The sequence below is a fragment of the Perissodus microlepis genome, chromosome 20 (genome assembly GCF_051167445.1).
Source record: "Perissodus microlepis isolate ML-2025 ecotype Zambia chromosome 20, ASM5116744v1, whole genome shotgun sequence".
NCBI lineage: Eukaryota > Metazoa > Chordata > Actinopteri > Cichliformes > Cichlidae > Perissodus > Perissodus microlepis.
Window position 1 is genome coordinate 3004763 of NC_140480.1, and position 140114 is coordinate 3144876.

General features: G+C 41.4%; 10 protein-coding genes and 4 non-coding genes across 19 annotated transcripts in view; 6 read left to right on the plus strand and 8 right to left on the minus strand.

The window, feature by feature from the left end:
- avpr2aa (arginine vasopressin receptor 2a, duplicate a) overlaps positions 1-8103 on the plus strand; it is a 14588-nt gene extending 6485 nt beyond the window's left edge. For both annotated transcript variants that reach the window (XM_084917375.1, XM_084917376.1), the window contains 4 exons: positions 2736-2981; positions 3123-3269; positions 4265-4820; positions 5878-8103. In XM_084917375.1, the coding sequence (XP_084773501.1) occupies positions 2736-2981; positions 3123-3269; positions 4265-4820; positions 5878-6077 (1149 nt within the window). In that variant the 3' untranslated portion in view covers positions 6078-8103. The remainder of the gene's footprint in view (positions 1-2735; positions 2982-3122; positions 3270-4264; positions 4821-5877) is intronic.
- On the minus strand, positions 1543-1614 carry trnac-gca (transfer RNA cysteine (anticodon GCA)). Its single transcript has one exon. It is a non-coding gene; the product is annotated as a tRNA-Cys (tRNA).
- Positions 8104-14448: 6345 nt separating the features above from the next.
- ssr4 (signal sequence receptor, delta) lies at positions 14449-18535 on the minus strand. Its single transcript, XM_084916964.1, has 6 exons — positions 18342-18535; positions 18016-18134; positions 17848-17922; positions 16177-16266; positions 15980-16045; positions 14449-15091 (listed from the first exon to the last, which is right to left on the minus strand). Exons 1-6 carry the CDS (start codon positions 18388-18390, stop codon positions 14987-14989), a joined length of 504 nt encoding a protein of 167 aa, XP_084773090.1. The 5' UTR covers positions 18391-18535; the 3' UTR covers positions 14449-14986.
- Positions 18536-19892: 1357 nt separating this feature from the next.
- On the minus strand, positions 19893-29037 carry LOC146363801 (rho GTPase-activating protein 4-like). 3 transcript variants are annotated; one of them, XM_084916962.1, is made up of 23 exons: positions 28393-29037; positions 27896-28042; positions 25950-26039; positions 25646-25817; positions 25374-25536; positions 25093-25155; positions 24881-25009; positions 24680-24808; positions 24286-24507; positions 24104-24205; positions 23499-23660; positions 23318-23402; positions 23136-23163; positions 22929-23028; positions 22769-22829; positions 22537-22614; positions 22308-22436; positions 22107-22212; positions 21676-21903; positions 21535-21587; positions 21205-21436; positions 21081-21126; positions 19893-20564 (listed from the first exon to the last, which is right to left on the minus strand). In XM_084916962.1, the coding sequence occupies exons 3-23, from the start codon at positions 26014-26016 to the stop codon at positions 20388-20390; spliced, it is 2532 nt and encodes an 843-aa protein (XP_084773088.1). In that variant the 5' UTR covers positions 26017-26039; positions 27896-28042; positions 28393-29037; the 3' UTR covers positions 19893-20387. The 3 variants fall into 3 exon arrangements, with proteins under 3 accessions (XP_084773088.1, XP_084773087.1, XP_084773086.1); XM_084916961.1 differs by having other exon boundaries at positions 27896-29037; XM_084916960.1 differs by lacking the exons at positions 27896-28042; positions 28393-29037 and adding an exon at positions 27601-27731.
- Positions 29038-30549: 1512 nt separating this feature from the next.
- naa10 (N-alpha-acetyltransferase 10, NatA catalytic subuni) lies at positions 30550-33239 on the minus strand. Its single transcript, XM_084916963.1, has 8 exons — positions 33053-33239; positions 32824-32922; positions 32647-32705; positions 32516-32561; positions 31988-32103; positions 31807-31851; positions 31228-31312; positions 30550-31073 (listed from the first exon to the last, which is right to left on the minus strand). Exons 1-8 carry the CDS (start codon positions 33071-33073, stop codon positions 30891-30893), a joined length of 654 nt encoding a protein of 217 aa, XP_084773089.1. The 5' UTR covers positions 33074-33239; the 3' UTR covers positions 30550-30890.
- An 860-nt stretch (positions 33240-34099) lies between these two features.
- On the plus strand, positions 34100-40494 carry LOC146363803 (ceramide kinase). Its single transcript, XM_084916002.1, has 13 exons — positions 34100-34550; positions 35422-35517; positions 35689-35826; positions 35979-36107; positions 36196-36259; positions 36353-36498; positions 36584-36658; positions 37518-37670; positions 37953-38058; positions 38590-38693; positions 39426-39622; positions 39702-40018; positions 40184-40494. Exons 1-13 carry the CDS (start codon positions 34427-34429, stop codon positions 40296-40298), a joined length of 1764 nt encoding a protein of 587 aa, XP_084772128.1. The 5' UTR covers positions 34100-34426; the 3' UTR covers positions 40299-40494.
- A 208-nt stretch (positions 40495-40702) lies between these two features.
- Positions 40703-45888, minus strand: LOC146363804 (glucose-6-phosphate 1-dehydrogenase-like). The gene is made up of 12 exons (XM_084916003.1): positions 45165-45888; positions 44571-44608; positions 44325-44433; positions 44029-44246; positions 43790-43948; positions 43504-43629; positions 43318-43411; positions 43032-43218; positions 42662-42897; positions 42105-42181; positions 41824-41916; positions 40703-41732 (listed from the first exon to the last, which is right to left on the minus strand). Exons 1-12 carry the CDS (start codon positions 45363-45365, stop codon positions 41642-41644), a joined length of 1629 nt encoding a protein of 542 aa, XP_084772129.1. The 5' UTR covers positions 45366-45888; the 3' UTR covers positions 40703-41641.
- Positions 45889-45984: 96 nt separating this feature from the next.
- Positions 45985-56476, minus strand: galnt6 (UDP-N-acetyl-alpha-D-galactosamine:polypeptide N-acetylgalactosaminyltransferase 6 (GalNAc-T6)). The gene is made up of 11 exons (XM_084916001.1): positions 55836-56476; positions 54118-54606; positions 53415-53587; positions 51470-51619; positions 50053-50287; positions 49847-49964; positions 49555-49755; positions 49281-49412; positions 49086-49187; positions 48842-49000; positions 45985-46717 (listed from the first exon to the last, which is right to left on the minus strand). Exons 2-11 carry the CDS (start codon positions 54594-54596, stop codon positions 46607-46609), a joined length of 1860 nt encoding a protein of 619 aa, XP_084772127.1. The 5' UTR covers positions 54597-54606; positions 55836-56476; the 3' UTR covers positions 45985-46606.
- Positions 56477-56575: 99 nt separating this feature from the next.
- Positions 56576-89187, minus strand: adcy6b (adenylate cyclase 6b). The gene is made up of 22 exons (XM_084916000.1): positions 88914-89187; positions 86676-86873; positions 85669-86575; positions 70440-70589; positions 69937-70058; positions 67771-67882; positions 67372-67499; positions 66662-66820; positions 66421-66562; positions 66117-66245; positions 64925-64953; positions 64284-64431; positions 64073-64170; positions 63851-63938; positions 63600-63716; positions 62367-62507; positions 61415-61590; positions 60886-61018; positions 60267-60530; positions 59898-60102; positions 59598-59722; positions 56576-58630 (listed from the first exon to the last, which is right to left on the minus strand). The coding sequence occupies exons 3-22, from the start codon at positions 86572-86574 to the stop codon at positions 58502-58504; spliced, it is 3501 nt and encodes a 1166-aa protein (XP_084772126.1). The 5' UTR covers position 86575; positions 86676-86873; positions 88914-89187; the 3' UTR covers positions 56576-58501.
- trnac-gca (transfer RNA cysteine (anticodon GCA)) lies at positions 81439-81510 on the plus strand. Its single transcript has one exon. It is a non-coding gene; the product is annotated as a tRNA-Cys (tRNA).
- trnac-gca (transfer RNA cysteine (anticodon GCA)) lies at positions 84150-84221 on the plus strand. The gene has a single exon. It is a non-coding gene; the product is annotated as a tRNA-Cys (tRNA).
- A 5234-nt stretch (positions 89188-94421) lies between the features above and the next one.
- Positions 94422-94493, minus strand: trnac-gca (transfer RNA cysteine (anticodon GCA)). Its single transcript has one exon. It is a non-coding gene; the product is annotated as a tRNA-Cys (tRNA).
- A 1461-nt stretch (positions 94494-95954) lies between these two features.
- Positions 95955-118317, plus strand: LOC146363810 (voltage-dependent L-type calcium channel subunit beta-4-like). Of its 3 annotated transcripts, none has more exons than XM_084917177.1 (14): positions 95955-96247; positions 109327-109446; positions 109696-109818; positions 109939-110060; positions 110266-110318; positions 110881-110900; positions 111069-111149; positions 113064-113122; positions 113354-113454; positions 113630-113781; positions 114799-114894; positions 114995-115165; positions 115261-115308; positions 115382-118317. In XM_084917177.1, the coding sequence occupies exons 1-13, from the start codon at positions 96209-96211 to the stop codon at positions 115288-115290; spliced, it is 1167 nt and encodes a 388-aa protein (XP_084773303.1). In that variant the 5' UTR covers positions 95955-96208; the 3' UTR covers positions 115291-115308; positions 115382-118317. The 3 variants fall into 3 exon arrangements, with proteins under 3 accessions (XP_084773303.1, XP_084773301.1, XP_084773302.1); XM_084917175.1 differs by lacking the exon at positions 95955-96247 and adding an exon at positions 103977-104168; XM_084917176.1 differs by lacking the exon at positions 95955-96247 and adding an exon at positions 103977-104168 and having other exon boundaries at positions 115261-115304.
- Positions 118318-122119: 3802 nt separating this feature from the next.
- rnd1b (Rho family GTPase 1b) lies at positions 122120-132463 on the plus strand. Its single transcript, XM_084917371.1, has 5 exons — positions 122120-122403; positions 122910-122997; positions 128862-128971; positions 129095-129229; positions 129408-132463. The coding sequence occupies exons 1-5, from the start codon at positions 122284-122286 to the stop codon at positions 129651-129653; spliced, it is 699 nt and encodes a 232-aa protein (XP_084773497.1). The 5' UTR covers positions 122120-122283; the 3' UTR covers positions 129654-132463.
- Positions 132464-140114: the final 7651 nt, after the last annotated feature.

Genomic DNA, 140114 nt, shown 5'->3' on the forward strand with positions numbered 1-140114 from the left:
ACAGGGGTTTCTTTGAGGCATTATAGCAACATGAATATACATAGATCACAGCAGTGGATGAAACAAACATTTACAAAATGGTCTCAGTTTGTTAAAGACCTGTTTTGTTTTGTTTTTGCCATAAGTAAAAAATGTTTATTTCTTTTTGAGTCTTTATTCAAGTCTAAATATTTCATCTTTACTAACAATTTTTGTCACACTGAAAACTTGCTCATCTTAATATTGATTTTTATCTTCCATGGGAATTTCTTTTTCACTTAACTGCGTTAAACTATGTAGCTTAGTCTGTAATTGTGAGTTATATACTGTCTGGATCTGTTACAGCTGTATACACTGTTCCACAAAAATACCTATAATATAAATACTGTGCATTTCTTTTTTACTTTGCCTCCAGACCTTCAAACTTTCCTGTAATTTGTAAAGTGGTCATGAGCAATAGTTCTCCGGTATTTATTTGGCCATTGGAGGCTTTTTCAGTTATTTCAGTCCAGTCCTTGTACCTGACCTTTTTCAAAGGAATGTGGTAATTAAAAAAATATTAAAAAAGACTATTTATAAGCAAATATTAGAAAAAACAGCAGAAAATAAGTTCAGATCTTTACTATGCAAATTTTAGATTTTTAACCCTTTACAGTCTTGCTCTCAAAAGTAGCGTTCCACTGAGACCATGCTGTTGAAGGCCTCTGATGGAGGAATTGTTCTGTAATCATTTTGCCTGATTTCAGTGAAGCCTTTGATACCATTGACCATAAAAATCCTGCTTTATAGGCTTCAGGTTTTGGCCGGTGAATTTGGCTGTGCTTTAGACTTATTTACTTCTTACTTTTCTGATAGGACCTTCTCTGTTAGAACAAACAAGTTCACCTCTAACATTTCCTCCCTAACCTGTGGGGTTCCACAGGGATTTTGGGTCCATTATTATTTTGGTCTGTATTTGTACAGCGCTTTACTTTACTTTATTTTCTTTCTGCATGCTTCCTCTAGCTGCCATTATTCAATTTTTTTAATTACATTTTTTATCATTTCTATGCTGATGACATTCAGCTTGATAGGTTGTCCACCCTACTCCACAGCTTAACTCAGAAAATATACTGACTGGCTCTCTAGTAATTACCTTGTTTTAAATGCTAACAAGACTGAGACCATAATTATAGCTCCTGCTGAATTACATTTTAAAATCAGTCAGGTTCTTGCCTCCTTCTGCCCAACTGCTCTCGCATGTGAAATCTTTGTCTCGCTCCTTTTCACAGGCCGCTTGTCCGTGAAAAGTGTTTAATAAATGAACTTAAAATAAAACGTAAAAAAAATTAAGGTCTGGAAGATAAAGATGAAATGGTAGGCTTAAAAAAAATAAAAACAGTCAATAGCAGATGAACAGCATCTCAAAGTTGTGTCCTTAAGAAATAAGAAAAAACAAAACAGCAAAGACTTGACACGTGCATCTGAGCCTTCAAATGAGCCTTTTGCTGTTTGTTAAAACGATCTCGGTGGAGAGCTGGCTGTGAAGAAGCCATTTTTAAGAAAGGCTTTTTAAGCTTCCACAGGGAGTATCTGGAATTGAACCAGAGACCTCTTGAGCTGCAATCAAATGCTCTACCACTAAGCTATACCCCCACAACGATAAAGGCATCTGGCCCTTCAGTTGATTCATATACTATACTGCCAAAGCCTAATCAGAAATGGTCTCAGTGGAAGTTATTCTTAAGGAAGGGAAACAGAAAGAAAAGGCTGGTGTGTGCCAAACTACACAAGAACTGAACCGAAAATCAGTGGCAACAGGACGAATGAAGGACAAATCCATATTTAAAATTTTTAGTTCAAAATGTCAATATGTACTGTAGGAGGCGGTCAGGAGAGAAGCACAACAGCGAGTGTCTGCAGCCATCTGAACAACATGGCGGAGCTTTTGTGGAGATCTTGTCATAATTGATGGAATTATGAACACAGAAAGTACCATCAGATTTTTTTCAATACCACCATGGAAGCACACTGTCAGTGCATACGTAGGTAGAAAAACACCCAATGAAAAACTATCCTGGAGCCTGGAGAACTATTCCTGTAGACTACTTAAAGAAATTACAAGAAAGTTTCACTAAGAGACCTCAGTCTGTGTTGAAGAATAAAGTTGGTCATACCAAATATTGACTTTCAAACTTGTAATAACTGTACAAACTGTCTGCCTTATAGTGTACTTTAATGGCTGTTTTCAGATGTTTTTTAAAAAACCACTGCAGTGAGTGAGGGCTCTGTCAGGACTTTTCACACTAATGAATTGTCTCTGTATTTCTTTCTGAAGTCTCTGCTGCTTTCCTACCCAGTTGGCTTCTCGGTGACTCAGCTGCAAAAATTTCTTAAAATGGCAGTCAAATATATATATATATATATAAAAGATCAGCTTTTCCCAGTCCAGCTGTGCACTGCAATTATAAACATCATTCAAACAGGAGTAAATGATTTTTTGTTTTAGAACTACTTTTGTATGTGGATGACCAAATCTTTGGTGTTTTTTGAGGTAAAAACAAACAGGCTTGCCCAGTGCCCTTGTCATGGATAGTAAAGAACATGTCATTAAGTGCCATGGTGTGGCTTACTGATGTGCTCAAGCAGTTTTCAGATAACAGTCTCGGACAAAGTGCTAAATTGGGTTTGGGCTGCACAGGCACTTCTTGTTGATACGCTGAATATATTAGGAAACACTTATTTTAAAAATAACTACTTTTTATCTGTGTGTTCAGGTTCTTCCTCAGCTAATATGGGACATTACAGAGAGGTTTCAAGGGCCGGATTTGCTATGCCGGTCCATCAAGTATTTGCAGATTGTTGGCATGTTTGCTTCCTCCTATATGATAGTTGCCATGACAGTAGACCGGCACCATGCCATCTGCTGCCCGTTGCAGGCCTACCGAGGGGGCACAGTGTCCCGCTGGAACACTCCTGTCATGGTGGCCTGGGGCCTGGCACTGGTCCTCAGCATACCGCAGGTAGGAAGGGGTGAACACACAGGCAGCTTGATTTCCACAGGAGAACTCAAGATGTTTGTCTATTTTTAGCTTCAAGAGATCACTGCAGATTATCAGTGTCTGTGGGTGTGCTGAGCACTTTTCTCTTGTTGTTTCTGTCAGGTGTTCATCTTCTCTCGCTCAGAAGTGGCTCCCGGTGAGTTCGAGTGCTGGGGTCACTTTGCTGAGCTGTGGGGGCTGAAAGCCTACGTCACCTGGATGACGGTAGCTGTCTTCCTCCTGCCCGCCCTCATCATCACCATCTGTCAGGTAATTCTAGTTGTACTGGCTGAACTCTGCACTGTCCACAAAGGGTGTTGACTATAGGATTACATGCTCAGAGCAACATTATCCAGTAATGAGGCTTGTGGCATGAATGAAATGCTGTTTTGGTTTCAAGAGTGTATTTGGCACGCATTGTTCAATAACCTGTGGAGACTCTGGTTGGTGTTATGTCGCATCCCCAGGCAGATATGACATTCTGGGGTGCCTCCCATCAGTCCTGATCTATTTAGGGAAAGATATTTCTAGGTTCCAGCCTTTTCCCCTAATTAACACAGCACTTGGAGGTCTACTGCCGAGATGCCTGCCCAGTCTGAAAACCTCCTGCCAGGGAGAGGAATGTACCAGATCTGTGCCAAACATAGAATTCTGGACCTTTTTCCCACTATTTTCAATATCAGATTTCAAATCCAGAGGGATATTTAGAACATTTCTGGAAGAGAGAATGATGTTATTTCTGCTGAAGGAGGTAATTTGGAAAGTTTCAAGTGACTCACCCGATTAAATCCCATAAACTGAATGGAAAGGTGGATTAATGTGTAGCTTCAGTTGTAACAAACCTTCAGAATCAAAGTAAAAATAGTTGCAAGAATGAATCGCCTATTAGTAATGGATTTCATGTCGTTGTTTTGGTTTCTCTGGAGAATACCACAAATCATTTTGGTGCAATAAAATTTTATGGTAGCTATGTAATAGAGCGAAGGAATCGTGGCGTTAAATAATGTTACATAAAAATGCCTGACACTGGTTTATGGCTGATGGTTAAGGCCAACACATACTCTCTTTTTTTTACATTTCAAATTTCCGTTCAGTGTTGACATAAACCGCAAACAGGACAGTCTGCAGCAAACACAAGCATCTGAATTTGCCACGTTCCCATGATAAAACGTAATCCTCGGGCCTTTTAGGTCGTGAATGATGGCATGTCTAGTTTTCCCTCTCACTGAGCTGTTGTAATTTCTCAAAATGTTCTTATATTTCAGATAAGAATCTTCCGCGAGATTCACAACAACATCTACCTGAAGTCAGAGAGGGTGGTGATGGCTGAGATGAAGAAAAACGAAATCCTCTTCCGCTTTCACAGCTTTAGGAAGGAGGACGAGCGATCCAGAGAGAGGGGGAGACGGGCGTCTGGAGGAGGAGGCTGGGACGGAAGAAGAGGACAACTCTTAAAGGTTGCAAATAACAACCCCCACAATAACACACCCAACAGCCAAGTGGGAGAATGTTATGACTATGTACCACCTGATATTCAGTGTAACAGTTGCCACGGGGAACATGTGACAACAACAAGAACAACAGCGCATCAGCAAACAGTGAACGGCTCAGATTGCCAGGAGCCCTACACCAACTCTCCTCGCTGCTCCCTTGATTATGCTCCCCCTCACCGCCCCGCCACCCCACCTCCAAGTATCACTAAAGCCATGTCAAAGACGGTGAGGATGACCCTGGTCATTGTGCTGGTGTATACGATCTGCTGGTCACCTTTCTTCATTGTCCAGCTGTGGGCAGCCTGGGATCCAGACCCTCCAGACCAAGGTTAGTCATAAACATCTTAATGGATGCAACATCCACTTATGTTTCCAATCTACCCCATAAAAGAAATGAAAGCAACATCTGTGCAGTCAGGTGACTCATTTATGTTGTTTACCCCAGTTGGATTGATTCTCCTTAGCTCATGCAATCTATTTAATCGCCCTAATGGAGCTAATTTACCTGTTTTGCACTTTAGAGAGCAAAAAGCTAATTGAAAAGCTCCTATTTTTAACAGAAAACTCCAATCAATGCTTTTGAGCATCTTGGTGGGTCCAAATATTAGGCTATCTAACTCATTATTCTAAGTACAAGCTCCAGCTCTCAACGGAGAATATAATACAAGGTCACAAACAAGTTTGTTTTTTCCTGACCTGAAACTAAAGACAAACACCAGAGGCCAGTAAATAACCTGTTTATGTCCCCCGTAGAGTCTGAAACAGAGCCAGATGCTGACATTTCATCAACAATGATCTGTGCCAGCAGCTGGCATGCATAGTTAAAATCATAAGCAGACACATGGAACAAGCGCAAATACAAACGCACACACACGAGCACAGATGCATACACAAAGTGTACTCACATGCAGCTACAAGCATGATTAGCATACTCTCATGAAATAAAAGCCCTGATTGGCAGACAGCCCCACACTCAGCTGATTATTGTCAGCTTTATTCTAAAATCAGAACAGTCTCATTCATTGTTCTCAGCTGCTCTCAGTGTGTTTTGCCTAATGCACAATAGACGTGTTATTAGAAATGAAAAATATGAAGGAGGAAGTATGTGTGGTGTTGTTCCCCTGGGATATTTATAATCAAATTCTTGAAGTAGAATAAAAACAAAATAATGCACAGTGCTCCGCTGCTAAATATTTGCACATTTTTATGTTTGTCTCCTAAGGGGTGAGAGACTAATGTGACTTGCACTGTGATTTGTCCTTAGTTTGTCCTCATTTTAAGAGGAATGTTTCCTTCCAACGTAAAGGTTGTACATTTGAAAATTAGCATTTTACATCTGGATGTATTTTTGGACTTGTCTTTTTGGCGGTGTGTGTCCTCTGCAGGAGTGGCCTTCACTATCCTGATGCTGCTGGCCAGTCTGAACTCGTGCACCAACCCATGGATCTACACGGCTTTCTCCAGCAGCGTGTCAAGAGAGCTGCAAAATCTGCTCCACTGTGGGTCAAGATCTGGACGCCGGGGCTCCCTGCCTGACGACTCTACCACCACACACACCTCCACCACCAAGGACAGCCTGTACTGACAAAGACTGATGAGCTGGAGAGCGAGACACACAGAGACATGCTCGAAAGGCATGCATGGGTGCACACGCGCCCACTGCAAGGACGTACTTTTGCATACAACTCTGCTGATGTCACCGCCTCCAGCGTCGCAGCCTGAGAACGCACTGTGATGACCTCCACCAGATGTTTTCAGCATCAAAGGACAGCTGTCTTCTCACCAGGACTTCTATTTGTAATCACCTGTCTTACTCGCCCCAGCAGGAAGGACGGCTGTCACTGAAGATGTCAGCACCATTCATAACACAGTCTTTCGGTGGATCTGTGGGGTAAAATGGACTGGAAGGTGAAAACATTTTCACCTCAGTAGCTGTTGAACAGAACTGTGGACAGTCTCTTACCCTGCTCGGATACAGTAGAGCAGCAGGAATGCAAGGGGTGGATTGCTACATTAATGGCACGCCTAATGTATAAAGCAGCAGACAAAACTATGGGTGCAGAGAAAACCAAGCTGGAGGGAAGAGAAAAGAAGCACATGCAGACAGTACACGAGAATAAGACTGCAGGAGAACAGACAGGGGATGTCATGGATGTTACAGCAGTGGTCCCAGGAGGACTGTAGTTGAAATCTAATAATGTGATCAAACTTTGTTATTCCACAGAAAGAAAGAAAGGATTAGAGACGGATGCTTGAGGCAAAGAAGGAACTCACTTCCAGGTTCCAACAATAGTGATTTGTTAGCAAGATGGGCTTAAGATTCACTCCTGAGGACGGTGCAGCAGAAGGAAAGCACCGCACAACAAAATAAACCTGGTTTTCCTTGCTCAACTGGGACACAATTATGTGACTGTATTTTATACAAACACGCCATATGAGGCACATAAATGAACCTTCCCGTCATGCTTTTCTAAAAGTATGAAACGAGAACACAGCACAGAAGAAACTCGGGAAGGAAACAAATGAGAAGTATTTATCAGCATTCCGTGTATCGTGATCAACGTTGTAAAGTATATTTATCGAAGAGAATGTTACATTTTGTGCTAGATAAAAGCTGAATGTTAATAACCAGCTGCAATGATCTGAGGTACAGTGTAGTTAAAAAAGAAAACAAGGCGGTGTCAAACCAAAGATTGTTTTTTAAAAGCTCGACTTTAAAGTCTTATCAGTAGACATATTCCAACCTACATGTTAGCATACATCTAGAAACAATTACTATTTAAGAAAACGCTTCACATGAATATTGCAAATACTCCAAGTCCAAACCAAGTGCCTGTAATGTCAGTAGACATTTTTAGAGGGGGCCTCCCTCACTGGATTAATCTGCAAATGATGTCAGCCAAGTTATTTTTAGACAGAGCATACCTCCAGAGCAGGGATCATAGGATATGTTATATCACACCATGAGCCATGTGTTCTTTAATCTCTTTATTTATTTATTGTTGTGTAAATGAAAATGTACACACAAATATATATATATATTTAATGTATACTTAGATAGTATATAGGTATATTATTCCCTGTTTCTGCCTTCCAGGTACAGTTTTTATAATATTGCATTTTATTCTGTGCACAGAGTAAAGTATTATGGCCCTCAGCTGCATGACACACTTAAATATTCTAATGGTATGTTTTTACAATAGCATAATTATATAAGCTACTGTACATACAGGAAATGTGATAACATTGTGTGTATTTGATCAGTCTATCCGTTAGATGCTGTTGAAAATAATCTTTTTTTTTTTAATGATGTGCACTCACAGTGAGACACTTTGGTGCATCTTTCTTTTTCGTGAGAGAACAGTGTTGTTAAAGTCTGCAGGACAATACCGGCATGCTTTCAAGGTATCTCAAGAGTACTTGTCTGGGTCGAAGGAGAAGCCTCACCTTTTCCTCTGCGTGGCCGTGGTGTTTGGGTTTACAGCACGCCACTGCAAACTTGTTCCCCAGACACAGGCCTCTGCTTTGATTATCAGCCAAATGAAACTCTGCAGCAACAATGTCCCGTGTCTCACTTTGTTATATCAGGAAATAGATGAACTTCTCCCAAACCTTCAGGGTGTTCATGTATTTTTCTCTCTCCCAAGCAGGAAGTTGAGAGGTCAGAGGATGATTCTTCTCCACGCAAAGGGCCAAACCTCAGTTTCATCCAGCCTTTCAGATTGATGGGAGAGGCCGAACACTCCTCAGCTGTGCATTGTGCTTTCTGTACAGCCATTAGTGAGCATTAAAACGGCTAAATAATAAATGCACTTCAACTGACTGAGAATCAGATAGCACGAACACCTTTAAATAGCCCCTAAAAATAGACCCATCATCAGACAGAATTTCCTATAGAGTCAGTTTAGTTTCCTGAGTAGCCCTATAAAAGACTTGGCATTTTCTATTTTTCACTGAAACAGCCACCACCATCTCTGTCTTGTCAGCGCATATGATAGATGGTCTAACTGGTAGGTCACTGCTGTTTTTATAATCTTGCAGTGTGTGTGTGTGTATATTTATGCTGAATGCCCTAATGCTCACGGTTTCCATGCAGAAGCATGGGTGACGGCTAAACTCAAGGTCACTTCTTCATTACAGTTAGGGCAGCACTTCCTTCCAGCCGTGTGGCTGCAATGGGGTATAAAAGAAATAAATTACCCCTCAGGGAGCCTGTCACAAGGGCAGGAAAACAGGGCAAGTTCCGTCTTCAAATCAATTTAAATTCAGCCAAGGAGTGCAACCAGTGGCTCTGAAGAATGACTGAGACCCCCAGCCTTGACCACAGCCGGTATAAATCAGGCCTGGAGCCACGACTTTTACCATACTGAGCAATGTGTCTGCATTGCTTAACCCAAGACCCCTCTGCAGACCTAATGATGGCCGAGGCTCATTCCAAGACACCAGGAGGCCTAACTGGCCCAGAGCGACTCCTGTGTCTGCGTTAGGAAAGAGCATCATACTTTATTATCGGAGGAAGCAAGAGAAACAGGCTCCCCAATTTATCTTGTCTTCACACAAAAGGGTTTAATTTTGCTATTTTGCTTAAAATGTTTTAACACCAAGAGGATGTTTATATGCTCTTAGCCTTAAAACAGATGGTAAACTATTTGGTGGAGTTTGTTTTGTTTTCCACATAAAATTTATCTGCATTTACTGTTTCAGCTTACAGAGAAGGGGGCAGTTAAATGCGGCTTTTTCCAAGGGCATGTTTTTTCTTGTTTGCTAAATATAGCCACACTTTTATTCTATTGGCAGCAATTATGATTCCTTAGTCTGTAAGTGTTTACTGATTTAAAAGACGTTCTTTCTCCGAGAGCCAGAGGGATCAAGGTTCGCTTTTTTTATCGCTTTCAGACATCTTGTTTTCATTACTTTAAGCATGGTTGTGCGCACACCTCACCAGCAACATTGCTTTCTTAATAGTACAAACAGGCATGTGCATGGTGTCTGATAAAATGGCATCTACAAATATTTTACAGGAGCTTGTTCAACACGCTTCCACGAGATTTATGCACTTAGATATGATTTGTTGTTATGTGGCTTCACCAATGTTCCCTCTAATTTTTCATGTGTCTGAGCGAACACACAAACTCCCTGAGCGGTCCCTTGGACCACTGTGAGCAACAGCAGACGTGTGCACTGTGGTCACGCCAGCATTGAAGTTACACGGTTTATTAAAATAATCAAATTACAGCATTTACATTTATGTTAGACTACTTTTAATTAACTGCTTTAGCCCACTTACAATGAAAATTAAAAAAAAATCTTGTTCATGACCTGTAGTATGTTAACACTATTGGAAGTAAAAATAACTTGAGCTCCAATTTTGAAAACACAACTTTCTTTTTTCTATTTTTATAAAGCTCTGACGTGTATGAGTATGAGTCTGTGGTCTGGGAGAGAGTCTGTAACTCTCTGTCTGCAAAATACAGTATATAATGACCAATGTTGGGCAATTAATTATATAGTTACTTCTTCAAAAAAGTAACTGAGTTATGCAAAAAACAAAGTTTTTTGCAGCTGTTTATCTAAAAATGCAGCCAAGGTGTTTTTTTAAATAAGTATTTCAAAATATTTACAGAACAATCAGCTGTTCTGCATCAAATTTGATGCCACACAAATTATTTGTGCCACTCCAAAAAATAATTTCTGTCCACTATGAGATAAAGGAGAACAACAGCCTGATACCTGCAGGCAGTGGCGGTCCTAGCCTGTTTGACGCCCTGGGCGAACACTCCCTCTGGCGCCCCCCCACCCACCACACGCACACACACATACATAAAACATATTAAGGATTATACATTAACATAAAATTGTTGTCGGAACCATACTGAATTTCACCAGAGAAACACACACAAACGGCTACCAAACAGCCATCATAATTCGTCGTACAATTAGAACAGGACAAATCAACAACTGACAATGACTAATTAATATTAAAATCTGTAACATAATGTATTGTTTGGAGTTTAGTCTGTTACTGTTACTATTTTTACCATTTCTTCTTGGAGCAACTGTAACCCTCATAATTTCCTTAGGGATTAATAAAGTATTCTGATTGTTTCAGGATGACCCGCCATTATCCAATCACACATCTGCTTACCTGCATCTTTCGTTTCTCCTCCTCTTCTTTTCTCTTTTTTTCTAAACCGAGCACCTGATGGCTTTGAACTTTTCTTGTCCATCTTCCATTGGTTTTAATTTTGCACTCCAGTATGAACACCCATCCCTCAACCCGAGGATCACCACAACATAACCTAATAGACCTTAGTTCACAGAATCGCTTTGTCTGGGGTTTATTTCTGGGATTTCACACAAGCCAGTATTCAAATCAAGAATATATAATGGGCTTGGATTTACAGCATTGTTCTGACACACACACAACAAAACTATTGACTACACTACACACTAACTACACAAGATTTGCGCTAAACGTCGCAAATCTCTCACATCTCAAAACACCGCCATCACTCCTAAAACTCCCCCTTTCCTAAATGCCATGTTGCCATATCATTTTTTGATTGGTCGACATGGTACATTTTTCGATCAATAAGAAAGGCTGGGGGGTTTTGGTTTTGCTCACAGGCAGAGAGTACTTTGGAGCGTTTTCCTTATAAAACGCCGTTTTTACCGTTTCTTCCCGCAGTAAATATAAACAACGATAGTATTCAGGAAGAAAACCAAACATTGCAGATATTTTATCATAACTCTGGTTTTACGTGTTCCATCAACACAATTTAAAAACTGGTATAAAGTCCACACTTTGTCCGTCAGTTGTTCCGTCTGTCCTGCTCACATCTCCAATGGTTGTACACGTTGTCATTACCGTGGCTTCACTCCACATCAGCCACGCCGCTTTGCCAGCTAAAACACCGGTGTCGGCACATAAGGACGCTGTCATAGCCTGTCAACCACGTTGATTAGCTGCGTATATACGAATGTGCATCGCATTATTGGCTGGACTATGGGATAAGGTGGCATCGTTCTAATCCCATACGGGAGCAGCCAGTCACTCACTGACTAACACTGCAAAACAGAATTGTTAAAGTTTTAATTTTAATTTCAATTCAGGTTAGATTTTTTTGTGCGCAACGCAGATTTTCTGTGCGCAGAGACCGTGGCAGCAGTGCGCAATTGCGCACGCGCGCAGCTTAGAGGGAACATTAGTCTTCACCCATTTAATAGTTCTGGGCCAGCTGCAAGGAGTGCATGCACACACGCAGACACACGCAAGCCAATATGCAAACACAAACAAAAGCTGTACACCAGAAATTGTCCTTTTGATGTGACATGTGGATGGGATGTTTAATATGTTGTGGAAAAGGAGTGAAAGGAATTTCCTCCCTTATATGGTTCTTTTTTTTTTTATTGCAAACTGCATTGTCATGCAAAGCAGATGAGAGGATGCCCAAATAGGACAAGAAGAATGAGATGCAGAGAAAATAAGCGCAGAGGTTTGGAAGCTACAGTGAGTTATGGTAACCCCAAACACTGTCAAGCTGTTTGGGCTGGAGCAACTGTACATATAACACCCTCCTCTGTACGAATAAAACCATGAAGTAACCAGAGCATGAACTGTTATTGTAGTGAAGGAAGGGGAAGCCAGTGTAAAAAGATACAGTCTGCTTTGTGATTACTGAGTTAGCCCCACACTTTGTTGACTTTGTTCTGCTTTGCGAAAAGTGTGAGGAACGAGCAGGAAAAAACGATGGACAGAAAAGCCTGACTTCATGTGAAAATTATTTGTGCAATGCCGGTTTCCACATTGCTGAATCCCGCTAAGCCCATCGGGGTCTGTGGCCTGAGCCGGTGTGTTTTACACACCTCTGCCTCAGAGCGCGCGCGCGCGCGCGCACACACACACACACACACACACACACACAAATTCCTCTGCAGTTATCCTTATTTCGCAGCAAAATGTTTTGTCTCGTGTAAGAATAATAAAGATAAACTTTTGATCAAAGGCTATATATGAGAGACGTTTAAGAACAAATGATGTTTTGCACTGATAATCAAGACTAAAAGCTTGGGTTATGTAATCACATAAATAGAAATGGGACTGAATTGTTTTCACAACCTTGTAAATTACTTTCTTAAATGGGGAAAAAACAAACAAAAAATATAGGACAATAATTTGCCATTGACAGAATAAACTGTGACTTCCTGTCGGAGCATTCCTTCTAAAAGGACAACATTTATCTCTAAATATTTCATTCCACATCGGCAGTCATGGCCACTAATGTGCTGGCTGGAGTTACGCACTTTGAACTCCATCACACAACAAAGAGAAGCAGGAGTTTTTGTGTTAGCATCGACTCGCTGGCCTCCGTTGAGTGTTTGTTTGTCCGTTCCATTTATATCCCTCCATCCAGCTGTCCGCGACTTCCCACAGTCCAATAGGTGACTCTGTGAGGCAACATCTGGATTCCTTCCAGCCCCTGTCTATTCTAAATTAACAACACTGCGATGGCTTTCTTCTCTCCTTGTCAAGGTGCCAGAAGACTAAAGCACTTAAACCACAAGTGTGAATGTGTGATGACAAAGCAGCAGAGAAGCGGTCATCTGAGAAACTCCTTGTGTTCTCTACACTGTGCAGTATTTATGTGAGCAGATCACTTTACTCGCAGTATACATTAACTCTATAGGACTAAGTGAGAGGCTGCAGTTGTGCTGTTTTTGTTGATGCTAAATTGTTTTTCTTGAAGAGTCTTTGCTAAACCTTATTTGGGGCACAGACAGAAATAGATAAGCTAAGTTTAAGTCTCTGTAATAAACTAGATCACATCAGTATGACTTTCCCCTGAGCACCTCTATGTCATAAACTGGATGTAGAAGGAGGGCATGGAATTCATAAGGCAACATAATAATAACATTAGTAAACCGTAACCAGTAAAAATCACATCCAATCTGCCTGTAAAGTTGAAGCTGGCATCAGCCTCGAGTCTCCATCAGCAGCACAGAGCTGCCACAGTGTGCCCAACCAGTGGCAATGCACTACAGGAATTTAGAAAGGAAATGCAAGCTACCGCACTCCCTGCTCACAGAATTAACATCTGTAACAGATTTTTCTTTTTTTTGGCATGTGTGTGTCCCCGTTATGAGAAAATGTGACAGGACACAAGCTGCTGACGTGCTGCATTGTTTAATGCACTGCTCTCCGTGAATATGGAGGAATACCAGTGGGACAGCTCTGCCTCTCTTGCGCTGACAAAAATAGCCATCATGTCCACTGAGAGTTCAGCCACAGCCTCCAAGCTGAACATGTTTACAGAAAAAAAGGAATTGTTTTTCAAGAGTTTGCAAGCTAGCACAAATGATATTTACTACGCACAAAGCCTTAAAACTTTTTTATCATAACCGGATTTATGAACATAAATGCTTAGATTATCAAGAGATTTTAAGTGGACTGCAACGGCCAAGATGGTTACTGTCACAAAGGATTTACTCATCCTCCAACCAAGTGAAGCAAACATGTCTGACTACAGCAGAAAAACCACACTGACATGCGGTTTTCTTTTTTTCTGTCAACTCCACAGATATTTTGGTTTGTTCATTTTGGGTAGGTTTATCCTGCTCATGTTCCTTGAGATAGATTTATTTTTCCCTCACCCCAAGGCCGTCTTGAATTCCTGTAGCTTTGTACGTGTTGCAAAATAAACACGTTAACAGGCAGATTTAAATATGCTGTTTTTGGGGCTGCATGGGAGTTAGGGAAGGTGGAGACATTTTCATGTGACTTGGCCACCCATAGATGGGATACAATTCAACTACTTCAGCATGTGAAAGATAAATCTGCTTAAAGCTGGTTGTTACTTGAGTTCAGGTGACTAGTTGCAGCTAGTTCTAGACTGGAAAATAAAAGGAAGCACCGTAGATGATGTGTTGCTGTGAAATAAGAGACCTTCCCATCTGTCTAGAGAAAAAGGAATTTATAGATTTTCGCTTTACTACAACCAATAAAATAAAAGTCATTTATTCACTTTCCTGGAGGAGACACATCCACTCAACCTGTTCAGGCCAGTCTGCGCAGCCACATTATTGACATTTCATTTGGATGAACGCTTTGACCTTTGCAGCACAATCTGGTCAGGATGTTCCACTGTTTAAGCGGGACCCAATACAATGCATGAGCTCTCTGTGATTTCTTTATTTGTAAAGTCCAGGTTTATTGATCTGTTGTTTCCAAAAAAAAGAAACCATTGTTACAAAACTCCACCCATACCGAGAGTCAATCGTGTGTCAAAATTCATCTTTAAAGACTCAAAAGCACATAAGAGACACAGTCTGAATAAAAAAAATACAAAGACTGCTACTTCTGCTCCTTGCCCCAAAGCAGATCAAGTGGCAAAGTCCTGTTGGTTTGTCTCAACACTGGATGATGGATAATTGGTCGAGCCCCATCAGAAATCAGTCTTTAATGATCCAGTATTTAAAAAGCTGTTTTGGATCAGTTTATGCTTGGATGGTGCTCTTTGCGCTGAAAGCCAAGTAGTAGACCAGGATACCGATGAGGGCAGCAACCACTTCAGTAGACACCCACGGGCCATTCCATGCACCCTGCAGTGAGCGGGGGGAAAAAGGAAACAGGTTTAAGGACAAGAGCAAATAAGGCAAATGAGGGACAGCCAATCAGAAGAAAGTTGGCTTAAATAGTAGTTTTATGGTTTTAAATGGAGAGAAGCTAAAACAGCTTGTTTCAGGGTGAACGGCCCGTGGGGCTGCACAAGTGCCAATAAGAGACAGATAAGGATTATTTTTAAATGAGAATCACACAAAGCTAAAAGTGGAACTGGAGTTTCATGTTTACATGAGTTTGTTGTTTTGAACGAATGCAGAGATTCCAACCATAAATCAGACACTGGCCCCTTAGATGCATCCGCGCAGGAAACAGCGAAATCGTGACCAGAGACCGCAGCAAGTCAGTGACATTTGGTAACGTCAAGCAACGAGGGGCAAAAAAATGCCGGCAACGTGAAATCAACGGACCCCTGAGTCAAACTTTTTGCAACTCTAAAGAGAGCAATTTAAGCCACTGCTAATGAGAGCGTAACATCCTGTTGATTGTATGATATGATGCATGAGTGGCAGGTGAATAAAGTTAGAGGGTTACCTGCACACTATCATGTCAAATTTCTGGTAATCATGTGTACTTAAGTCCAAAGTTCACTTGCCATTTGCTCTTCTTTAAGCTTCACTAATTCTTAAGGAAACAATATGACTACTCTGCAAAATAGAGGCCTGTAAGAGTGTGCAGTCAGGCGATAATCTCTCTGGGTTTATTCATTCACTGGAGACCTTTCAAACATGCCAGGAAGTTAAGTGATACTTGATGTAAGCTCACTAAAGCTGATATAATTTAAGGGTGTTTACTGGCTTTTAATTTACAAGATAGCAGGATCATGACTCAAGCGATGTGTTCAGTCTGAGATCCTAGAAGAAACTCACCCTGTGGTCAATGTTGACAGAGAAGAGAGGGTGAATGGCATTTACGTCTTCATTGTTTCTCTGGGCCTGGAGCAAATGAGATTAACAGATTTAATTGAAATTAAAGCATATTTGATTATAAAGACGACTCATTTCAAAACAAGTGGAGCTCAAGCAAAGGAAACTGTAAGCTGATCAACAACACATAATACACTAACCTTGCGCAGGGCACTGTAGGACTCCTCATCGAAGAATTTGACCTGATATGTTCCAGAGGTTGCCTGTTTGTGAGGAAGACTCCAGGACACCTGATGGAAGAAAGTACACATTCAATAATAGCTGATTATTTACTTCTTTTTTTTTTTTTAAAGATACTTTTAGTTTAAAAATGTGTCTAAATGTAAAGCCTCGAGTCTGTACTAAAAGGCAAACGTGTATTTTAATGGCCTGCTGATGAAAGGGTTAGGGATAAATGTAAACTACTGTCTAAGCAAGTCATAAGGTACAAGCATCCTGATGACCCCAGTAGTCATTATTTGAAAAGGACACTCACATATACAACATACACAACAATATTTTTTTTTATAAGCTCTACATGAGATTGTTCATCTGTGAAGGGTCAATAAACCTCGGGGCAGCCACCTAATCAAAGACATCCTGTGACTATTAATTCAATAGATATTACTTTTGACAAAGGAATTAATTCTATTTTTCATTGCACTGGTGTGTGTGTGTGTGTGTGTGTGTGTGTGTGTGTGTGTGTTAGTGTGTTGGTTCACTTAATTTCTATCATTTGCTGTCCACTTTTTCCTTTTTATTGCAATTTACTGAAATTACTGCTACAAGAAGTCATGAAGTCATGACCAAACTGGCAGGAAAATCCAGTTAAAGGGCAGCATGTTTTGATATCAATATGTATGTATGAATCCATCCAGCATAGTGAAAATGTATAACAAGAGGAAGTACTTTGATATTTTCTCCCACCTTTGCTTATAAGCTTTAAGGGTGGTCTCATTTAAGAGCTGATCAGTATAGGCTAATACCAGCCAACTGACTGCTGTGAGTCTATCAGTAAATAAGATTACATTTACATATATCTGTAACTAATATTTATTAGTTGTGTAATACTGATTTGGTGCTGTCTAATCTTGGCTGAAAAAATTCAAACCGTTTCTGAAACTTTTTATAATGAGACATTATTACTGGCACAAAGCTGATAAAAACAATGAGAAATAAAGCAGTATCGGGTAAAACTGTAACCACGATCATCTGGCTAATAATAGATTTAGACAGCACTGAAATTATTGTGACTATATGTTCAACCTTCTGTAGTTCATAAATCTACAAAGTGCTACTACTTTTTCAGCTGCTCCCTTTATAGGGGTCATCACAGTGGATCGTTTGCCACCAGCTTCACCTGCACTCTTCCTCTTTTTCTCCTTCCTGACTGCTTCATACTCGACATCCTTTGTCCAGTGTACATTTAGAGTTTCCTACTCTCACCGCCTCCTTCTCTTTCCCTGCCTCCTATCATCTTTTCCCCTTCTCCTCCTAATTTGTCTTCAGTCAGTAGTAGCACACTATCAACCAGCATCCTGTTGGCCAGCAGCACTGGAGGTGGCCATTGTTGTTAACCTGGGCCCCGATCGATCTGGTATGGAAACCTTTTCCTTGATGCCCCGCATGTTTGATTTGGCAAAGATTTTACACCAGATGCCCTTCTTGATGCAAACCTCCCCTTTCATCCAGGCTTGAGACTGATTGATTTATTTTTTTTGGTTAAAAAACATCAATCAAAAAAGCCCACCCTGACCCAAGAAACACTCTGCTAACAAATCAGATTCAGTAAAAGCAAGTGCCTTGACCTGTAGCCACATGTGAATCCATACCTGGTACTTTCCAACGTCCTGTCCTCTGGTTACAGGGAACTGTCTTCCATTGACATCAGCATACAGCGTTACGCTCTGCAGAGAGCAGAAATCACCATGAGTGCTCCAGTAGCATCAGTACATCATTGTGCTGCTGGCTGCCTTAAAGTGTTAGAGGTGGACAGTTACCTGTGCTCCGTTGGCGCAGGTCAGGCTGAGTTCAACGATGAAGACAGACTCTGATGAGATGACGGCGTCAGAGGTGGTGTAGGCCGACGGAGTGATGACTGGGTCCGTGCAGCTCTCTCCTATGGGCACCAAGAGCAGAGTTGAGGTCAGCTGAAATCCTGCACATGATCATCTACACAGCATCTATAGATAATACAACTTTCACCACTCTGCCCTCCTGTGGCTACGAGATTGCGGGTAGTGATTCAATGAATTAGCTACTAGCTAAAGCTGATTAGCATTATAGGCTTATTAACCCGGTATTCTCTCTTCCAGCGTTGTCTTACCTGAGCAGGCGACCACCAGCAGCGCAAAGAAGGCGGCTATCCGGATCATCGTGACGTCTCGGAGGTTGTTTAAGAGGTTTCGTGTTGCTCCTGAGGTCCAGTTGCCTGAGTGCTCGGCTCCTTCCAAACAGTAAAAAGGAAGAAGTCCACCTCAGCTCACAGCGCTCCTGCACCTCTGCGTCTGCGCACCAATGACGTGGACTCTCGAAACCGCAGAGCATCCTGGGAAAGTGCCCCGTCGACACGTCATCAGAATCAAAATGGCCGGAAGTCAGTAAATGATGGATCTAAACTGCTTTAACAAACTGACCTTATTTATTTTTTTACAAATTTCTAATGAAAGCCTCCCTCATGGTCATTCACACTACAGCAAAGTAATAAAGTAATAGATAGACAATTAACAGAAAAGTTTAAACTGGACAAAAGTAAAAATAAATAAACGAGTGAATGAAGTAAAGAAATAAATAATACATTTTCTGTGAATTACAAAAACGTTGTTTTAGAAATAACAGCACAGTTTGGGGAATTAGATTATTATTTTACAATTTAAGCCCAGAGTTGTGTTGATATATTTGTTTTATTTAATACAAGAGCATTTGTTTATAATGTAGAAAGGAGGAGACGTGCGGTTGAGAGTGCACTTCTTGTTCTTATACTAAGATATCGCATGGATCAAATGTGTACTTAAACTTCTTTACAATGAAAGAAAGTGGAGGTTCACTTAGAATCAAAGTGGTCTGTATGTGGCCCATGATTTACAATGAGTTTGACATCCTTGGGGATCTAGGGTTCACAGAAATTTGTGACATTGCCTTTGAAAAATATGTAATAATTCAGTTATAATAATATATATTATAATAATAATTATCATTATTTAATTATCTCCACCTTTATAGACAGGTTGGACAAAGATGAGTGTCCAGTAGAGGGAACCTAAGAAATCTCTTTATTAGATATTTTGTGATTCTCCTAAATTGAAAATCATGTAAAAAATGTACTCAGGCTACTGAGACGCACCTTGGTGAAAGTCAGCAGACGACCTGATTGTGGTGGTTAATAAATGATGATCCCTCCATTTTCAGGGTGATTTGCTTCCCTAAGTAAAGAAGAGTGAGGCCTATTTTTTAAAACATACCTTTAAGTGATTTGAAGCAATATAAATCAAATTTAAATAAATTAATTAGGACAAGACACCAACAGAGATATTGGTATAGATTGAGCAGTGGTGCAGGGGTAAGAAGCTTAGATGTTTGGAGCGATTTTGGATGTTTGGAATAGCGTCCCAAGCATATTCCACTGAAGGTTTCCCCAGGGACATCCACAGGGTGGGACACCTGGGAGAAACCCAGAAAACACTGAAAATAATACATCTCGTCTGGCCTTCAATTACTGAAGGAGGCCCCAGAGGCATCTAGCCAATGTTGCATGAGAAAGGAGCATCTCGACTACTTTTACTTAAGCCCGAATATATTATTCTATGTATAAAACCCCAGGATGAAGAAAAGAAATGCAAGTTGTAGTCATGTTTTACATACACATCTAATAAAGCAGTAAGCCTAGACAAATTATTTATTCAGCATGTAGTTCAAATATACAGATAAATCATAAAGTTTGAGATAAGTAGGAATTGACGTTTACAACTATAACATTCACAGTTTTCTTGACTTTGTGCCAGCATCTCATTTTGACAGAAATTTGATTAAGAGTGTGCACTTATGCCTGTATTGACTAAAAATTATTGACTGGTAGGGCAGCTGTTTAATATAATAAGAGAGGAAGTGCAAATATCAAAAATGCCTACAAACACATTGGTGCATTTCAAGTAGTTCACAGTTTTGACATAGTACCGCAGGCCTGTGGAAATCTGCTGTACATCACATGCAAGACAGGACTGAGTCAAGGAGACCTCAGAGAAAGGACTCAGTCAAGGATCTCAGGTTTCTAGAAATAGATGTGCTGAAAGCTACTGTCAAAGGCCTTCACGCTACACCTCAACTTCCATTAGTATCATCTCGCCCCGTGTGTCTTGTGCCATTGCTGATCATCTCAGTCCGCTGCATCTGCTGATTTGAAGAGCCCTGTTCCTCTCCCCCTGCGCCCATCCTGCTTTCCTTTCTTCTGGGGAGTCTGGACTGAGGGGGAGGACACAGTGGGGGTGGGATCCTGATGGGTTTGTCGAATAAAAAGCTCCTTAAAGACTGAGTCCATCTGGCGACAGACTTCCTGTAATGTGAAAATAAAAAAGTATGGATGAGAGAGGAAACAGGGGGAAGTGTCCGTTTTCTCTACTTTTCGACTTTAGAACTTCCGTTTCTGTCCACTGCTCTTGGCAATGACTAATTACTCTGCATAGTAATTTACTGAACATCACTCAGATTTTCGTAAGCAGGAAACCCAGACTGTGGGTTTCCTGCTACCGTTAACACTTAGTTCTTCTTTTTGGTTATCAAAAATGGATTTTTTTCAAAAAAAAAAAAAAAAAAAAAAAAAAAGGAAGGACAGCCCAGCCACTTGCTCTTTAGCAGCAGAACGTTTCCAAGTACAGTTTGGCTCATTGTCCCCTTTAGCAACCTCTGATGTTGTAACGCTTACAGCTACAGACACAGATTACTGTGAGAACCCTTTATAATGGCTTCATTTAAAGTTGCAGTTGGCTCATTGCACAATGATGCAGTATTTTTCTTTTTAAAGACATTTATTAGGTTATAAACAGAGAGCTATAAGAAAAACAAGACACACCTTATCTACTCGAGAGGCCATATCCTCAGATGACCGTCGCTGGTAGCTGTATGCAGAAAGAGATCAGTCTGAATAATTATGTTTTACTCAAGCACAGTCAGTCAGCTGTTGTTGGGTTACTTACTCTTGCCCATAACAAGGAGAGGGCATCCTCCTTGGCTTACATTGCGGCCCAACAGGAATCTGAAGTGTGCACTTTCCACCTGAACCGAAGCTGCCCCCTCCTGGTGCAGCTGTTAATTTGTGTTCTAGTGCCCCGCTGCTATTAGCTCTGGGGCGTTCTCCCCTTCTGGGTGCTGCTACTCCAGACATGGACATACTTGTGCTGTTGTCAGCCAAAAAGCCCATTTCTAAATCTGCAGCAAAGCAAATGTATACATCCTTTGTTATTCTTCAAAGACATCATTATATATTTTTAATGAAGCGATGAACTGAAATAGCCACATAAACTTACCATCTTTGCTAGGGGTGTACTCAGTTTCTATATCTCCATCAACATTGGTCTCTCTGTGAAGTAAAGAGCATAATATAATCATTGCACAATACGCCCCCCAACCCCCGCATGTTATGTGAACTCAAAGATTTTTCACTGTACCCGTCATCCAGTTCTAGTGTCATGCATTTCTCATAAACTGGTCCCGGCACTTCGCTCTGAGTGGGGAAGATGCTTTCTTGCTCAATGATGATGCCCTTCACCAGGGCATTGATCTGAGGCTGCAGGGTCACGACGTCGTCATCATGAGCCCCTCTTATCAGGCTCGGGCCAAAACACACGGCCAGATTGTAAGGTTGCATCATGTTCTCGTCACTATACTCCGACACACTGAAGGCAGAGAGAGAGGAGTAAATAAAGAAACAAAGAAAAATTAAAGTTGCTTAATTTTATTGGTTGTTTTTACCTCATATAATCTTATTTAACTGCACTAACAGTGGATGTTAATGATTCTCACAGAATGATTCAGCAATGAGTAAAACAAGGCAAAAATTCAGTTTTTCCATATTCAAGTCACAGGTAACAACACTCACTGATAAAGGAATGCAAAGAGGTATCTCATGACGATGATAGCAGGCTCGGGGAAGGAAGAAATCACAGCTTTCAGCTCAGCTGCTCGCTCTGCCTCATTCTTTATTTCTGGAAAACAAAAAAGGTGATGAAATAAAAGAGAAGTTGCTGCTGAGCATCCTTAGCCACACTAATTATATCCACAGGTGCACAAGAACACTCACGGGCATGCTCCAGGAGCAGATTGGTGCTGTCAAGGGGGAAGAGTGGATTATCTAAACCCCTGAAGTAAAGCTTCAGCACTCCAGCCACCGAGTCAAGGTCATAACTCCCCTCAGCCAAAGGGTCCTCTCCTGCAGGGGAAGCCCATGGCACACTGCCCCACATTATTAATGCTCCATGGAGAGGAGAGCTATGAATAGAAGTTAATCTAACAAACACACACACCCCTACCTCGCTCAAAAGCGTCCCTGAGGTTATTGACCTCCAACTGAGACCCCGGCACTCTAAATATCCCTTCATGGTGGAGTCCTGATGGGCAGACAGATTATCGCAGTGGTCTAAAATGAGTGCCTGTTTCCCTCAGTCACTTTTAAACACAAGAGGCTAGATGTATGTGTGTCTGCAGTTGTCTTTTTACAATAATATCTAATGGTTTAATGTTACTTCAGCAATGAAGACTCACCATGGAGGTTGATATAGCGAATGCAGCTTTCCACAACAATTGGAATCTGTTGTCCTGATGCCTGAATTAAAAATAAATAATAAATTTCACTGACTCATCACGAGTCAAAAGGAAAAACTAAAATGACAACGAGAGAGCTGAAAGAGGAAACCGGTGTTACCGTTATGAAGGACAGCATGTCTCCATTGAAAAGTTTTTGGTTGTGCATCAAATTGGCACTCGAGTGATTCTTTCTGACACGCATAGACTTTCCAGTGTGTCTGGAGAATGACACACAGGACCGTGGAGGCACAGTGTTAAGACTGGTAGCATGAATAAATAAAAACGATGACTCAGCGACAACTGTTAAAAAAAATTATATTCATACCGAGGCTGATGGTCATTTGATACTTCAGCTGGGAAGAAAAGAAAAAGGACGTAACATATGATAAGAGCAATCCATTTTAAAAGGGAGAAATACTCTGTGTTTTATTCTGTGTTTGGTATTTTGTTTGTGACACAGAGTCAACAACTTGTGGTATTGTAACGTGAGAAATGCAGAAGCAATACCTTTTTCTACAGCTTCTTTAAGCAGATCATGTTTAACTTGCAGTTTAGATACAAGAGAGCTGCCAACAAGGTACTCCTTTACTTTCTGTAAAACAAATTACACCGATCAGATTATTATTTTTTTATCGTTACCACACCAACTGCACATCATTGCTGTTGCCCCCAAATTTTACCGACTCACAGTAAAGTAGAGGTATTCTATTTCCTGCAGGTTGGCCCGTCGTCGAGTGGCGCTGGGCTTTACAGTCAGATTTTCAGTGCTGCCCTCCTGAGATGAAGGCTCCAGATCATCGCCGATGCCCTCCAGCAGAGAAGCCTGGGCTGCTGACATGCTCTTATTAACCTATATGAGAGCAGCAGGGTTGAGAGGTGACCTGCAGTTGCTGGGTGTACTGCAGGATCAGGTCAGAATATTGCACACTCCGATATACACCCTGGCTGATAATTCTGTGTTGTGTAGATACCCACATTTGAGACATTATGTCACTTTCAAGTGCCAGCAGAACTGCTGCGATTTATACTTGTCTTACAAACTGAGATCATGAGAACTATTAAAAAAGGGCTAAATATAGTCAATAATGAGGCGGAAGGCGTTCTCGCCTTATATTATAGTGCTTTTGCATCTTCATCCCTTTTAAGCACTTTTACTTCCTTTCTGTACTTGAGGCTGTGATGCTTTAATAAGTTTAAATAAAATTAGATTAAGGAAACAAGAAGAAATTTTCCTAGACTATTTGCAGCCTCGTTAAAATTCAAAATATGATAATGAGGTGCGATTTTCTTTACCTCCTCAGTTTCCTGGGTGACGGCTTGCAGTCGAGTTTGTATCTGTTTGAATCTGGTCTCCAGTTCGCATATCATCTCACACTCCGCACTGACCTGAGTAACCTGAAATGCAAGGGAGTCTAGAGTTGTTCCACACACTTAATATATAAAGTTCCTTTACATAATTTAATCAAAATACACACCTGGTCCCCATCGTGGGGCTGATAGGGGAAGCGTAGGGGCATAGAGAAGGTGTTGTAGTTGTCCTGCAGGAGGATGTCTCTATCCCGGCTCTGGTCCAGTCTAGACACAGCCTCCTCTATTTGCTGCAGGCCTGTGCTCAGGTTATCCTGGGCCTTCCACCGTCTTGACAAGTAGGCCTGCATCACCCTGCCCAAAGTGGTGTGGTAACCTGTATCTGCACACTGGAGGAGGAAACTGAATTTAGAATCACTTCATTCATTCGGGAGCTTTCACATCATGACAGAAGGAATGGAAACAATGGGCGCTGGGGTCCAAATAACATGAGAGATCATGACCTTGAGTGCTATGTAGGGTTTTTGTATGTTGAAAGGAAAAGGTGACTGATGTACTCACATCTATGAGAGTAGAGATGTCTTGCAGGTAGTACTTATTCATGGAGGAATTGGCTGCAGCCAGGTTTAGGAGGTACTCATTTCGGGCCTTGCTACACTTCAGCTTTATTTCTTGGACTTTAATTTGTCTCTACAGCACATAAACATCGTCAGTAAGAGTCACATGATACGTGCATGCACGCACATGACACCAAGCATTTACCTTTTCTATCAGCCTCTCCAGTTTTTTATTTGCGCTCTGCTTCTGCTTTTCCTCTTGCTTCTCTGCTTCCCTCAGCTTCCCCTCTGCACAGACATAGTCTGAGTGGTACTGGTAGTATGTTCGCCATGCCTGCACACAGGCACAAAAAGCAATGCTTTCCTCTGTGTACTTAAGAAACGGAAAACATTCTGTGTGGTTGGTTTCTCACGTACCGCCTGTAGCTCTGTGGTAACCTTGAGTAGCCCATCTTGTAGCTGAATGCAGATGTCTTTACTCTGGAAAACACAGCATAAAGACAAAATATCAGAAAAGTGAGATGGCACGACACAGCAAGGACACAGTGACCCACGTCATACTTTAAATATCAAGACTTGAAAAACATGTACTGGTGGTTAAAGTGTGAATGGAAGAACGATAACAGAGCAAGTATTATGTCATTTGCACTGCAGAAGTGCATGGCAGTGCGTTCGTGGGCGAGCGCTTGCAGTAGTACCTTCTTTGCAAGGCGCTGTGTGTACTCCACACAATGTGTGAGAGGTTGGGTGAGAAAGTTGTTGCAGCTTTCACTCAGTCCATTATGGTCCCTACTTTCTTGGCGGGTCTGGGACAGCAGAGTAAGCCATACTTGGGACACAGAGTTACTACTGGGCTCCTTCCTGAGCATGGTCATGCATAAACAAGAAAAAAAATACAAAAGGACACAAACTTTGAAGATTGAAATGAACTGCTGTGTAGTTTAGCATGTTATGTGCAGTGTGGAATTACCTCTTTATCCTTGATGTGAACCTTTCTGCTAGTTTTTCCAGGGAACGAGCATACTCGCTTTCAATCTCACCCCGTCGACGCAGGTAGTCTGTCAGGTCTTGCAGCTGTTGGTTCTTTTGCTCAAGTTGCAAGTCCAATACCTTCAGTTGGTCTACAAGCTGACAGCGAACCTCTGAAAGGCCAACAAAGACACACTTACTGTGACAAGTATGTTAGAAACTGGTTTCACTGATCAGAGTTAAGATGGTGTGAAATAAAGAGGTTGTGTTTCTCAGTGTGGCACAAACCACCACATGCCTTTTACCTTTGATTTGAATGTCGTAGTCCACCACACTGACCCGCTCCTTCCGAAGTTTGACATGGGAACTCATTGTTGATCCAGCTGGGTGGAATTCTGTATAAATGCAGTGATTGCTTTCATTTATAAGCTAGCATGAAATATCAGCTCTGTTCTGTTAACCCTTTCTTAAAGAGGGGAGTAAAATTTGTGGGCATGCAAGCTGATCAGTATCCTTTGGTGGAGAAAACCTGTTAAATCCACTGTTACACCCTTTCTACTCAAGTCCCCACCACCACCTCCACCCTTCCCCTTCCTCCAATAGACCCTACGCACTTCCTCATGAGAGACTTGTAGAGCTGAAATGAGCATGTTTGTCTTACTGTAGCACATCTTTTCAAAGTGGTCACACTCTGCTGCGTTTCCCTGAACAGCAGGCAACTAGAAAACCGGTTGGCATGTGTTGCTTGCTTGCACCGGGCAGACTGCAGAATTGCACAAGGTGCAAAAATAACTCTAACAGCATCTCAAGCTGCCCTAAAAATAGGACGAACCACAAGGCGCACAACTGTGCAGGGATGTTTGTGCTCAACACTACAGGTGGTTTTACAGAAGAAGAAAAAAAGAAGGAAAAAAACCTTTCACCAATAAAGGTTTAAATCCTTCTGCCTTTCACTTTACAGCATGTCTTGGCCGATTGAGAAGACTATACCCAGGTATATTCCAGTTCAGGATGAACACGACAGGACATGTTTATCGGAGAACTGGCGTTACCCTGAATACAGTTAGACTACCAGGTCTTACTGATAAAGGTTTAACTGATCGTTTCTGATAGGTTTCAGTTTCTTGACACGCTTTTAACTATAATTTATGGGTGAAACTAACACCCAGGCCTATTCTCAAGAAAAAAGAAAGATGAGTGTGGCTGGAGCACGGCGGTTTTTCTTCAGCACACGATAATCCTGAACTTTGCAAAACACTGTACATTAAAGGAAATTTATTGCAATTCAAAAAGAGGAAGATCAGAGTGTTGTCTTGCTGGATCATACCCTTTTGTACACAATCAATACGCACACATTCTCTCCATTTCTCCCCCTCAACTTCCCTTTTTTTTGAAAGCCAAACATCACTCATCAGCACTCTCTTTAGCTGAAATGTGCACTCTCCCAACAGATGACCTGCTAACATGACTCTGCTGTATTTCAGCATGGCCCAAACTCCCTGCAAAAAGGAGTTCAATTTTTGCAGCCTGTGTCACCCTTTTCCATTAGTCGCTTCATTCTTTCTCCATGCGATCAGCTGGTGAATCACCACATCCTATCCTCACAACCTGCCGCAGTATTTCATTAAGGCTAGTCTTAACCTTATTGCTACTATAGCTTTTCAGTTCCTGTTTTACTAAAGTAACCTTTCCTACCATTTTAGTGTTTTTTTTAAACAAGCACAAACAAGTAGAGGCTTCTATAGTTATGAAACATCACTCGCCCTGGGGGGTTTGTCTATAGCCAACAACAACATAAAACGATCAAGCAATGCAAACCTTAACTGCATAACAGCATGCGCCTTTTTAATACAAAAACATGTTCATTAAGCGTTAAACTGACTACCAGTGCTGATTTGGTGAGACAGGAAAACAAATAAAAATCAATAAGAGTGTCATACATGCAGAGAGTCATACCTGATCAGGAGTCTTGACTAGTCTTTCCTCCACACTAAACTGAACTAAATGATGCCAGTTAATAGCGCAGTAACTGCTTCACCTCCCCCTCACTTTGGACACGGATGGATGTGGGTGGAGTGGAAGTCATCTCTGACTGACTCTCTCTCTCTCACACACACACACACACACTTACTTACTTCTGCTGTTCTCACCCTCACCCCCCCCCCCCCCCCCCTTTCCCTCCCCGCTTCTTCTCACTCACACATTCAGTTTGAGCCATCAGTGTGTGACTGTGCATGTGATGTGTGAAAACCTTTTCTAGTATAGTCCTTCCTCTCTCTCTCTTTCGTGCCTCCTCTTGAACCCCACAGCAGGTTTTCAGTTCAGTCAAACAACAGCTGTTTTCACTGATTGGGCGCTCCTTGCCGGTTCCTGAGTGAAATCAGCTGCACTGAGCTGACTTCAGTTGACAGGGAAAAAAGAAAGTTATTTTGAATATTATTATTAGGTTTTTTTAAATATATTTTTTATACACTGTCATGGCTACAATATGAGTGAGCGGGAGCAACCTTGACTTTAAAAAAACAAAACAGTCAGTTATGTAGATTAGGAGGGAAAAGAAAAACAAACAAAGACCATTGTTGCTATGAAATCATAACACAGAAAGATTTACAACAACATTGTTGACTTCTCTATCTGAGAGGTGTTAAACAGCCTGCTGGTGTGAAGCTGAGCTTCTTGCAATTTGTCAGAGAGAGTCTAACTTTTTCAAAGATCATTAGGCATAATTTGTTCTTATCTGTCACGTACTTCTCTTTCACTCTTGTTTCCTTCCTCAAACAGACGGTGTTGCACAAACAATTAAAAAAAACAACTGGTACTTAACTTATGCATTTTGGATGACATTTGAGAAAGAACGGTTTGATTGAAGGGAGTTTCTGTTGAGTCCCAATGCAGCAGGGAGCTGTGTCTTTCAGTTTAAACCGAGAATGACCTTTGAACCTTGCTACACCCTACATAAAAGTAAACAAAATCTTTGAGCTCAACTGTAAACAGTTATGGCCCAACTATTCAGTTCACTGCAGGAAAAGTAAACTCATCTGAATTTAGTTACACTTAACTATGTCCCATTGTGACCTGTTATAGAGACCCATGACATTCCTGGCATTGAACCCTTGCTGTAGATATTGTGAAAAGCCATGCAGTAGTCTTTCTCCGCCAATAGGAGTCACTAAAGTATAAATTTGACAGTAAAGGCACTTCCCCACTTAAGAATAATAGGCTTAAAAATGCGACCTGAACCTGTAAATAACAATTTCATGGGCTGAGTAGATGACACTTTAATATGAACTCCAGCATCGAACATGTTTCCACAGTGGCCGTGCTTACAAGCACTCACTTTTACAGATCAAAGTCCTTCCAATTGAAGACTTTTGTGCCAGCTGTTCTAGTCAAAGGAGCTTGCAAAGAAAAGCGTCTGGACTTCTTTAAGTTACTTGAAGACGTTTCACCTCTCATCCGAGAAGCTTCTTCAGTTCTAAGGTCAAATGGTGGAGAGTCCCAGATATAAACCTAGTGGGAGTATCCCCCCACAGAGGGACAAAAGGACCCCCTGATGATCTTCTAATCGCCTGAGCCAAGGTGTGAAACTGGGTGTGGGTCCCAATCAGCCAGAGTTTCGGGTGTGTTCATTGTGAAATCTGGCCCCACCTTATCATGCGAATTCCTGAGGTCAGATGGCCCAGGATGTGAGTGGCGTTAAGGCGTCTGGGAAGGGATCTCAAAACTGGATTATAGATGGCAGAGAGTTGGTGTCGTAAACCCCCGCCTCTGTTCAAAGATGGTCGCTCACAGTGGACATAGATGGCTTCTTTCACTCCTATTTCAAACCATCTGTCCTCTCTGTCCAAAATGTGAACATTGGCATCCTCGAAAGAGTGTCCTTTATCCTTAAGATGCAGATGGACTGCTGAGTCTTGTCCTGTGGAGGTGGCTCTTCTGTGTTGTGCCATGCGCTTGTGAAGTGGCTGTTTGGTCTCTCCAATGTAGAGGTCTGGGCATTCCTCGCTGCACTGTACAGCATACACCACATTGTTGACACCAACTCTCTGCCATCTATAATCCAGTTTTGAGATCCCTTCCCAGACGCCTTAACGCCCACTCACATCCTGGGCCATCTGACCTCAGGAATTCGCATGATAAGGTGGGGCCAGGTTTCACAATGAACACACCCGAAACTCTGGCTGATTGGGACCCACACCCAGTTTCACACCTTGGCTCAGGCGATTAGAGGATCATCAGGGGGTCCTTTTGTCCCTCTGTGGGGGGATACTCCCACTAGGTTTATATCTGGGACTCTCCACCATTTGACCTTAGAACTGAAGAAGCTTCTCGGATGAGAGGTGAAACGTCTTCAAGTAACTTAAAGAAGTCCAGACGCTTTTCTTTGCAAGCTCCTTTGACTACGATGACCTGGATGACTGAGAACCTTCACAGACACCAGCTGTTCTAGTATTTACACCTACCTACACCAATACTGAAGTGGTGGCATGCTCACATGTGATTCATGTTTATCTCCTTGTCATGTGTTCAACCAGTTACCTGAGGACAGATATCTATGGTGTCCTTTCCATCTTTAATCGTATGTATTAAAAACAAACTCTTTGCAGAGGATTAGTTCAGCTTGGAAGCTACAGTACCATTTTTGGAAAAAGGACGTAGCCCACGGAGGAAGAATGCAGACACAATGAGTTGGTTTAAATCATTAACCTGGAAGAATTTCTCTTTTTATCCGTTTATTCCAACATCATCAACGTTTTTATCCTATTTTTTGGGTCTTTAACTTTTAATCAGATCGTCACTCACAATACCAAGGTGGCAGTTGAATAACTTATCAGACTCTGCTGGTTTTCGTTCAGAGATGCTCATTATTTGATGCCTTTTTTGACAAAAATGAAATACAAAAAGTATTATTTGACAGATTTATTCTGTTAAATAAAGACCAATTGAAAAGTACAGGCGGTCTTAAACCTCACACAGCTTTTACAATGACAGTAATCCAATAAAAATGACCAGACCAGTAATTAATTTGTATTTAATTTAGATAACTGAGTAGATTGATGCTATTAATAAAGTCTCTGCTCATCACTGCAGAAAAAAAATAACCAGAATTACCAAAAATAAAAAAGTGACGTAAATGTTGGAACATTTTTGGTGCCGAGATAATCAGCGTGTAAGGTCAGGGGAAATGGCAAATAGATAAAAACTGGATGCAAGGGATGATTTTAAAAATTTCTAAAGCTGCAGTGTCACTGTGAATCAGAAGAGGAATCTTTAACATCTGTGCTTTCTGTTGCCTCGCTGACTTCGCTCAGCTCTTTGCTCTCTCCTCCGCTGTCTCTCTCGCTTTCTCTCTCATGGTCACCGGACCCCGACGGACTTTGGCCAGATTGTGCCTCTTGACCCGGCACACGTGCTCCGGGTTTCCTCAGCTGTGAGATGATCAGGGGACCCAAAAAAAAGAAAAGAAAAAAAAGTAACGCATTCAGATTTTGGTCACTTGCTCATAGTAAGGGGCAATTCAGAGTGAGTGACAATCAAACTAAAGTAGCTCATATTTTTAAAGAAAGATGTAAAATCAAGTACCTCATCAGCCATGTGGGCCAGGTCTCTTTTCATGGCGTAGGCATCCTCCCCATCTGCGTAGTATTTAGGCTCTACTTCACTAATCCTGTGAAGGGACAAGATAGTAGATCAGTTAAAGTTGGTGCAAAAACATTCGGCTGTTCAGCACATTTTCAAACAGAATTTTAATGGATTTTAAAAATGAGAGTTATAGTTGAAACTATCACTAATCCAACCAACATTCTTTCATCTATATACACAAAGAAACAATGTAGAAAATGACCCTTTAAACTATTTTTAAAGCATAGTCAGGGAAAGAAAAAAGTAGACTGAGCCTTTAGAGACTTTAAAAAAACAAAACAAAACCCAGTACTACCTGGGAATAACAATCTTATAATTATCTACCAATATAAGTAACCATCACATTTGTGATACAGTTATCTGATTAATTATACTAAACACAGGTCAAATTATATCGACTACCAGTATTATTAAACTATTGTAGCCCAGCTGATGTAAATAAAATAAAAGTTGTAGTAGTACATGAATTACATTTAAAAAACTTAACAGTAATGTTGCTAGAGAAACAGAAATACTTACTGGAATTTAAGTGTGTTTGAGTACAGGTGCAGGGCAGCTCGGTTGCTGCAGTGGGGAGAAAACATTTCTTGAAAACAGGAGCACTTACAGATACAATTGGAGTCAGAACACATTTTGTACAATCATTTATGTACACAAAGAGATAAACCCTAGTTTGCAACAAGCCAAGAGTCCACAGTACCTCTTGCGAACATGAAGTGAGACATATTTAGCATTGAAGTTTTCTATCATGGCCCGACTGGCTTGATCCATCAGCTTCTGAGCCAGTCCCAGACGTCGGTGGGACCGCTTTACTGCCTAGAAGACAGAGTGTTTTAGGCGAAGCTGGAGGTTTAAGAGCTAAAGATGTTAAGATTTGAACTGGGAGTAACCAAGAAGGATGCGATCAGAAATTAGTACATCAGAGAGACAGCTCAGGAGGAGCAGTTTGGAGATAAAGAGGCAAAGATAGTTTGCAAATGTTCAATGGAATAATAGTGGATATATTATGGAGGTGCCAGACAGTAAGAAGTGATGAAAACCATGAAGAATATTCAGGAATGTAGCGAAGGAGGATATTTAGAGGGCTTGAATGACAGAGGAAATGCTAGCGCCATGATGAGATTGGAGGCAGATCCGCTGTGGTGAACCCCCTAAAGGAGCACACAACAGAATATGAAGAAAAAGAGGCAAAGGAGTTGTCTGAGGTGTCGTAGGTGCTCCGACTCACCAGGGATGTTATGTGTCCATGAGGTACATCATCTGGGTCCTCCTCCCTATAAAGAGTTTGCAAAAGTCATAAGAATCAATGCGTTTTCAAAAAAGTGACAGCAGGATACAAATATGCTCGCTAATACTTACATCTTTGCGAGCACATATCCCACAATTTTCCCATTTTCATCCTCTGCTATATATGAGAGCTGGAACGATTTAAACGGAAGAACAATTAGAGACATAACCGTACACATTGTAATGGTCTGTATGATAGGAGCAGTGCCCAGCAGAGACAGGGAAACTGGAATCAGCACTGCTCGTTACCTGTGGCCATGACAAGCCGTGATAGAAGTAGTATTTCATCTGATAATTTTCTGGAAGACACAGCAGGTTACAGTGCTGCATGTTCATTAGGTCCTCCGGCTGAAAGAAACACATAAAAAGGGTCACACAGCTGACCGGCGATATCTGCTCAGCTAAACTGCAGCCTGTAACGTTAGCTTAGCTCTGTGCAGAAACAGCGTGGCTCTCGAGTGAATTTCTCTATACTTACCCGTGCGTTTCGTATGTTCATTTTCCAATATCAAATACTAACAAGATTATGAAAATCAAAAAAATCTATTATACTACACTGGTCAAGTGATTCATAACAGTTCCCCTACGGGGTTAAAGAGCTTGTTTCGCCAGCTAACTAAATGGACCTGCTAGCAAGGAAAGCAAGAGGAAGGAGCGTGCCACAATAACGTCATACACTTCCGCTCTGCCGGGAGTTCAGAATAAAAGTTGTACCTATTGTATTAATCGGATTTATTTTGAAAAAAAAAAAGTGGCCATAAACCCTTGCTGTGGCCCGACGGTGGCTAACATAGACAGACAACTATAGGTAATTTGAGGTTATACATTTTTGTAAATTAACACGGAACTGATGCACACATTTTACTAGACAACATTCTCTGTTTAGATGAAGATTTTTAAATAATATGATAAAAATGCAACACATTTTCAAACACTTCCAAACACAAAAGATGATTTTTTAATAGACACTGGATTAAACAAACTGTTGTTGAAAAAGTTTATATTAGAGATTTTAAAAAATGTAAGAGCAATCCCACAAAACAAAAACAAACAAAACAAAACAAAACAAAAAAAAGCCTGCTAAAATATAAAAATTTTGCTTCAGCACTAATCAATTAATACTCTCAACCTTCGGATAAACTGCCTTTTATATCCCATCGTTTACTGCAAAAAAGATTTTGAATGAGGATTCATTTATTTAGTTATTTCTTTTACTTTGCTGTCCTCCTTGCTGCATATGTCAGATTTATAGTGTGTCTCATTCTGTTATTTAAAAGTCTCATCCTTGTAAAAAAAATAAATTACGGTAGACTGTAATTTTAAATGCCATCTATCTGCTACTTGTCACCCTATATTAGTCTACAACAAGTATTATTAGTTTTAATATTTGATGATTTGGCTTGAAAAACTCAAAATATTTAGATGACGTATTTAAATGCATTTAAATTCCACATTCTGTCAACGAAACAATGCTTTTAGGTCAATCAAACAGAGAGAAAGCACACATTCGCGTCAGATTAGCCTACTTGGCCACATTGCTCCAGGTAAACACCTGGCATCCAATCAGCAGCGCAACATGCAAATCGAGCAGGTATCAGAAGAGCAGGGTGCAGATAGGAAATGGGTATTTTCAGAAAAACGCCCGTGTATCGGGCGGTGACTTCAGCATTTTAAAGGAACAATACTCTGAGCCTGTATTCAGAAACTGAGGACTGAGGCCGACTGATGACGAGATCAGATCGCCGGTGTCTGCACTTCTCAGGCATGCAAACACCATGGGCATAAAGTGTGATCAGGAACGCGTTTTGGCATACGGGAAAGACTGACTCTGTGACTGAGAGCGCTTTTCCAGATGGAGCCTGACCTGAGGTTGGAGTCAAGTTTGTGGATCGGAAATAAAAGATATCGGGCCGTCCTCACAGGTTGGCATTTGAAATGGACTGAGGCGGATAAAAAGAATGGTGACAAGAAAACAGGTAAGTGCTCGTGTATCTCCCTCACATCTGTATCCTAGATGTTTAATGGGGCTTTATAGAGACTGTGTTTAAATGAGAGCGCGACACAAACACTCAGAAAGTTTCACAATGCACTTTTCCCCTGTTTTACTTAACATTTAAAGAGCCAAATATAAATGTGCACACATGGACCACTTTGCAACACCACATTTAAAAGAGAAAGTCTGCTTCGTCTGCACTGTACTGACATAAACTGAACTGAACTGACAAAAAAAAAACAGTGGCCTACACCACACACACCAATTACAAACTAGGCGTTAAGTTTGAACACAGGAAGGGGCACATCGATTGAATCTAAGTGTATGCAGAAAACGTGAAGAACGAGTTGAGCAGCACAAACATGACACATGACCTACAAAGGTAGTTTACTAAAAACACAGGCACAAACACACCCACCTCCTGGCATAAGATTATAGCCAACACTGAGCTTAAATTCTAGTTTGCATTTAAAAAAAAAAAAAAAAGTGTTTTTTTTTTCTGTCTCATCCACAAATATAGGCGAAAAAAACCTTATGTTTTTAAAGGTATCACACAAACAATAGCTCAGCTCTATTCAAGCGTCCTCGTGAGCCACCGCATCTTAATAAAGCAGCAGCATAAACGAATAGGGGCACCATGATGAAACTGAAGCAGCATGGAATTTCAGCTAGCATTATTGTATTGTTTGGGCCTGAGACCTGGCAAGGAACCAGCTGTATCGTACATTAATTTCTATGACAAGTGAAAAATGAGAAACAATCTTTTTGTAGAGTTAAAAAGTTTACTCAGTTGCAGCGACACAAAGTAACATGTTTACTCAATTTTTTCACATTGTGCGTTTGCGCGATTGAAGTTTCAGTACCTGTGGCAGAGGTGGTTGGAGTGGAGAACGGTCGGGTGGAGATCTTGCCCCAGAAGTCAGTTGAAGACACAGACAAAGATTTCACAGGTGGGTTTTAGATGACGGTGTAGTTCGAAAACTATACACCCAAGTTCACAGCTTACTTTACAATTTTGTGCAACGTGTGCCTGTAGCCCCCCCCCCACCACCACTTCCAACAGTTGATACTATGGTTTTACAGCATGGTTTCCATTTCTTGTATCTGTCATCTGCCTTCAGTTTTCTACATCAAGCGTAGCAGGAGTAGAAGCACTTATGGGTTGTTGTGGAGCCTGGGCCGGACCCAGTTCAGCTGCCCCAGTCGGGTCCTCAGAGACCAGTGGACAAATCACCTAAGGACTGCCCTCAAAACTCACGGTAGGGGTGGATAATTGGACTAGAAACACAGCTGATATTTAACCTTGTATTTCTCCTAAATAGACTATTATTTTACTTTAACAAAAAAAATAATCGGTTGGATATCTGACGTTTTGAGCTCCCATCTGTGATATTCAACATGCATCTTTCAGGTCCTTTGCGTCCACATAGACTGTTGGTGTTCATCAACCCATTTGGAGGAAAAAAGAAAGGAAGAGAGATCTACCATTCACTTGTTGCCCCTCTGTTTGAGCTGGCTGGGATCAGCTCTCATGTTATAGGTAAACTGATCGCACAGTTGATGTTTAAAGTTTAACTCTGACATACAGCCCTACAGTTTACATGTAATCATTATATAAACTTTTTCAGTGACTGAACGGGCTAACCAGGCCAGAGACCACCTCTTGAAGAAAGATCTGACAGGCTTTGATGGGTAAGCGCTATCAGCGCAGCGGTATAAATACTGTTGTGAAAGAGCACTGTGAGGTGCTTTCATAATAGAAACGATTATGTTTGTTTATTGCAGTGTGGTCTGTGTGGGTGGCGATGGCATGTTCAGTGAAGTACTTCATGGTTTGATTGGGCGGACACAACAAGAGGCAGGTCTTTGTGAGACTGATCCCGCTGTCACATTGCAGCCATGCCCACTTCATATTGGCATCATCCCTGCAGGTTGTTGTTCATAAGCAATTATAAACTGATGGCTTCAGATTTAAAGGTGTCACTCTCACTTCCTGATATATGTTATCTATTTTAGGTTCCACAGACTGTGTGTGTTATGCCACAGTGGGGGTTATTGATCCTGTTTCTTCAGCTTTGCACATCATTATTGGTGAGGAACTATTGCATTTGGTCATGTGAAAAAGAACGTTTTCACAAGACTCTCTGCAGCTGCGTGGAAACTAAGTACACCCCATGTCTCAAAGAACTATATTCAGTAGCAAAAACTTGAAATAATTATATTCGTATTACCACTCTTCTTTACAATTTTGCATCAGTTTATTGAGGTTTGGATATTTTTGTTCATGCACAGGTCTCTTAAGGCCCTGTCTGGTCTTTTACTGGGTCATTGCAACATCTCGATTCTTTTCTTTTTAAGTTATTCTGTCGTAGATTTTGTGCTTGGGGTCATTGTCCTGTTGGATGACCCCATTTGGGGCAAGCATTAGCTGTCAAACAGATGGCCTCACATTTGACTCTAAAAAAACAAACCCAAATCCTCCGCCACCTTACGTCACAGTCAGTATTAGGTGTTTATGGTGCTGTGCGTGGTTTTTAAGAAAAATAAAGCACCGTAATGTTAAGAAATGCCCTTATAAACATTTCCAGATTGATGGTTTTATGATCATTGCTGATGCCTTTCCTCCTTGGCATTGTGTTAGCAAACACCTGAATGCTCCAGATCTGCACACTGCAAAATCTTCTGCTTTTATTGAGGTGCTCACACTTATGATAATCAATAATCAAGTGCATTTGATTAGCAGCACCTGGATGCTACTTCCCCTCAAAATTTCTATGGAAGCAGTTAACGGTGTATTGATGTTTTCATAGAATCGCACAGAGTCTTGTGAAAACTTTCTTTCTCATGAATGTAAAGGGAGTGTAACCCTGATCATATATATTTTTTTCAAAATTGGAACTGTATAAATACGTTTGTATACCCACCCCTTGATGTCCTCAATGCCTTGCAGGAGATTCTCAGCCATTAGACGTTTGTTCAGTTCACCATGCTTCCACCCTGGTACGCTACTCTGTATCTCTGGTGGGCTATGGCTTCTATGGAGACGTACTGGCTGAGAGTGAAAAACACCGCTGGATGGGACCTCTCAGATACGACTATTCAGGTCCAGACCGATGATTCATTTAAAACAAAGCAAATGACAGTCTGCTGAAGAACATTCTGTCAGATTCTCTATATTTATTTTTATCTCAAAGTTAAAAATTCATCCTGAAACTGTAACTGTTATCAAGATGACCAAATTGAAAGTCTCTAGTGGCATCTGTGCTTCCCTTTTCAGCATTTGCTATAGTAAAACCACTGTTGTTCTATTTTAAAATCTTGCACATATACAGTATCTGGTGTTCTGTATTTTTACCCGACCTTAATTTTTTTTTCTTCTGTATAGGTACAGTTGTGTACCTGAGCAACAGAAGCTATGCGGGCATAGTTCAGTATCTACCAGCAGACCCACTGCTCTCCAGCCCAAAGGATAAAACGCGCTGCCTCTCAGGGTAAAACGCCTACTAGAAAGGGATAAAAAGAGACTGTGCTCTGGCTTTCCTCCCATTGTTAATGTAACTGCAGCTTTCACTTGCAAGTCAGGCCAAAACGTGACCTTGAAGAAAATATGAAAGCCTTTAACTTTTTTGTTACTCTGGTGGGGGTTTTAAAAAGGAAGATCATTTTTAATCTTTTAATTTGAAAGCGAGAAGGTGCCCTTGTGAGGAGCATCATTATTATTCAAGGACTAGTGAAATGGGTCAAATTCACTTTGAGATACTGTAACTGCTACCCCCTGTAGCAGGGACTCAGGTGTTGGTTGCTCGTTCCTTGAGGAGGGTAGAAGAGACATAGCAAAAGAAACTTGATCTAGTTGAAAGTTGAGACCAAGCCTCTTGTTAGTACCTTAGTTTTTGTTTGGAGCAGGTGTCTCTGGCTGTCAGCGAATGGATTATAATGCTCTTATGAATGCTGTTGCTAAGGTCAGGGAGATGTGTTAGTTCACAGACTTGAAGGAGAGTGAAATTCTTTGTTCTTTTTAGGTGCAATGTGTGCTCCAGAAGTACAGAGCGACTATTCCCACACACTTCTGATTCAGGCTCCCTGTACAGCTCCCACTTCAGCCAGTACAGCAATGACTCTGAAGGTAACGATACAAATACTCGTAAATTCTGGTACATGATAACAAGATTGGTGCACATCTCAAATGTGGACTGTTGGTTTGAGATTGAGTGACTGTGGAGGCTGTTTAAGTGCAGTGAACTCACTGTCATGTTCAAGAAACCAGTTTGAGATGATGAGAGAAGAAGCCATCCAAAGATGGGTACCCTGTGACACTGACTGACACCACCACCCTTAAGTGTTGATGCAAGGCAGGATGCATTCATGTTTTTATCTTGTTTATGCCAAATTCTGACTCTACCAACAACCAAAACTGGAACAAAACTGAACCACAAAAGATTTTTTTCAGTGTTCTGTGGTCCAATTTTGGTGAGCCTGTGAAAATTATAGCCTCAATTTCCTGTTTTTAGCTGACAGCAGTCGCACCCGGTGTGGTCTTCTGCTGCAGCCCATCTGCTTCAAGATACAACTTTTTGTTTGTTCAGACGTGCCCTTCTCTATACCTTGGTTGTCACGACTGGTGGTTTGAGTTTTTCTTGCCTTCCTGTTGTTGTCCACAACACATATTGAAATAAGTAAAATCACACAAATGTTTTTTCCTTAGCTTTCCTTACTCTATTAAAAATTGCCTTATGACCCCTGGGGCACCTCTTTCTATAATTAAACATTGGCCAAACATTATTTCCTTTTAGAAATCATCAACATCTGCTAAAATTGTTCTAATTGTAGTATCTCCAATCTCTTCGTCTCTCTTTAGGTGAATGGGTGAGTGTGGAGGGCAGGTTCAGGTGTGTATCGATCACTTGTATGTCCAGCTCATGTGCCAGGAGCCCATTAGGTCTCTCTCCGTCTGCTCATCTGGCAGACGGAACAGGGGATCTCATCCTAGTATGGGACACTCACCCACTGAGCTTCCTCAAGTTCCTCTACAGACACACAAGCACACAGGACCAGGTATATCACATTCAGCTGAAAACAAATGGACTGAGAAACTTTAGAAACTGCTTGACCCAGTCCTTCCTACTTCTCCTAGTTTGACCTGCCGTTTGTGGAGGTCCATCGAGTGAAGGCCGTCCGTTTCTCTCTCCCAGATGGCAGAGAAGAAAAGGTGCATGAAGGAATCGGAGAGCTGAATCGCGCAATAGGTGGCGAAGAGCGAGAATACGTGGACACTGTAAGCAGAAATGGATCTCAGCAGCAATTGGCACAGAGTGTGGTGGAGCGAGAGACGATGGACGAGCACAAAACAGTGGCTCCCATCCTGTGTGGTCTGTGCTGCAAAAAGACTCCAGCTGTGTCCGTGTGGAACTGTGATGGAGAGATTCTGCCTTTCACTGAGATCTTCTGCAGGTAAGAGCACCACCCAACATGTTGTTCTACAATTCAGTTTTATTTATACGGTGCTAAATTACAACAGTTGCCTCATAGCACTTTGTATTGTAGGGTAAAGATCCTACAATAATACGTTATGATACATAAGATATATAATTAAATAGATTTGTTCACTTCTGTCAGGATCCACGGTCAGCTGGTACGTCTGTACGCCAGGGGCATTGAGGACAGAGCAGCTATGCAAAACTGCAGCCAGGAGAGTGACAAGAATAAAAGTAGATGCATCACATACAAATAGTCTGAACTAAATTCTTGATGAGGAAAAAAAAGTGAAGAATGGAGTGTTTGCATCGTGGGACTCATTTGTGAATTTATTAAAAAATAAAAAAATAAAAAGCCAGACTTGCTTTCTGTGATTGCCAAAAAGTTCCTTTTATTTCAGGTACTTCTATGGATTATCTTCATTGTAATAATGATGAAGACTATTTATTCTTAAATGTGCATGTGTGTGTTAGTTGATTACCGCTTGGTAATTTTTGGGGCTTTTTTTGTCAGTAAGCTACATTCATTTATACAGTATGCGGCAAGTGAGCAGTTTGTGGTCTGAATTTTATTTATGTGCACAAGTTTTCAGAGAATAAAGTCATGAGAAATGCAAACAGAACTTGAACGACAACAAAATCTTTGTGCAATGAAAAAGGCTTGCGTGACTTTTTATTGCTTGATTGTTCAGCAGCAGTGCAGATTTTATATCCAGCTGAGTAAAAGGTGAATGGTTACTGGTTCTACATTATCAGTGAACAATTTTCTAGCTTCACACAAATCTATGAAATGCATGACAATTTACAAATATATATGGCCCATTAAAATCAATACTTCAATAGGTTGTCACAAGAAACTACAAAAAGTTGTTTAAAAAGGTGTTTGTTCTTGCTGCACTTCAAAGTACTGGCAGGATCACTTAATGGTCTATTACCTGGCAGAGACAAAGTACAAGAACCAGAATCAATCTGGTGAAAACTGCTGATAGAAATAGAAAAAAATAAAACCATTTGAAAACATGTTCATGCATTGTAAGAGATTAACATGTTAGTAAGAGAGTTCTTAGTTTAGATTAGAACATACCTGAGAGTTGTTCTTACCTGACGCCAGACATTTAAATGTGTTTCCTGCATGACTGATACTAAAAGAGGGACCTGTTGTTACGAACCAGGCCAGCGGGTCCTTCTGGTATACAGGGGTCTGTTTATGACTCCCATTGGGCATTAGTGACAATTGTAAACAAAGGCCTTACAATACAGTGAACACCCTTGAATTCTTAACAGTTAAATGGCACAGCCAGTAAATAATTAAAGGTTGTAGATTTTCCATGTCCACAATGTCCAAAGGTCGTAGGAATACAGATATCTGCAATGCTTTAAAAAAAAAAAAAAAAAATTGCAAGGAAAAGAGTGAATGATGATTTATTTAGAAATACCAGATTTACATCATAATCAGACTGTTACAGCTTGTTTTAATCTCTGCTGTCATTCTCTGCATAATTAGTCATAGAAAGCAGTGCTTTCTTCTGTACATGCAGAAATCAATCAAGTGCAGCAGTGACAGTGACTTTTCTCAAGTACTTGATTGTGAGACAAAGAATTAAGCGGTGTGGGGCTGCACCCACTTGTATGTTCCCTCATAGCGAAATCCCACTCTCTTCAGGAGATCGTCTGCTTCTCTTGGACCACGACTGTGGACATAACAGATAAGATGGAAAGAAGAACTATCACTGTTAAAGTATGATATGCGTATTTCATTCTGCCTAATAAAACAGTAGTTACCTTCCATATGTGTAGGGAATGGGGCGTGGCTTCTCTTTCTCTACTTGGTGGAGGAGGGGGGTGAAGATCCTCCAGGCCTCCCGTAACTCATCACTTAGACAGAAAGATGAAAACATTTCAACAAAAAAATAAATAAAAAGAGGGAACACTGAAAATCACTGCCTAAAAAATTAAAAAGAGCTGTTTAAACGTGGCCGGTACACATCTCCAACTAAAAGTGTTGATAAAATATTTGGCAACAACTGTGCAGATGTGCTCATGTTTTCAATGATGGCACCAACCTGCGAACAAAATGCATTTGATTTCCACAGAAGACATCCAGTATGAGTCTTTCATAAGCATCTGGGAGCTTCACATCCTGCAGATAGACAGCAGCTGTTAAACTCCTACATGCATACTAAGTTCAAGTTTACTGACCTACAGTATCAAGGATAAGTAACAATGGGACATCCATCATAAAAGTCTCAAAATGTATTGAATATAATATTATTTTAAAAGTGATTTATTGTGCTTTGTTCCAACTCCATCTATTGCCAAGAGAGTCTTTGAAGAACAGGTGGGTGTCACTGCTGTACTAACATCTGGAGCAATTTGTCTGAGATGACTGGATTAAGGATTTCCACACATACTGACATCATTTCAAAGTAGAACAACCCCCCCAAAAACTGAAGCAGTCTAAGCCTAAGGTTGTGGCTCACAAGGATAGCTCATAAATAAATTGTCTTTTCCTTACAGAATATATACATTCTGTAAGGAAAAGCATAATGTTTCCTGCAAGAGTAAGAGTTGCTTCTGAAAGCTGGATTACAATTAATATTTTGACATGAGCTTGAGGCACCTTGTATCGACTCTTGTAGGTGAGATCCAGCTCAGTCTCCTCTGGATTGAAGTAAACTCCAGGCCTCTTGGTCATCATTTTTAAGTAAATGGCTTCATCTGGCTGCACCCGCACCACCAGCTCATTCCTCTGACAGCAATCACCAAAAATGTCTCCCGGCACATCAGTGAACTGCAGACGTACTTCTGCTTTCCGCTCATTTAGTGCTTTACCACAGCGCAGAATAAAAGGAACTCCTGATGTACATGGTGTGCATGGTGCGATGACATGCATAATGGATGCAAAAGCAGAAGGAGAATTTAAGGAGGCTTGATAAAATGTAGACTAGGAGAGACAGGTGAGGAACAAAAAAGCTGGACTAAAGCCTCACCATCCCATCTCTCATTCTGGACATGCAGGACTGCTGTTGCAAAAGTTGGTGTCCAGGAGTCTTTGGGCACCGTGGGATCATCAAGGTATCCCAGTCTGGATTGACCTTCCCCTTCAGGATCTCCGACATACTGGCCAAGCACAACATCTGATACTTCAACAGGAGGTATACACTTCAACACCTTCACCTAGAGTTTGAGAAAAAATGGGGTGGATAAAGGATGGCAAAGACTTGATAATCGTGCTATGGAAAGCAATTCCCAAATTCTTCCAATCCCTGGTTTTACCTTCTCATCCCTCACGTCATCTGGACTGGTAGAAGGAGGTTTCTCCATTGCAACCAAACAGAGCATCTGGAGAAGATGGTTCTGCATGACATCTCTATATTAAGAAGAAAAGAAAGCAATGAGGGAAAGTTTACAAACTAGCTTTTTTTTTTTTACTTACATTTATCTGAATGCAGTCTCTCTCACCGAATAATACCAAAGTCATCAAAGTATCCTCCACGGCCCTGAGTGCCAAAAGGCTCCTTGAAGGTGAGAACCACACAGGCCACACTGTTCCTGTTCCATATGGGTCCAAAAATGCGATTTCCAAACCTGGAAATGAGTGAGTAAAATATTACTAAAACAAAACAGGAGGATGGAAAGGTTGAATAGTTATGAATACTTCTGAAATTCAGCAATACCGTCTATGACAACCTGAAAGTTCATTCCTGTGATAAAGTCCACCAAAAAAAGTCTGTACTGAGCTTGTTACCTAAGCACCATGAGGTTCTGGACCATCTCTTTTCCCAGGTAGTGATCTATGCGGTAGATCTGGTTCTCTGTAAACAGGGACGAAAGGTGGGTTGACAATTCCTGTGAACTCTGGAGGTCACGACCAAAGGGCTTCTCGACAATTACCCTGTTCCAACCTCTGCCACAAAAACAGTGGATTAGGAAACTGCAATCAACACTAAGTGAGATATTGATTTTAAGGACTCGTCAGGTACTAACTTGAGGCTCATGCAGTGGGTTCTGATGTTTTTGCTGACATGATGGTAGACAGTCGGTGGTAGAGCCAGGTAGAAAAGTCTATTAGCGTTGGCGCCCCCAGGTAGAGATGACAGATGTTTGCTGAGTTGGTCGAAGGAGCTGCCATCATCATACCTGCCACTCAGGTAGGAGTTTTTACTGAAGAAGGCTGATAGGTAGTCGCTTTCTTCATCACTGACCTGAGGAAGATGTGGAACAATGATTTCTGAAAATACAAAATCTTATCTTTAATAGTCAAACACCCTTAAAGGTACTACCTTCATGTGGGGCAGACATGCTGCCTTGATGTCCTCTACAGTCAAGCTGGACCGAGCAAAACCCACAAAAAACGTGTTGTCTGGAAGAAGGCCATCTCTGAATAACCACCTGAAAAATTCAAAGGTAGCAATGCAGAAAACTGGCCAAAGGTCAAACTCTTCATTACACAAGGTGACCAAACAACTTTAAAGCACAGCTCTGTTATTAATGTAGCTGCTGTGTGTGTGCTGCAGTTCTTTACTCACCATAAGGTTGGATAGATCTTCTTTTTAGCAAGATCTCCCTGTTTAAATCATACAAATTAAAAAAAAAAGTTTTAGATCTATTCACAGTGAACAGACACTCAGAGTCCAAAGACTAAGTAAACTTTGGAAATAATCACTGTGGTGCAAAAGAATCTGCAGAGTAATTGAATAAGTCACATTTTCCAGCAACACACCTGATCTGCAGAACTCAGACTTGTAAGTGTGAATTAGGTTACTTGAACAAACATTCATGACCGATAAACATGCAACTGGTACTTTGTTCCCGGCTCAAAGCCAAAAACGGTGAAAATGTTTTCGCTGCTAAATCGTCAGCTTCTATTGTTGCTCAACAAAGGAAAAAGTAGATGCAGCACATTTCAAACTGCATGCGCTCACACCTGGCTTTCATTCGGATCACCACACTGCAACAATATGTGAATTATTTTTATGCACGTTTTTTTTCTCAAACCAGCCCGTGACTTCAGACACCGCGATGTGTTTAGAATACGGTGCTATTACTAGACCAGTGACCACATTAAACGAGACATTTCATCATATGCTGCATGAAAGAGCAGTTTTAAGAGCTGTACTCACAGATGCTCCCAGTATGATGAATAAGTGTGTATTGGAATGACTTGACCGCTCCTCCCCGTAAAGCTCCCTCCTGAGCTGCCCAAGCACCTCAGAGCGAGTCAGACTCTCTGAGCTCATCTTCTGACCCATCTGTTCTTCGACCGTCTGCTGTGACCACTCGTTTCCCTGTGGCTGCATGACACTCAACATTTCAGCTGTCATCCTCGCCTTGCAGAAAAGTTTCCCGACTGTGTGCTGCCACCTACTGTACAAAATGGGTAATGCATCTGTGCCATTGCGTCCTTCAATGTAACCGCTGCCATTTACTCTGCTTTGCCATAAATCTCATTTGTATATGAAATCAAGAACCCGCACAGTCCATCAGATGAAGTTTGATAAACCTGCTCAGTGGCGTTAAGTCACATTTCAGGTCTAGTCACATGAATTTAATGCCATGAATGTTTCTTGCTCCTCAGCCACTCCTTAGATAAATGTTGCACAACTGCCTAACAGGTACCTCTGACAAAGCAAGTCTTAACTCTTTGTAGGAATGAGTTCTTATCAGACTACGACCCTGGACAGTTTTCTCGGGCTGTAAAATGAATCATGAAGCGTTTCCAGGCTGACAGCTTAAGGCTACCGTAACTTTGAAGCCCAATGAGTTGATATTGCAGTATCAGTAACCAAAGAGCCTTTGTAAATTATTCCTTTGCTTCTTCCTAGGAGTGGCTACATTTTGTTAATCAGTGCCAACCATTGCCCAGCTAAAAAGAAAATTAAGATTAGTGCCTTATGTAATATTTATCAAATATATACAAAGAAGCACAACGTACAACAGAAGATCGTTACAACTCCAATATATTTTAGTTTTTATGTATAAAACTTTCAGGAATAGTCTTGGCAATTAAAAACAAAACAAAAAATAAAAACCCAAAAAACAAAACAAACAAACAAACAAAGAAAAAACATACTGTGTACAAACAAGCCCTCATCTAAAACATAATATTTATTTAAAAAGCAGACATCTGTTACTCCTCATTAAGATATAAACTTATGATCACATTCAGTGTCTGACAAAAACAAACAAAGAAAGAAGAATTTTCCAAGTTTAGGAGCAAGCCCAGTCATTTAAGGTCACACGTTTTCACAGCTTTGCCATGATCAAGGTGACACTCCCAAGTGCCGCAGCCCAGACGCTGAAGATCCCCAACCACCAGCAAATGTCTTTGCAGAGTTTCTTTCATAAATAAATTTAAAATGAACTAAGACCACCCCAGGCATCTGACAGATGTGACTGTCTTTACCTTGTCCCTCCTTCTTTAAATATTCATTCAGTATGCGCCCCAAGCGTCACAGCTTCTGTGAAGTTCTACTTGATCAATATTGATGTGGCTCCTTTGTGCCAGGTTTGAGAAAGGGGGGGTAGAAGGTATCAAAGGTCACCCGGCGGGAAGACTGGACGGTCAGGTGAAAGTCCAGTGCTGGTGGAGTTCGGCAGCATTGCAGTCCATCAAAATCTGGCCTCCTTTCAACGCTAAACATTGTCCACTGCTTGGATTCTTCAGAAGATTTTCCTGAAGAACAGAAGGAGTTGGCAAAACTCAAATAAACATAATAATTAAAAGAAATAACTTGTTTGGATACAACAACAATTGGTTAAACATCTAGTTTAAGAAAGAAAAATCACAACCATCACAGGAGATGTAAAGCAAAAGATGGCCCTGCTGAAGGTAAAATCTCCCTAGCACCACCTCTAAAGTTTTCTACCTTACATATTATACAGGGAGTGCAGAATTATTAGGCAAATGAGTATTTTGTCCACATCATCCTCTGCATGCATGTTGTCTTACTCCAAGCTGTATAGGCTCGAAAGCCTACTACCAATTAAGCATATTAGGTGATGTGCATCTCTGTAATGAGAAGGGGTGTGGTCTAATGACATCAACACCGTATATCAGGTGTGCATAATTATTAGGCAACGTCCTTTCCTTTGGCAAAATGGGTCAAAAGAAGGACTTGACAGGCTCAGAAAAGTCAAAAATAGTGAGATATCTTGCAGAGGGATGCAGCAGTCTCAAAATTGCAAAGCTTCTGAAGCGTGATCATCGAACAATCAAGCGTTTCATTCAAAATAGTCAACAGGGTCGCAAGAAGCGTGTGGAAAAACCAAGGCGCAAAATAACTGCCCATGAACTGAGAAAAGTCAAGCGTGCAGCTGCCAAGATGCCACTTGCCACCAGTTTGGCCATATTTCAGAGCTGCAACATCACTGGAGTGCCCAAAAGCACAAGGTGTGCAATACTCAGAGACATGGCCAAGGTAAGAAAGGCTGAAAGACGACCACCACTGAACAAGACACACAAGCTGCAACGTCAAGACTGGGCCAAGAAATATCTCAAGACTAATTTTTCTAAGGTTTTATGGACTGATGAAATGAGAGTGAGTCTTGATGGGCCAGATGGATGGGCCCGTGGCTGGATTGGTAAAGGGCAGAGAGCTCCAGTCCGACTCAGACGCCAGCAAGGTGGAGGTGGAGTACTGGTTTGGGCTGGTATCATCAAAGATGAGCTTGTGGGGCCTTTTCGGGTTGAGGATGGAGTCAAGCTCAACTCCCAGTCCTACTGCCAGTTTCTGGAAGACACCTTCTTCAAGCAGTGGTACAGGAAGAAGTCTGCATCCTTCAAGAAAAACATGATTTTCATGCAGGACAATGCTCCATCACACGCGTCCAAGTACTCCACAGCGTGGCTGGCAAGAAAGGGTATAAAAGAAGAAAAACTAATGACATGGCCTCCTTGTTCACCTGATCTGAACCCCATTGAGAACCTGTGGTCCATCATCAAATGTGAGATTTACAAGGAGGGAAAACAGTACACCTCTCTGAACAGTGTCTGGGAGGCTGTGGTTGCTGCTGCACGCAATGTTGATGGTGAACAGATCAAAACACTGACAGAATCCATGGATGGCAGGCTTTTGAGTGTCCTTGCAAAGAAAGGTGGCTATATTGGTCGCTGATTTGTTTTTGTTTTGTTTTTGAATGTCAGAAATGTATATTTGTGAATGTGGAGATGTTATATTTGTTTCATAGGTAAAAATAAATCATTGAAATGGGTATATATTTGTTTTTTGTTAAGTTGCCTAATAATTATGCACAGTAATAGTCACCTGCACACACAGATATCCCCCTAAAATAGCTAAAACTAAAAACAAACTAAAAACTACTTCCAAAAACATTCAGCTTTGATATTAATGAGTTTTGTGGGTTCATTGAGAACATGGTTGTTGTTCAATAAAATTATTCCTCAAAAATACAACTTGCCTAATAATTCTGCACTCCCTGTGTGTGTGTGTCTATCTATATATCTATATATCTATATATCTATCTATATATATATATATATATATATCATGCATTAAAGCAGTTCAGAGTGTACACACGGCAAGTTGAGGTTTTATAAGTTTTTCTTTGCGATGACCATCCACTAGATTTTTCAGCAACCTCATGATGACACTCAGTAAGCTCACTCTTTTCCCCCTTTATTTCCCAGTTGCAGCTACCTGGAAGATGGCTGTAGCTTTACATGTGGTGGACAAGTATGATAGCGATTAGCTGCATTTGGCCAAATGTTAAAAAAAATAAATAAATAAATAAATAAAAAAAAAAAAAGAAGAAATGTTGGCCTCCAACTGCTCCTCACCTCTGTAAAGACCCACTCCTGTTCAGGGGCCACACTGGTACCTTTCCCCTTAAGCCGGCACAGCTCAAGCTTCACCGGGTCTGATCCCACCGCCGCATGAACACACAGCTGTTTTCCAATGTTATGACGCAGCTCCTTATGAGACGTATACTCAAAGTACTAAAGGACACAATCATCCAATTAGAACTCGAATGCTGAAAAGCATAATCAAATCGTCTTTAACATAGTGCATCAGTTACTTTACCTGGTTGCCTCCCATGTTGTGACAATGATACATGATGAGAGGTTTACCCCCCTGGTTGTTCTCTCCAGCATCCAGGCACATATTAGACCCTAAGTTTTTAATCTGGACCAAACATGGACACAATAATTAAATAGTGCCACAGGTACACATCACATGTTGCACATTAGATGTTCACTATTCACAAAACTGACTCACAGATCCAGATTTTTCTGGATTTAAGTCTGGAATAAAGATCTCTGGGTAGACTGTATTTAGGTACCAGCTGAAGTTCTTGCAATGAAGCCTCTCTCTCAGATTCAGGCGATCAGAGATGTCTCCAAATCTATGCTGTACAGCAAAAGGGGTGTTATTTAAAAAAAACAACAACAACACACTAATAAACTTATGAGTACAAAATCATATCAACTTGAATCTGAATTCCAGCCAAAAAGTATCAGAACAAGGGTGATAAATTATTCTTAAAACTGACCTCACTGGCCATAATTGCTGCATTTTTGTTACGCCGATAGTAGATCTTCTTGTAGTCATCCATCCAGACTTCGGCTAGGCGCACCTGGTTGCGGGTGATTACCTCAGTGCCCTTGGGGAAGGTGTGGGGGCTCTTGGTACGGAAGACGTGGCCCACCACAGAACAAGGGATGATCTCTAGCTGACCCCCACACTGCCACACCTGAATCAAAAATGACACTCAAACTCAGTAACAGGAGACTTGTGACATAAAGTCGATCTGTGTAAGCAGAGATTAGATAAAGAGGTCCGACCCTGAATGACATTTCCACATTTTCACCGCCCCAAATCTCCATCTGGTCATCGTATGTTCCGATGTGTTCAAAGTACTTTTGTGAGATCGCGAAGAGACCTCCAGCAAAAGTGGGCGTTCTGAAATGTTCATAGTCAGACAGAAAACCAATCAGGTATTTTATGCAGTTCAGGAAGTTGAATGTGACACCAACATGACTGTTCTTACTTTACAGGGTAGGTTTCATCCTTGCGTAGCCTCTTTGCATCCTCGGGGATGGGTTCCCAGCCAAAAGACAGGCTCCAGTCAAAGTTACCTCTGTTATAGGCGCGGTTGGTGGCCACAGGCTTATGGAACTGGAAGCTGTTGAGGTCAATGCTGCTGATTTCTGGACTAACCACAGCAGTGGGTTCCTCAACAATTCGAGCCAGTAAGGGTTCTAGCCAACCATGGAAACACTCGCCTAAACGGGGAAAACAGGACAGTGATGGCTTCATATTTCTTAATATCAACTACAAAAATAATACCACATTCAGTGTAACATATAGACCAGGAATGTCAAACATAAGGCCCAGGGGCCAGAATCGGCCAGCCAAAGACTCCAATCAGGACAACTGAACAGTTTTGGAAAATATGAAGGAGGCCATAGATTTTTGTGACTTTTAACTGTATTTTTGTGAGTTTTACAGCTTTGCTGCTGATAAAGAGCCATTCATGCTACAGCAAAGTAAGTGAATAATAAATAATTTTTTTAAAGAAATTTAAAAAAATAAAAAAAATCTGTAATTTTACACATTTATCATGAAGAAAAAACAAGATTTGCTGTTGAAATTGCACTTCTTTATCTTATTATACGATAGGATTAAATGTGTAGTTAAACTTTACACTGATACAAAGTGGAGTTGCGTTTGTCTGTTCCACTCAAGATCAAAGTAGGTTCCTTTTGACCCTCCATGTAAAATGAGTTTGACCTCATATAGACAGTAATGACAGATGTTTGCTGGCATTATATTTAGCTGAATTTTTTTTTCTTCTGTGTGAAAATATTTAAATGTTGATGCAAAACACTGTAAATGCACAGACCAAAGTAATTAAGGATCTTGTATGAAAACGCTGAACTGTATCCGACGGTGATTCAATTAGGCAGAAAGAGTTTAACAGTTACTAAATAAAAAGAGCGTAAAACAAAAGAGATAACTTCAACAAGCTGAATTGATTACGTGTGTCAAACGCAGCAGTTACTAAAAGAAGAGGTGCAGGTTTTGACTACATCCGTTTCAATACTGCTACATTAAAACCACTCCTTTTCTGGGGTCCTGCCCTTAAACTATGTGGTTTTAATATATTCATAAGCAGCGCATAAAACCAACACTTTTATTTAGTAGTACACGTAAGATGAAATAATCACGTATTACAAAATATGGACAAGTGAAAATTGTGTGGGTATGTGCGTATATGTATACGTTTACTGCTGTAGTAAACACTTTTGTATTAAAGTACTGGAGTATTAGATTATTTACAGTATTAGAAGCTGAAAAAAGCACATACATTTAACCCTCCAACTCTGAAATGCTTCAGTAAATCACCTGGGATGATTAAAATGGAAACTTTGACTTGTGTATTGTTTGCATGTGTGTTTTCTCACAGTGTGCATCAAGGAAAGTGAGAACTTCAGCTTGCGCAATACTGGCACCAAGAAGCCTTGCTGTGATGAGGCCCTTTCTCTCTGGCTGCCTCACCACACGGACAATCTTCAGCTGACGTATAAACTCCTCCAGCCTGCTCTTCAAATGCTCTGCAGGGAAGCAACATAATCATGTCAGTCCTTCCTTTCTGTAAAACAAAAGTTGTCCTGAGGCAAGCTGCAACTTTGCTGCAATAAAAGTTACACTTTGTAATCAATGCGGTTAATGTGACAGACATTAAACTTCAAACCAAGAGCATTTAGTGAAATGACATGAAAAAGTTAATCATCCATAAAGTTTGTACCCATGAGAGCACTGAAAAAAGAAATACCAATGAACTGTAAACACTGCTCGTAAAACTAGGTTACATTTCCTCTGCAGAAGCCTTCTTGACCACAGTGAACACCACATTTCTTACAAGTTTCAGTCTAACTGAATCCTCCAGCTTTGCACCATGAGCATTATGAAAGCGATCTGTTAGTCAAATGAGAACCTCGCATACAGTAGGAAATGCATTTGAGGGTGCCAACATAATATGAGTGAAAACTGCTGCAAAAAAGAAAAAAAAAAAAAAAAAGATATTTTAAGCTCATCTAATAGGCCACCAAATACTATTAATGAACAACAGGATGCTTGAGGTTTTTGATGACATGCGTAGCAGTGGGCTCATTATTTTAGTGCGATTGCAATCTTTTAGCTACAACATTGTAGTAAACCTGACCTACAAATAAAAAGGCATTCCAATGACTGCACAGCTTAGATTCTAACTAGAGAGCAAACCATAACAAAGGGTCTTTCTATGAAACAAATGGCATGTCAGTAGATTTACAAAAACAAAAAGCAGGTAAAAATGGTGAAGGTATGCTGATGCACAACGTTTGCCATTTCCAAAAGTGAGTAGTCAGCTTTGGCAAACACAGTGTAAGAAAAGTTATATCACCTGACATGCTGGATTGTTTAAACACTTCCCATTTTGGAAAGCAGTGAACAGAATATTAAAAACAGGTCTCTTATCTCTTTCACCGCGTTGTAGGTGCTCCCAGCAGGCTTTCTATCACCCTGCAGCTCATATTCACTGTAGCAAACCTTCTGGACATTTCCCTGGTAAACACAGGGTCATTCTCATATATGACAGTGCAGACCATTGTTTGCCTGCTCTAAATGCAAGTCTCTTCACCTATCTGTAAAGCATTACTTGCTTGCATTTTATGAGCAAGCTGCTAAAATCCCAAGTGAACACTGTCTAGTTTATCTTATCAAAGCTGATAAAGCGACTGAATTATTGCCCTAAAAATCCTGAAGGTCAGTTTTATTAAGTCGAGCCTTGACAGATTTTCAGCATTTATCCCAGTTATTGCTTGACAGCTATTCCATGATTATAATATATACATACAAAAAAAAAAAAAACCCCACATCCCAGTGATTTTAACTATTCATGATTACAGTTATATCATGTAAGAAGTATTACTTTCTACAGGTGGCAAAGTGGGGCAGTGGTTAGCACCATCATGTCACAGCAAAACAGTTCTGGGTTCAAATCTAATGATCATCTAATGGTCAAGGGCTGTCCAAGCTTCCTCCTACAATCCAAAGACATGCTGCTAGGTTAATTAGTAACTCAAAAGTGGCCACAAGTATAAATGTGAGCGTCAATGATTGATTGTCAGCTAGCACTGCAACAGACTGGGAGCCTCCCCTCCTCCTATGATGGCGGGGACAGGCTCAAGCCCACAATTTTATTTACATTATTTAAAAGGAAAAAAAGGAATAACTTTATTATTTGCTTTCTAGCAATAAAACTTTACTCCAACAGTGCTGTATTGTCACACACCACTGAACCGAGGCTTCTTGTCAGAGTCCTCCACATCACATATGCTAAGACATTACGTGTTTTTTAACCCTTACCTGCAGTACTGGCATCATCTACCAAAATGATCTCTTTTAGTAGGATAGCAGGAGATGTGTGCAGGACGCTGAACACCGTCCTGAGGAGGGTGGACCAAGCCTCATTGTGGAACACTATAATAACACTGGTGGTAGGCAGAGGAGGACAGCGACGAAACTTCCTCTCTACGCACCTGTGGTGGTGAGCCACGTCAAAATGCAGAGAGAGAATGACAAGGTGTGTGTGAGAGTGAGAGGCTTTCATGGTGGCAGTGTTGCAAAGTGACACAGAGTATATTCAAGGTTTGCTCACTGATACTTTACATAGCTCAATATGCATCACCTTTAATAACCAGCTCACTATAAAAGTCACTGGGCAGATAAATGTCCAGCCTACCCGGATGTACAAATGTTACGTTACACAAACAGAGCGGATTCAACTATTTACAACAGATTGCCTTGCATTGTACTAACCAGGATACTGCATTCTGTGCATACTATATTTAAAACTGGTTACAGTAAGAGTAGTCTTTCAACTAAGTGTTTTTTCCCAGGGAAAATGGGAGCACATTATGCAAACAGATGTAAATAATTCACCTCTGTGAGTATGACCCCAGCTGTGATGCAGCACATTATCTGGCCTGTGTACATATCATCATACTTGCTGGCAAAACAGAGACTTGTCCAAGCTGTGTACGTAATAAATCTGATAACATGCTCTTACTCAGGAGGCCTGGTGTCATCCCCCAGACTGCGGCTGAGCGAGATACGGTCACTGGCAAACTGGTTGAAACAATGCCGTGTCATTCCCTCCGCCTTCTCCTTCTCCTCCTCTGGGGTCATGCTGTCTTTTTGAAACGCTCTCCCATCAGCCCCTGGAGCTTGGGGGTCCTGTGGTGGTCTCTCCAAGTGAGGTTTGAGCTCAGCCTGAGTGTAAAATCCACTGGGGCACTTGGTGTCTTCTGTAGGCTGCTCTTTTACTGGTGGTGGCTGTGGAGCGCCGATCTGGAAGCCAATATTGTTGACAGCTTCTCGGACCATCCCCATTACCTTGTCCCTCTTTATCACCAGATCCTGTAACCAGGGGTCCCCAGCTGAAGAGCCAACATCCCTCTGAAGAACTACCAAGATCACCATGAAGAGAGTCCCCCCAAGGAGCACCAGTTTAAGGGGGGACATCCGCCGGCGTATAAAAAAACGCATTCTCTTAACGCTGTTAAACAAAAAAAGGAAAAGAGTAGAAGATGTAGAGTTTATCTGTCTTGAACCTAACTTTGAAATACAATCCAGTCAACCCCCACACGCCTGTAACCCTTCCCTTTTTTTTTTTAGCTGCTAAACAGTCACCGAGCTATTTTTACAGTAAATACAAAAATGAAAAGCATGACAACAATCCCTTAAACCGGTTTGCGCCTCTACAAGCGTCAACGGTCATTGCTGTAGGTAATCTAGCCAACCGTGCTCCTCCTCCTCCTCTGTCTCTTTAGGAAACGGTCCCACAGGGCGGGTAGGTAGAACAGGGAAGAGGTGAGCGAGAACAAACACACCACACCTCTTTGTAAACACCTGAATTCACCTGTTCTGGCCACAATCCTCCAGGAGCCACGTGGCAGCAGGTGAGCCTGACCCTGCAGGTCCCATTCCAGTAAATAGGTGACGCACGATGCATTCCCTCAAGGCACCCACACCCAAAGACACCTCATCAGTAATGACTATCTGTCACTTGATTCAGGAAGTGGTTTTTTGCTATGTGGAGCATGACAGGAGCATAACTTCACCCAGCCTTGGAGGCTGTTTTCTACTATGAGACCTGAAAAATGATATCATTGCAATGTAGGACGTCCACGTTTCCTTAGCTGACCACTGTTAAGTAAGAGACCCATCACTCTTACTTGGTCATAATTAATTCACTTAACAAGTCAGCTGACTTTCAAACTGGCTCAACAGGACATCCAATATGGAGTTCCACAGGAGGAAATAAAGAACAAACCTTTCATTCATTCACTCATAACTCTCACATAAGTAAATACTGTGTAGAATTTACATCCCATTATGCCAACTCTTCCTTATCAGGAAGGCAAAACTTCAAATGAATCTTTTATATCTTTAGGAATATCGTAGCGCATTTAGGCTGTGGTCAGCAAGATGCTGAGAGTGCAGACACAACGCAGACAGTGGGCCTTCAGCGAAACGCGCTCACAGTAAAAATGAAAGAGGAAGAGTTGGTTGCATATGTCCTGGTTTAAGGTTCAAGTAGGGCCATTAAAAGCTTTAAATATAGCACGAAAAATACGCGTCCTGAGTCGTTTGAGATAAACTAGAAACGGCTTATTTTGTCCCGTGAAGCCAATCTGGCAATTAAGGTCACAAATGACACAAACGGCTCGCGACTAATAGGTGGGTATTGTAGATGGTTTCTACACTTTAAATACTGCTACTTACCTCAAACCGACAAACAGCCGTCATCTGCACCTGGTCCCTCAGGCTCGATATTCCTTTATTGGTGTGTGTTCTCACACGACGCGTTTTAGGGGATTTTTTGTTCCTTTAAAGTTTCCAAACAGGAGTTTAGCGTTAACCGGTCTCCCAGCCAGTGCTTTCACTCGAACAGGTGCCATTTGTTGAAATAATTAGTTAAAGTGAGTCCCCTGCTGGCGGCGCGAGTCTTGAACTTACACTTATTTCCGTGGGTCACATCTCACGCGCCAATTTTGACGATGGCACGAGGACCTTTCTTGAAACATACGAAATACTACAAAAATAAGAGCCGCAATTTAAAGAAAAATAAAATAAAGCTGCGGCGTTTCTTTCCCCCTACAAAGAGCCTCACTTGGGCTGCCAGCAGTTGAGACAGGCCACTGTTACTCGCAGGGAAAACACATTCGTGCTGTTTTTCATCAGGGATTAGGAGGAATTTATGTCACTTAATTAATGTTCAGCATAGAGTGCTGTAAGTGGCATCGCTATTACCTCAACAGAAATTCATTATTTATGTGCACGCAATTAAATACTCTCTCCTGTATCACCCTCTTGAAACCGTAGACTGATTTATTCAGAAAACGAGAAGGAAGCATCTCTCGGGTTACCGTCATAGGGAGAAATCTTGATTGCAGTCTGCTGATTGACACGATTTCTAAATTAAAGCTAACAAACAGAGCACCACTGTCTGGGCTGAAGCTGGATTGTGAAAGTAATTATTAAGTCTTTATTATTATTACTGTGAAAGGTGGGGAAAGTGTGCAACAGCATAGATTAAAACTGCAATCCAAATAAACACAATAAACAAATGTAAATAATAATAATAAAACCCCCAAAACAGACATTTGTTGACTTCTTAACCAAGGGGAATTTAATCAGACCAATAAATGCACTAATGCAGTACTCTCAGACTGCCACTTTTTTAAAAGTAAAACGCAACATTGTTTAGTTAACCTTTCATATTGAAGCCAGAGAGGGACGAGCAAAAGTGAGGATCTTTTCTGCAGCCCATGAAGGCCGCATTTCTGGACAGAAAAGTGAGCATATCAATCAAGTTTGAACCTTAAAATGTCAAAACACTCCTTGCAGTTGAATCAATCTGACCACCAGTACATTAATCTATCTCCTTCTGTAGTACCAAAGGCTTGGAAAAGAGTAGCTTTCTTCACTAGCTTCAGACAGAAATATTCATTGATACATACATTCATATAACTCATTTCGGGGGTGGTGGTGGCAGGTGGGGTTACAAGCCTATGTGTGCCAAATACAAAATCAGGTCAAATACTGTTGTGTAAAGTATATACTAGTCCATGAAGAATGTGGACCTTGGAACTGCATAATCTCAAGGCAATACAGAGCAGACAGAAAATTTCTGCATACACTTAATCCTGAAGTGGTCAGGAAACCGGTTCACAATCCAAAAACATACATCATGTAGGCTTTCAGTTGGAATGAAATCAGTCAAAATCACAGTCCAGTAAAAGGCGTAGAAGACATAATTCTCTTCAAATTATCATTTTAACACACACACACACGCACGCACGCGTACACACACACACACACACACACACATAAATCAGGAATGGACACATAACTCCAAAGAATAATATAAAACATGCCTCGTAGCAACCAGTTTGGCAAGAAAGCATTGTCATACAGTATCTTAAAAACCTCACAGTGAAGAGTGACGGTATGCCCACTTATAGATAAAGAACAGCATTCAGTAACATGTGGTCACACCCACACACATACAGCACATTGTCTCACACACACACGCACACACACACACACTGGTATAAAAGGTTTCATAACAGTTTAACAATCTCTCTTCATTTCCGTGACAGTAATGCAATCGTACTTCCTTCATGTCGTACTTCTTGTTTTTGGCTTGAACCAAAAAGAGAAAAAAAGAAATATTCGGAGAGCAAAGTGCTCAAAGATTTAAGGGAACCACAAACAGCCGAGATCCAGACTGTTAAAAACTACAGACTGGAGGAAACAAATAAGGCCCTGATAAGAAACACAAAAATCCAAGACAGGGTAGTTGCGTTTGTTGTCTGCATATATGTGCATACGTGCACGTTCTCCTTCATTATAAAGTCCACAACAAAATAAGGGTTCATGCCTGTCAATGACAGTGACATTACCGTGGCCTTTGCTAGCAAAAGGATGAATAAATTACTTAAGTTTACTGTACTTTTTGAGCAGATTCATTAGTGTGTGTCAAATGTCAAACACTTGTTCTTTGGTTATTTTCATCCATAGTGTTGTCCTTGCATATATTCTTTTATAAAACAGTTCTGTTTTGTTTTTTCCACAAAAAAATAAATAATTACTCCAGATGAAATACTTGTACTATTGCTCATAAACACAAGCATAGTCACTTCCGTCCTAAGGCAACTGGGCTTCATTATCTCTCGGGCAGCTTGGGGAGAAAAAAAAAACGACCTCCTAACACGAACAACACCCTCCATTTGTGCATCTGAGCAACATACAGTCTCGTCTCTGCTGGCCTTCTACTGTCCCCAGAGTGCTTGCACCACGCTTCGAGCTGACCACTCTCTGTCTCTCTTTGCAGTCTCTGACGTATCAGTGGAGTGGGAGTCACTCTGCGGTCAAACGGTCTCTCGTTAACTACCTGGGGGGCCGCTGGTGAGGAAGTAAGTGGTCATCTCTCCCTTCCCCTTCACCTTGACGACACCTCGACATTCCAGCTGGTATCCATTGTTGGCCAACACGTGGTACAAGTCTGTAGTCACCTAAGAGATGACGTGGATATTTGACACTCAGGATATTAGATATTCAACCCTTCCTAAGAGTCAGTCCTAGTTTCTCCCTAAAGCATGATGACGGAGGCATAAGTTTTTAAATATGAGGATTTAAAAAAAAAAAAAAATCTTCAGCACTTATTAGTGTCTGAAAAAAAGTAGTTCAATTGATACAAGTTAAACCAAAAAGTCTTCAAAATGTTATCTGGGAAATGAAAACAATCAGTTCACGTCAGTGCATAGCAGAGAGGGCATTTTGATCTGCAGTAACACAAAGTGTGCAGCAGATGGCAGCGCTGTTGTAATGAGAATCAATCTTTCAAGGAGCTCTTTTGGCAGTACAGCTTTCGATGTTTCTCAAACATTTCAAAATATCTGTTCTGCATCTATAAATATGGTTTTTTTGTTTTCCCAAAGCTAACTTGCTGTGGCTTTCCACCACTGAAGGAGATAACACTGCGATAGCTGCATGAAGTCTACTGGGAATTTAGATTTGGCTCTCTATTCCTCCCCCAGAGGGACTTTAGAGCACAATTACTGCTAGAAAACAACACAGGACTCTTACTTCGGGAGGGCAGATGTCTGGGCCTAAAGTGAAGTAAAGTGAAGGACGGTGCACTGATTGAATGTGCAGAATGTAGTATGTGTGGAAGCATCTGTAGTATGCTTCCACACAGAGCAAAGGTATAGGTTTAGATATTGTAAACAAGACTTTGAACTGTGTGCGAAGAGCATTTCTCAGCTAGAGCGAAGATGGCTAATGTGCGGCCATTGTTTTGGGTGTAAATAAGCATTTCATGTTGGAATAACCACTGGCAACAATTTGATGACTAATTTAACGAGTAACAGGATTGGTATTCTATGTTGGCTGACTGATCCAAGAATTACTAAAAGGACAAAACGTTTTCTTGTAAACATAAAATTGCAAACTGCTGGTGAGTTACTGAGTCACTGTTACCTGAATGTAGTCTGGCACGCCTGTGCTGTCCATCCTGCTGGCCACATTGACTGTGTTCCCCCAGATGTCATACTGGGGTTTCCTGGCTCCTATCACCCCTGCTACAACAGGCCCCATGTTCAACCCTAAGAAAAAACATGGCTGTGAAACATCATAACAGATAGAGGACTTTAACTAAATATTAATGCAGCGTCTACTTGAATGGATTACTGTTGATCTCCGTTGACTGACATCACAAAAGCTCATCCAAAGAAAACTTATCGGATTTCAAGAGCAATTTTCACTCTTCTTCGTGTTTACCTATCTTCATCTGGAAGTTGTTAAAGGAGTGCTCGTTGATGTATTTCATCTGCTCTCTAAGCCTCATGGCATAATCAGCCAAAGCCAGGATGTGTGAACGGCCCTCTTTATCGTAGGTGGAGTCATTGAGGCCAGAAGCTGCCATGTAGGTGGAGCCAATGGTTTTGATTTTTTCCAGCTGACGGAACCTCTCCTCACTGATAATCTAGGAGAGAACAGCAAAGGACAGGAAGAGGAAACAAAAGCAGCATAGCAACAGGTCAGCAGCAGTGGCAGATGGTTAAATCTAATGACCACACCGTGTCCAATAAATGTTTCCTAAATTATTGTAACGTGCATTAATTGTTCCTTATATTTCCTTTTGCTCACCTCATCAAAGTCAGCGATGATCTCATTGAGGAGCCTGAGACACTCCACCCCCTCGTTGTTAGCCTCCAGCTCCACATAAAACTCCGAAAAGTTGCTTATGGAGGCAAACATGACAGCAACACACTCACATGACTGATAGTACAACTCGTCATTACGACGCTCCCGTGCAAGGAAGTGGGCAGCTACGTCCTTTGGCAAGATGTTATGGAGCAAGCGGCGATTGTATGCCTGCAGCTCCTCCATGTCCTCCTTCTCCTCTGTAGCCTTAAGTGGGACAGGGAGGGATACGGTTACTTAGTCATGCTGTCAGGTGACTGGATTCATGATGTTATTACAGCTGCTAGAATTGGCCTTTTCACAGAAGACATTTTGACACCTCATAGTAAAGATTTTGACATTACATTTAGCTCTTTCACTTTTAGTCCTGCTGCCATATATGTGGGCTCAGCAGCACAGTGGCATGGCTTAATAAGAACAGAGCCACTGTTAAAGCTAACCTAACATGATTTTCAGGCTATGACAAGTCAAACTGCCCACAGTGAAAAATGTCTTTTGCTGAGTTTAAGTATTTTTGGTTTCCCTTTTGTTTATAGTCTATACACGTAATCGTTCAGCCTACCTGCAGCTTCCAGAGGAAGTCGAGACGAGCGGTGGACTCCACCTGCTGGCCGTGCAAGTAGAGAGCCAGAACAAAAACTGTGAGGATTATAGGAGTCATGACCTTTAGGGAGACCTTGGTCACATCGTCGCAGCTGAGGAGGGAAAGATGAGCAATGAATGAGTGTCTTCAATATTAAAACTGATGCATACCACTGTTCTGCAGTTTTATTGGAACCAAATCTGGAAAACAGCCAAGAAAGAGTCATGTCTACAAACTATATGGGCCTCTTAAAGTAGATATAATCAAATATACAACTTAACATACTGCTGCAGAGAATCATTAACAGGTTTTAATTGCCTCAGGAAAAAAAGAGCATATTTAAAAAAAATAGAACTAAACATGAAAGTAGGTCTATTAGAATATAAATCTTATTTAAAAAAGTAGGCTAATTTTAACCTAATCCACAGTACTGTGACACAATAGAGACTTTTCAGGTTGAAAACTGGGAAAACAGTGACTGTGTTAGCGTTGCCAGTAGGGGACTCACAATTCGTAGGCAATGACCAGCATGTCTGCGTTGTCGAACAGGGCCACCTGAGGCCACTCCACTAGCAGGAGGAAAGTGAGCTGGATGAACAGCATCAGAGCCAGCTTCCCTATGCTGCTGATGTGGAGGAACACAGAGCAGGCCAGCAGGGTCAGCAATACACTGTAGCTGAAATACTGCAGCACAGAGGAAACAGAGACAAAGGGAGGAGGAGGAAGAAGAGAAGTAGATTTAGGTTTAGAGTGATAAGTCAAGATTTCACCAATGCGGAAAAACAAACATGAACGTGAAGAACGCACCTATGATTCAGTGTGCATGTGCAAAAGCAAATACAAAAACCCTTTTTCAAATATTGGCTATGTAAGAGCGCTGTGTTCATTAAACTGCCCAGGTGATGATACAAAGTGACGCACACTTCGAACTTCTAACATTCCCCCCCTCGGTTTCATGAAATCTTAACCACAACTGCAAGTGTGCACGTGTGAGAACAGACATTTTTAGTATGAGCGCTACAGAGGTTCAAGCACGTAATGAACCTTTACTTCTCTCTCTCTTTGTCACTAAGAGCAGGCTCTCTCATTCTCCATGTGGGTATCCGTAACAGCAACGAGGTGCTACAGCTGCTCTCACGCCTCGCACTCAAACTGTGAAAACCCCCTCTTCTGGATTAGGAATAATGAAAATGCGTCACAGACAAATATTTTAATCTTGCTGCAAATTACAAACAAAATTCAGTGAGATAAGACACGACTTCTCCTGTGGACACTCTCCAAACAATTCTGTTTCTTAGTGAGTGCTTCATAAAATCTGCCTCCTGGCTCTTATGAAAAAGCGACCGGAGGTGCTCATTCAGACATGAAAGGGACACGTTCAGAGGCCGTCAGAAGGGAACGAATGTCTGAAAGTGGCTTTACAGACACACAGGCTTTTTAAAAAATGCTGTGGAGCTGACCTCTGGAAAAGGGCAGGGCATTGTCTGGCTGGAACACAGAGTCGAACCGTTGCTGGTCAGGTTATAAAGCAGGCAGGAAGTCATTGATGTGTTCAACTCCTTGGCCACACACTCCTTCAGGTTCTCTCTGCTGCATGTAAACTGGCAAGAGAGAAGGAAACAGTTTGTCATTAAAGAGTCAATAATTGGAATCAGCGAGGAAGAGAAGCACATGTTATGCCTTATATTGCAGCACATATGGTACTGGTTTTAGGAGGCGGTACAACATGTTTGCTGATTATTAAATAACTTTGACCAAGAGATATACAGCGAAGGACATTTTTGCATAGTTTCTAGTTTTCATTGCTCCTCTCAGGTAAAAATAATGACTATAGGCATGTGTAAATTAACAAAGTCCTAGTAAACAAGGGGAACCTCAAGGGCTGTAAAAAGAAGCCAGGAAGCTTCTCTCTTGGCCAAATGTGTTAATCCTCATGTTAAAATGCTCAGCTACACTTTTCGTAGTGTATTTACATTCTGGTACAAAAAAAAGGTTTGGCCATTAAAGCCACTTTGTAGCAATAGTTGTATCCCAGGTCCCTTAACCCATGTTTAGTGGACTCATCTCACAAAAAATCTGTCTTCCTATGTGTTGCAGCCCATCTGAGAAGTTTTGTTTAGTGAAATTCATCTGTTACCTATGAACAAATTAACAGTGTGTATGTGTGTCTGTGCTTTGCATCCTTACCGTTCATAAATAAAACTTGCTAACCAAAGCTTGATAGCATTAGCTGACAACATAGCACTCTGCACCGAGCACTGCGAATACGTTTTAATTCTGAACTTCAAAAATCCAACATGGCACCAACACCCAAGCTTAAAAATGTGTGGTCAGGGGGGCAATGCCCATCTTTTATATAGAGATTTTGCCTTGAGCAGTATTTATGTCAAAATGCTGTATCTGATTATACCCGATATACTAGAAGTTTTCAGTATTCACATAGTCACGCATGTATGGAGCACATATAAAACTAAATGGATCTTTATAATGATCACATGGAGAAAATATTGATTTCTACAACCTCATCCGTCACAGTGATAGATTATGATTAATTGTCTCTATCCAGCAACATCCATATAGCCAGGATCGTGCTTAATTACTTTATGTTAAAGTAATGTGTAATAATATTTAAAATAATCAGGAAATAAGTATTTCATGATGCAAAAAAGCATCAAAATTAAGACAGTCCATACCATGTTAGCAAAAGAAGAGATATAGAGGAGGAGGATGGTGAAGACGGCCACCAGTGTGCTGTTTGCTCGAGATCGGACTATTTTCTTGGTCACTGTCTGCAAGGCAGCTGGAAAAAGCTTTGATACAGACAGCAGGGAGAGCATCAGATAAGGGAGAGTTAATGCCATTAGCGATGCTGGCTGAAAACATGTAATAATGTCTCTTATCTACAAGAGGAACCACATGAGTGGCGAAGGCCTTTGTTTCGTACTTTGATGCAGGAGTAGATGGCACAGACGAAGAGGATGTTGGCGAGGATGACGAAAACGCTAATGTAAAGACCGAGCATAAGCGGCGTTCTGAGGAATAGATGAAAACAGAGTCATTAAGATGTACAACTCTAATGAACTCCTCATAAACGAATCAAGAGCACATTTCCTGTGCACAATTCAGTATAACTGGAAAAGGCAACTTGTCAAAGAGAACTACTTACTTTGGGAAAATAATAACTTGAATGAAGCAGATACAGCAGAAGACAAAAAGTATGCAGGCCACATATCCCCCGAAACGATCGTCAACTTTTTTCGAGTACTAAAGAAAAGACAACGAATGAGAAATCAGATGAACTGCAGTCCAATTTACAATTTTTTTCTTTTAGGGACGTTTTGGGGTGAATTTCAATTTAATTTTTGTCAAATGTCAACCTTTTTCTCAAGTTCGTCAGTCTGAAAAGTGAGCAGAAACTTCTTGACATGATCTTTCCTCAGCTGGTCAATGCTGCGCGCATCGATGGCCCGTCCGAGAAACTCATCCACCTCATCCTCGGTGTTCAGTGCCTCCTGAGTACAGCGACTGTGAAGTACAGGGAACAATAGGTCACTGTCATTGCTGCGTGTTTGCTTCACTGTGAAAGTGTGTGTGTGTGTGTGTACATGTTTAGACATCTTTGTGAGGACCGAAAATTGGCACGTTACTACCCTAAGTGTGGAGCAATAGTCCCTTATGGGGACAAAATGCCAGTCCCCACGAGGTTGAAGGCATCGAGGCTCAAAATGTGTTTTAGTGTCAGGATTACAATTGGGTTATGGTTAGGTTTAGGCAAAGGGAAAGTATTATGTCGATTAGATGTCCTCACTAAGACATGAAACGAGTGTGTGTCTGTGTACATGAGGATGTTGCCCTATGCTGTGACACAGAGGATGACTCAGAGATAACATGGCATTAGTGTGTTTGATGGATCTGACTGTGCAAAACCAACAGTTTACCCTAAAGTTAAAGTGCTACAGTGACAGCTGACAAATCAAACACTTGAAACTGGAGCCCACCCAAAAAAAACCCCACTCACTTTTCTTTGCTGGATGCTTCATCGATGCCCTGAGAAAAACAAAAAGAGAGAGTGAAAACAAAAAGAAAAAACAGGATAGAAAAAGAAACAAAGGGAAAGAGATTATCATGTGGTCACAGTACGACTGAAAAATAGACACAGACTCAGACATCTGCACAGCTAATCCCTGTGAGCCAGACTGATGTTTTAATTAATGCTGGGAGGCTTCAAATTACACCCTCTTTGCCCCTAGGGCTGAAACCCTTTGAGATGGAGAAAAAAAAGGAGGAGGAGGGGAAAAGAATGTACGAAAGAAAAGGAAATGAGACTTCAAACATAGAGAGAGAGGATGTCAGAAAAAGTGTGTGAAAAAGAAAACATATGCAGCTGCAGACTCATCATATTAGCTCGAATAGTGAACTAGGAATCCTTGAGAGCCCTACAGATCAGTACTTCTTCTCAGGTCCTCGTTGTCTTCTGTTACTGTTTGCCACTCAAATGTATTTATTTATTCACAGAACACTGTCTAATATGAAGCCAAAAGTAAGATGGGAACAAATAAGCGTGTACAGCTATGCCAGCAACTCTATGAGGCTTTACACAGCAACATAAGGTAGGCATGCTTACGTCACGTCACCAATACTTATCTTAATACGCATGTTAGCATGCAAGTCAGGACAAGGGTAAGAATACTCTGTAACAGTAAGCTAAGATGCCATCTGTAAAAACAGTACCATAAAAATGTAGAAATACAACGCAGACAGATGACGCTACGGCTGAAGTGTCACTAACTTTAGTTCTTCCAGTCGCCACTTGAGGCCAGTTCCAAAAGCGAGTCAAATCTCTTCTTCTTGTTAAAATGTCCAACATCACAAATTTAAATAAAGATGTTTGCAACCCGTTATAAAGAATGATTATGTTCTCCCTTCATAACAATTTTAAAGTGGGAGTGGGGGAGGCGGGGGTCATTTCCTTCAACTATTTGGATTTTGTTAAGCCTTAAAAGAAGAACAGGTGACCTCACAGTAGATATGTCCATCTCTTTTATACAGTCTGTGATACCAACTCTATCCAGATGAAATGTCCACAACAGTATACGCACACATTTTTTTAAACAACCTATTGAAAGTATATTTATAATTTAACTTGAGAGAATGGAGAGGATGAGGAGGTACTGTAGAAAAGTGCATACTGTTCCCTCTGTGTAACTCACCATCTTCTGGTAGGCTTTAGGCTCCTTGTTTCTGTTGAAAGACCTGTCAGGCACCCAACGTGGCATCACTCCCTCTGCAGAATTTGCACGTGTACGCTGCATTTTAGCTATCATGGCTTTCTCTTCTTTCTGGAAAGGAAGAAACCCCAACAGGGTAAGTGCTTTGAAAAATAACGTCTTCTATTCCAGGTGACAACCCATTATATTATTTGTGTGAAATATAGCACTAGTGTGGTATTCAGATGAGGTCAAGCAGATAAGCATGTGCCTGTGTGTGTGTGTGTGTGTTTGACCATGCACTAACCCTTTTCTGGCTGCAGCCCAGCACCAAGAAGGTTTCAATGTTGTGTTCCTTCAGGTAAGCATTCCTCTCCCCTCCAAAACCTGGCTCCACTTCATAGTCCCCGTTCAGATACTGCAGTGTCGCTTTGGTGATGTGGATACGACTACACACACGCCCACACACAACATAAAGTGTGTCTTAAAACATAAATCCTATGGAAGATTAATCCAGCACGGTACGAGGTAATTTGGGCAGGACCTACCCAGCCTTTCCCCCAGCCTCCATTTGGTTGGCAAGGGTCACGTCGTTAGACCACACATCAAACTGCCACTTGCGCAAGCCAAGCACCCCGCAGTGAACGCGCCCGCTGTGGATGCCCACCCGCATGTTCACGTTAACGCCTGTAACCTCTCTCACCAGCCTGCAGATGAACACACACACGAACACTGATGTCAAAAGGCGAGCATCATGTTCAGCTTCACAAAGTCTCCTCAAAACCCTGTGTGCCATCCACAGATAAACTTAAAGAGGTCCAATATGCGATAAACAAAGCCTCACATCAGATCCACATATATACAAGTAATTAGTCAGAGTTAAAAGTAAAGGTTTGAGACTGTTCTAAAGGCTCTGGTCCAGACAGTTTTTTCCAGTCTTGGTGGATAATAATGTCAATGAGAGCATACAAGCTCTGCCTTCAAACCCAAAAAGCCATCCACCTGCTCTTCAAACCTTCCATTTGGGAGGTGAACCCAATCACTCACAAGCTGGCTTTAAGAGAGTGTGGCTTAAAGGAAGTGGAGCAAAAGCACTAAGGCTAGGCACCTCAGTATAAGATAAGAAGGGAATATTGTGAATCATGCTAATTACTATAGTTGAGTAAAAGGACAAAAAATGGAAAACCGAGCATAATAAATCCTCTTCAACTTTCAGTGAAATATAACTCTGGCTGTCTTAAGTGTGCATTTTACTCACGAGATAGCTTCAATCATGTCTACTCCCATCTCTACACAGCAGTGGGCGTGGTCAGCACGGGGCTCAGGCAGTCCTGACACACAGTAGTAACAGTCGCCAAGGATTTTAATACGCAGACAGTGGTTCTCCTGTAAACAAAGACACAACGCATAAAATGTTAGACCTTCACCTACAGCTGATTCACAGCATGTCAAATAGATTATAAACGCATAATGTGAATGATTTATAAGCCTCAGCAAAGTTCAATTAGCAGGTTACACAATGCTTAAGTATCAGTAAATGCATCATTTTCTATTTGTCATACTAACTAGGACTGAGACTACAGACTGTAAAGATGCGTATGAACCGGTGGTTCAAAGTTTCGCTATGACAGTAGTGGCAGCCAGCAGCAAAGCTCACCGAAGCCAGCTTGTCAAAGCGGGCAAACAGCTCGTTCAGCGTCATGACCAGCTCCTGGGCCGTGCACTGAGATGCCAGGCTGGTGAAGCCCTCAATGTCCGCAAACAGTATGCTGCAGGAGAGATGATGGGTATGTGGGGAGGGAAACAGAGAGAGGGGAAGCAGAACAGACAGAGGGAAAGAAAGGGGAGAAAAAGGAGACACAGAATGCAATCAATCAACATGGTGTAGAAAGAGACAGCATGGTCTAGCGGCTCCCTCCTCCTGTTCAACTATCATGTGAGCAAGGGAAAGAGAGGCAGACATTTGTTCGGCTCTGGCTCGCATCATTCAGGCCAATGTAGGTCACCTCCTCCAGCCCTTCCCTCTGAGAACGCCCCCCCTCCCCTCCTCTCTACCCCTCGATCCCTCTGTCTGCATGCCTTTCATTGCAAACTTTTGATAGTAATGAAAGGCGAGGATAAACAACACCCCAGACGAAAGTTAGACATGAAGGCAACAGATGGCGCTGTGACCACTGCGAGGTCATCCACCAGGGACAAACTCGCACTTAATTACAGCGGTCAAAGTCTTGTCTGCGTCTACCACTGCGGGCAAGATGAGGCGATGCCATGATGCACCACTTCATCTATAAGGGACAGAATTAACAAATAAACAAATAAACAAACCTATAGTATTTTCTCACTGGTGGGAGCAGAGCCTAAAGTTGATGCCGGATGGACATTTTTTTTAACCATATTTTGAGATATGCGTTTTTGCTAACACCACTTTTAGTGAACCAGCTTCCTATTGTAAACAGCAGCATCATGAAAAACACATCAGGAGTAGCCAGTGTATTGTTTTTGGAAGAAAAAGCTCAGAATCAGAATCAGAATACTTTATTAATCCCAAAGGAAATTAGGGTTACAGCAGGCAGCACGCTAATGGCGCATGCGCACTTACAAAGGAACCTTCTGACCAACTTTACACAAACATCAGGGCTCAGAACTGAGTACTGAGTATGCCATATACTGTAGTTTTACTGGCAACCCAGTAAAACTAAGGTACTGAAACTTCATATACCTTAGTTTTACTGGTTTGCCAGTAAAACTCTATTATTATTCACTCCTGCAGTAACTTATACTTGGCAGGAGTGTTCTGTTTTAGGACTTCCCAGTCCTTCACACACAGAGAGCAAGGAGAAGCACTGGGAGACATGTGGCTACATGAAAAGACAGAGGCGGCGAGAGATGCAAGAATGGAGCGGCATCAACAACAATAGATATGATACCGATAAGCTCAGAAACAGCATAAAAGGGAGTCGCTCAGATGGACATGGGTTGTAAAGTGGCTTGGAGATGCACTGTGACTGTGAGCATGCTAACGTAGCTTAAAAGGACACCTTAATAACATTTGTGATTGCACAGCTCTCAAGTGAACGATCTCATGTGGGCGAGCAATGGGAAGGGATGAGCTTCTTTAATTACTGCTTTACTTAATGCTTTGCTTAATGCTAAATTTGATTTGTCTTTCTAAGTAACTTTGTACAATGCTTGACTAAATATAGTTTAAAATTACAGAGCTGTTAGGGTTAAGCTAATCAAAACACTCTGAATATCTTGAGTTTAGTTGTTTTCTAAGTGTTATTGCCTTTGCAAAGCAACCCAAGTATTTTTTATTTTCTAGTCTTGTGTTGAATTTGGATAATGGATTGCTTGTGTAAGTTTATACCTTGGTAGGTCAGTGGTGCTGCAACAGAGTATTCTAAGTACATTACCTGTACCTATCTGGGTCACCTATGACAGGAGATCTTCGCTTTAACCTCATTACAATCTCCACGCCACCACAACATGGACAGTGCTGTCTAAACTCTGCTGCAGTACAGCCAATAGAAAGATTCAATCACCTGTTAGTAGTCAGTCATGGATGAGAGTAGGAGGCAGCAAACTCTGAAATCTGTCGGAAATTATTTGCTACAGAAAGCACATCAGCGTCCTGAAGCCAATATTGTTGCTTATGCCGGTGCTGTCAGTGTCAATAACCAGCAACATGCATAATACATGCTCTAAAGGAAATAGCGGTTGGAGGGACTCTGAGGTCGAAGCTAGCTGAGCACTCCCACATTTTTTGAGCCTTATAGTATGTTCGTGCAGAAGCATGTGCGTGCATTCATCTGTTTGTGTTTACCTAACATTGTCGTGTTTTTGAATGTAGATCTTGTGGAACATCATATCTTCCTTCTTGGCACTGATATCAGCCTGCATCTCCATGGCAACGTGATGTGGCAGCACCGACAGCAGTAAGCGCTCCTGAGAGAGAGGTAGAGATGACACAAGAGAATGAGAGAACAGACAGAGAGATGAATTAAAACAGAAAGGAAGATATGACAGTGCACGATAAAGAGAGTTCATTCATTTTCAGCGTTTTCCACTGTTGGAGTGTTTACTGAGTCACCCTGGCTCGCTGGGATCTGCGTGGGAAGGTGTTAGTAAATTAGAGTGGAGCAGAGATACACGTTATACTCCAGAACATATTGTTGACCTCAAAAAGGGAGACAAACAAATTAGACTAGAAAACTGAGACACTCATTTGTTGCTCTTCTGCATTGTGTATATGTCTTTCTACAGGACTTGGTCTCAGCAGGTGTCTCTATGTGTGTGCCTGTGCATACCGTGTGCACATAAGTGTACCTGTTGCTGGTTTTCCCTCTGCAGGTGCAGTCTGGCCTGAATGTATCCTCTAGTCTCCTGGAAGGCCTGTCTTTGGGAGACTTCAGCGGGGTAGTGAGTACAGATCCCGATCATGTTAGTGCACAGGAAGATCAGCATATTGGCACTGATCTGAAAACACACAGACAGACACAAAGCGTGAGGTCGAAGCTGAAAAGAAAACAAAAGAGCATCAAACACGTGCAGATCTTGTCATAATAATTCAATAAACTCTGACTGACCTGGGTGAGGTCATTGAGAGAAAATGATAACATGCTATGTCAGAGGAATTACTGCAAGGCGAAAGATTCCTCAAATGTCTGAGGGCCCATTAGATATGATCTGGTTAGAGACGATGAGCATGGCCTTGTGTTTGCTTTGCAAAGGATTTTTTTCACACTTGTTCTTAATGGCAGAGAGGAAGCCCAGACTTTTTAATGCTATGAATCAGTGGAGACGCGGGAGGATTGTGTCATTCCAGCTTTTTTTTCTTAAGAGCTAACAACAATATTGTATTTATTGCGCTGAATCCAATTAAAAGGCAAAAACAGGGAGATTATTCCAGCATTTCAAAAGATGACTTTTGTTAAAATCTAAAATCTCCTGGCAAATAGTACAAAGCAGAGAGACAGAACATCTTTTATGCAAGTGGTAGTCTATCTCAATGCGCAACTTCAGATAGAAGCAGACAGATCCATTACTGTAACTTCCTTGTGTATACCCACTAAGTTTAACAATGAGGCTCTGAGAATGCTGTGCACAATCTGTATAACATTATCTGTGACTTGAGTAAATTAAGTTTATCGTGTGCAGTTAACTTTGTGGGGTCATTGACCTTAAAGGCATTCCTCTGTGCTGCTCCACTCACTTTTTGTGTTTTCGGATGCGTGCCGTAAGCCAGCGTTTGAGTCTGTTAGTGATTTCTTTTCTCACTAGTCCACAGCCAAGACTGAAGATCAGAAATGGATGCCTTGAGCTCTGGACTTCCCCTCAGCTTAGAAACACGTGGGCATGCACGCACACACACACACACACACACACACACACACACACACACACACACACACACACACACACACACACACACACACACACACACACACACACACACACGTCCCCTCCATGTTCAGAAACACACTCCAGCCTGGGAAAGTCACTTGACCTCTGACCACAGCCCAGGGTGCTTCCTCTGAAGATGATATCATCAATAATGAGAACAGGACATGCACGCACTGGACACACTAAAGCCTGAATGTTAAATCTGTCTTAATGACAACACTCTCAGTGAACTTGAAGATTTGAAAACTTTGTGCCATGGCTGGTATGTCGCCAGACCAGTGTGTTTCTCTGTGCATGCTTGTAATTTGTCTTTATCAGTCAGTTGGCGGAAGAGAGCCGCTGAACTGGAGATAGGGGCTGATTATCTGTATATGTACATTCACTGCATTTTTTAACGATGTGTCTCCGCCTTTTCAAAAAGCATCGCTGCGCTAGCATCCACACGTCAACCCTCACGCTTGCAGAGTGATGGCAGATCCTCTGCCACTGTCCCCACATAAAGGTTTACAGTGTATACACAAGAACTTACTATTTGTTGTCACGACAAGGCAGAGATAATCTAACAGCCTGTGCTTGAAATGAAACATAACACCATTACCAAAGGACAGTGGCAGGCAAATTCGGTTAATTTTGTTAAGTGGCCCTTCTAAGATACAGGACCTTCTGCAACTAACTGACCATACTTCTCAACAATGCACATGTTTCAGAGATTCGAGCTTTCCATGTGAGCAATTTTAATCCATATATTTTTGCTAGATATTCCTAGAAAAGAAATTAACTGATAGTCTGGCTATGCACGCATAAAGACTCTCAGTGCAATGATGTGCTGGGATAGCGTGGATAGGCATTTATTTGCAAATAGGATGCAAATGTATGTGCAGCATTTATTGAAGCTTGCGAAAGCCTTAAAATGCAAGAGGGGACGAGGCATTCAGGACTATTAAAACCTACTGACTACATCTAGAAGGGTAGTGCAATATAACAGCCCGATAGCTATAAATGAGTGAAAGTGAAGTGTGAAGAAACGTGATGAACAAAGCTTGTATTAATGCCAACTTATATGCTTAGAGATTAGAGGCAGACGCATTCACAGAGACTTTTGAATAAATCTTGTGCGTGAGCGTGTGTGTGAGTCCTTTTGGACTGGCAGCTCTTTGATCCTGAAGCTTGTTGTGTCTGCTGCTGCACTCATATCACCCAGAACTCCAAATCTAGCACAGACCCCCGGCTGACACTACCCTTCCTAAACAGTGAAGACAGAAAAGCAGCTTCTCTCCATTAACACAGAGCCAGTCTCTTTATAACGACTAATCTGGATTTAGAGTATATTCCGCTGATGCCTCCTGACCATTTTTCCTGCAGACTTTTGGCTCTTAAAGATGAGCCTGCCTACACATCTACTTAGGCAGGCACTTTTGGCGGTGAAGTTAAAAGGAGACCAAACATTGGCTTATAAGGTGCGGCTCACAGCAAGGTGCTTTATAAAGTTAAAAAAAGAGAAAAGGATAGCATGCTAATAATCAAATGAGGGAATGGGGATGGAAAAGATCTCTGCTTGGCAAACGCACACTAAATCCATTCTATCTTTAATAATATCCCACTGGACAATTCCCTCATGCTCAAGCATGCTGGAACACACATGTGCCCAGATCAAGTTATGACAACAACATCCTTGTCCATTTTTTTAAGAGATAAAAAGTAACAAAAAGAGATAAAAGTGAGATAAAAGTTCTTCTGATCAATAAAATATAGTTTTGTGGCATTTGACAGCACATCTACACAGTACAGGCATTACTTTTGCTCTTTTAGCTAAGTGAAGGCAACAGTAAACCACAGAGTGGTCATATTAAATTGTAACTATAATCATGGACAATACACCGAGAGTAGCTAAAAACTAGGACCTGTCAATCACAGATACTAAAATAAGTCAGCTGGTTAAAGGCGCTTTTCTTTTGGCCGGTGCTTGGATTCATGCAGTTGTATCTAAAAAGCCTGAAAGAAAAGTTCAGATATTTCACTAACCCTGAGCAAAAAAGCTTAAACTTTAAAAGGCCAAAGTGCTACATCCCATAAGTCAACACTTGGGACACTGACTGCAGTTGACATGGGGACTAAACTCCAGCACATGACCTCTGATAGGCATCTGGAGCTTTTCAAAATGTCTTACAAAGATAAACGGCAAAGCCCAGTCACACGCTGCTGATCATAGCCTGCAAAAACACAAAACAACATTTGGTACCACAGTAGTAAAAATAGACAATACTGTCCCATTTTGTTTGCCTACACCTGATCCAATCAGCTGTCACTAAACTGTGTAATTACTCATTTAAGAAAGATGCTATTCCTTATAAAGACAGATGTTGCTGAAGGGTGGGGGTGCCTTCTTTGCCATCTTGGGCTCTTGCCATCTGGAATCGGAGCTTTGTTTTTGTCATGACTCCGGCCAAACCAAAATTGGTCTCAGGCGACCAGTGAGGCCACGGAGGAATCTTTGTGAAACGCTGAAGCAAATTCCGTGAAGCTAAATAGAGCTGGACCCAGGCCGCACATCTGCCAGATAAACAGATCCTGAATTAATACTTACATGAGGAAAATAAAACACGTGGAAAATCTCCCAGCTATCCTCGAATTACTCACTATAACAAACTAACCGCCAGCTTAAACTACCCGCTCACTTCTTTTAATACCAACAGGTTTTTCCACAAATCAAAACACTGTGAAGCTTGTTTGTCCCTCATTTTCAATATCTCATCTTTCAATTTACTGTTAGCAGGCTGAACTATAAACTACCAGACAATATTCCTTGTTGAGTAAAACATACAGTACAAGTAACGTGCCGTAATTACACTAATCTTCTTTTGCCACTTTATGTTGGGTTCGGGTTATCTATGGAAGCTCAAGACAGACATGAAGAAAATCTAAGACAGCAAGTAATATCAAGTCAGTAAAGTCATAACGATTTTAAAGAAAACGAGAGACACGTGGTAAAGTTGGACACAAATAAGAAGTGAGTGGTTAATGAGAACATTGATGTTCCCTCAACAAAGAATAGCAGACACACAACTTTTAGCAATTACTTCCTTTTTGTTAAAAAATTATATCATGTAACATCTCCGGTTTGGGTTTGCTCCAGGACCCTTTATTTGCCCCCCCATTTCCTCTCTTCCCCAAGATTTTCTGTCTCTATAAAAGTTCAGAAGTGTTACGAGCAAGTAAATGGCCTCATCACTACTGGAAGTTATATGCAATTTAAAGATGCAGTCAAATTAATAAAAATTAAAGACCATAAAAAGTGGAGACTGTTCATTTCTTGGTAATTGAGCAAACTCACAAATTCAGCAGAGGATCACACAAAGCCCCCCCCCCCCCCCCTTCTTTTTTGTAACCATTTTGTCATCATTACCATAACAACTGCTGTTCCCATTTACTTACTGAATTATCACTCATTACGTAAAAGAATTTTAGCTCCAAGTTGTGGTTCAAATCACACAAGCTGCTGTGTGTCCGTGGTCTCCGTTGCTCAGAGGTCTGGGGTCAGTGTGTAGAACTAGACTCAACCCTCTCCTTCCAGCTTTCCAGCTGTGTCCTTGCTAACCCTCCACTTCCTGCCTGCTCAGACCCTCACAGGCACAGCTGCAATTAAAACACAGCAGCTGAAGGAACACAGAATCTGACAATTAGACTATCCAACCAACCGGCGGTTCACTTTCCTCCTCCCAAAGACTGGACTGTGTGACAGAGGTCAGACCTTGAAGTGTGTGAGTATGAGCTGAACATCCAGGAATTCCCGCTCGAGCTTCTATTTCATCTCTGTTTGCACATAATGTAAAACATAAAGGCCATTGCATCTCTAGAGAGACCAATGTAACATTAATATCAAGGCATTGCTCAAAAGAAGGAAAATGGCAGCCAAGTCGCACTGACTGTAGTGCAAATACAGAGCACCGTGTTTGTGTAATACATGGTAAGTTTGTTATTTTTTGGGTAAGACTGTCTTTAGCCTGGAGTGAGAGAATTAAAAGGGGGAAACATTAAACAACTTTAAAATAAATGTGCACAAAGGTCAAACTAAACGCATGAGTTCAGTTTAACTGTTCAGTTATATAAGCATGTGCTCGCCCACTGTCCCGCCCAGCTCTCGCTCAACAACATCACACACCGCTGGCTTTTACTAAGTATGCAGATCAATACTGGGACAAGAACAGGTTATAGTTTAAACAGTGAAGACTTGTCTTTCATTACTTGCTCCGTCAAGGATGAGCTGATACTGAACTCATGCATGTAAGACATTTGCCTCCTGGGGCTGATTTCTGGAAATGCCATGGGGCACGTTTATGAAGCCTAAAACATGAGCATCGTTTCAGAATTTGAGAATAGATGTATAAGTGAGTACGATTTTAGAGAAACGCAAAGAAATGTACAACAAGAAATGTCCTGGTCAGCTCTGTCCATTTCAACAGGAAGCGACTGTTTATTTAATCTTCCATATTCACAGAAGTTATATAATAATTAAACTAGAAACATAACATAAAACATATATTTTCTGAGCTTTTTGCACGAACACAAGACAGAGCTCACCTTGATTTGGATTAAATCTGATGATGTGAATTATAATCATGGCCTGGGGTATTGTTATTATATCTGATGACATTCACTTAAAATGTGAAAAAAAGCATACTCAGAGGCCCAGTCATTTAAACCTAAAAAAAATCCATACAAACTGGATGACATGAGCTAAAAAATCTGCTCTGGTCAGCTGGAACACAGTATTACACAGCACAGCGCATAAATGAGGATCTATGTAGTCTATTACATTCGACATGTGTTCTTCCTATTTTATTAGAAAGAAGGTGTTGCCTATTTGTACACTGATAGCAAACATGTTATTACAGCTTCACCCTATAAGTACCTCCTCACTCCAGCCTGACATATGTCGCCTCTGTTACAGTTTTGTAACTGTAACCAAGTTAGCCAGGATAACAGGACAGTTGGCTAGTGTAACCGTGACCTTTGACAGAGACCCATTCACCTTCCTGTCACGAACACTGGGATCGGTACTGCACTCAACAATATCCAGAGTAAAACCGCCTTTAAAAGCTTAGGGGCATACATGCCACACAGATGCACATTTAACACCACTAATGGATTCCTAATATATATCTCTTGGCTGTCAGCCATGGCAGTTCAGCCTCAAATCCCTGTATTTACTTTTGCAGGGAGCCAAGTTGTTAGTAAACCATGAACTGTTATTAGAAGCCTGCACTTCCTCCTGCCTGACTCACACAGCTATTATTAGCCTGGCTATTATTTCCCTTATCACTCTCTGTATTTTAACAGTAATGTTTCACTTATTGTCAATCCTAATTTCTCCCACCCATGGTGATAAAAATTATCCGGGTTCGCATTGTTCCCTTTGGCTGTAATACAATAACTGGATGAGTCACAACTTTCTCCCTCTCTGATAGGGTGGCGTTGGGAGTAAAGGGGGTGAGGGGTGGGCGGGTGGGGTCTTTTATTTCAGCTACTGAATTGTTTGGGAGGTGAAGTACCTGACGATGAGTTCTCACCATCTGACAGCAGCAAAGGGAGGGAGGCGCTCCGAGGCCTGCAAGTGAAGCTGAGAGACAGATCGTGTATTGCACTTACTGTGGCCAATGCAGTAAGTGCAGTACTATGACTGCAAAACACGTATGTAATACTGGACATGCGATTGGCTCCAAACAGCTCAGGCTGAAAATGAAGGCTTAAGTTTTTCTGGCTGCTCACTGAAGTATATGAACAGCAGCAAATAGTAGAGTGGTGTAAAAAGTGTTGGTATTATATGCATGAACACATACTGAAGTCATGCTCACTATGTCTTTAATGAAATCTTTCACCATGTCTGATCATTTTCAAATGATGTAATCTGATTAGTTATTTACACAGGGTTATACTGCTGACATGCTTAATGTTTTAATGACTTTGGCAACAATACACATCTCTATTTGTCTCATGATCATGCGTGAATGAAAGTGCAGTCTGACTGACTCAATAAAGTGGCAGAGCTATGGGGACACTGACTGACTTTACATCCATGTCTAACTTTGTTTTGGGCTTTTCTTTGTTTGTTTTGTTTTTCTGTACTTAACTTGTATTGTATTTGTAAGTGCAAATGTGTAATGTGTAATATTTTTGAACCAATGACTCAAGAACATCTGAGCATCACAGCTGGTACCATCTAAATTCAAGACGATCTCTATAATTTTCATTTAGCAGCAGAGAGCAGAGGCTGTTCCTTACACGTGAATATCAGACATAGCGCCCGTCATAATTCAAAGGGTTAAAGTAGCTGAAGTTGTAGCTGCTTTTTGGATTTTCTTATGCAACACAAATGTTCTGGCATAAATGCATTATGCATGCCTCGGTCATGCTTGCAACATTTCATTGACAGATTTCACCAGTGTTAAGCTGAAGGATCAGTGTGTTTCCACCACTCCCACATTCGCTGACCCCAAAGCAATTTGGCAAAAGAAACAGGTTCTTCCTCAGGTGTCGGATCACCACACAATCAGCAGAGTGCAGACTAGTTGTGCTGATGTGTCAAAGGGTAGTGTTTTTCACAGCTTCCACTGCTCTGTGAAAGAGTTGGTATTTGTCTATGGAAATATTTGTTTGTTTCTGCAAACAAATGAAAATGTGTAGCCTAGACCCACATATAATACAATACAATCATAGATCTTGGAAACACTGATCCAATGAAACAATGGTAGAATAAGGAACATGACCTCCCATACGGAGTATAGCTATAATAATGCCCGCTGTTACTTACTTTCAACCACCAAGCAAGTGCTCAGCACTATGAGCTAAAATTATAATCTTAACTCGACTCTTTTCACTCTCTGTTTTTCTACACCACACTGCAACTGATCATTAGTTATTATTAATCTCTGTTTCTCTTCAACAGTATGTCTTTTTGTCCTGTCTCGCGGCAGATAGCTGCTCCGTCCGACCAATCACAAGTTTGTTCCTGTTAAAAGGGAGTTTTTCCTTTCCTCTGTTGCCAAGTGCTTGCTCATAAGGGGTCGTTTGATTGTTGGGGTTTTCTTTGTATTATTATCTTTACTTTACAACATAAAGCACCTTGAGGCGGCTATTGTTGTGGTTATATAAATAAAACTGAATTGAATTAAACCCCCAAACTTATTTGATTATTGCATAATTTTATTGAAAACTACAGTTATGTTTCTCTCTTTTTCACGCTAGAGCAGGGATCTGAGATTATAATGTTAAGTATCCAGTAGCCGAGCAGAAATGTCAGAAAGGCCAATCACAACAACTAATACTGACAGGAAATGATCATTTACATTTGGCGCCAGCAGATGTGAAGACCTGGGAATGAAACAGCTTGCACAACACATAAGTTCTCATAACAGACTTCACACCAAACCCAGTTAAAGGGATGAAGCGTGGAAAAACCCAGTAAGCAGAAGATGAGGAAATAATACATTTACTCTTCAGTTGCCAAGTTAATACATGGAAGGGATTTCAACCCATCAAATATCAAAGAAGAGTTTCCAACAACTTGAGCCGAACTCAGACAGCATGTCATCCACTTCAAAGCCTTTTAAAGAAAAAAGTAATTGTGAGCAATAAAAGTGAAGACAAATTAAGCCATCTGAACTGTTCTGAAGTAAAATGTATGGATGCGATACAACGTGTTATTATGAGAACAGCTTAATCACTGAGGACTAACATATATAACTTATTTGTTAACTGACAGAGAAGCTTTAGAGTTTAAGGGATACAGCTTGTTAATCTTTCGCAGGCACTGGTTTAATTTGGAAATCGTCAGTTGGATAATAAATCTGATGTTCTGAGATGCTATGCTTCTTCCTCGTTCGAAAACTGTAATTAAAAAGGACAAAGCAATGAAATGTTAGTGATTTGTGAGAAAAAGGAAACCAATGATGTCCAAAGTGCCTTTTGAGCCACAACAAAACACAATGAACAAAGCCTAAAAATTATGCAACACATTCCTGAGAGAATGTTGCACAAATGTTGTGCAGACAGTCTTTTTAAATCTTAACAGGCAGCACCACCTGTAAGACTGACAGAAGTCCATCTGAACCCTGAATCTGCAGGGCAACGGCACAACTTGCTTCTTCCTGAAACAGTCTCACCTTTGTCTCTTTGTAGTTGTCTCAGGAGGCTCTTCAGAGCAGAAGAGCACAGTGAAATGTGGAGATCTATGGATGGAAGCAATCCCCATGAGTAGGGTGAGCTCAGTCTCTGTCGGCTATGAAATAAAAGGCCACTCCATCTGAGAGGGATTTTGTAAGAATGGAATTATGACTCAGAGAAAAAAAAAGAGAATAGCAGCTCATTTAAAGCATGGTGAGTCAGCCTAGCATTATTTCATGCTCTCAATCCGTGTCTGTCCCCTTGTCACCAGCAGAACCTCCGCACACCCCTCACCCCTCCTGCTTCATAGTGGAGGTCCCTCACAAAGACCACTTTTGTCCTCGTTATCATCAGTTTCACATCTTCTCAGCTCTAATTCTGCATGAATATCTCTGCAGGAAAAATACAAACGGCTCAGGCACACAATGGGGTGGAGGTCGATAAGGTCCCAGAAGAAGAGTAACCGAGGTTTGTAAGGGCTTAGTTGTGTGATACAGACACAGTGACAGACTGAACATTATTCCTTAATATTCATACAACTGAGAAGTACCCGAGAGCTGATTAAATGAAAGAATATGTCATTTTTTAAAGCTAAAAACAAAGAAATCTTGGTCATGAAATCCATATAAATTTGAAATGATAAATGCAAAAATGAGTGTGCTACACTGTTATACAACAACAGAATTGAAGGAAAAATGTGATTTCCTCCATGTTTAGTAAAGCCAAAAAGAGATTGGAACAGTCTGATGTCCATTGATTGTTTAGAAAACTGGAACATGTTGTGTTGAGGGTCCAGACCCTCAGGCAAGGTAGCAGGACATCATCAGAAGACCAATGCAACAGCCAGGGCCAGAGCTAAACAGGACATCAAACCAACGGGCCCGTAGTCACGCTGTACACTCTGGGACATGAGCACTTAACACATAACCTCAATGTACCAGTAGAGTTATGTCAATATTGCCTTCTTCATAATGGCTGCACATTCATCTGGTTGATTAATAGTCATGACTGGTGGAGAAAGACAGTAACAGAGGGTCAGACCGCACATGTTTTTGAACTTATCTATTTTTTTAAATTTAAATTTAATAAATTTATATGGGAAAAGCTATTTTTAGAAATTAAAAACATAAAAAAAAATAAAAAATAGTCCATATCAGATCTGGAGGTGATCAGCTCATGGCACTGCTGAGGTGTTACTGAAGCCCATGCTGCTTTGATTGCAGACTTCAGCTCAGCTCTATTTCTAGTTTGGATATTTTTAATGTTCCTCTTGACCATATTCCGTAGGTTCAGATCAGGCAAGTTGGCTTACCAATTAAGTACAATAATGACATGGTCAGCAAACCAGCAGTAATTTTGACACTGCGGGCAGCTGCCAAGTCCTGCTGGAAAAGGAAACCAGCATCTCCATGAAACTGCTCTGAAAAGGCCTGGTAGGTGGCTGCACATGCCATGACACACAGAGCAATCATAGATCATAGATTGTGGTAACTTCATACTGGACTTTAAACACCTTGGACTTTGTTCTGCTCCACTCCTCCTGCAGTTTCTGGGACCTTGACTTCCAGCAACAGCCCACGCAAGAAAACTTGTTATGTGTTTGTTAGATGCTCAATGGGTACTAAGGGGCCCAAAGTGTGCCAAGAAAATGTTAATCACATCATTACACCACCAGGGTGGATGTCAAGAAGAAACCATTTGTGGTGGGGCATTGGTGAACAGTTTACAGATCATCTGAAGGGCCAGGTGCAAGTCTTGCATAGGGGGTATAGCTCAGTGGTAGAGCATTTGACTGCAGATCAAGTGGTCTCTGGTTCAATTCCAGATGCCCCCTATAGAGCCACCAATGAAAAAGACAACTCTGAGAACTGCAAGAGCAGTTGAGATCTGAAGGGGACATTAGTTGTTTTTTTTTTTTTTTGTTTGTTTTGGGGTTTTTTTTTGGAAGAACAATTGCCGAAAACAATTTCTCAACTGAAATCTCCTGAAACTGTCCCTCCCAGCTGCCTAAACACTTGATACATTAAAGAATGGCTCACTATTTTCATGTCATCCGTGACAAATTCTGGGCCTAGCAAATCATCCAGCAGAAACTCAGATTCATCAGACCAGGTAACAATTTTAAAAGTAATCTGTTGTTCAAACTTTAGAGATGGCTATGCATGAAAAATCCCAGTAGGTCAGTGGTTTGAAATATTCAGCCCACGTGGCACCATCAACCATGCCACATTCAAAGTCACTGAAATGACCTTTCTTCCCCCATTCTGATGCTTAGTTTTCACATCAGTAGGTCACCTTTACCATGTCTACATGCCTAAAAGCATTGAGCTGCTTCCATGTGATTGGCTGATGATAGATGTTTGCGGTAAATAAGGAGGCGAACAGGTGAACCTAAAGTTCTCTAAATACAGTTTTCAACCATTTTTTCTACTCTACTCTTGGCTGTCTAGGACATCAGTGAATAAAGATATAGGATAAAGAAGTCTTTTGAACTCTAATTATGCAGACCCATTCCAGTAGAGTCCAATAATATAAAAATATAAATTAAAGACATGTTGGTGAGATTGATTCACTACAAATCAAAATAATTTCAAACAGCTTGCTTCTGTTTGGCAGATATAAAAATCTTCCCTTTTCTCAATTTGTCATGTGGAGGTAGTGTTGGTTGTCTACTATGTTTGAGTCCCTGGCTCTAGACTGCATGTCAAAGTCTCCTTGGGCAGGATACCGAACCCCACCAAATCCCACCAAACCCACTGAACCCCACTAAACGCCACCGACCCGCCAAACCCCTAAGAGAAAGTGTGTGAATGTGAGATTAAATAAGCTTAGACATAGAATAAGCAGCTGTGTGAATGAGGCTTGTAGTAAAAAAGCACTTTGAGTGCTCACATAGAGTAGACAAGCACTATATAAGTACCAGTCCATTTACCGTGTATATAAAAAACAACTTAACACACTGGCGTTGTGGAAAGTTGGCTGTGACTTTGACATCTATCAGCGCATAACATGAATTTAATGAAACGAAGGTTATTCGGATAAATAGTTGATAAAAAAATGGTTTGCTGCAGGTCTGTGAAGGACATCCACTATTTCTGTACTGGAGGTCTACTTTGTTTACAAAACACTACGTACAGTTTAATAGTGCAGTCGGTGCACATCCACTTAATGCAAACACAGTGTAAATTGTGATAAAATCAATGAGTAACTGACAGCACATACAAAAGGAACCAACATACAAAAGTGATGAAGAAATATTTCCAGTGTGCTGGGAGCTGAAGTCATTGTAAGTGCCTAATCCTGTTTTGTTTTTCCCCACAGCTTCCAGTATGAAGAAGTAATCATTCTGTTTTCCATAAAATTCATTGCACAATCTGAGCATCCCACCCCACCCCATTTCATTTTACTACAGTACAATAGCCTCCTTGTTTTAGGGACTGGCGGCCTGGATGGCACCATGCTACATTATCATGATATTCCTCCACAGTGTAGCTAAATGGGCTCATTCAACCCAGACGACCTTCTACAAACCCCAAAAGAGCTGCTGGTAGCTGCCCTACAGCACATAATGTAAGCTCATTAAAAATCTCATTTGAAAACTGCTGAGATCTACAGTAACATCTACTTTTAGTACATCACCTTTGACATGGAAAAGTGGTTAAGAGCCTTTAAAATGTTTTGTCCTATATTGATGGAAAGAAAAAGTAGGCCGTTTCCACTGATGAGTACAGTAACAACATTGTACTCCTTTGTGTCGTGATAATAGCGGGCCCAGACTAACACAAATCAACAAGTGTGAGATGTTTTGTCTTGTTTACTCACAAATTTTAAGAACATTCATATACAGGCAGTTACTGGGAATAATACTGGCTCAGCTTCAAAACGTGGACGTGACCGTCGCTATTAAGAAATAATGAATCTTTTTGAAAACAAATCCCCAGAAGCTTCCTGTAAAAAAGAAATTGGTCCATGTAACCGTACTCCTGTTTATGTATGTATTTATAAAAAGACTTAATTGTGATGTTGAACCAAACCAAAAAACTTGGAGTTCTGCAAAATGCGTCATTACTACCATTGGATATCCAATAGGAGTAAGCCTAACAAAAAAGCTTCGGACAAATTTCTTTGTTAAGGGACAAATTTAGTTTTAGGGTGAATTTTTAGGGGAATTTTGAACAAAGACATACATTTAAATTCTCTCTTAGGCTGCTAGTGTCATACTAGTAACTAGGATTCATCACGCCATAGGACCTGTTCCCACTGATATTCCAGGCCAGCTCTTGTGCAATTTGTCATACCTCAGCCTTTTCTCCTTGTTTCTTTTCCTTTCCTTTCCTTGAGACATTTCCTTGTTTCTGCCTTTTCTTTAAGAATAGCTTCTTGGCAGCCACCCTTCCATTGAGATCATTTGTGATGGCGAACAGTTGAGGGATCATCTGTTAATGGTTTGGAGCCAGGTACTGCTCTCGTGTAGGGGGTATAGCTTAGTGGCAGAGCATTTGACTGCAGATCAAGAGGTCTCCGGTTCAAATCCGGATACCCCCTGTAATAGCTCAAGAGGGTGAAAACAAAAAAACATGGGGGGGGGAGAAATCCTGGCGAGCTATTGCTCAAGACATCCCAACTGAAGGGACAGGTGCATCTTTCAGGTCTTCAAGCTTTTTTTTTTCTAAATCTCATATTCCTGACTTACAGAGATTGTTCGTCTGCAGGAAATTCTCTAGTTTTCTCACAATTTTTATGACCACACTGAACACAATTTCGAGATATGACAAGTTTACCTTGTTGGTGCAAACATAATCTGTGCTATCTTTGCCATTTTTCATAGATTCCATTAAAGAAATATGAATACATTTTATGTGTTTTTGTGACAGGATAGCAATAACATAATGCCTTTAAATGTTTTTTTTGTTTTTTTTGTTAAGCCAGCCATTGTTTTTAGACATAGCACTGGTTCACCCTTTGAATTAGGGGCCTTTTTATGCTTTACTTATTCATAGGTCAGCGTTAAGTGGCTTAACAAGCATTCCTCTGAAAGTGGTCAAGTACAAGGACTGAACTGTAAGTGAGAGAAAAAGCAGCCACGATCCAAAGATAAAACTTTCAAAGACTTTCAGAAATCCTGGAGAACTATTGCTCAAGACCACTTCTAAAAATTACTAGCATGTCTGACTCCGTGTGTAACCCGGCCATACATTACATATTGTTATAATTACACAAAATGTGTTCTAGACCACAAATTTTATTTTCCAGTTTATACCTGACTTTTAGGACCTTCAAGCCTGTAGTTATGTTCTTTATCAGTTGGAGCCCCTCCTCATTGTCCTTCTTCTTCTTTGGTGCAACCCTATAAATACAGTGTACCCCTTTGGCCTCTCCCCTTTTCTACAATTACCCTGTGGGAGAGGTTGGTGTCATTTCTTTCCAGACCCTGTACAACACACATATAATGTATATTTAGCCACCCTGATGTTTCTGATTGTGTGTCTTTAGTTCAATTATTGTCATCATTGTGCCTGTTTTTGTTAGATGCTATAAATGTGTAGTATGTGTGTGCCACAAATGTGTTTTAGGCGCCGTTAATGCTAGCATGAATATATAATTCTGGCTAGCTTGGAAGTTGTGATGGGTTGAGCTAACCCTCTTCCCCACTGTTTGTATTTGGTTGTAGGAGCTGAGGCGAGCAAGTTATTTACTTGGAGGTCTTTCTTTCTTTTACCTTTCTTTGTTAGACACAACGCAAAAACACACCGGTCACACGTGGAAGCAAAGTCAAAAACTGAAAAAAATAATACAATATAAAACATAAATGATGTTTGAAAGTAACTCAAACCGAATGTTTTGAAATAAATATTCAGCTGAACAATTGCTCTATGGATGTTGAAATAACATCAAATTAAATATAAAGGAAGAATAACCACATCAACTGCTCACAAATGATTAAATATAAATGCATATCTCCATCTATTCTAGAATTATTGTCATCACTTACCTGTTTAAAAAAACCGAACTTATCCTTATTGTCTTTGCTGAGATACCAGGTGACTATGTGTACGATGGACAGCACAGCTCCACTAAGCACAGCAGCTCTCATTCTGACTGGCAACAAGGTATAGATAATGTAGATGAAGAACATTGTCCACCAGATGCCCTCTGATGCACTGTGGGGGGACACGCTGACGATCCCATATACTTGCACTACAATCAGTACCCCGATCACAAGGTAGCTCACAATCCACATGTAATCTTGGTGGAAGCCGTTGCGATTGCACACCACCATCATCGCCAGGAAAAGAGCCATGGCCACAGACAGTACTGAGATGTAGCCAGGTGTGAGGCTTGACTCAGGTTGGAAACAGTGGAAGGTAAGCATAACAACGCACACCACCACCAGAACTCCCATTAGCATGGTCAGAGAGCTCTGGTTGAGCCTGAAGAAGTACCGCTGATAAAGACGTTCCAGCTTGGTGGACTGAAATTTCTTGGATTGAAAAACCCGCACGACCTGCATACAACAGTCTGCGGCAGTCATTGTCTTGCAGCTACCCTCAGAGAACTGTCCTAATTCCTCCTCTTTCCTACCCTTCAGCTCACCATCTTCGAAGCCCAGATTCACAGCCTTTAGACCCAGATCTCCACCACCAACCATCCGTTTCCCATAGTGGTCTTCCTGCCAGCCACAGCGCAGGCCAAAATTGTTCCCACTGGTGCCTGCCCCACAGTGGTAATTTTGAGGGGCAGCATTAGGGGTTTCCAAGTCCTCCGGGTCCCTCAGGCAGCTCATGTAACGTGGGTTGCATAGTGACGAGCTGTCCTTCCTTTTTTTGCCATTGCGCTCTCCCCACGCTGTCTTTCGCTCGTCCACTCTGCCTGGAAAGAGGTCTCTGGCCCATGACATCCTACAAAACACAACATACAAATGGTAATGTTTCACATAAAACAGTACTGATCTTGAAGCTTTTAATATCTTTTAATATAGAGATTTGAGAATCATCTCACCTGTGTTGGCTTAATTGTGTTCAGCAACACTGCGCTCTTTGGCCAGGCCACTAGTTTACCCCAGCGAGCACACACCATGAGCTCAAATTGGCCAAAAGCATCAGAGGGGCGTCTGCATTTGAGTTGCTTTCTTTTGTAGAAACAGTCAGTGTGTCAACACTATACACCACCGAGTGCCTTTAAAAACCACCTGTTCTTCTGTAAAAGCAAATGAAAAACCAAACACAAAAAACATGTGATATTGTTAAGCAAACAAAGCATGAGGGAATATCACCTGATTGCATTAACATTAATAGTATGCATTTTTCATATTACACATATGTTTGGTGTTATAGGGCCTATTTGTGCCACTGAATGTGCACGTCTTTGCATGGTTTGCCCATTCCACTTCTTTTCTTTGCATGCCTCAGCCAGCCTGGAACCACACTTTCAAATGTTTTTTGTTCTGCCTGCAAAATGCTGAACTGTAAAAGCAGAACCTCCTCTAATTCCTGCCTCGTGCAGCAGGTGCCGTTCATAAGTTTTATCCTGAAACCATGACAAAGAATGCAGTCCCGTTCCAACCAGCTCTACACTGATTGCCGGCTTCCACAACTGGTATCAAACACCACTTCTTGGTGGATAGCACTCTGCCATGCTTTGCCACCGAAATCTGCCCCTAACATCTTGAGTGGGCAGGCATGGGTGTGCTCTATTTGACAACAAAGGCCTACTGAGTGGGCACCATCGGAGATCAAGAGCTCTCCAGTCCAGATTAAATTGTCCATGCTTCCCCCATTAGCTTTGATGACTCACTATAGTTGGATTGTAGCAGTACATGTCAAGGACAGCGCTAACCTCTAAACTCAATAAGCAAATCTCCCAGGCTGACAGAGCTAAGACTAATGGTGGGAAGAGCAAGCATGAAGTGCACACATGTTTATAATCAAAAGCAGCCTCTAACATGAAAGCTGCCACGCTGAAAACTAAAAGGATAACTATTTAACTATATGTTAAATATAACCCACACTGGTGCAAGCTGGGAAACCATCTCTTCAGTAACTATTATTTAATTAAATTCCTTCCTACTTAATAATAGATTAATAGCTGATCACAACATTTACAAACTGGTAAAGTAATTAGCATGCTGTTTCACGTTGGGTGCATTTTTTGGCGTATGACCCACTCTGGCACACTGCAAGCATGTGTCCCTTCACCTTGAGTTTTTCCTGCAGAAACAACCTTAGTCCTCGACTCATCCTTATACATTTACGACAGGTCAGACTGCGACATGCGGCTCTTATGTAATGCAATCTGCCATAAACCACGAAACGAATCTGTACATTGCACATGTGTACGTTGGAATCAGCCGTCCTGCGTGCGTTTAAAAATTAGGACGATGCGTCGAATTGCCTCGCAGTGCGAGCAAATATCTGTATTATTGTGCACATTGACACGGAGCAGCAACAGTCCTGCGGTCACCGGCGCTAACATGATTCTGATGTCCGAAAACATGTTTGGCAATTACACGTGTAGGCCCAGGCTGTGTCTGATTAAGGGGCAGTCGGCCGAAGCGCATTACATAACAGGACGCTCTAAGTAGCCACTGAGGCACTGCTCCCAGTGTTCAAATGTAGCCGCTTTAACCACAAATCTCATGGAGACGGCGTTGGACCCGGATAGTCTGGAGTCAGCCGGGAGTGTGTGGGTTGCAGAAGAAAGTGCAGGTTGTCACACATCAGCGCCTCTACTAACTTGTCGTGAGTAAAACATTCCGTTGGGCAACTTCTGCCTTGGCAGCTGATCCTCTGATATCGGATGAATGTGCTATCCAGCTCACAGGACTACTGTACAGTGATAAGGGCTGTAAAAGGGCTACACACCGGGCCTGTTCCCCCAACATAAACGCGTACGTCATTATGTTTGGACTCCAAACAGGTCACTGGGCAAGAGGACGCTGGTGAAACGCTCTGTGCAAAATCGCCAAGTGTCACTCGGCTGATTCGCCTCTTCGCGTTAAATGTCACATTACATAAATGAAGTGATGTCTGTGCCTGTGTACAGTAGTGTACAGTCCCGCTGAATAGTTCAGGCGGCTCAACACCGCCGCAGTCATCACAGCAAAACACACTCCAGTGCAAGTCAACTGCTCCCAGTCTTTTCCACGGCTCTATCCTTTGACTGCTTTTCAGTGTCGCCGAGCTGTAGCAAATTCACATTGTTGCCCAATACAAAGCTTAAGACATGCAGTGTACTTACCAGTGGACATCCAGTAGGAGTAACCGTAACACTGCAGTGGAGCTTAGCCCTGTCTTCGGTCTTTACGCAGCCGCCGTGACACACTTCGGATGCGGGTCTGTCCTTGTGGAAAGCAAGGGAAAACTGCGAAATTGGCAGGACAGCCTTCTCTCTTCCCAGCCAAAGCTACGACCCTACATTCACAGCGCTCCTCTCTCCCTCTCTCTCTCTCTCTCTCTCTCCCTCACACACACACACAGTCACACACACACACTGACAGTTTCAGTCCCACATTCCCATCCCATTCATGATCGCAGGAGTCCCCCTAGAGGTGACATGCGTGCGTCTCCACCTGCTCGAGTGTGATCCGCTCTCCTGCCCGTCATTATTAGGGCCTTCGCACCTTTAGTGCGAAGGCCCTATTGTATCTGCTCTGTTTATTATTATTATTATTATTATTATTTTTTTTTTTTTTTTCATTGAAATGAATTGCCTTTTTGAGGGCTTTAACATGCTCAAAAACTCGTGAAATTTTGCACACATGCCAGGTCTGGTGAAAAAAATTTGTATTTTAATGGTTTTACATATGAGCACTGGGAAATGGCTCTAGAGCGCCACCTATGCGTTGTTAAATTCAGCCCTACGAACACATGGTTTGAGCTACATGTATGAAATCTGGGAAACATATGTATCATGCCAAGACGAACAAAAAAGTCAATTGGGCCATTGACGCAAACACAACAGGAAGTCCGCCATTTGGAGGTGAAGGTGACATTTTGGCGCTAATTTTGCCATTTCCATGCCTCGAACTTTTTCGAACTCCTCCTTGGGATTTGGTCGTATAAGCTTCATCTTTGGTCAGTGTCAACTACACACCTGGGCCATGTTAAATTGCGGAGCTTTTGAGTTTTCACAATACAGTGAGGCCGTGGCGCCACGGCGAATTTCGATGACTCGCCATGAAAATCTTATTGCCTCTCATTCTGTCACACATTGTCCGATCTGGACCAAAGAGCACACATATGATAAGGCTCCACCCCTGAACATATTTCAACTGCCATATTTGACATTAAGGACAGCGCCACCTAGTGGGAACAGGAAATGTCATGTTTTACACTTTGGGGTACAGTATTGTGATGGGTGACATCTGAAACCTCAAATTTCTCCAGGAAAGCCTTAAGGAGTTGGTCTTGGGTTACAGTGAAAACTGTGACTTTTCGCAAAAGGGTGTGACCCCAGCAGCATGGCGAACTTTGATGTCTCGCCATGAAGAAACAAATTAGTGTAACGCGATGAAATCCAGTCTGATCAGTACCAGACTTTACAGGCATGATGTCAGACCCGCCCTGAACAGATTGATGTGCCCATTGTCAGGAATACACAGAGCGCCACCTAGTGACAACAGGAAATGTTATGTCTTTCATTTTGTTGTACTGATTTTCAGAGGTTCATCATGGCCACCTCAAAAGCGGTGAATATCACCGTCAGTCCTTCATGATGCTTCAGTGTGAAAATTGTGACTTTAAACTTAACGGCGCACCCTGGTGGCAATGCGGTTCACCATGAACAATGAAGTGGCTTTTGAGGGGCTTGGAAAGTTTATAGAGGCTTTAAATTTGGCCCACAGCTTCAAAGTGATGAAGGCTTTGTTGTTATGTGATCATTTCAATTGAATAGCGCAAAATGGCTCCACAGCGCCCCCTACAAAATTTCAAAACATCAGCCCCTGCTCTGTGTTTTATCTATGAGTCTGAAACCTGGTAAGCTTATGGAAGATATCAAGATGTACAAAAAAGTCTCTTGGAGCAATATCCCAAATCCAACAGAAAGTCAGCCATTATAAAATTAATGTGTCATTTTGACCACATTTTCCCCACTTTTCAGGCACCGTTCTTTGACGAACTCCTCCAAGGGATTTCGTCAGATTGACCCGATCTCCTGTGTGTTTAATCTAAAGACCTTTGTGATGTTAATTTGCGAAGCTTTTTACGTTCAAGAAAACGGGGTGGTCATGGCGGCACGTGGAGTTTCAATCACTCGCCAAAAAGCAGTAATCTGCTGTCACTCAAAAACACAATGTCCAATCTCTCCCAAAGGTCGCAGGCATGATGAGACTCGAGCTCGGAAATGTTTGTTATGCCATTTGTCATTAATGGTTAGAGCGCCACCTAGTGGGAAGACTATAATCATGATTGAATGAGATGAATTGTTAGCTGGTGGTTAAATGCATGAATTCCATCAATGTGACATCAGATCGGACGCGCTGGTTGTAGGTGTTGGGCGTGGCTCGACACGCCAGGGTGCGAGGGCCCTCATAACGCTGCTTGCAGCTTTAATGTCCATTTGTTCCTTCCTCCTCGTTTACTTCACCCTTGTTGTAACACAGCGTGCAGATTAATAGCAAGCCAGGAGAGAACAAAGAAGCTGTTGTTAAGCATTGCATGCAAATATTGTCAAAACACCACCTAATGGCGATGATTTATCCACTAAAAACTTCTAAAGGTCTCCCGAAGCGATCATGTTGACCTCTAAACTGTTTTTCATTCAGTTCTTACAATCATCACAGTTGGTCTTATATAAAGTACATCAAAACCATTTATTAAGAAACAACTGACTCGGGCTTAATGGCTGCACAGACCACCAAAAATCACTCAGTGCAAACTGTGTAAACTAGTAGCTCAACAAGTGCTCAATTTGCTGACAGGGACAAGGAATATTAAATATTGGGCTTCAGTAAGCACGCAGTATGACTACATTAATGCACACAGTTGTAAGTTAGTTTACTCTGCTTTTACATGGAAGGACTGCTGCATAAATCTATGTTACAGCACCATATTTTACTAATGTGAGCCTAAATATTACTAAAATGGCTTTATATTAGCCAGGGCAACACAAGTGTGGGTGCAGAAGAAAGAGAATAAAAAATGGAAAATTGCTTCTTTTTTTGTTTGTTTTGGTCTTTGCTTCTCTAACTTTAAAATACTCCCGAGGCGTCCAACTGGATTTATGTCTCTAATTTAGGAGACTGGTGACAGCCTTCACTTCTCATTTAAATGCAATTTCATGATTGCTTTGCATGGGAAATTTATGTTTTTTCAAGTGCCTTGAGACTAGAAATCATCTTTGATCTTTTATGCATTGTTGCACTTCAAAATGCATTAAACCTGCGTTCACAGAAAAATGTACAAATGTCATCTGTCCAGCATGGTTAACACTTGTATAGATCTACCTCCAGCTGTTGTAATCCTAGCCAGGTCCACTCCAACCATGCTGGACGCCATCTGAGTCCAATAAATATATTTTGATTTCATCTGTCCAAAACTGTGCTGCCAGTTTTCATTAGCTTCTTTTAATGCTCAAAGTTCGAGTTTGAAGTTTTGTGCTGTTTTGAGACCAGATGTGTGTCTTTTTTTTCTCCTTTTTCTTGGACACTGTGTATAGTAGGGTTGTCCTAATGCAAAATTCTTCACAATATCTGAGCAGTCACTGAAACGGCAGTTTACCACACAGCTGTTCAAAAAAGTGTAATTTATAGCTAAACTTCTATTTTAAAAAAAAGTTGTTTTAGATCAACTTTTGTCTTTTCTAGACAAGAAGAAAACTTATGAGACCTTCCCGTCAGGTTTCAGGGACTTTCACAATGCTGAGTCTTCTCTTTTAAAAGTAATAAATGATACTCTACTGAATGTCTGGTGATTTCTGTACTGGTGATTGTTCCATCTTAGCTCCGCTGGGCCCGAGTGCTACCTTTTACTCAGTCAATCATGATTTACTCATTTAGCATTTGGAACATTGCGTAGGAATCAAGGGTTTGGCTCTAAACAGGTTTCAGTCTTATATTAAATAAGGGGCTTTTTCAGTCTACATTGGAAAATACTCTTCTATGACATCTGGAGTTCCCAGAGACTCTATTTTGTGGCCTGTTCTGTTTTCTTTGTACATGCTCCCTCTGAATATGACATATCTTTTTCATTCCAACTCAGATGATTTACAAACATATACCAGGGAATCTTGGAAATCACTCCTCTATACAAGGGCACAATCCCTGTATCCTGGCTTCAAATAATTCAATGTTTCATATTTTCCCACAGCTAAACAAGGCAAGAATGAGGTTATACTGTGTGGCCTTCCATCTTTAGTTTAGCATATATATGGAGTTAGCCAGTCAGCCTTGCTTATTTACAGTTAGATCAAAATCATTTAGCTAGATTTCTGACTGGGGCAAAAAAAGAAAAGAAAAGATCACATTGTTCCAGTGCTGACAGCCTTGCAGTGGCTCCCTGTGCATTACAGAATTCAGTATAAAGTGTCACTGTTTGTGTTTAGCCTTAAGTGGTCTAGCATCAAATCATGTGGCAGATATACAGCTTTCATATGCCTCCTCAAAATCATTAAGGTCTGCATCCAGTCACTACTAACTATCTGAGGGAAGCTTTCCAACTTGATGTTATTGCATCAACACCTCACACATGCATCAAGTCTTACTGTTTTTATACCTTAGCTGATAACACCTTTATTTTATGCAAGTGTGGACGCGTGTAGAGGAAGTCTGGGAACATTTTTGTTTTTCTTGCTCTTTTTCTTTCCAATTTAAATTTAATTAAATGTATGTATTTCTATTTATTAATTACTTACTAGGTAGAATTTGTGCCAGGTCCAAATCCCATAACACTTGTTTGGAAGGTTATACAAATATTAGACATTAGTAGTTGGTAGTATACCTCATCATGCAGCTGCTCACTGAAGCCATTATTAAGGAAGGGAAACCGGAATAAAAGGCTTAAATGTGCAGATGACACAAGAACTGAACTGGAAATCAGTGGCTACAGGTCTTGTGAAGTGATGAATGTTTTACTGAAATTGACAGTAATAAATGTGCCATGCACCAGAGAGTTTTTAAAAAATCCAGTTAGTGCCGGTTCTCTGGGTGAAAATGCCTTGTTGATGCTAGAGGTCAGGGGAAAATGACCAGACTGCTTCAAGCTGACAGGAAGGCAAAAATAACTTAAAAAAACACACACAGTTAAGTAACCACCAACATATGAAGAGCATCTCTGAATGGACAACAGGTCAAACCTTGAAGCAGATGGGCTACAGCAGCAGGGGACCCCACCAGAGGCCTCACCTGTCAACTAAGAACAGGAAACTGAGGCAACATTTTACACCAAAATTGAACAGTTACTGAAAAAAATGTTGCCTGGTCTGATAAATCTCATGTCAAATACAACATGAAAACATGCATCCTTCCCTGTATAAGTTGTTTAGGCTGCTGGTGGGAGTGTAAGGATGTGAGGGGCATTGTCTTGGCATCTAATCACTGCATAACAAGCATACTTGTCGTATTTCAAAAATAGTGTTCAATGTGTCCATTTTTTCTATGGAAGCTGAACTATTTACAGCAGATAAACACTATGTGAAAATCATGAAAATATGAATCTGCCTCTTCAGCTAGGAAATGCTCTTGAGCTATAGTTTTTTTTAATGTTAGAGGGTCCTTCAAAAATGTTACCTGATCATTTGAGCTTCCATAGGGGGCATCTGGAATTGAACCAGAGACCTCTTGATCTGCAGTCAAATGCTCTACCACTGAGCTATACCCCCTCAGAGAAACTGCATCTGTTCACTGAAATCTAACCAGTGGATGGGTTGCTGTTATGTAGCAATTTTTAAGGAAGGGAAATAGGAGAATTTTTTGATTGAAAAGGAAAAGCACCATCAGATTTTGATCCACCGTGCAATACTATCCAAACTGTCTGATTGGGAACAGCTTCATTTTTCAGCATGTTAATGATCCCTAATGCACTGCCAGTGCAGTAAAGGCATACCTGGATAGAAAAACACACAGTGAATCATTATTAGTCATGAACTGGCCTCCCCACAGCCAAGACCTCAGTATCATTGAAGCCATGTGGGATCATCTTGACGGAGAACACAACAAAATCCAGCCAACATCCAAAGAAGAGCTTTGTCCTTCTAGAAGCCTTGAGGACTTTTCCTGAACTTCAAGAAATTACAAGATGAAGAATAAATGTGATCATACCAAATAGTATAACAACTTTCTAGCTTGTTTGAATTGTACAAATTCAGTTAGTTTTGCCTTACACAAAGTATTCCCATGTATGTTTAAACTGTCTTAATAAATCACTGGACCTATTTTCCTACCAAAATATTAAGATTTTTTAATAGTCTTGAGATAAGTGACCAAATATGAGATTTGGATTTCATTACAGTTTGCCCAGCAGAGGGTGCCAACAGTCACGGACTGTCTCACACACCCCTTGTCTTTTTAAAATAAAAACAATCTGAAATTAAACGAACAAAATGAATATTTCGGTCCACTTCAGGGGCCTCTCTGTGTATGTGTGTGTGTGACTTTCTCCCGTGTCTTTGACATTGGCTGTGTGCTGTATACAGTTTAAGCTACCTGGTTGATTGGCACGGTGTAAATGGAAGGCGTCTGCAGGATGTGAAGTGGTGGGGGCTGGTGGGTAAAGTGCTGGATCAGTGAAAACCGAGAAGACCTTCATCCAACCCTCCCTGCCTGGACATCTTCAGATAGTGAATGCAAAACGTCTAAAACAGCATCCCAGTCAAACAAAGCTCTTTGAATCTGAACAGCAAACAGAAGTAATGGGACTTCTGGGACTGTGATAATGAAGTAAATTAATATGCTTAGTCCATGTGTAACAGCACAGATTACAGACACTTTCTCCTTCACGTGTTGCTCTAATGAGCCCTGGAATAACGGCTCATCCCATTACACCAATTTCATGCTAAGCAAGGAATCCTGCATGAACCCTGAGCTTAAGAGCTTGAGGGGCAACACTTGCTTCGTAAACATTTTTAAATAACTGGGCCGAAAACAAATTGAGTCGCATACGGAAAGGGGAACAGTTCGGTATTAGAGATAGAAACATTATTGGATGAATTTAGGAGAATTACTAAAAAATGTTCGTCATATATTCAGAAATTCCAAAATAGAAATCCAACATGAAGCCGCAGAAATCCAGGGGGACCGGGCTGTGCGAAAAGTGCAGGTCTTGCATAATTTATTACGAAAGCTGTAATCTATCCAGCCGTGTGTCCGTGCGCGTGGCTTTGTGTACAGTCATTGATCATGCCGTGAATCCAGAAACTAGAGATTTTACAGCGCAGATGCCGTGGGAGCATCGCATCCAAATGAAGCGTTATTACAGCTGAGTTTTCTCGGGCTGTGGAAATGTTTCGACGAGGCGCGGTGCTCTGCCTTTACTTGATGCCTTGTGGCTTTTTCACCCAAGTTGGGCTGTGGTGACCGAGACTGCTGTTATCTGCGGATGTCCCTGACCAATTCAAGCGTCTTTCTGCTGAACGAGGTGGGCTTTCAGTTTTTCCCTCTTCTTTTCTTTACCTTTATGTTGTCGAGGTAAGTGAGGAAAATTTGGACTGTTTTTTGTGCTGGAAGGAGTTTGAAACCGACCTGCGTGCAGTGCATTTACAGTACCATGCAGACCTGTAAGGGGGGCGAAGGTAGTAGTAGCAGATCCTTTCTGGGATGCTGATAATTAAATTAGACACGCTGACCACGCTGGGAATCTTTCCGTTTGGAGTGGAAAAGCTTTGACGTGCATGGCACTGTCTGCCAGCTGGAATTAGGGACATATGAGCTTTGAAATGTTCGTGATAGTCATTTCACCCAAAACAACAAAACTGGTCAGCTGGCGCAACAGATGAACTGCGTGTGTGTTTATAGTCCCACTTTATGGAAAATGAGGTAATAACTGTTTTAATACTGCAGGATAAACAAAAGCAATTTAGATCATAATCGGCGTCATACATTGGTGAATGAGTGTGGTAATTAACGATCAGTTAAACTGTGTGGCTGTGTCTTTGCCTCCTTTAGATTCTTCATGCTTGTTTATAATGTGAGAGGACTCCAGTCATTCATCAGAGGATGTGATGTAATGCAGTGCCTAAATCAGAGTGACAACGCTAAGGCCGAATATGATGGCTATCAGTATTTTATTTACTAAGTAACGTGTTTCATGTTGAGGGAGAGAAACACAGGCGAAGTTACTTCTGCAGATAATATTGCAAAGCCTGAATTAGTCACAATGTTAATATATACAAATGAAATGATTCTCTGTTGATAATCTAATCTGCTTTAGGTGCTTTATAGAAAACACAAAAATCAGATTTCTGCTAAATTATCAATGTAATAATGTTGCATCTGCAGCAATCTGCACCTTTTTTTTGCGCAGGTTGTTTCATTTTGTGATGTTTTATGCCTAATTTAATCAAAGTTACCATGGTGCTCTGAAAGCTCTTCTTTCCTGGAGGTTGCATTTCACAAAGACAGATCAATATATACCTGCAGCTTACTAGTGAGATGATTCACCAAACGATATTAGGAAATCTCACCCAGGCGGTCTGGACTTAAAGGTGACTGAAAAGTCAGGATACATAATTCTGACCATACTGTCAGCCAGCTGGCTGGGAAAGGTCCATAATTTGCTTCATTGTGTGTCTGGAAGCAAACTACTGGAGGTCCGCTCAGTCCCTCTGCATTATGATGAAGTGCTAAAAGTCTCTCTGTCATCATGCTGAGGACTTTTTGGCACTCATCCCAAAAACTACATATGCTATGCAAAATGTTCAGCACTCAATGCAAAATCAGATCTTAGATATTGATTCTGGTTTTTTCTATTTGAAAAAAAAAGCAGCTTACAGCATTTTTCAATGAATAAAATGGAAAAAAAAGTCATTTTTATACATATTTAACTATTACCTTTTCTCTTGTATAGAGAAAACTTTTATTTGGAATAAGGCTCTTTCAAATGTTCATTTGAGAGTGAAGTACTAGAGGTTACAAAAAACAAATTGTAGCTGCATGCACATCTGTAGTTATGGTTTACATTATGAGTATCACAGTATACTTCTGAAATCTCTCTACTTTTTTTCTTTTTTTAAACTTTTTTTTCGTGATTATATTTGAACCACTTTGAACCAACTTCTCAGTGCACTGCTTGTTAACTTCTCAGTGAACAGCCTCACCGGAGATTATGTAAGGTACATGTGCGCAGCTCGCCACTGCAAGAAGTACACTGTCTGTGTGAAGCACTGCGTGGTGACACTCTCGCTCACTTCAATAACATTCCAGTCTGTTTACCTCCTCCCTCCTCTTGGTGTGCTGGAACACATTCTGTACCTGCTTGTCTGAACCCATCAAGTACTGTATAAACCTCATGAAAGGATTTGGCAGCAAGGAGTCATCTTCCCTCCACTCAAAAATCAAAATGCAGCATCCCCAGTGCCTTAAAATAGCTCCTCATCCATAATGCACCAGCAGCAGCTCTGCCCACAGAGGCGCTTCATATGGGACAGACTGACAGACATCTGCACTCAATGCTTGGGTGCAGCTCCTAAAGCTCCTCTCTTTCTCTCCTCCTTTTCTCCCTTTGTGTAACTTCCAAACCTTCATTCATTCATTCATTCATATTTTTATTCACAGAATGAAAATGGATGCCTCCTCTGTGTCCCTCTTCTGTTTTTTTTCCTCCTCCTGTTTCACTATTTTCTGCAACCTAGCCTATGAATTATGAATCTCAGTCTTGTTGGAGATTGTCTAGCCAACCATGGTCCTCCTTCATGTGTGAGACTACTTGGCTTTTACATATCTGCTGCTTTTTTACATAGATGCAAGGTGCAAGGTGTGGTGAGCACAAATGAATGAACCTGTCTCCTCTTAAGATGTTTGGGTGGTTTGTGCAGACCTCCCACATCCCATAAAACACACACACTCACCAGCCGAGCAGCTGTCAGAGTACAGCCATCCATGACGTCTACAAAACACACTCTGCGAACCACAGGCTACACCGGGGACGCCTCCACATGTTGAACATCGCCCCCCATATCCCTCTCATCACCATCAGACTTTCTCCCTTCTTTAAACTTTTAGCTTTTGACATGTTGAAATCCAGAGTGGCTGAAAAATGTGACAGGACTGTAGAAATGCTTGATTTTTTTCCCGCTTGGAGGTTTTGTCTCTGTGCTCTATACAGTTAGCCCTGCAAGAAGGTTCTGCTTGTTGGGCTAATATGTGATTTTAAAGATGTCTGCTTGGGGTGTATCCCACTTGTGCCCTTTGATAGGTGGGATAGTTGGATAAGCAGATAAGAAAACGTACAGAAGGATGTAGTTACAACACATGGTGCATATTTATGTCATCAGTTTTCATCACAACTCTACTGATACAAATTTGGCAGCGATCACCAGATATCCAGAAATGTTTTTTTTTTCTTGGAAGAACTTCACAACAACACTTAATTTTGGAATTACTTGCTCATCGACTATGTACAAGCGTAAATTGGTTTGCCCAAATAATTCTGGCAATGGTATTTTTGTTAAAAACCTGTGAAAATTAAAAGAAAATCAGATATGGTATAATTAAATATGACTCCAGCGTTTCCCTTCGAGTGCCTCTGAAGTGTCTAGGGATCCCAGTCATTTTTACCTTGGTTGTTGCTTTAAGACTCAGTGCCAACCGATGCTGCATCACATAGTCACCTTAAGCATCATGGTGGAGTTCTGAAAGAACCCAGCATGCGCTTTTGGTACAAAGTCCCATCGGACAGGCAAGGTAGAGATGAAGGGTAGACTAAGGAGGAGGAGAGAGGATGCTATGTGGAGCATAGAGAGCCTCACTGACGTAGAGAAGGGTTGTGTACTGAGTGGTGGAGAATAGGAGAGGAGGGGGGCTGTAAAGAAAGAGAGAGGGATAGTCTGCTTACAAGCACGCTACAGTACACTTCAGTGTTACACAAGAGAGAGAGCACACCATGACTGCCTAGCACAGAGAGAGCAAGCAAGAGAGACGGGGAGTGTTGCTCTCCTACCTCTATCTGAGTAAGTATGGCGCTATCTCTTCTACATCAAAATTCCTTGCCTCAAATTGCTCAGACCTCACAGCAGGTCTGATTTTCAGATGATAAAAGATTTTGGCTGACTTTGAAGAGAATGGAAAAATCTTTCCTCATTAAATTTTGATTGAAAGTTTGAAGAGTGGAGTTGTTTGCAGTTGTTAAAGTGGGGGGAGACTGAATTTTGATCTCCATTTGACCGCTGTGAACAGATCTGATGGATATCCAGATTCCTCACCCTCAGCACTCACATTTCACTGGAAATGTTGCACTAAAGCAGAAAATGGCATTTAGTGCAGTTGTGTGAAAGAGGAGCAATGGTGGGAAGCTGTGGGCATGCTCGCAAGCGTTTCTTTCTCTGCTGGTGGGGGGAAGGAGTGCATTTGGGACCGCTAGGCTTCCTGTGTGGGGTCAATTAAATACTGCATGAGACAGAGCACTAAAAGCCTGTCCCGTGAGGAGCCAAGTGCTTTGTGTGTGTTTGTGCGTGCACGTATATGTGTGTGTGTGCTGGTGCATCAGTGTGCAAAGCCTTGATTAAATTTGATGAACCAGCAATGTTGAGAGGACCACAAAGGTTCCAGTTCCAGCTTCTTTGAGGTCCTCTCCAGAATCTGTGCACCGGTGTTCTCATTATTATCTTGATAAAGAAAAGACAATAGCCTACAATGTGCTTTCATGTATCCATAGGACTGGTTTAATCTAGAAAATCCATCTGTATCTATCTAATTCGCTTTTGTTAACTGACATCTTTCCTCGCCTACACCGTGTAGACACTGAATAGTTTTGCGACTTAAACGTGAGAGAGAACACTTTCTTTTCAATGTAAAGCTGGATTGCGTGAGTATGTAGGCCACCATTACATATTGATAAGTCTGAAATCCCCCCCAGTTAGCTCGGTGCACTAAACAAGACACACCAATTAGGCCCAACTCAAATCTAAAGCCTAAATCAGGTCATCTTTTAACAAACACATCTGACTTAATGAAGGATGCAGTTCTGTTTAATTCTGCACTGCACCGTCGGTACACAGCTTTATGTGGGTTAGCTCCAGCCTCTCTGCGCTTTGAAGCAGTTTGGTGAAGTCAGGTTGAGGGATCCCCGGGGGGATGAAAGTCTAACGATGCACAGTGTAGCCGGCAAGGCCAAGTTGTCAGCATGGATGAAAGATATTCCTGGCTACGCTCGCTGCGTCTTCTTCTACTGTATGCCAGCGTCACTGACAACCCATCCATAACTAGTCACATATTTACATCGTCAGTGTTGTATTCGCAGCACTTATCTGTGCAGCTGACAAATGCAAGGTGTATTCACTCCTTAGGTCTCCTTAAAGAGTGGAGTTGGTGTTGAGAGAACAGCTGTTTATCAGTGTGTCCTCATAGGCTGCAGGGTTTTCCAGAGGCTCATTAAAGACTGGGATAAAGTATTCTGGGGTAACATTAGAGCAGGAGGAGGGTGGAGCTGCAAAGGACAGTATGGAGTATCAATCTGGGTGCCTCTCATATTGATCCACTCTGCCCTACTCTGGTTGCATTTCTCTCTGGCTCTGAATGATCCACCTTTCCCTGTACTGCTGCCTCAGCTAACACTACTCACAGAAAGTAAGGTGCCTTTTCATGAGTTACAAGGCCAGAAAGATGAGCGGTTGACTGCAGAGTTCCAGCACGTTAATCTCCATATTTGTCGTTAAGATCTGGAGCTGTTTTTTTTAAGCCCAGATGGCACAGGGCTTCTCACATTGTTTACAGAACAAGAGTATGGTTGGAAAAAAGAGAGACAGATAATCATAGAAAGTAACGGCGTGCGAGAGTATCAAATAAAGATCTGCTTGTGCTCAAAAACTATTTGATCTTCACTGAGCTGGTTTAAAATCTAATATTTAACTATGGGTTTTGTTTTGTTGCCTTTTTTGGATTCAGTACTTGGATACTTGGATGCCACTGATAAAACTACTTTCAGTGCTTCTTTATTCACAATGGGGTCACCACAGCAGGTAGCTCCGCATATTTGATTACGCAGACTTTTACACTGAGTGCCCTTCCTGATAAAAGGGATCCAAAGGATTTGTGTCTCCTTTCAGGACTTAACAGAGGATCTTTTACTTGTCAGGCGAAATGTGTGAACCGTCACACTACGCCCTCAAAGATTTTTTTTAAACCCTCTTCTATCACTACCAAAACCATATTATTATATTTTTTGACACCTGCTTCAAGATGAACAAACCATATATACAAATATAAAATTACTTAAAAATGTACACTTTGAGTTTCTGTCTTCCTCTAAATGCATTTCATTTTTTGTCTTCATTGGCTTGTGTGAAATCTGAACAAAATTGCTATTATAAGGTACAACTGCACCACAATATTAAAAATATATACAATATAGATAAACCCACCTTTACTGCAGAGACAGCGCACATGTACATGCACAGTTATACAGATCCCTGCTCTTGTTTCCCATATTGGCTCATTCATATTCAGATTGTCTGTCTGGCTTCAGTGAATGTAGCTGAGCCATTCTCTAATCTGCTTTACGCTTTCTTTAAGGAATTCATCAAAACTCACTGAACTTTAACTTAAACAGCCCTCGGCTATCTCCCCACCGCTGCCAGGCCCAGTCACTGTTGGGAGGAGTGTGAGGAGAGGAGAGCTATATTTAGAGCACCTGAACAGCAAATTAATAACAAAAAAAGAGACATATTCTCTTAATCTTGTCTTCCTGTTCTAGTCTGACTGTGTTCTTCTCTGCCTGTTTCCTTCAAAAATCTCTGTATTTTTTCATTTCTCTCACAATTTCCTGTCATCTTTTTCTCTTAATCTACCTCCACCCATTTCGCTTGAAAATATAGAGCTCTAAGAATCAGCAGTAGCAAAGCAGACTAATGATTTGACATTAAAAATGTATTGAAAACTCGCATGTTTAAGTTCTCTTTCTGTTGCTATGTAGTTCATATTAGCCTTTGCTTGTTTCTAGCCCTCTTTTTCTCTCTTCTTTTTCATTCCTTCTAACTCTCTCTCCCTTTATGATTGTATGCTGCCATTACTCAGAGGCTGTTTTACCCACAGCCCTAATGATGGAAATATAGCTACCATATCTTCTCTGCTGAGGGATCGGAGAGTTATTGCAATAACTTTAATAATGTGTGTGTCTCTATGTGTGTGCGTGTGTGTGTGTTAATATGGTATATGCTTCCCTGCTTGTAAAAAGCCACACAGAAATATAGCCCCAGGGCATTTTTTTCCTAAAAGCCTTGGCAGAGTGCACTTTCTTCATTCTTAAGCAGCGAAAGTTCAATGAGGGTGAGAGAGCATGCATGCTGCCAGCACAATGGACCCCAAATCAGGGTCTTCAGTGCCTGGGGCAACATATAGAGCAGGCATCCAGGCCTGGCTCGCCAGGAACGAGACTTTCTTCTGCAACGGAGACATCTCTTTCTGGCTTATTAAGACATCTGATGGACTCTAGATGGCTGCTTGCTGACTCACCGATGCAATTCTGTTTTGTAGACTCATGCATCACCTTCCTGTCAGGAGGATGGTGCAGGGCAGGGCAAGCAGGCAAGCCCTACCCTACTCGCCCCTCTCGCCTTCTCTTCCTGTTTCTGCATCCACATGTTCGCCTCTCTTTCATCAACGGCTTTACATCCTCTGCATTTCTGAGTTTTATTCATTTTGCTTTTCCTGTGCAATAAGGGAAGATACCAATTGGCAGAGGAATGACAATCAGAGACTATTTTTAAGCTTTCCTTTGCTCAGCCATTGTTATTTTTACTTATCGAGGCTTACAAGCTTATCCTTTGTTCTGCTTTATTTTTAGAAGTTCTCCCTGTGCCCAGTAAAAAATTATACACTGCACAGTGAGAGTAAACACCACTCCAGCAATGTAGTTGTTGATTTTATATAGATATATGTGTATCTTTTTCAGGATCTCTTAATACCTGAACTTACATAAGAGGGAGGTATGGAAAAACCTGAAAGGGTTGTGAATATGATGCTGGAGAGGGCTGCATGAGATTTGTGGCAGAGTAGGGCAACCCAAGGGAGAGCAAAGCTGAGCAGAGAAAAGATCTTTTTTTTTAAATTTATTACATGAAGTCTGACTGGCAGCTAAAGCAAGAAACTACACAATACCAGCATGCGGGCGTGTACACAACAGTGCTGCAGTCAGGGCATCAATTTTGTATAGGAAATGACTGTTGAGGCAGCGCAGCAGTGGTTGTGAAGCACTTAGGCAGAGCGCACCTCCCTCTCTCCCCACTGTTACCACGGGCTGAGGGGAGGAGGGTTCCGCTTTTTCATTGCAATGGGGGGAAGAAAGCGCTGGCAGGAGCATCATGTCTGCCTCCGACTCGAGCGCTACAGGACTCATCTGCAACAAGGTACGCTGTTAACCCTCCCCCTTATTTAACCACTCTGCATGCGATTCCAGCCTCTTCATCTACGAGTCCTCCATCGCTCTGCTCAGAGGCGTCTTCATTCTGCTTTTTTCCCTCTTCTTCTTCTCCCCAACCCTCTCACTCTTTTCTCAGCAGAAGTCTGTTCACTTCATTCACTTTTCCAGCATAGCCCCTACTTGTCCTCTCGTCCCTCCCTCCCTCTTTTCTTCTTCACACACACTGAACTGAAAACACACAGTCTGTCTGTTTATCTCAACTCCATTACTTTGCAGCGGTGCTTTTAACTAGTAGTTCAGTGGGTGGCCTGTCTGATGAATAATATGACTTATGACCCATTTATTTATGGCTTGTCTGTTTATAAGGTCATTAATAACCAATAAATATTATACCCCAGACCCGTTTGTGGGTCTGTTTTCCCTGTTGTCTACAATAATGTTTCATGATATTATTGTAAAAATGCAGCAGCAGCTTCAACACTTCACTGTGGATTTCAAAAATAAAAGACTGAGGTATAATTTCTGGAATAAAAGACATAACAGTACTTTGATATGTACTGAACAATTAATGGAATAATGTGTATTTATACATCTGCATAAATATGTATCTTATTTTGCACAGATTGCCATAATATTGTGCAGTCTACTTCAGGCATGATGGCTAAGTATAAAAAGAGCAAACCGTGGCTCTAACAGCTGGTTCATGAGCAAGGAAACTTGTTTTGTCATGTGCATGCTTCCCTCTGCTGGCAGGAATCTACAACTGCTGCTGTGTCATTATCACATGTTCCAGTCCGTAACATCTGGGGGATTTCTCCATAACTGTCAGCTGCACTGTGAGCAGGTCTGTCTTTTTAAGGGTCTGGTCAGTCAAACAGAGTGAGGTGTGAGTTTGCACAGTACAGTAAAGCTGTTTCAACACTGAGACTGACCAGTGTGTCTGTGATTGTGTTAGATTCCACTCTTGGTCCTATTTTTGTGCAATCAGAACAATGATTTTTTTATTTTTTATTTTTTTACAGTGAGACAGAGTTTGTCAGAGCATGGAATAAGTAGTGAAATATATTCATGATTTTTTTCTGATCTTGCAATATATTCGGTTTGTAGAAATATGGGGGATTACAATCATGGCTGTGTCATACATTAGATCACTTAACAGTTTATTTAAAAATTAGGATCAAGATTCATTATCTGCATTTAACCTATCTAGAGTACTAGGAGCAGAAGGACTGAAATCCAGGTGTAAGTCTGTACACTGGACATTAAACTAGCATCCAGCTATGAAGCAACAAAGCCATTATGCTGTCACGTTGACACTAAAGCTTAAAATGTAAAGGGTTTTTTTTTACTCATGCCCTTTGATATGCTTACCCATACTGATGAGTTGGAATTGGTACATGCATATCAGCATCTGTTCCCATAATGGCTGGCAAAAGCTTATTTCCAAAGTTCCAGCTTTCTTATTTCTTCACTGACAGAATTGCAATAGAGGCAAAAGTCTGTGAAATTCTTCTGTGACTGGCTTTTATTGGCACTGCACCATGGGATGTATCACACTTGCCTTTGAGGCTGTGTAGACGATTCTCTACATACTAATTGGGTACATATGAATAGTTGGAAGGCACTGAGGAAGAAAGAGAATGAGAAGTAGTTAGAAAGACAGAAGCAAAACACCCCAGAGGCTCCCCATACTATTAAAAGATAGGTTTAATGTGAGATTCTCAACTTCTGCCATGTATATTTTTACAAGGTTTGTGTGACGCAAAAGAAAATGCCTGGACAGCAGACAGTTGATATTATGTCTATGCAAAGATCTGGACAGTGACAAAGAGAAAATGACTGTTGTGCAGCCCTTCTTCAGCAAATCAAAGCAGTTAAATTAGACAACAACCATACAGTTAGTGTGTGTGCACTGTGTGCTAATGAGACTCTGTCTGAACTTTAGAATAAATATCCTCCCGTTCTATCTGTAGAACTTTATGGACTTTAATTAGGTTTTGTTTCTTGTGCTGGCAGACGCTTCAGATTCTGTTCTGCTTCTGGCAGGCTTTGATATTCAAATGATATCCACAAAACTCTGTGCTGGATTCAGCTAAAATATTTTTCTGTTTGTTTTTTTCTGGGCTGGGTGAGGGGGGACAGAGGTGGAAAGAGGGATGAGGCAGGTGGGAGACAAAAGGTAAATGAAGGATGACGTTGTTCTGGAGCTATATTTAGTTGTCTTATGTGGATACTCCTGTTTGGTATGTGAGGAGTTTTCCAGCCTTACATCCAGCTGGGACTGCAGCCACCAGGGAAGAGCAGGCTTGGAGTGAAAGGATGAGTGTGGAGTTTGTGGAGTGAGCATTCTGAGTTTTATTTACATAATCTGTATCTGTCTGTGCCGGGTTTACTAATTCATTTTTAATGATTAAACTGCGGCATTTCAAGAATTGATGTTCTTGAGAAATGATTGACTGACATTTAAGCACTTCTTCAAATATATATATACATAAAAATTCTCCCCTGCGATCTATCCTTCAAGCTTGGGTCCTCTACTAGAGGCTTGGAAGCTTGAGGGTCCTGCACAGTTGCCGTTTGCAGTTTGCTAGGACTGCGCTCTTCTGAACAGAGATCTCAGATATTGTTCTTGGGATCTGCTGGAGCCACTCGCCTAGCTTGGGGGGGGTGTCACTGCAAGTCACTGCTCACAGTGTCAGCTGCACTGTGAGCAGGTCTGTCTTTTTAAGGGTCCGGTCAGTCAGAAAACAGAGTGAGGTGTGAGTTTGCACGGTACAGTAAAGCTGCACGAATTGCTCCGATTACCAGTAGGACCACTTATCTTCACCCTCCACATCTTCTCAAGCTCTTCTCTGAGCCCTTGGTACTTCTCTAGATTCTCGTGTTTCTTCTTCCTGATGTTGCTGTCATTTGGTATTGCTACGTCTATCACTATGGCTGTCTTCCACTGCTTGTTGCTTAGCCACCTCCATTTTGTCCGTCTGTGTCTGGAAGTCCCACAGGATCTTAGCTCGGCCATTCTCCACAACCCTAGTGGGCGTCTCCCATTTTGACCTTGGGACTTACAGGCCATATTCGGCGCAGATGTTTCCGTATACTATGTCGGCCACTTGGTTATGGTGTTCCATGTATGCCCTGCCTGCTAGCATCTTACATCCTGCTGTTATGTGCTGGATTATCTCAGGAGGCATCTTTACACAGCCTGCACCTGGGGTCTTGCCTGGTGTGATAGACCCCAGCCTCTATGGATCTTGTGCTCAGAGCTTGTTCCTGTGCTGCCATGATTAGTGCTTCTGTGCTATCTTTCAGTCCAGCTTTGTCCAGCCACTGGTAGGACTTCTGGATGTCAGTCACTTCCTTTATCTGCTGGTGGTACATGCTGTGCAGGGGCCTGTCCTTCCATGATGGTTCCTCCTCTTGCTCCTCTTTGGTGCATTTCTGCTCCCTGAGGTATTCACTGAGCACATCTTCCTGATGTATTTGTGGATGTTCGCTGCCTTATCCTGAACTGTGGTACTGACACTCACCAGTCCCCGGCCTCCTTCGTTCCACTTAGCACACAGTCTCAGGGTGCTGGACTTGGGGTAAAACCCTCCATGCATGTTTAGGAGCTTTCTCGTCTTGATGTCACTGGCTTCTATTTCCTTCTTATTGTAACAGCAGCAGGGTACCTGATCACAGGCAGGGCGTAGGACTACCTTCCCTCTCTTTGTTATCATCTGTCTGCACTTCTCCAGTCTGAACGACATTCCGATGTCATTGCTGTATATCGTGGTGGTGTGGATCAGTGAATCGATGTCTCGTTCACTCTTGTCATACAGCTTGATGTCATCCATGTACAGGAGGTGGCTGACGATTTCTCCGTTCCATAGTCGGTATCCGCAGCCAGTTTTGTTGATGATCTCACTGAGGGGGTTCAGGCCTATGCAGAACAGCTGTGGGGACATAGCATCTCCTTAATAGGTCCCACACTTGATGGTGACTTGTGCTATGGGCTTGAAATTGGCATCTAGTGTTGTTGGCACATCCCCATTGAGTTCCTGATGAAGGCTCTACGGGTCCTGTTGATCTTGTACAATTCTAGGCATTCCAGGATCCATGTGTGGGGCTTCGAGTCATAGGTTGGTCAGTCTGGTCTTGCAGTCTTGGGCGACTGCTTTATCTACCAAGAGCTTGCGTTTCGTTCCTCTGTTATTCCTGCCAATTCATTTCTGTGCCCCTGCTCATGTATTGACCCACGTGCCTGTTCATCTTAGCCACTATGATGCCTGACAGGAGCTTTCAAGTGGTACTAAGGCAGCTTATTGGCTGGTAGTTGGATGGGACCGCTCCCTTCTGGGGGTCCTTGGAGATCAGGACTGTCTGGCTTTCAGTTAACAATTCTGGGTGTGTTTCATCCATTAGCAGCCTGTTCGTTTGTGCTGCCACTTTAGATCCACTAGCCACTGAGCATTGACGTTGTGGGTTGCGTCCTTCTCCCATATGCTCTTCCAGTATTGCTCCATCTCCAGGTTTGCTGGTGTGGTTCTCATATTGTTCCCCTGCCTCCGAGCGTATACCTTGGATGGTTCTGTGGAGTACAGCTGGTTTATTCTCCTGGTGTTGAAAAAGCTGTGTTGTATTCAAGACTTTATACAGTACTGTCAGTATGATTTTAAATTGTAAAGCAGTACCAGTGGTAATAGTCCTATGTTGTTGTTTTTGTTTCATTATAAATCATATCCAGAGATTGGATATAATTATGGATATTGCAGCATGTGTTATCAAAATGCTTGGTTGAAAATTGGACTTTTGCCAATGTATGGTGTGCCAGTCTGAGTGAATAAATAGACAGCAAGGTCGTGTTGCTTGTTAGTGTTGCAGAACTCGTGTTCATATTCCCCTGGGTGACATGCTTTGGAAAGCCGCAGAAGAAAACACCCAGGTGCAGAAACAGGTGAATAGGAAGAAAAGAAAAGGGAAGTACGGAGGTCAATGCGTAGATGATGATCTATCTGTAGCTGAATCCGCAACATATGAGCTAAGTCTGTGTTTTCTATGCCGTGAGGAATTCTGAACAGCTGCTTCCAGGTACCTTATTGGGCTGATTTATGTCTTCTCCACCTGCTTTAAGACTTGTTTCTTTCCTTTCCTCGTTCACTCAGGGTTCAGCCGATTCCTACACTAGTCGACCCTCTGATTCCGACCTGTCCCTGGAGGAGGACCAGGAGGCGTCTCGGCGTGAAGCCGAGCGCCAGGCTCAGCTGCAGCTGGAGAGAGCAAAGGTGAGAGCCTCAAGGTCAAAGGTCAATTATTGGCTTTAAAATCACCTCTACCTCCACAGGTACAGCAATAAAGTCCTGAGTCCTGCTGAAAGCTTGCGTTCCAGTCGACCACTTTAGTCTTTATGTGTGTAAGGGTCTACAGAACTAAAACTAATCTTCAGATACAAATTTTGCTGAATATTAAAGAAAAGGTCATTCGATATATTGCCATAGATCATATTTGTTTTTGGGGGGTTTTGTCGTCCACAGGCTAAATCAGTAGCATTTGCAGTGAGAACCAATGTGAGTTACTGTGGGGCCCTTGATGAAGATTGTCCAGTTCAAGGTGCTGCAATTAACTTTGAAACCAAAGACTTTCTGCACATAAAAGAGGTGAGAGCCATTACAATTCTGCATTTTTACATGGTTTACAAATAAAGTAACAATAAATATTTACTCTGATTAATGTTAACGCATCTTGCATCATAAGAGGTGTCTTTCACTGTTACACAGAAATACAACAATGACTGGTGGATTGGTCGGCTGGTGAAGGAAGGGGCAGACATCACTTTCATCCCCAGTCCAGTCAAACTTGAGGCCATGAGGATAAAGCAAGAGCAGAAAGCAGCAGCTAGGTCAGAGATTACGCAGCTCTGAGAGACCTCTCTGTTTTTCTGACACTGTTGTCCTAATTTTAGCAGCTTCCTCTGCAGCACACTCTTTGTAAAGTTATTGTATTACTTCTGCTCATATGTTGCTGTGGCTTGGAGGTCCTTCTTTCTAAATTGCCTCCTTAGGGGATCCACGCATAATGAAGCTTTGCATTATGTTGCTCCACAGGAAAGGAGGGAACGCGTCATCCGGAGGCTGGAGGTCCACCCCTCCATCTGCAGGTGAGAGAGACTGAAGGAGTCCTGCTGTCATGTCTGTCTGTCAGGCCTTCAAGCTGCTACTGAGTCAGATTTGCGTACAGGGACTATTTCTGGGCAAAAATGTTACCTTCAGGGAAAACACGTGTTTACAAAAATCTTTTTACTATAGCGTTTTACTTTAAATCAAACTGAAGTTCAAAAGTTATTTGATCACTGCTGAATTTGGATCAGAGCTTCCTGAATAACACACAGTTAACAAAACAGTGCAATTGTGAAGAAAAACTCGAGTGAATGCAAAAAAAAAAAAGAAGCCCAGATTGTTATTGTTCTTTTTTCAAAAATTGTTTTATTATTTTCAGTTTATTTCCAGAGTGAGGTTACTCATTTCTGTTTAGTCTTTATAGTTTAAAAATGTTTTACTCTTGTTAGCCCAGTTAGTAACTTGCAATTTTGCTAAGTGGAATCATAAGCCCCTCCACTCCACTTTCACAAACACTGGACACGCCCCTGCTCATCACTAATTGCAAGAACCCACTTAGCTTTTCGCCTCTTTGCTCAATGTTCATTCTGTTTGTTTTCAAAGCTAAACAGAAGCAGAAACAGGTATGTTGGGGTATTCATCTGTGTATCACTCTGCTCCGATTATTGAATTTAAATTTTTTTATTAAATTGTTATAACTTTAAAATCGATCTCTGTGATTGTGTATTACTGTAACTTCCACATATCTTCATTTTCATGACTTCCACACTGTCTGCTTGTTGCCTGTGCAGACTGAACATGTTCCCCCATATGATGTGGTCCCTTCAATGCGGCCGGTGGTCCTGGTGGGTCCTTCGTTGAAAGGCTACGAGGTGAGTCAGCCATCAGTACTGTTCTTCAGTTATTCGGGCCTGGTTCTGTTTAATCTTGTGTTTTGATGCATGTAAATGAATTTGATTTAAATATTAAATGTATTTTTTAGAGATAGTTTTTTATGTATTTTTTATTATTTGCAACAATGCAACATTTGATCACAGTTGCATTTTGGTCCAGTCAGAAAATATTGCAATAGCTATCTGACAAATTGATGCAAAGCAAAAATGACCAATTTTAGCAAGAGTTTGGCCATCCTTTAACTTTGTCTCTAGCGTGAACATTTATGAAATTTGAGCTTCATGCTGCTCATGATGAGTCATTGGCAGGTCAAAATCTTACTTTTTAGCTGCAAACATTATGATGTCCCATAGTAGCCTCTGCTGTAAAATGTGTATAATTAGTAAACTCGCATTGTTATTATGAGCACATTAGTATGCTGACACAAGCAGTTAGCTGAAAGTACCAGTGTGCCTAAGTGCAGCCCACAGAGCTGCAATGTACCATATCGCTTTTCCAGAAAAAGACAAATAAGCTATTCTGAGGCATTACTTAATGTTGCAGTAATCTAACTGGGAATTAGCTATTATGTGAAGCCTTTCATTCACTTTGCTTTTATTAACAAAGAATAAAAATTAGGAAATTAAGCAGGAAATTAAGCAATAATATTTACTGTAACTATATGTTAAACGTATTTAGATGTTTGAGTTATTTCCAGCTAGTTTCTGCTCTTTTTTTCTTCTGGATTCCCTTTCTAGCATGAGTTTAATCAAGTGTGGATTTTCTGATCTAGTAAAACTGAGGTGTTTGGCTTCCATTATCCCATGAACACTTTTACTAAGCCGCAGTCCCACCCTGATGAAATTAAAGGGCACACAGTAGGCATCTTAGATCCATCTGAGAGCTACAGAACTGCATGTATGCCCCTTTGCATTAGCCACACCATGTGTTATACTCCCATACTGAACAGACACGCACACACACACACGCACACACACACATGCACACATCACAGATGAGACATATGAAAACCCACTGCAGTCAAAACGAAATAATGTCAGAATGCATCAATTTCGATGACTCGGTGGATGAATATGTGAGGCATGTGCTTCAACATTTTCTCCCTGCCTTGCTCTTTCCTCTGTGGCGGTGCAGGCTATGAGCCAAGCTGTTTGTTTTGTGTGTGTGTGTGTGTGTGTGTGTGTGTGTGTGTGTGTGTGTGTGTGTGTGTGTGTGTGTGTGTGTGTGTGTGTGTGTGTGTGTGTTGAAATATTTATGCGTTGCTCTGGTAATGTGCTTTGGGGATGCTCCAGTGGTGAATGCCAGGCTGCCTCTTTCTCTCATTCCCTCACATTCTCTTTCTCTGTGCTCCGTCTCTTGTGTACAAATTATTTTCGGCGACTCATCAGGGTTCTTCGGCACTGTCTCTCCTCCTTTCCACTCCTTTGCCTTCTTTCCCCATCTCTCTGTTTCAGTGTGGAAGCTTCATCCTCTACTCCAAAGGCCATTCATTTTTCAGGACTGTTTGAAAATAGACTGCTTCACTTCATCCTGGCAGTGCACAAACATCATTGTGCAACTCAGACATCCAAGTGATTTAACACTGAAAAAAGAAGGACTGTAATGCTGCTCATTTTTATCTGTGCTGACTCTTTACAAAGCTATAACTGATTCGTCTTAAAGCTAAAAAATCACGTCACTGTCCTTCCAGCTGTTTACAGCTTCATTATAGTGTGTGACAGCTGTATTAATCCTCATTTAGTGCAGACACTTAAAGTCAGGTGTCACTAAAATCAGTGAAACATGCAAGAAATACTAAAGAGCTAGACATGTGTGCATGAGTGAATGCATATTTCACAGCCCTTTCTCTCTCACAACTTCCCTCACTTATCTTCCTTGTTTCTGTTTCCTAGGTAACAGACATGATGCAGAAAGCTTTGTTTGACTTCCTAAAGCACCGATTTGATGGCAGGTGGGTAACGGCTGTCTGTGTCACTCTCTGCAGATGCAGAGCAGCGTACAGTAACGCTATGTCTGAACTGCCGAGCTGTTTGTGTGTTTCTGCATTGCACGTTTCATGCTCGAAAGCACACACGATGACGATGATTTATTTTTAGTTGCAAGCGAGAAGGAGCACGAGTTCGTCTCCTCCTTTGAAGTGGAACAGTTGTGGATGTGATGTGATAAGACGCTTCTTGTTTAGGATCACTATTACCCGGGTGACCGCTGATCTGTCATTGGCAAAGCGCTCAGTGCTGAACAAGAAAGCCATAATGGAGAGATCCAACACACGCTCAAGTCTGGGTGAGAGATTTAGAAAAAATTTTTTAAAAACTTGTCTTTGATCTTTTTTTGCGTAATAACGATGGACAGATGGATGCTAAAAATAGATGCCCCTTCTGTCTTCAATGACAGGAAAACTTAAATAAGTGATGCAGCTCTGTTAAAAGTGGCTTATGCAACTCTCTGCCATTCACAGCTGAGGTCCAGAGTGAAATAGAGAGGATCTTCGAGCTGGCCAAGTCTCTTCAGCTGGTCGTCCTGGACGCAGACACCATCAATCACCCAGCACAACTCCTCAAAACCTCTCTGGCTCCCATCATTGTCTACGTCAAAGTCTCATCACCTAAAGTAGAGTACAATCCTCAAAGCTGCCTTTCTGGTCATATTCTGGATTCTGAGCAAACAAGTGGTTAATTAAACCTCTGTGGCACTATTTTAATTATTTAAATATTTGCTGGTTCCCAGCATCTGAGGGATCGTACACAAAATGCCTTGTTTTAGACAAGTTTACATGGTAAATGATGTACATGGTTCTCTCCAAGTACTCCAGCATCCTCCAGCAGTCCAAAGCAGTCCATGCAATTAAGAGTTAGGTTAATTGGTTTTTGTAAATGACTCCTAGGTGTGAATGGTTCTCTCTCTGTGTTGGCCCTGTGACAGGCTGGTGAACTGTGCCCTGTCTCTCGCCCAATAGTAGCTAAGATAGGCTCCAGCCTCCCTGTAAACCTGAATAGGATGAGAGGAAGAAGATGGATGGATAAATGATTTGATGGATAAATGATTGGATGGATAAATGATAACAGAATTAGGAAGTTCAACTCGGAAGGTTTTAAAATAGTACACTCCCCGTACAGATTAACATTTGTTTGAAGGAGCTTGAAAGAGGCAAATCAATGAGGAGAAATCATTTGGAAGAATTGAAGAGGAATTGAGACTTTGATGACTCATAATGGCAGAACAGAATCCCAGCAGTGATAGGATTTAGAGCACTGTGGGAGATGGGGAGGAAGTGGGTTGCACAAATGAGAGTCTGAAAGGGAGAATGAAAGAGAGCGTAGATTTAAACCACACAGAGTGGAGGCTGATTGGCTCAAATAAGGCGGGTGAGAAGATGATTGGACTCGAGTAAAGATGTCAATATTGAGACGGACAGCACGGAAAAGAGGTAGACATGGAGACAGGAAAGCAGGCAGATGAGTGATTACAGATCTTTCTTACTGAACGTACGCATGAGCGTTATTTAAACAATTTCTGTCTGTAAGGGGTGTGTCTAATGCGGTTAAAACTGATAAATTAATTGTATGAAATTAAATTAAAACCATGCTCGTTCATTTTTTGTGTGTGTGTGTCTGAATCATCTGGCAGGTTCTTCAGAGGTTGATTAAATCTCGAGGGAAATCACAAAGCAAACACCTCAATGTCCAGATGATGGCGGGGGACAAGCTCGCTCAGTGTCCACCTGTATGTCACGTTATGTAATTAAATGATATTTTAAAAGTTTAAAAAGTTTTCATTTAAGGACTTTGTATAAGTTTTCTCTTATCATTTTCTGAATCAACAGGAGATGTTTGATGTCATCCTGGATGAGAATCAGCTGGAAGATGCATGTGACCACCTTGCAGAGTACCTGGAAATTTATTGGCGTGCTACGCACCTCCCCTGTTCTGCCCCAGTGAATCCCTTACTGGACCAAAGTGTGATAACTCCACCTTCTGCTAACTCCAGCCAACAGGTAAGAGGAAAAAGAAACTCCTCAGGTGGTGCTTGATTTACTACTTTCGGATGCATTATTAATCATATATCCTTTGCTTCCTGTGTCCATTCTAGTTTTCTGAGACTCAAGAGTTGATAGAATGAGCACTACTTCAGATGTAGGTGAGATGAAACTTACTTTTCTGGATCTGCTATCGTTACCGTCTCTTGAAATTTGCCCCTTCGACCTCCGCAGGAGCAGCTTGTGCTGTCAGCTGGGGTCAGACAGTCGTAGCGCACAGGGACCAGGGCACCACCAGGGGGCAGCAGCAGTCCTCGTCTCTCCAAACCTGGCCACCACCTTCTCCAGCCACACCTGGGCCAAAGAAAAGAGGAAAAGCAGAGTATGGTGAGAGAGAAGGAGCAGGAGGCTGGTGAGCTGGAAGGAGAGAAGACACAAAAAACAGGAAAACAAGAAGGAGGAGAATGATTTGATCAATGCTGCAACAGAAGAAGGAGCCTCCACCTTACTGCTGCCCCCTCGGCAAAAGCTCCCTGCTCCCACTACCACGCGACAACTCAGGGCCAATTTCTACAGCTCCATGTGCACTGGTATTTCAGAAAAACAGTGTAGCAGTGCAGTTACAACTCACTATCTGCCCCCTTTCTCATATTTTTCTCTCACCGTGACCTTAAACCTGTACCTCACTCCCCGCTTTTACATTTGAAGTCACGTCTCACACCTGACAAAGGTGCGCCAGCCTACGTTTGCTCACACAGGCAGATTCGCCTCTCACTGTAGCTACATCACACACCTGTAAAGTTCAGAGGAAGTTAGCCTACAGTCCTGTAGCATAGCAAAGCTACCAGTGTAAAACCTATACACCCTCCCAACACAGGGTTCCAGGGGGTTTGTGTCTGATACACGCCACTTAAAGAGGGTGACAGAAAATCAGCTTTGTATGTCTTCCATCTCTGCAGCTCTCGATGAGTTGTCATTCCAAATGTTTAACCAAATGTTTTCTCTACAGCACAAATGCAATGTCAGAGGCATCATGTTGTCACTTATGTTAGAGGACTCTTACTTTCCCTTACTTGCAGCTCCTGTTTTTATGTTATTCTTTCTATTGACCTTTTTACTGTAACTGTCGTTACTACTGTTTATAATCCGTAAGCTCACTCTCAGTGTCACTGATTGCATATCTGTACACAACAGTGATGCTGAACACGTGTATAACAAGCACAGACATGCACAGACAGTCTATATGCATCTTTGTCACAGCTATGAATGTATAAACGCTGGTCCACTGGCTTAGGAAGGATTACTTATAATAACTGTGGTTTGCAGATGATTGGAGGCAAAACCCGAAAAGGTCTGTTATCACATCTAAATATCCTAAATACTTACACTTTACAAAGTTTTACTGTATTTACATGATTTTCCTACCCCAAAGAAAAAAAGTTTGTAAAATTGTTTTATCCTCCCAGAAATAATTGATCACAGATAACCCATGTTTAACATGACTTATTCCACAACTGCTCCTGACTTAGGACTAACTTCAAAATGTTCATTAAGATGGTTTGAAAGTAAAACTTTGGAACCAATAAGCCAATAATAATAATAATAAAAATAATAATAATAATGGAAATATTAGAAATGAGAAATATTAATGATTTCCAACAACATCTGTAGACAATTAACAGTTAAATATTACCTCAGTGTGTCTTCTGAACGTGGTGCTTGGTGATTGTAGCTCTAAATTACAATAAGCACATCACCGTACGCTACGCAGCCAGGAACATGGTTATTTATTTATTTATGTCCAATATTTTGCTGTTACTCTCTGTCAATATAGCGTCAGCATTAAGTTGCTCTGTGAATAAGAAGCTGTGGACACTCACTACACTACACCACTGAGAAGACTTCCTCTCCTCTACAGGAACAAGATCTCTGAGCACATGAACTGATTGTAAAGGTTTACTTCCTAACAAGCCTGGGAAAGTATTTTATTATCATTGGACATGAGGGTGACCTCTGGTGATGTATTTACGTTAGTACCAGGTCTTATAACCATTATTACTTATTCTCTGCCCACATAGCAGGATATACATTATATATATGCATAGACTTTAATCAAAAACATGTCAGATTTCATGTGCGTACAACCACCAGTGTTCTCTTTTCTGCATCCATTTCATGTCTTGCATTGCTCACAAAAATGAATGCGTCTCAGTAAGCACTTCAAAAATCGCATTAATGCAACTGCTTGTGTCATTTAAAGCAACAGAATTCAGATAACATATCATACATATAAATAATCGAATATATGTGCATGATATATTGTATTCCTGTTTCATCAGAAGGGCTTTTTCAGATCAGCGTCACATGAGCCGTTCACTCTTCAGACTAAATCAGCGCGACCTATGTAACCACTTACATATGCATTATAAAGGATTAAATGTAAATACTGTATATTAAATATGCAGATACTATTGTTATTAGCAGATTGCACAATAACAGCAAAAGCTGACAGGTTTTAACCAGTACACAATTCTATAATCAGCGCCTCAGAAAGCATGTGTTTATATGTAATATCCTCTTTCTTTCTTTTTTTAAAGAATGGTGCACAGCTTATATAGGACCACTATTAAGGTTGCTTCCACTAACACCCTGATTCATTTCTGAAGGGCCGGGTTTGAGATACATAACTTCTACTTGATGAAACACAGAGAGCACAGTACCTTCTTTCGACAAAACCTACTCAGCTTCTCCTGTTGCTTAATTTTTATTGCAAGAAATTTATACAAAAGTCAATTATACTTCTTTGGTTTTCCAAAGCACAATTTTTTACAATTATCATTTCCTATTGCGTTTCACTTGCCTAAATTCTGTATGCAATACAAAGTTTAGCATCAACGAGACACTAGCTGAGACTATCAAAATATCTCCTCAGTTAAGATGGAGTATAATTGCACTACTATTATTTATACTAAACGTTATGCTGTATCCACCTCCAATACAGAGGAAAAAAAACTGTTTGGCCTAATGATGATGTCAACGTTTCTCATCGTTTCTGACAAGTCTGCAAGATAAATGATATCCAACAGTGTCTGATGATGATGTGTAATGGGTGCATCTTTTGTCAATAGCACACGAGAAGGAGGAGGTGAATAAAAAAAACATTTCATTAACGTTTGTGTGTGTCATGTGACTTTTCATCAGCTATTCACAAAACCACCAACAGAGGGCAGAAGTAGCATTCTAGCTATCTGTGCAACAAACAAGATGCAGTTTCCCATTTTGACATCAATCAAACAAAATTGAGACAAACTGAAATTAAAGTTGTGAGTCTGTCCTCCAGCCACCCCATAGCACTGCCCAACCACACTACTGGACTAATTGCAGATGAATGTGAGGAAGAAAAATCTTGTGGAAATCTTCATGAGCAGGGTGAAGACTACTATATAAGAAAGTTTCTGCCCTTAGTTGTACCTTGGATGAGACACCCATGTTTAGCATAGTAAGAAGGGGTGGGAGGGGTCATAACAAATTTAACAACATATTCCGGATCTCTATAATCAACCCACACATACTTTTGCATCATTCACTGAAAAACAATCTATAATTTATATAAGTACTAATAAGCCACTTGTTTTGTTCATTATGACCTGTGTTTCCTATGTAAGCAATATATTATTGTATTATTCAATTAAGCGTCACTAGGGAGGCTGGAGCCTTTCCCAGCTAGCTGGGCGAGAGGCAGCCTACACCCTGGACAGTTCACCAGGGTTAACACAGCAGGGCTAACACCAGATTAGAGTTAGAAACAAATCTGCTAACATTGTTCATATACATGTTATTTGGAACATGATCATCTTTTACCATTGGTCCAGGGCTTACAGTACCCTGGAAAGGTTTGAGCCACCCCTCATTTCTTTCTGTTTTATTAGCAAAAACTGGGAAATAGGCTCAGTGTATATGTAAACATACATGGAAACACAGTCTATAAGGCAAAAACAGACTTTTTTTTTTATTCTAATGAGACTGAAAGTCAATGTTTAGTATGGACATCTTTAACATCTAACATCTATTCTTTAACACAGCTCGATCGGTCTTGTAGGCACGTTTCCTTGTCATTTCTTGAAGACGTCTTCGGGAAAAGTCCTCCAGCCTTTGAGTCCATTCTCTTCTATAATGATTCCACACTGCATCAATATTGAGGTCCAGACTCTGTGGAGGCCCAGACTGGACTGGAAATGTTCTATTGGATGTTTTTCTTTCCAGGTTTGCATTTAGTAAACTGGCAGTGTGTTTGGGCTTTTGCCAGTCACACTCTTTGCATGTTGACAACCTTGACCTGCCGCTGATTTTGGGCTCTGTTCTTGTGTAATTTGCCTTTTCTCTCTCATTGCCTTCCTTAAGATGAACTTCTTGACAGCCACCCTTCCACTGCAACCATTCGTTATAAGGCTTCATTAAGCAATGTTTGGATCATCAGGCCCTGTGTCATGTTCTTGCTGGATTTTTTTTTCTTATTTATCAAGAACATGACTTTCAATTAGTGTTCATCTGCTATGGATTGTTTTTCAATGTATTTTGTACAGGCTACTAGTAACAAAGTGACTAAAAATACGATTTCAAATTGGTCCTTTGCTAAATATTTTGTTATGTTTAGACACAAGATTGGTTAATCCCTTGATTTAGGTGATCTTTATATTCAAATGATGCACAGATCACTGTTAGGTGGCTTGACAAACAAACAAGAAAAAAACAGCCAGGTAAAAGGACTGGACTGGAATGAAAAAGCAAAGCAGGAAAACCTGGAGAACCATTGCTCTCTCTGCAGTACTGTGTACAGTACTCTATAAAACCATATTTCACGAACTGACAGATTTATATAACTTCCACATTTGATCGAATCTATGCCTATTTACAGAGAGACTCAAAAAATGCAAAATGATGCTTAAAGTGTGTTAATTTGATGTATCACATGTTAAATTTATGCCAGACCTCCGGGGTTACAGCTCCATCTGGTGACGATTTTGTGGCAGAAAAATAAATAAATAAAATCAGAATCTTGACTCATCTTTTGTTTGTTTTTCTGGGGCTATTTGTAGACTGCCACCACTCTCAGTCTGTTGATTTAGCTACCAACACTGTCACCCAATATATCAAAGTGTGATAGCCTAAAGTGTCAATGCTTCCTGCAGTCAGCCTCCTCCTACCTCTCTTCCTCATCTTCCTGTACCAGCCATATTGGAAGGTGTCACTTTATGCCTGATGATTATTCACAGCCACCTGTCTCTGTCCCATCAGAGGGCATCTGTGGTGAGCACACAGACGTCATGGTGCAGTTAGTTTAGAAGGGTTAGAGAGAGTTCGTAACCTGCAACTTTTCTTTTTCATACTTTCTGCATCACTGTATCTTATTTACTTTACCGATCAGTGGGGAAGTATTTTTTAACTGACCTGTAATGAAATATTTAAAATGCAATAATTATGCATATTGATATTGCTCTAGTTGTAAGTACTGTATGAAGCTTTGAGGTTTTACATTGTTTCTACTGGAGTTGCTGTATTGTTGGATGCTGAAAAGCATTGAACTCTGTCCCACATACTAATAAAAGGATTAGTCTAAAACACACATTTTATCGTGGAATACAAGTTTATTACTTGCCCTTTCATAGCTTCTCCTGTTATCTAAGCAATTCAAGATTTTTAGATAGATTTTTCTTTAACCCTTCAAACTCTAAAAACACTAAAACTTAAATTTATTTGAGCAAACCTCACAAACCAAATACAGAGTACTACCTGGTCAGATGTGATCAACGGTGGGAATGAAAGGCTAACAGCATTAAAGAACATTTCCCCCTGCAGTCACATCCTTTATTAACAACCTTATGTGTGATGGCAGCGAGACACGTTAGGCTGTAAAAGACAAGGCAGCTCGACGGATGAATGATATGAGCTGTTTGTGAACAAAGGCAAATTGCTTTGACCCACTGGGTCAAAACTGAAAGAGCTGTGATTGGCAACAGTAAGTAAATTAGCCAGGAGGTCGCCAGACAAAGAAGAGGGAAGTTAATTGACTTTTATCTTTTAATTTCCCCTTTCCTAACAACGAGGCGCTGTTTCCATACAGTAATAACCTCCAGGGTGTGAAAGTCAGCTTTTGCGTGTTTCCAGGGTTTTGAGAGACCAGGCCTCTGACTTGACCCTGTGGGAAGCCGATAGATGGTCACCTCAGGGGGGCCTCACACCGTCCCACCGCATGTCAACATGATGGCATTACTGAGTAACCACACAGACAAAGGTCAGACCTTTGATCGGTAAACAATCATTCAAACGTTGCGCCATTCCCATCTATCAATCAGTGCTTTCAAAATGATGTTTGTACTATTACACTTCTATATAATATAACAGTGTTAAATGATAGACAGTCAAATATTATACATTAATTTGCCCCACAAAGGGGAAGAGATGATTTTTTTTTAATAATAATTTTTTAAAATACATTTTTTTAATTTAAAAAAAAGCCGAAGGAGACGTGTTTGCTAAATAAATGTGACTTGACTGAAGTGCAAATTAAAATAAACTAATTAGCAGGGAGAGCCCCATTGTTCTCAGCCAGTGGTGCTATCGATTCAGCCAGTCGAGTCAATTTAATCAGTCAGTTTGTGACAAGACACACAGGTGACAAAACAACAGTCTGCAGGGGGTGGCTGCAGATTACATTGTTCTTTAATCTTCTATGTTAAAAAATAAAACTATGTAAGCCGATGATTGCACAGGGAGATTACAATTTTTTAGTCCTACTCGTGGACAAATGCGTCTAAATCTATTACACTTTCTTTCTTGCACAATAATCTTGGAAGTATTTCGAGATATCTGCTGTCACATCCTCCCAGACAGAATAACTTGAGAGCATCACCTAGTGCAGTAAAGGGAGCCTGTGGAATGTTGCGCTCCTATTGGCTGCTGCTTGCCTGTATAAAGAGCCGCAGTGGCAAATTCAATCAGATCAACTGCGGGCATCCATCGAGAGCGAGACACCGGGTTTCTCAGTCAAGCTGGGACAACAATTGCTGGGCTGTTCTGCTGTTTGTTTGTCTTTCCCTTTTTCTGCTAAATAAATCCTCTGGAGCATTGTTGGGATCATGAAGGAAAGGAGAAATACACAACCGCTGGTGGTGAGATGTAAACTGGTTCTTGTGGGAGACGTTCAATGCGGAAAAACGGCGATGTTGCAAGTCCTGGCGAAGGATTGTTATCCAGAGGTATGCAAAAATGTGACTCGTGTTGAAGTAAAATATATGAGCAGAAAAGTCTGCCCTGTGTTCTCTTGACAATCGCGGTGTTGGGTTTTCATCAAATGATTTGGAAACGGCACGGAGAAAACAGTGCGTCTGTTGCGGATAGTGACATATTGCTTGCGCATTTCCTAAAATTTCTTGCTTTTAAGTTTATTTCCTATTTACTGACCTTTACATCATCGGTAGCATTATTGTTTCATCATGTGGTCAGTGGAATTATGTTCTCTGCGCATTCTTAGCTGGTGCTTTCCTTTCATAGTGGCCTGCGTTGAATATCTCCTGCAGCTGCAGCGATTAAAGTGATTAATTGATCCGAAATTCTGTCAAATTGAGAAAAGATATAGATTTGTCTTATTGTTTTATTGGTCAGTGCGTGTGTTTTCTGTATAGCACTGATTAGTTAACTTCCATTACCTGTAGCTGCCTGACAACTCCCCACTAACGGCACCGTGTTGCTAATTGCTCCCCAGACCTACGTGCCCACGGTATTTGAAAACTACACAGCCTGTCTGGAACTGGAAGAGCAGCGAGTGGAGCTCAGTCTGTGGGACACTTCAGGTAACCGATCACCTTTTCCGTGTGCATGTGGTGTGTGATCTGCAGTCCTGCTTGCCGCACTGAAGAGGATTTGGCAATGCCGCGTGAATGTAACGAGTGTTTGTTTTTGCTGGAACACCAGTCTCTGTATTTCTTCCCAGTTATTCATTTTCGTCATGACATTTTTTATTTTGGAGCAAGAAAATGGAAACATTGTGTTGTTAAACATTGGTAAATACTTAGGGAAGGGCCTTATAGTCTATTCCCCCCCCCCCTGTTGATGCAGAGGTACTTGGGATGTGTACTTGTTGAACTATATACTCTTTCAAATCTCCCATTTACTACAAATTAAATTTCCTCCGATATGAAGTGTCCCCCTTTTTTGGATGTGTCTGGATGTAAAGGACTCTGCAGATCTACAAGTGCATTTTTGTGCCAAGTGTGTTGCAGTGGAAAAACTGGGCAGAAAAGACTGATTATTCCGCCTCGCTTGTTTTTAATGCTGACTCCGTGCATCATATGTTCATTTACACTAAGCGTGAAAAAGAGGGTCAATGTGTCATTGTAGATCTCCCGGGAAATCTGCTGTTCGGAGTGTTGACCTGAATACTGCGAGCACGGGTCTGCAGCACCTGTTTGATTCCCTTCATGCTCGCTGCACAATAGTTTCTCTCGCCAGGCCACATTCCTCTCTGTCCACACTCGTGCTGCAGCCTGACTAGGTCACACTGGCAGTACAAGTGTGTTTATTTATTCATTTTTGTGCACATGTGTGTCTGTGTACAACAGATCCTTTATATAACAGACCCATTTGTATGAGATGATGCAGTATTTACTGTGCTCTCATATTTTTTCCCCCTCCCATTATCACAAAGCGGCAAAATGAGGAGAAAAGTGAGTGTAATTCCGTCCCCAGACCAAATCCCGTTTTTTAATCCCAGACTGTGGACCTTTGGTCTGGCCAGCAGGAGTGGGCCTGGTGCCCAGGGATGATGGGCACACAGAGCTACATCCTGTTGAGCAGGACAGTTTTTCTGGAGCAGACAGATAGGAGGGAGCTCAAAAAACTCTAGTGACCTGCATTCCCCCTCCATATGCTGCTCCAGGTCAGCCACTCAAACAGCATGGTGCAAGGGATTAAGACTGTGAATAGGACTGCTGGGCAACCTCCTCTGACTGACCCAGTGAGTTTGTGGCTCTTTCTTTCTTTCACTTGAGTGTTCCCTTTGTTGCTCCCTCTTTGCTACTTTCTGGCTAATCTGCATAGATTTCCACTCCCTACCCTCTAGCAAACACCTATGGCACAATTCAATACCAAGTACAATAGAGTACAGTATGCACGTGCATAGCAGACTATTTGAAAATGGGCCACAAAAATAAAATCTATTTTTATTCACAATAGATTTGATTTAAAAGACCTGCCCCTCACACTCTCAGAGGAGACCGCATGTGGTCCCCTTCCCCCTCATCTTTTATAGATGACTCTTTTATCACAGGTATCTGCTGTCAGGCTCGTGGTGATGGGTGACAGGCAGAAATGGGTATTTGTTAGCCACACCGCACAGTTTCCTCTCCTGTGTCGTAATTTGCTCTAATTGCGTGGAGTTTGTGCCGCCCTGGCCCACACCACACTGAGACGGTCTCCTCATTATCCCAGCTCCCCTTCATTGATTGCACTGACCTCATCACTAGCTCCACATGGCAGGCGGCTCCTTCTCTCAGCTCCAATATGGATTTACAGTCTAAAATCAATCCACCAGTTTTAACCAGGCTTATCTGATCAGGAATGCTGGGGAAAAGGGGAAAGAAGGGAAGGTGAGCTCTGTCTGGTGTAGCGCACAGATAGTGAAAATAAATCCCATTAAGATGTTGGTGTGTAATTTATTTCAGGTTTAATGATGTTGCTGACGAAGCCTTGAAGTTTAAGATCGTACTGTGTGTGTGTGTGTGTGTATATATAATCACTTATTGTATGATGTATACATAAGACTGACTTGGAATGAATCCAATGTCCATTTAAGCTGATGAAACACTCTGCTGGATTGTAAAAGGGGGCATTTTTAATATTTAATTGTCATGTTGATGGCCATATGTCATGTGATTTCTCTAATAGGCACCCAGTTTGTAAAACCTAGGTGCTTTTTAGAATTGTAAGCAGGTACAGTTTAATTCCTCCATCTTTTTCCATCATTGATTCATCAGTGATCTATTTTTTTATTAGTAGTGTTTAGCTTTGCTAAATGTTTCATGGACTGTTGTCCAACAATCAGTTTACACTAGCTGAGAAAAACAGGTTATATTCTCAAATGTTTCCTGCCTTATTTTATCCAAATCAACATTTCAGGGTTTTTAAATCAAACTCTTTGATGTTGGACTTAATTTTCTTAATCCAGTGTCATGAACTATGATGATGAAGTAAAGCTTGTTAGCAGATCATATAATGCTCAGGAAAAAAGCACCTCCTTCACCCTGCAGGGGGCTTCAGCACTAATTCTGACTGGCTTATGTGAATCCAGGAAACAACTGCTTGATGCAATATAATATGTTTTTTGGAGCGTGCTGTGAAGTCCGTAGTCCTGCGGCAGCACCACAGCTCCCAGTCGGCTGAGTGTGGGTGGAGGCACAGGGCTCCTCTCGTCCCCATATCTGTGAGTCATCCCATCACTGGATCATTAATCTGTCTGACCTCCGCATTTTCGTAGTGAGAGGAGGAGTGCTAATGATGAAAACAGGCTATGTCACTCACTCGATTTTAGCACACATCCACAGACACACAGTTATACTCTCGCTCGGGCAAACACAAAGCCGATCCTCCCCTCCCCCACCTGTAGCCTTCAACACAAGGGCCTCGTCTTCAGCCCTGTGAAGCCTACATCCACTTAGGCCCAATCCTCACCTCAAACACTCAGATCTGGGCACCGCACCATCAAGACGGATGAAGTTCAGCTCAGCCACAAGAATTTGGTTATACTCCTTTTTCTTTTCTGCCATTCCCCAGTTAGTCAGCCTCACTCTCCATGTTTTATGCCTCAGAAACTCTCCATCTGTTGTATAGAGGCACGCAAGGAGGAAAGCCATAATTTGGGCCATGCTTATACGCGCTGCATGAGCACCCAAACCATTGTGTGGTTTGCTGCAATGGAGAAAGGAAGGGAAGAAAGAGACAGATAGCAGTAACCTGTGATATTACACTGCAGGGGGTGAGGGATTAATGGCAGAGGAGGTCTCTTTGTGATATGGCTCAGTAGGGTATACTTTGGCTCCCGCTCTTCTTTTTCCTGTGGCTTTTTCTTGCCACAATAGTAACAGCTATTTCTTCCAAGATTAGAAACTAGGCCCTGGCGTGTAAGGAAAGTGCTGCCGAAGCTGCGCCTATGCCAAGTAACATGTTACAGGGGGGTTTGAATACTAATATTGAGGTGCTGTATGTTGCTGTAAGTACAGTATGTTTACTGATTTGTGCATTGTTTGTCCAACACAACAAATAGAAGTTTTATTTATATGTGAGGACAATAGTAACCAAAAACAAAGAAAGAAAGGCGGGGGAGGCTTAGATGTCCTTTGCATCCCCCCTCCATCTTGGCAGGCTAATTGATTTGTCAGCTTTAAAAGCATCGGCTCTCGGACCTCTGGTGTAGCCTTCCATTGATTGTTGCATTTAGATCAGTGGCCATTTAATGCAGACTCACATCTTGTTTGCTGGCTCTGTGATAACCCCTCACAGGAGATTGAAAAGATTTCTGGAGCACCCGACCTCTGACTTTCCCATTATATACCTCACGTATATGACGTGGCACAGAAACTTGTAATATTAGTGGCTCTAATCCTTCTGATTTTAACATGTGTGATTTTTAACATGTGTGACATGACATATGTCTCAAATTCTTCAAACACAAAGTTGTGTTTGTGGCTTTTCTGCTACAATTAGGTGTATGTGGTGTAAAAGCGATGGTGTTTTCTTATATGTGACATCTGTAAATAATTTAATCAAATTGTCTCCATTCTTTTTTCTTTCTTTTTTTTACTCAAGAATAGAAAAAAGTCATTTTTTATTTCTAAAGGCATGGAAATGGAGCTGTAACACAAGCATGTTCCTTTGTTCTTTTGCAACAGTGTTTACTTTCTTCAGGACGTTGAGTCCTGAGGAATTTCATCACAGCTTGTCATTATTCCACTCACGGCACCCGGCAGCTGGCAAATTCAGTTTTACCCTTTGATAATGTGGAAAATCATTAAGTATTCATAAGCACATATCCGTTTTTGTGTACACATACATGCACGCATCCGTGTTTCATGTGCTTTTTTTTTATATGTTTTCTTCTGCTGCATTGTTTCTGCACCGTAAATCAATTAGGACGGTTGTGCAATGAGTTATTACACAGACTGCTTGTGTTATCTGTAGCTATAAAAGGAACGCTGAATCCCTTTTGGGATTCACACAGAGACTAAAGTAAACATGTTAATCCCATTGAGCAGCCCCTCTTCTGTTTCATCTGATAAGGGACCGGATTCACCTCCGCATGCATCCGAATTTAAAAAGTGTGCGTCTGTGTTAGCGCTTGTGGTTCCGGCGCGTGTGAATCTTTTTGTGTGACGGGCGTATATCTGTGGTCACAAACTCTGTCGCAGAGAAGAGGAATGTCCCCAGCAGTAGGTGGGTGGGCCGCTAGTGGTGTAAAATGATTGAGTGGCAGTTAAGGCGAGCCTTTACAGAGAGCCAGGAGGAATGCCTGATGTAGATGGTGGATTCCAAGGCTGTTGCTGTGGTAACAGAGGGACTGGAGGTATTGCTTGCCGAGCAGAGGATTTTTGGGGGGGGTGGGTGGCTTACTTAAGGATTCTGAGCATGAGTGGGAGCGTCTGCCTGCCCCGAGCCCTGCCGTTCCACTTGCGTAATCTACTGCAAGAGAAGATCAATGAGGATTTAGTGCTCGATTGTCATCTTCACTTCTAAAATGCCAGCCAAGAATATAGGAGCAGCAAAAGTAGCAGTTTTAGCAACAGCAAAGCGGAGCTCAGTGGGAAGAAGTGATGCCGCGTACACCTAACTTAAGCAGATGATTTCTCTCGCTCTTCCTCTCCTGCTCAATCTTCTTTTTTTTTTTCTTTTCTGTTTTTTTTTTTTACCAACTTCCTGTTCTCACAGCTCTTGGAACTGGCCTAAATTAAAAATGAAAAAACAAATTGCTCTAAACTTGCATGTATACACACTTCATATTACAAATGTAGCTTGAAGCATTGCACATTTAAGATGGATACTTAATTGATCCCACAAGGGAAATTATTGTGTTACAGCAGCAGGATAAAGAATAAAAATGGCACAGCCTACAATTAACAACAACCAGATGCATATACTGTTATGTATGTATAAATTTTGTATAACAGTCATTTAAAAAAACAATGAAAATTAAATAAAAATGAGGTTACATTAAAGAAGAGCAAAAAGCAAAATATTAGTGCAAATTGCATTAACTAGTAATATGTAAAGTGTAAATCTAAGAAACATACTTTTACAGTTTTCTGTACCATCAGATGTTAAATAACCTGAACAGCAAATGTGTTCATTCACACCTAACACGGGAAAAAAAAACCCCACTGAGGATCTTTGTCAATATTTAAAAATTGTGGCTATGCAGGAGTCCTCTTTTGTCACACAAACCAGCAATATGAAGTTAATGAAGTTACTATTAATTGACCTGGCATATTAAAGAAGACTAGACCTGGTTAAAGAGCAGCAAAACTGGAAGTTTCCTCTTAAAAAAACATGATTAAAAAATATTTCTGAGCATCCAAAAGTTCTAGGAAATGTTTTAAGGAATGCAAAACTACTTTTGTCTACATTTTCATAGTTTGTTATAACATTGCTCTCCTCTCTCTCCTGTAAGGTTCTCCGTACTATGATAATGTGAGGCCCTTGTGCTACAGTGACTCAGATGCAGTTTTGCTGTGTTTTGACATCAGCCGCCCAGATACTGTGGACAGCAGTCTGAAGAAGGTAATGACTTAAGGTCACTTTACTTCAAAGTCCTATTCTCTCTTGTAGCCTACTGTGACTCCAAAGTGTATTAACAGACTATTTGTCACCATACACCAACTGATCACCTTTTTGGGTCCACAGTGGAAAACTGAAATTCTGGACTTCTGTCCAAGCACACGTATTTTACTCATTGGCTGTAAGACCGACCTTCGCACAGATGTCTGCACACTGATGGAGCTGTCCAATCAGAAGCAGACTCCAATCACCTACGAACAGGTGAGACAAAAGAAACAAACGAAGATCCATGTGTGTGTGCAGATTTTTACACATATGCCTTTCCTGTAACACCCCGTCCCAAAGGACTTGTCTCCACACTATATCACAGGAAAAAAAATTAAACGGCACTATTGAAGAATATCATGAACAGTATCCGTTATTGTTTCATTTATTGCAGGGTTCTGCTATGGCTAAGCAGCTGGGTGCAGAGGCTTATCTCGAGTGCTCGGCGTTCACCTCGGAGAAGAGCATTCACAGCGTATTCCGCACCGCTGCGATGGCCTGCATCAACAAGCTGCAGCCTCTCCCGAAGCCCAGCCCCACCCGACGCCTCTCCAAAAGACTTCTTCACCTGCCCAGCAAGTCAGATTTGATCTCCACCACCTTCAAGAAGGAGAAGGCCAAGAGCTGCTCGGTAATGTGAGTGGAGACCTCTTGGGTTACAGTCCTCACATTAAACCCACATCCCCTGCGTCTTTGGTCTCGGGGAAGGGGGGGTGGGCACGATGGTTTTATCAGGGTTACCTGCTGAATCCTTCCCTCACCCCCCCAAGAAACCAAACACCACTCAGAAGAGGTGGACACTTCGCTGTCCACTTGCTCCTGAACCTTTTAGTGCACCTCCATCCTTTTCCACTGTCTATTTTTTGTTTGTTTGTTAGTTTGTTTTTTGCTTTCGAACAAACAATATCAGTCGAGGTTTGATCACCAAGCTACCATTTTATTTTCACCTGTGAACAGTATGCAACTACAATGGTGTTACATCTGTCTAATTTTACTATCTATAGGCACATGTTGATTTTGTCCGAAATGGAAATGTGCAACGTGTGACGTTTAATCTTGTGATGTAAATGCCTCTCGGAAAATTCAGTGGATATTTTTTTTTTTTTAACTCAAAAAATAAATCTAGCATGAAACCATCAGGAAATAGCAAAATCCTGTACATCCCTCTTAGTAAGGTGTGTGTGGTGTGAAGTAGCGCGTCACTGGTTTCCCCATTTACTGGAAGTACATAGAATAGATGTACAGGGAGCAATGGGACAAACCGTGAGAGCTATTACATAGAGAGATGTTCTTATTGTCTCAGCAGTGATGACAGCAGGGATGAGAGCAGTGAGCACAGGCTGCTGTGCTTACAGCAGTCTAGACTACGTCAGCCTGCACGGATTCTTGATGCATGGCTGTGTAGCTCTGCATAGTGTTGCTCTGCAAGCTTTCAGTGGAATAACTGGAAGATGCTGAAGAGGCTCCATGTACACAAAACGACTGCAGAAATGCGGAACGGACACAAAATATAAGCAGAGGTTTAGCTGGACTTCCAGGGTGTCTTTTATCACTGCTGGAGTCTGGTGGGATAGACACATTTAATTGCTCTTGTGGTGACCAGGAGCTTAACCACAGTCGGTTCAATGTTGAGCTTAGCTTTGCTTAGCCTGTTGATTATTGAACCGTGGCTGGTTATCGATACGAGTTAAGGTGTTAGGAGGCATATCTAAAAAGAATAAGATCACTCCTACATGGAAGTCAGACTGACCTGAAATGGTTTGTATTTTCAGACACTTATCAGTAAAAAATCTGTAGCATTGCATTGTTGACAGTTTTTCAACAATTCTCAAATGGTATGCAGTTTTGAAAAAAATGCCTTTCATATTGAGTTCCCAGAAGTCAATGAGATTTTTGAATACTGTAATTACTGTAATATGCCTGTGGATTCCTCACATTTGCATCAATGCAATGTAGCACCCTCAACCTGATTCAATTCTTCCAAAAGGACTGATTTTTGTTTTGCACACACTTGTAAAATCTGTTCACATCCAATAAGCAGCACTTACTGTAGGTTACATTGCAAAAAAAAACAAAAAACAAAGGGAAAAATCAGACGCTTTTCTGAGCTTAAATCTTAGGCTTCATGGTTATGTGTGTGTGCGCAGCATCGATCTCCGTGCTTCTAACCATAAAGCAATAACGATTTAAGTGCTTTGTGATGCAAAAGTAACCTGCGTGGCAATAACAACGCAGCTTTGTGATTACTGTCATGCTATAAGTGCTCCATGGATCGACATGTTAGAGATTGTTTCAATCTCCGCTGTACAAAAGGCTGCTGATATAGCCCCTCCTTCCCCCTGTGTAAGTAGTGATCAGTATATAGAAAACCAAGGACGGCGTTTGCGCTATGAACTAGATCAGAGTATTCCAAACAAGAAGGAACAACATGCTATTTGAGTTGTTGCTGTCAGCTCAACATAATCATAATATAAACATTGAGGCAGTATGCCTCAAGTGAATTGTTGTATTTGTTTTTTCAAATTTGAACTATACATTAAAGTCTAGCAATTATTCATCAAGGGCTAGTGTGGGTGGAGGGGGGGGGATAACGTGGGACTAAGGAGAACAAGTAATCAAACTGCACAGGCTGGCCCTGTCCAAAGAAAGCTATTTTTCCATTCTTTGTGTGTGTGCGCGTGCGTGCGTGTGTGTATATTTTTATGTATTTAATGGCATGATGTGAGTCTCCGTGCTGTTTTTGAGATTTTTCTGAAATGGCTGCTCTGTCTGTACGGAGCTGTGGACTGCCCCTGGTAGTTGGAGGAACTTAAAGTGGTGATTTGCACAAAGGCTTCCAGTTCATGGTCACACACCAAATTCCTCAGCATTGCCTAGCAACAATTCAGCTCAGAAACACAGAGACTGGCTCTTGGGTTGGTTGTGTGGACAGATAGGGTTAGCTCACAAGCAGACATCCCCACATCCATTATTACTGCATCATTTAAGCATTTACTGCGTAGCTTGTTTAAAGAAAAATAATAATAACAAATAAAAATTAAAAAATCTTGATATTTTTCTCTGGGTTTTTCTCTGCCAGGCCTTCTGAGTATGGTTTACATGGGCAGCTCAATGACCATGTCAGTTAATATGCAGCCTTTGTGTTGTAGTCAGTGTGTGGTAAAAATGGTGCAGTCAAACTCCTAAGCATGTCCTATTAAAGTTGTACGATTGTACATACAGTCTCTTGTTTTATAGTCATTGTACAGCATCTTCGAGGGTGTCTGATGGAAGTATTGTTGCTGATGTGATTTATTTATTTGGTAGCTATTTTGCTTTTTTGTTTGTTTGTTTGTTTGTTGATTGACATGTACATTTGTTTGAAATCTTTTTTCAAAAGTTGACTGTTTTTTTTTCTTCTTCTTCTTTATTGCTGTGTTGAATAAAGCTTGCCCCGTTTGGCATCCTAAATTCACTGTTCTTGTCATCTTTTTTTTTTTTTTTTTTTTGATCACTTGCTTATGAAACAATACACTACACTAGATATCTGCTCAGTATCTCCCCAGTCACGTCTGCAGGAAGTGAGGTGCTTATCTTTTCCACTCAAGCGACGCTAATAATTCCTTTAACAGGCTCTGTGTCACTGCCTCATTAAGGATAGAGTAAATTTATATCAGGAAGATGGCAGATTACTGTCATTTTCCATTACCACAATCCTGATCTTAGATCTTAGTTACCGTTCAGGGAATTATAGTCAGAGAGTGGAAAAAATGTAAATAACACATATTTACCTGCATAAGTAACATGTTGGGATGAAGAAGGAAAGATTCTGTCCTATTTGAATTAATTGAACCAAGTTATGTGACGGTGTTTTGTTGTTGTTTTTTAAAGGCTCCTTTTATCTGCTCTCATCCATCTTCAAATGCACCACATCTGGTTGCTGCCAGCTATGGAAGTGTCTCAGATGAGCTCAAGCAAGCCAGCCAACACATATGCCCTCGCATTTTCTCTTCTTATCTGTAAAATGCAATGCCATCCTCACAAAATGTTCATAAACTTTATCTGTTTGGTGTTTTACACCTAGTGTAAAGTTCTAAAGTTGTTGTTTAATGGAAAAAAAAATTCCCGGAGCATCTGTAGAGAATTGTGGTAAGAGTGGCAAGACTGAACCAAAGGAGATGTGGACTGCCAAAACAAAACAGCGAATGAAGCTCATTTAAACATTCAGTAGAGGTGATCATAGCTGCAGTCAGGTGATGGACAGTAGACATCTCTTTCATGATTCAATAATTATCAGAAAGGTGACTGGTTGTAAGCAAAACAAGTCAGACCCCATTGCCGTATGAAAGCGGATTCTAGCCGTAATGGGAACCATGGTTTCCTGAATACGCAGAGCAACAGGAGCACACCAAATTATATGGTAAGGCTTTTTCTTTCTTTCTTTTTACTAATGATAAAAGACATTCTTGTGTTGGTGTTGAATTTCTAAAATGAACTCATCATAATGACTTGAAACATTTTTTTAAAATGACATAAAAATGAACCTGAGCTGTCCTGAGGTCAGCTTAGCTCTTGCGGCTTTTTTTGTTGCTAAAAACAAAGTGAATTATGGGCTGTCATGGGCTGTCACTAGGGGGATTGCTAGAACACCTGAAATAGAGGCAGACATTGTACACATGCCGACACAGACACATTGGGTGTGAGGACATGTAAATGGGCCACATACGCTGGAAGTCATAGTAAATTAGGCCAACATCTGGCTAGGCACAGAGAGTTCACTTACCCACTCAGCTGTAGTGTGTACCACAAGGGCTTGGTGAAGGAGAAGTGGCACAGTCCAGTGCATTTTTAGGATCAACCCTGGCACTTCGTTGAATGTCTGCCATCTGCAGCTACCTTGGAGGGGTTCTTTGTCTCCAGTACAAACAGTGGGTCACTTTGACCAAGGATTATTGTGTTGCCATTATCAAAAGTTGGAGAGGGAGCGCTCACACAAACCAATTTACTGGGATGTGTAACAGTGAAAATCAATCCACATTGCAATTAAATTCAAAAGAGAAGCATCATCATATCATACACCAGCCATGCTGCCAAAACAGCTCCAAGCCATTGTGGCAAGGACTCGACATATCAGACTTCAAGATGTTAGCAGTCAGATGTTTGAAATCCTGGAGATTGTCAGTGGGGGGCTCTCTGGATTATACTTCTACTTATAATACATTCTGAGAAATGCTCATTGGAGAATGATCATCTGTGGGATGTGTTGAGAGCTGGGGAATCTGAAGACCAAGCTTCACCTTGTGCTCTTTGTCATTCTCTGTCTTTTCAAACAGTCCTAAGTAGTTTTTGCCATACAGCAGGGTGCTTTATCGTGCTGAAAGAGGCTCCTGACAGTGTCATCAGGGTCATTAATCCCCTGTTATACTAGGCTGGGAAATTAAGCTAATTGCAGCTGTAGCTCAAATGTTACGGAAGTGAACTAATATAGTGAAGGTATTTCTTTCTTTGGCGTAATGATGTGAAGTAACTTGCGATTTTCCATGAACAGCATGTGCGCAATCTTAACCCTCAGAGCTGATTCTGTGCAGCAGAGGGATTTGTCTTCAGAGCCCTGTGTGTTTCTTGAACATAAGAACCAGACATTTGAGTTCAAATGAAAAGGTGGTGGAAGAGCCAAAAATCTATAAAACCATCAGTCTATCCATTTTCTTAACTGCTCAACTTGAGGGAACTAAAACCTGCTACCAGTAAAACACAGAGAGATAATACAGAGAGATTAACCATTCATGCTCGCATCCATACATTGGCAGCGGTGGTAGCCTCACTAAGTCCATAAAACAATGAGCATTTGAAGAATAAAGGCGAACTTAGACATGGAGAGAAGAACAAAAAAAAGGGGGTACACAGAAGAACTGACAACTAAAGGACTATAAATACAAAAACACCAGAGACCGACAAGGTAAGCAACTTAAAAAAGGAAAGAACAGGAAGCATCTTCTCAAATGAGAGACAGAAATGAATGAAATGAACGACGCTATGGTGACGAACCAGCAGGTGCATAGCAATATACTCAAATTCAAAGGTAATGTGCAACCTGCAAAATAAATAGGATTAAGAACTAATATTTATAGTATATGATGATGAATCGGTGTTCGTGCCGGACAGGACTTTTTTCTGTAGGGGTGGATGGGGGTGGAAAGGGTAATCTGAAAGGAATTATGTGGCTCTAAGTGGACAGCCCTCAGTGCTGTTGTGTAACATTAGCATCATGTTCTGGGTCCTCGGATAACTCTCTTCAAAGACACAAGAACACATTCCAGAAGTAACCTGTCACTTTATACTTCCTGTTTGTACACAGCCAGATTAAAATCTTCTACATTTTTTACATTTGTTATTATTATTGTTATTATTTTAAAAAGGAGCTTGAACACAACAGCAAAACTGTGCGCATCCATCTGTTTGTGCAGAAATGTGCAGAATCTTAGATTACCGATGAGGTGTGATGAGGTGTCGAGTCCTGCAGTGTGGGCTCTCTCTCTCTCTTTCCTTCCCCTCTCTTGCTCGCTTACAGACACACAGACACCAGATTTTCTGCCTCTGCCGCAGTGCAGGGCAGGGCCAGAATATCCAAACCCATCAACTTCCTATAAAGCCAGTTTTGTTCAAGAAAGGAGCAGGATGTGAACACAGCCTTCCTCTTATGTGTTATCTGAACATATCTGGCAGTAAAATATGTACTTTCAAAGTAAAAGGCTTTTTTTATTCATAGAAGGAAACAAAATCAATATTAAAATTAATTTACAGGCATTAAAGAAAAAAAATCTTGCTGTTAATGAGCAGTTCCAATAATTCTCCAATAATTGTTTTTCTTACAAAATGTTTTAGATGTTCATAGCTCCCCAAATATAATGACTAATGGCTTCTAATCTTCTGAGGTTTATTCCTCCACTGTAAGCTTGATGTTTGTGTTTCTTAACAAAATGTCTTAACAATTATTTATCATATTGCTTTGAAATTAATTTGCAAGTCTCGCTGAAACCCAGCTCAAATCAAAACATCTAAGAGCCACAGACCCTGTGGGTAGTCTGATGACCTGTCCCGGATGTGCCCACCTCCCTGCAGCCATGACTTCATTATGAGCGCATCCTTTTACATCATTATTTTACAAACATAACAGAACATCTGAACAGATCTTCCCTGTGCACCTTCAGGTTCAGCACACAGTAAACGCTATGTCCCAGCTCTTCCACACCTGTTAGTGTGACCCCTGACTCTGAACTCTCTCTGTGACCAGAAACGTGACTCCCCTACAGCTCTCTCTTGACCCCTTACTTCCCCAGTTACACCACCAATCAGCTCAGTCAAATGTGAACAGTTGTTTAATGTTCCCTTTGGTCACACTGGGAAAGCACAACTTCTTCCACTGAATCGTTCGTGTGTGTGTGTGTGTGTGTGTGTGTGTGTGTGTGTGTGTGTGTGTGTGTGTGTGTGTGTGTGTGTGTGTGTGTGTGTGTGTGTATAACCTGAATTGGATCAGTAGTTATGACAATGGATGGATGTTTATTCTTAAGTATATACATATACTAGTATGTACTGGAGATGAAGAAGCTTCAATAGATGAAATAACAATGGTGATGATTAATTTTGTGCAGTTGATTACAAATAAAATACATTTTAAAAACAGATGCATCAGTTTTATACTGAGGATTTCCCCACAAACAATCGTCACATCTAAAATATAAAACAGGCAAACACACACACAACACAAACATGCTCTGTCCCCTTCTTTGTGATCACTTGGCAACCGCACACAAAGGCCAAGGCGTGCTCTGCTGCACACAATGTGACACTGCTTGTGCATGTCAGGGTGGGGAGGAGCAGTGAGCTGTACCCTTAACGATCATGCACAAACACACAGAGCGGATTTGGCTACAGGCCACATCCTGCATGTGTCCGCACAAGCCAAAATAACATGGAGACATTTGGTACAGCACCCAAAAGCACCATCCTCTCATCTGGAGAAATGAACAGCAACCGACGCTTTGTCCTTCATGCTGATTAAATGCTAGATTAGTTTGTCTGCAGCAGACTGAGTGCACAGCAGTAATAATTACTCTATAATTACACCATATTGTGTCTCTGCTGTTTTTCACCGCTGTCGTTTTATTTTTTACTCAGCGGTCACTACGACTGTAGTATCATAAATCAAGGAACTTTCTTTGATTCACTTTCAGTTCTGCAGCCTAAATGATGGATAATCCTTGTCTCTTAACGCAGAGAAAACATGAGCAGTCATTAAAAGGATCCATGCATTCCTCCAAAGGGAGCATATCTCCACCAGTGAGCAATGTGAATGCATCTGTGCAACTGTTATCCTTAAGGTCCCTGCAGCTATCGTAGAAGTGTTAGTGAAGGGAAGGCCGAACATACTGCAGGCAGCACTCTGCTCATTTTTGTGTGCTCCACTCCTCTTTAGGGAAATATAGCTACAGGCGGGAGTCTGTGCTTTTAGTGGTCTGGGGGACTGTGAGGTGTGTGTGCAGCTTAGTTGAAGATGCACATGGGACCAGAGTGCTCTCCCACTGAGCATTAACTCTCCTGCTTCTGTTGGGGGTAGGGCAAAGAAAAATAAGGAGACGGGAGATGGGGTTTGAAACAAGTCCAACAGCGAGGATGGGTGCAGAGGGGGTTCAGTATTTTCACCAGATTTAGTCTCATCTCAATTTTGCTTCCAAATTAAGAGAAATAAAGAACTGCAATATAAAACCCCTGCGGAAATGGATATGGTCACTGTAGTGTTCAAGAAGAAGGGGCGTATCCAAGAGAAGCACTGAGGAGAGCAATGACATTGATCTTTAGTGACACGCGAGCTGTAAATCACAGAGAACACACATACTAGAGAGATATTCTTGCCTGTACTGACCCAAAGGGGCAAGTGAAGCATAGAGGCGATGTAGATGTAGATTACATAAGCAGAGCAATGTGAAGAGGTCTTTGCTGCCTGGCAGCATCCAAAAGAAACTAAAACTAGCCAAGCTGGAGTCAAGTTAGAAAACTCAACCTATGAAACCTAGGAAAAAAGGAAGTATACATTATGAATAGTCCTGCAAGCTAGCTCAGCCTCACGTTTCTAAGATATGCAAGTGAAAAAGTGTCACTTCACAAACTTGACCTTCTGCAGCTCGACAACAAGCACTGGGTTGGGTTTGATGTAGACAGGTTAGGGTTTAAAAAATGAAACAGTGACGATGTAGAGGTTACAAAAAATTAATGTATCAAATAAAACAGGGTTCAATCACAAATCAGATTTATAATAATATGATATAATATCCTAATATCCTGGAACAAAAACAGGTTCAACTTTGAAACTCTACATTCTTACACGCTGAACCTTATTAAACGCAATCCGTGATTGGTAAAGAGAGTGGCTGAGTAAATATTCAGCCACTCTATCTGTATGTCTCTACTTTCTTGCATTGTTCTTGCTTCCCACTCTTTGTCCCTATTATGCAATCAAAATCCTGATGACCATCACAAATAGAGACTTCCGTGTCTGGGTATGAATCATCACCTTTAAAAGTACTCGGAGATAAAAGAGAAGTTTTAGATCAGTGCATTGTCTAGATACTGGAATGCAGTCTGTTACTATGCAACACATCAGCTCCAAAGATATTCCCGCTGAGGATTTTCATCCGCCATCTGTCTGCGCCCTCCCCCTGAAAGCTGTTTCTTCTTTTTCCTCTGTTTCTTCTTCCTCACATATTTCTGGGTTTTTGATTCCCAGCTGCTTGAGGGGGGTGGGGGGTGGGGGGTGATGTTTGGAAAATGAATATTCGTTTCCTTCCAGACGCTGTTCTTTTAGCCTTCATCCTGACTGCAGAGGCACCTTTGTAACATGAATCAGTATGCCACACAGGCAATACTTAAACCCTCACTGTCTCCATATTTTCCGTCTCTCTAATTACCAGCTTGGCCTCTAATGTTAAAAAAAAAGCTCTTAAGGGGAGATAAAATATTTATAGATCATTGTGTTTAACTACTGTTGCGTGTAATTACTGTCACTTCACAAACATATTGCTTGAAATGTAAAAAAACAAATATTTTCATGCTAGTAAATCTTTCTGGTCCTTAACGTGTGTTTGCTTTTGGGTTACACAGTGTTAGAAGGACTTGTTAGTGAATGCCATGTTTACTAGTGAATCTTGCCACACTGTTATTTCATGGGATCATTGGCAATCTATAACAAGACAAGCACTGTTTGCGGTTCTATTGTGGATTTAAAAAATATGCTTGTTTTGTAAGACTCAGAATGCTTCTTACATGATGTGTGCATTCTAGGAACGCATGCACATAGGAGCACAGCAGCACTTGCTATAATTATCTCACACGATTAATTTTTCTGTTTGCTCTGATTCAACACTTGAACTGCTGAGCGAGCTGTTTGTTGCTCTAAGAAGCAGCTGTTCAGTTTGCTAATTGTAAGAACTCCTGCCGAGCCCTCTTAATGTGTGACATCTCTACGTCAACAAACCGCAGGTGAAATAAATTTCCTGCTTCATAACCGCAAGGATTTTCTTATATTCCCAAACTGAACCTTTGAAAACCACCAATTAGTGTCTGATAGTTCTCACCTGCTTTGGATCTCCATCAGATCTCTGCACAGATGCACACCTAGGACTTACAGTACAAGAAAGCGTTACATGACTTATTAGCAGATAAAATCATTGTGTGGCCCACAGTCGAGTGGACTCAGCTGCAGCAGCCTACACTTTGGCACAATATAAATACAGTTGTGCAAGCACAGTCTTTTTTTTTCTTGAGCAAGTCCATGTTTATATTTAGAGCGTATATATTTAATTTGTGAAGCCTGAACAGGTTGTCCATAGGATTGTGGTTAATCTCGATTCTTTTTGCAATCATCACACCGCAGTCTGGCAGTTCTCTGGAAAACAAGCTAGCTCTAATTACTTTAATTGTACTACTGCAGTCTACAAATGTAAATATATGCGATTAAATCCATACACATGCTTCGCTCTTACCCCCAGGTGCATTTGACAAACTCTACTCTCCAGTCACTTTTTGAAGTTGTGGAAAGCCAAACTGAGGGTTTTGTGAATTAAGA

What these genes read in the sequence shown, in the direction of transcription:
- LOC146363803 (XM_084916002.1), top strand. Translation starts at nt 34,427, where the DNA reads ATGGAGCCTGACCTGAGGTTGGAGTCAAGTTTGTGGATCGGAAATAAA. An exon ending in GACTGCCCTCAAAACTCACG is followed by an intron (nt 35,827 to 35,978) that starts GTAGGGGTGGAT and finishes TGCATCTTTCAG; the next exon opens with GTCCTTTGCGTCCACATAGA. An exon ending in GATCAGCTCTCATGTTATAG is followed by an intron (nt 36,108 to 36,195) that starts GTAAACTGATCG and finishes AAACTTTTTCAG; the next exon opens with TGACTGAACGGGCTAACCAG.
- LOC146363801 (XM_084916962.1), bottom strand. Translation starts at nt 26,016, where the DNA reads ATGAGTTCCCATGTCAAACTTCGGAAGGAGCGGGTCAGTGTGGTGGAC. An exon ending in AGCCCCACGATGGGGACCAG is followed by an intron (nt 24,206 to 24,285) that starts GTGTGTATTTTG and finishes CTTGCATTTCAG; the next exon opens with GTTACTCAGGTCAGTGCGGA. An exon ending in TCGCTATATCAACCTCCATG is followed by an intron (nt 22,615 to 22,768) that starts GTGAGTCTTCAT and finishes TCTGCCCATCAG; the next exon opens with GACTCCACCATGAAGGGATA.
- LOC146363804 (XM_084916003.1), bottom strand. Translation starts at nt 45,365, where the DNA reads ATGACAGCTGAAATGTTGAGTGTCATGCAGCCACAGGGAAACGAGTGG. An exon ending in CATGTCTGCCCCACATGAAG is followed by an intron (nt 44,247 to 44,324) that starts GTAGTACCTTTA and finishes CATCTTCCTCAG; the next exon opens with GTCAGTGATGAAGAAAGCGA. An exon ending in CAAATGCATTTTGTTCGCAG is followed by an intron (nt 41,917 to 42,104) that starts GTTGGTGCCATC and finishes TTTCTGTCTAAG; the next exon opens with TGATGAGTTACGGGAGGCCT.
- adcy6b (XM_084916000.1), bottom strand. Translation starts at nt 86,574, where the DNA reads ATGTCATGGGCCAGAGACCTCTTTCCAGGCAGAGTGGACGAGCGAAAG. An exon ending in GAAGCATCCAGCAAAGAAAA is followed by an intron (nt 64,432 to 64,924) that starts GTGAGTGGGGTT and finishes TGTACTTCACAG; the next exon opens with TCGCTGTACTCAGGAGGCAC. An exon ending in CAACTTCCAGATGAAGATAG is followed by an intron (nt 59,723 to 59,897) that starts GTAAACACGAAG and finishes GTTTTTTCTTAG; the next exon opens with GGTTGAACATGGGGCCTGTT.
- naa10 (XM_084916963.1), bottom strand. Translation starts at nt 33,073, where the DNA reads ATGAACATACGAAACGCACGG. An exon ending in ACGGCTTGTCATGGCCACAG is followed by an intron (nt 32,706 to 32,823) that starts GTAACGAGCAGT and finishes AAATCGTTCCAG; the next exon opens with CTCTCATATATAGCAGAGGA. An exon ending in TCACTTCATGTTCGCAAGAG is followed by an intron (nt 31,852 to 31,987) that starts GTACTGTGGACT and finishes TCCCCACTGCAG; the next exon opens with CAACCGAGCTGCCCTGCACC.
- ssr4 (XM_084916964.1), bottom strand. Translation starts at nt 18,390, where the DNA reads ATGATCCGGATAGCCGCCTTCTTTGCGCTGCTGGTGGTCGCCTGCTCA. An exon ending in GCTGGTGGTCGCCTGCTCAG is followed by an intron (nt 18,135 to 18,341) that starts GTAAGACAACGC and finishes TGGTGCCCATAG; the next exon opens with GAGAGAGCTGCACGGACCCA. An exon ending in CCTACAGTGCCCTGCGCAAG is followed by an intron (nt 16,046 to 16,176) that starts GTTAGTGTATTA and finishes CATTTGCTCCAG; the next exon opens with GCCCAGAGAAACAATGAAGA.
- galnt6 (XM_084916001.1), bottom strand. Translation starts at nt 54,596, where the DNA reads ATGCGTTTTTTTATACGCCGGCGGATGTCCCCCCTTAAACTGGTGCTC. An exon ending in GATGACACCAGGCCTCCTGA is followed by an intron (nt 53,588 to 54,117) that starts GTAAGAGCATGT and finishes TCACCACCACAG; the next exon opens with GTGCGTAGAGAGGAAGTTTC. An exon ending in AGGAGTGGGTCTTTACAGAG is followed by an intron (nt 46,718 to 48,841) that starts GTGAGGAGCAGT and finishes TCTGTTCTTCAG; the next exon opens with GAAAATCTTCTGAAGAATCC.
- LOC146363810 (XM_084917175.1), top strand. Translation starts at nt 104,124, where the DNA reads ATGTCTGCCTCCGACTCGAGCGCTACAGGACTCATCTGCAACAAG. An exon ending in CAGGACTCATCTGCAACAAG is followed by an intron (nt 104,169 to 109,326) that starts GTACGCTGTTAA and finishes TCGTTCACTCAG; the next exon opens with GGTTCAGCCGATTCCTACAC. An exon ending in AAGCACCGATTTGATGGCAG is followed by an intron (nt 113,123 to 113,353) that starts GTGGGTAACGGC and finishes CTTCTTGTTTAG; the next exon opens with GATCACTATTACCCGGGTGA.
- rnd1b (XM_084917371.1), top strand. Translation starts at nt 122,284, where the DNA reads ATGAAGGAAAGGAGAAATACACAACCGCTGGTGGTGAGATGTAAACTG. An exon ending in CGAAGGATTGTTATCCAGAG is followed by an intron (nt 122,404 to 122,909) that starts GTATGCAAAAAT and finishes ATTGCTCCCCAG; the next exon opens with ACCTACGTGCCCACGGTATT. An exon ending in CAGTCTGTGGGACACTTCAG is followed by an intron (nt 122,998 to 128,861) that starts GTAACCGATCAC and finishes CTCTCCTGTAAG; the next exon opens with GTTCTCCGTACTATGATAAT.